We start from the raw sequence: 144,179 nt of genomic DNA, 5'->3' as shown, positions 1-144,179 counted from the left end.
TTTTTCAGCATGCTATTTCATGGTGTTTTTGTCCGTTTTGCAACTTTCTTTGCTATGGCAAGTCTCATGCACGCTTATTTTATGCTGTTTTGGGGTGTTTTAAGCTGTTTTTGGGACGTGCCATATTTTGACATTTTTCCATACTATAGCCTTGCCTTTTCGCTCATTTTTTCAGCATGCTATTTCATGGTGTTTTTGTCCGTTTTGCAACTTTCTTTGCTATGGCAGAGTCTCGCACGCTATTTTATGCTGTTTTGGGGTGTTTTAAGCTGTTTTGGGACGTGCCATATTTTGACATTTTCCATACTATAGCCTTGCCTTTTCGCTCATTTTTCAGCATGCTATTTCATGGTGTTTTTGTCCGTTTTGCAACTTTCTTTGCTATGGCAAGTCTCGCACGCTATTTTATGCTGTTTTGGGGTGTTTTAAGCTGTTTTTGGACGTGCCATATTTTGACATTTTCCATACTATAGCCTTGCCTTTTTCGCTCATTTTTCAGCATGCTATTTCATGGTGTTTTTGTCCGTTTTGCAACTTTCTTTGCTATGGCAAGTCTCTGCACGCTTATTTTATGCTGTTTTGGGGTGTTTTAAGCTGTTTTTGGGACGTGCCATATTTTGACATTTTTCCATACTATAGCCTTGCCTTTTCGCTCATTTTTCAGCATGCTATTTCATGGTGTTTTTGTCCCGTTTTGCAACTTTCTTTGCTATGGCAAGTCTCGCACGCTATTTTATGCTGTTTTGGGGTGTTTTAAGCTGTTTTTGGGACGTGCCATATTTTGACATTTTTCCATACTATAGCCTTGCCTTTTCGCTCATTTTTTCAGCATGCTATTTCATGGTGTTTTTGTCCGTTTTTTCCACTTTCTTTGCTTTGGCAAGTCTCGGCCCGCTATTTTTTGCTGTTTTGGGGTGTTTTAAGCTGTTTTTGGGACGTGCCATATTTTGACATTTTCCATACTATAGCCTTGCCTTTTCGCTCATTTTTTCAGCATGCTATTTCATGGTGTTTTTGTCCGTTTTGCAACTTTCTTTGCTATGGCAAGTCTCGCACGCTATTTTATGCTGTTTTGGGGTGTTTTAAGCTGTTTTTGGGACGTGCCATATTTTGACATTTTTCCATACTATAGCCTTGCCTTTTCGCTCATTTTTCAGCATGCTATTTCATGGTGTTTTTGTCCGTTTTGCAACTTTCTTTGCTATGGCAAGTCTCGCACGCTTATTTTATGCTGTTTTGGGGTGTTTTAAGCTGTTTTTGGGACGTGCCATATTTTGACATTTTTCCATACTATAGCCTTGCCTTTTCGCTCATTTTTTCAGCATGCTATTTCATGGTGTTTTTGTCCGTTTTTGCAACTTTCTTTGCTATGGCAAGTCTCGGCACGCTATTTTATGCTGTTTTGGGGTGTTTTAAGCTGTTTTTGGGACGTGCCATATTTTGACATTTTTCCATACTATAGCCTTGCCTTTTCGCTCATTTTTTCAGCATGCTATTTCATGGTGTTTTGTCCGTTTTGCAACTTTCTTTGCTATGGCAAGTCTCTGCACGCTATTTTATGCTGTTTTGGGGTGTTTTAAGCTGTTTTTGGGACGTGCCATATTTTGACATTTTCCATACTATAGCCTTGCCTTTTCGCTCATTTTTCAGCATGCTATTTCATGGTGTTTTTGTCCGTTTTGCAACTTTCTTTGCTATGGCAAGTCTCGGCACGCTATTTTATGCTGTTTTGGGGTGTTTTAAGCTGTTTTTGGGACGTGCCATATTTTGACATTTTCCATACTATAGCCTTGCCTTTTCGCTCATTTTTTCAGCATGCTATTTCATGGTGTTTTTGTCCGTTTTTGCAACTTTCTTTGCTATGGCAAGTCTCGGCACGCTATTTTATGCTGTTTTGGGGTGTTTTAAGCTGTTTTTGGGACGTGCCATATTTTGACATTTTTCCATACTATAGCCTTGCCTTTTCGCTCATTTTTTCAGCATGCTATTTCATGGTGTTTTTGTCCGTTTTTGCAACTTTCTTTGCTATGGCAAGTCTCGGCACGCTATTTTATGCTGTTTTGGGGTGTTTTAAGCTGTTTTTGGGACGTGCCATATTTTGACATTTTTCCATACTATAGCCTTGCCTTTTCGCTCATTTTTTCAGCATGCTATTTCATGGTGTTTTTGTCCGTTTTTGCAACTTTCTTTGCTATGGCATGTCTCGCACGCTTATTTTATGCTGTTTTGGGGTGTTTTAAGCTGTTTTTGGGACGTGCCATATTTTGACATTTTTCCATACTATAGCCTTGCCTTTTCGCTCATTTTTTCAGCATGCTATTTCATGGTGTTTTGTCCGTTTTGCAACTTTCTTTGCTATGGCAAGTCTCGGCACGCTTATTTTATGCTGTTTTAGGGTGTTTTAAGCTGTTTTTGGGACGTGCCATATTTTGACATTTTTCCATACTATAGCCTTGCCTTTTCGCTCATTTTTCAGCATGCTATTTCTTGTTGTTTTTTTCCTTTTTTCAACTTTCTTTGCTATGGCAAGTCTCGGCACGCTATTTTATGCTGTTTTGGGGTGTTTTAAGCTGTTTTTGGGACGTGCCATATTTTGACATTTTTCCATACTATAGCCTTGCCTTTTCGCTCATTTTTTCAGCATGCTATTTCATGGTGTTTTTGTCCGTTTTTGCAACTTTCTTTGCTATGGCAAGTCTCTGCACGCTATTTTATGCTGTTTTGGGGTGTTTTAAGCTGTTTTTGGGACGTGCCATATTTTGACATTTTTCCATACTATAGCCTTGCCTTTTCGCTCATTTTTTCAGCATGCTATTTCATGGTGTTTTTGTCCGTTTTGCAACTTTCTTTGCTATGGCAAGTCTCGGCACGCTTATTTTATGCTGTTTTGGGGTGTTTTCAGCTGTTTTTTGGGACATGTCATATTTTGACATTTTTCCATACTATAGCCTTGCCTTTTCGCTCATTTTTTGAACATGCTATTTCATGGTGTTTTTGTCTGTTTCTGCAACTTTCTTTGCTATGGCAAGTTTCGGCACGCTATTTTATGCTGTTTTGGGACGTTTTAAGCTGTTTTTGGGACGTGCCATATTTTGACATTTTTCCATACTATAGCCTTGCCTTTTCGCTCATTTTTCAGCATGCTATTTCATGGTGTTTTTGTCCGTTTTGCAACTTTCTTTGCTATGGCAAGTCTCTGCACGCTTATTTTATGCTGTTTTGGGGTGTTTTAAGCTGTTTTGGGACGTGCCATATTTTGACATTTTTCCATACTATAGCCTTGCCTTTTCGCTCATTTTTCAGCATGCTATTTCATGGTGTTTTTGTCCGTTTTGCAACTTTCTTTGCTATGGCAAGTCTCGCACGCTATTTTATGCTGTTTTGGGGTGTTTTAAGCTGTTTTTGGGGCGTGCCATATTTTGACATTTTTCCATACTATAGCCTTGCCTTTTCGCTCATTTTTTCAGCATGCTATTTCATGGTGTTTTGTCCGTTTTGCAACTTTCTTTGCTATGGCAAGTCTCGGCACGCTATTTTATGCTGTTTTGGGGTGTTTTAAGCTGTTTTTGGGGCGTGCCATATTTTGACATTTTCCATACTATAGCCTTGCCTTTTCGCTCATTTTTCAGCATGCTATTTCATGGTGTTTTTGTCCGTTTTGCAACTTTCTTTGCTATGGCAAGTCTCGCACGCTATTTTATGCTGTTTTGGGGTGTTTTAAGCTGTTTTTGGGACGTGCCATATTTTGACATTTTCCATACTATAGCCTTGCCTTTTCGCTCATTTTTTCAGCATGCTATTTCATGGTGTTTTTGTCCGTTTTTGCAACTTTCATTGCTATGGCAAGTCTCGGCACGCTATTTTCTGCTGTTTTGGGGTGTTTAAGCTGTTTTTGGACGTGCCATATTTTGACATTTTTCCATACTATAGCCTTGCCTTTTTCGCTCATTTTTCAGCATGCTATTTCATGGTGTTTTTGTCCGTTTTGCAACTTTCTTTGCTATGGCAAGTCTCGCACGCTATTTTATGCTGTTTTGGGGTGTTTTAAGCTGTTTTTGGGACGTGCCATATTTTGACATTTTTCCATACTATAGCCTTGCCTTTTTCGCTCATTTTTCAGCATGCTATTTCATGGTGTTTTTGTCCGTTTTGCAACTTTCTTTGCTATGGCAAGTCTCGCACGCTATTTTATGCTGTTTTGGGGTGTTTTAAGCTGTTTTGGGACGTGCCATATTTTGACATTTTTCCATACTATAGCCTTGCCTTTTCGCTCATTTTTTCAGCATGCTATTTCATGGTGTTTTTGTCCGTTTTGCAACTTTCTTTGCTATGGCAAGTCTCGCACGCTATTTTATGCTGTTTTGGGGTGTTTTAAGCTGTTTTTGGGCCGTGCCATATTTTGCCATTTTTCCATCCTATAGCCTTGCCTTTTCGCTCATTTTTCAGCATGCTATTTCATGGTGTTTTTGTCCGTTTTGCAACTTTCTTTGCTATGGCAAGTCTCGCACGCTATTTTATGCTGTTTTGGGGTGTTTTAAGCTGTTTTTGGACGTGCCATATTTTGACATTTTTCCATACTATAGCCTTGCCTTTTCGCTCATTTTTTCAGCATGCTATTTCATGGTGTTTTTGTCCGTTTTGCAACTTTCTTTGCTATGGCAAGTCTCGGCACGCTTATTTTATGCTGTTTTGGGGTGTTTTAAGCTGTTTTTGGGACGTGCCATATTTTGACATTTTCCATACTATAGCCTTGCCTTTTCGCTCATTTTTTCAGCATGCTATTTCATGGTGTTTTTGTCCGTTTTTGCAACTTTCTTTGCTATGGCAAGTCTCGGCACGCTATTTTATGCTGTTTTGGGGTGTTTTAAGCTGTTTTTGGGACGTGCCATATTTTGACATTTTTCCATACTATAGCCTTGCCTTTTCGCTCATTTTCTCCGCATGCTATTTCATGGTGTTTTTGTCCGTTTTGCAACTTTCTTTGCTATGGCAAGTCTCGCACGCTATTTTATGCTGTTTTGGGGTGTTTTAAGCTGTTTTTGGGACGTGCCATATTTTGACATTTTTCCATACTATAGCCTTGCCTTTTCGCTCATTTTTTCAGCATGCTATTTCATGGTGTTTTGTCCGTTTTGCAACTTTCTTTGCTATGGCAAGTCTCGCACGCTATTTTATGCTGTTTGGGGGTGTTTTAAGCTGTTTTTGGGACGTGCCATATTTTGACATTTTTCCATACTATAGCCTTGCCTTTTCGCTCATTTTTTCAGCATGCTATTTCATGGTGTTTTTGTCCGTTTTGCAACTTTCTTTGCTATGGCAAGTCTCGCACGCTATTTTATGCTGTTTTTGGGGTGTTTTAAGCTGTTTTTGGGACGTGCCATATTTTGACATTTTTCCATACTATAGCCTTGCCTTTTCGCTCATTTTTTCAGCATGCTATTTCATGGTGTTTTTGTCCGTTTTTGCAACTTTCTTTGCTATGGCAAGTCTCGGCACGCTATTTTATGCTGTTTTGGGGTGTTTTAAGCTGTTTTTGGGACGTGCCATATTTTGACATTTTTCCATACTATAGCCTTGCCTTTTCGCTCATTTTTTCAGCATGCTATTTCATGGTGTTTTTGTCCGTTTTTGCAACTTTCTTTGCTATGGCAAGTCTCGCACGCTTATTTTATGCTGTTTTTGGGTGTTTTAAGCTGTTTTTGGGACGTGCCATATTTTGACATTTTTCCATACTATAGCCTTGCCTTTTCGCTCATTTTTTCAGCATGCTATTTCATGGTGTTTTTGTCCGTTTTGCAACTTTCTTTGCTATAGCAAGTCTCGGCACGCTATTTTATGCTGTTTTGGGGTGTTTTAAGCTGTTTTGGGACGTGCCATATTTTGACATTTTTCCATACTATAGCCTTGCCTTTTCGCTCATTTTTCAGCATGCTATTTCATGGTGTTTTTGTCCGTTTTGCAACTTTCTTTGCTATGGCAAGTCTCGCACGCTATTTTATGCTGTTTTGGGGTGTTTTAAGCTGTTTTTGGGACGTGCCATATTTTGACATTTTTCCATACTATAGCCTTGCCTTTTCGCTCATTTTTTCAGCATGCTATTTCATGGTGTTTTTGTCCGTTTTTGCAACTGTCTTTGCTGTGGCAAGTCTCGGCACGCTATTTTATGCTCTTTTGGGGTGTTTTAAGCTGTTTTTGGGACGTGCCATATTTTGACATTTTTCCATACTATAGCCTTGCCTTTTCGCTCATTTTTTCGCCATGCTATTTCATGGTGTTTTGTCCGTTTTGCAACTTTCTTTGCTATGGCAAGTCTCGGCACGCTTATTTTATGCTGTTTTGGGGTGTTTTAAGCTGTTTTTGGGACGTGCCATATTTTGACATTTTTCCATACTATAGCCTTGCCTTTTCGCTCATTTTTTCAGCATGCTATTTCCTGGTGTTTTTGTCCGTTTTGCAACTTTCTTTGCTATGGCAAGTCTCTGCACGCTTATTTTATGCTGTTTTGGGGTGTTTTAAGCTGTTTTTGGGCGTGCCATATTTTGACATTTTTCCATACTATAGCCTTGCCTTTTCGCTCATTTTTCAGCATGCTATTTCATGGTGTTTTTGTCCGTTTTGCAACTTTCTTTGCTATGGCAAGTCTCGCACGCTTATTTTATGCTGTTTTGGGGTGTTTTAAGCTGTTTTGGGACGTGCCATATTTTGACATTTTTCCATACTATAGCCTTGCCTTTTCGCTCATTTTTCAGCATGCTATTTCATGGTGTTTTTGTCCGTTTTGCAACTTTCTTTGCTATGGCAAGTCTCTGCACGCTATTTTATGCTGTTTTGGGGTGTTTTAAGCTGTTTTTGGGACGTGCCATATTTTGACATTTTTCCATACTATAGCCTTGCCTTTTCGCTCATTTTTTCAGCATGCTATTTCATGGTGTTTTTGTCCGTTTTGCAACTTTCTTTGCTATGGCAAGTCTCGTCTCGCTATTTTATGCTGTTTTGGGGTGTTTTAAGCTGTTTTTGGGACGTGCCATATTTTGACATTTTTCCATACTATAGCCTTGCCTTTTCGCTCATTTTTTCAGCATGCTATTTCATGGTGTTTTTGTCCGTTTTGCAACTTTCTTTGCTATGGCAAGTCTCGGCACGCTATTTTATGCTGTTTTGGGGTGTTTTAAGCTGTTTTTGGGACGTGCCATATTTTGACATTTTTCCATACTATAGCCTTGCCTTTTCGCTCATTTTTCAGCATGCTATTTCATGGTGTTTTTGTCCGTTTTGCAACTTTCTTTGCTATGGCAAGTCTCGCACGCTATTTTATGCTGTTTTGGGGTGTTTTAAGCTGTTTTTGGGACGTGCCATATTTTGACATTTTTCCATACTATAGCCTTGCCTTTTCGCTCATTTTTCAGCATGCTATTTCATGGTGTTTTGTCCGTTTTGCAACTTTCTTTGCTATGGCAAGTCTCTGCACGCTTATTTTATGCTGTTTTGGGGTGTTTTAAGCTGTTTTTGGGACGTGCCATATTTTGACATTTTTCCATACTATAGCCTTGCCTTTTCGCTCATTTTTTCAGCATGCTATTTCATGGTGTTTTGTCCGTTTTGCAACTTTCTTTGCTATGGCAAGTCTCGGCACGCTTATTTTATGCTGTTTTGGGGTGTTTTAAGCTGTTTTGGGACGTGCCATATTTTGACATTTTTCCATACTATAGCCTTGCCTTTTCGCTCATTTTTCAGCATGCTATTTCATGGTGTTTTGTCCGTTTTGCAACTTTCTTTGCTATGGCAAGTCTCGGCACGCTATTTTATGCTGTTTTGGGGTGTTTTAAGCTGTTTTGGGACGTGCCATATTTTGACATTTTTCCATACTATAGCCTTGCCTTTTCGCTCATTTTTTAGACATGCTATTTCATGGTGTTTTTGTCCGTTTTGCAACTTTCTTTGCTATGGCAAGTCTCGCACGCTATTTTATGCTGTTTTAGGGGTGTTTTAAGCTGTTTTTAGGACGTGCCATATTTTGACATTTTTCCATACTATAGCCTTGCCTTTTCGCTCATTTTTCAGCATGCTATTTCATGGTGTTTTTGTCCGTTTTGCAACTTTCTTTGCTATGGCAAGTCTCGGCACGCTATTTTATGCTGTTTTGGGGTGTTTTAAGCTGTTTTTGGGGCGTGCCATATTTTGACATTTTCCATACTATAGCCTTGCCTTTTCGCTCATTTTTTCAGCATGCTATTACATGGTGTTTTTGTCCGTTTTTGCAACTTTCTTTGCTATGGAAAGTCTCTGCACGCTATTTTATGCTGTTTTGGGGTGTTTTAAGCTGTTTTTGGGACGTGCCATATTTTGACATTTTTCCATACTATAGCCTTGCCTTTTCGCTCATTTTTTCAGCATGCTATTTCATGGTGTTTTGTCCGTTTTGCAACTTTCTTTGCTATGGCAAGTCTCGGCACGCTATTTTATGCTGTTTTGGGGTGTTTTAAGCTGTTTTTGGGACGTGCCATATTTTGACATTTTTCCATACTATAGCCTTGCCTTTTCGCTCATTTTTCAGCATGCTATTTCATGGTGTTTTGTCCGTTTTGCAACTTTCTTTGCTATGGCAAGTCTCTGCACGCTATTTTATGCTGTTTTGGGGTGTTTTAAGCTGTTTTTGGGACGTGCCATATTTTGACATTTTTCCATACTATAGCCTTGCCTTTTTCGCTCATTTTTCAGCATGCTATTTCATGGTGTTTTTGTCCGTTTTGCAACTTTCTTTGCTATGGCAAGTCTCGGCACGCTTATTTTATGCTGTTTTGGGGTGTTTTAAGCTGTTTTGGGGCGTGCCATATTTTGACATTTTTCCATACTATAGCCTTGCCTTTTTCGCTCATTTTTTCAGCATGCTATTTCATGGTGTTTTTGTCCGTTTTTGCAACTTTCTTTGCTATGGCAAGTCTCTGCACGCTATTTTATGCTGTTTTGGGGTGTTTTAAGCTGTTTTTGGGACGTGCCATATTTTGACATTTTTCCATACTATAGCCTTGCCTTTTCGCTCATTTTTTCAGCATGCTATTTCATGGTGTTTTTGTCCGCTTTTGCAACTTTCTTTGCTATGGCATGTCTCTGCACGCTTATTTTATGCTGTTTTGGGGTGTTTTAAGCTGTTTTTGGGACGTGCCATATTTTGACATTTTTCCATACTATAGCCTTGCCTTTTCGCTCATTTTTTCAGCATGCTATTTCATGGTGTTTTTGTCCGTTTTTGCAACTTTCTTTGCTATGGAAAGTCTCTGCACGCTATTTTATGCTGTTTTGGGGTGTTTTAAGCTGTTTTTGGGACGTGCCATATTTTGACATTTTTCCATACTATAGCCTTGCCTTTTTCGCTCATTTTTTCAGCATGCTATTTCATGGTGTTTTTGTCCGTTTTGCAACTTTCTTTGCTATGGCAAGTCTCGCACGCTATTTTATGCTGTTTTGGGGTGCTTTAAGCTGTTTTTGGGACGTGCCATATTTTGACATTTTTCCATACTATAGCCTTGCCTTTTTCGCTCATTTTTTCAGCATGCTATTTCATGGTGTTTTGTCCGTTTTGCAACTTTCTTTGCTATGGCAAGTCTCGCACGCTATTTTTTGCTGTTTTGGGGTGTTTTAAGCTGTTTTTGGGACGTGCCATATTTTGACATTTTTCCATACTATAGCCTTGCCTTTTCGCTCATTTTTTCAGCATGCTATTTCATGGTGTTTTTGTCCGTTTTTGCAACTTTCTTTGCTTTGGCAAGTCTCGGCACGCTATTTTCTGGTGTTTTGGGGTGTTTTAAGCTGTTTTGGGACGTGCCATATTTTGACATTTTTCCATACTATAGCCTTGCCTTTTCGCTCATTTTTCAGCATGCTATTTCATGGTGTTTTTGTCCGCTTTTGCAACTTTCTTTGCTATGGCAAGTCTCTGCACGCTTATTTTATGCTGTTTTGGGGTGTTTTAAGCTGTTTTTGGACGTGCCATATTTTGACATTTTTCCATACTATAGCCTTGCCTTTTCGCTCATTTTTCAGCATGCTATTTCATGGTGTTTTTGTCCGTTTTGCAACTTTCTTTGCTATGGCAAGTCTCTGCACGCTATTTTATGCTGTTTTGGGGTGTTTTAAGCTGTTTTTGGGACGTGCCATATTTTGACATTTTTCCATACTATAGCCTTGCCTTTTCGTTCATTTTTCAGCATGCTATTTCATGGTGTTTTTGTCCGTTTTGCAACTTTCTTTGCTATGGCAAGTCTCGCACGCTATTTTATGCTGTTTTGGGGTGTTTTAAGCTGTTTTTGGGACGTGCCATATTTTGACATTTTTCCATACTATAGCCTTGCCTTTTCGCTCATTTTTTCAGCATGCTATTTCATGGTGTTTTTGTCCGTTTTGCAACTTTCTTTGCTATGGCAAGTCTCGCACGCTTATTTTATGCTGTTTTGGGGTGTTTTAAGCTGTTTTGGGACGTGCCATATTTTGACATTTTTCCATACTATAGCCTTGCCTTTTTCGCTCATTTTTCAGCATGCTATTTCATGGTGTTTTTGTCCGTTTTGCAACTTTCTTTGCTATGGCAAGTCTCTGCACGCTATTTTATGCTGTTTTGGGGTGTTTTAAGCTGTTTTTGGGGCGTGCCATATTTTGACATTTTTCCATACTATAGCCTTGCCTTTTTCGCTCATTTTTTCAGCATGCTATTTCATGGTGTTTTTGTCCGTTTTGCAACTTTCTTTGCTATGGCAAGTCTCGCACGCTTATTTTATGCTGTTTTGGGGTGTTTTAAGCTGTTTTTGGGACGTGCCATATTTTGACATTTTTCCATACTATAGCCTTGCCTTTTCGCTCATTTTTCAGCATGCTATTTCATGGTGTTTTTGTCCGTTTTGCAACTTTCTTTGCTATGGCAAGTCTCGCACGCTATTTTATGCTGTTTTGGGGTGTTTTAAGCTGTTTTTGGACGTGCCATATTTTGACATTTTTCCATACTATAGCCTTGCCTTTTCGCTCATTTTTTCAGCATGCTATTTCATGGTGTTTTGTCCGTTTTGCAACTTTCTTTGCTATGGCAAGTCTCGCACGCTATCTTATGCTGTTTTGGGGTGTTTTAAGCTGTTTTTGGGACGTGCCATATTTTGACATTTTTCCATACTATAGCCTTGCCTTTTCGCTCATTTTTTCAGCATGCTATTTCATGGTGTTTTTGTCCGTTTTGCAACTTTCTTTGCTATGGCAAGTCTCGCACGCTATTTTATGCTGTTTTGGGGTGTTTTAAGCTGTTTTTGGGACGTGCCATATTTTGACATTTTTCCATACTATAGCCTTGCCTTTTCGCTCATTTTTTCAGCATGCTATTTCATGGTGTTTTTGTCCGTTTTGCAACTTTCTTTGCTATGGCAAGTCTCGCACGCTATTTTATGCTGTTTGGGGGTGTTTTAAGCTGTTTTTGGGATGTGCCATATTTTGACATTTTTCCATACTATAGCCTTGCCTTTTCGCTCATTTTTTCAGCATGCTATTTCATGGTGTTTTTGTCCGTTTTTGCAACTTTCTTTGCTATGGCAAGTCTCTGCACGCTATTTTATGCTGTTTTGGGGTGTTTTAAGCTGTTTTTGGGACGTGCCATATTTTGACATTTTTCCATACTATAGCCTTGCCTTTTCGCTCATTTTTTCAGCATGCTATTTCATGGTGTTTTTGTCCGTTTTTGCAACTTTCTTTGCTATGGCAAGTCTCGGCACGCTATTTTATGCTGTTTTGGGGTGTTTTAAGCTGTTTTTGGGACGTGCCATATTTTGACATTTTTCCATACTATAGCCTTGCCTTTTCGCTCATTTTTTCAGCATGCTAAATCATGGTGTTTTTGTCCGTTTTGCAACTTTCTTTGCTATGGCAAGTCTCGGCACGCTATTTTATGCTGTTTTGGGGTGTTTTAAGCTGTTTTTGGACGTGCCATATTTTGACATTTTTCCATACTATAGCCTTGCCTTTTTCGCTCATTTTTTCAGCATGCTATTTCATGGTGTTTTTGTCCGTTTTGCAACTTTCTTTGCTATGGCAAGTCTCTGCACGCTTATTTTATGCTCTTTTGGGGTGTTTTAAGCTGTTTTTGGGACGTGCCATATTTTGACATTTTTCCATACTATAGCCTTGCCTTTTCGCTCATTTTTTCAGCATGCTATTTCATGGTGTTTTTGTCCGTTTTTGCAACTTTCTTTGCTATGGCAAGTCTCGGCACGCTATTTTATGCTGTTTTGGGGTGTTTTAAGCTGTTTTTGGGACGTGCCATATTTTGACATTTTTCCATACTATAGCCTTGCCTTTTCGCTCATTTACTCAGCATGCTATTTCATGGTGTTTTTGTCCGTTTTTGCAACTTTCTTTGCTATGGCAAGTCTCGGCACGCTATTTTATGCTGTTTTGGGGTGCTTTAAGCTGTTTTTGGGACGTGCCATATTTTGACATTTTTCCATACTATAGCCTTGCCTTTTCGCTCATTTTTTCAGCATGCTATTTCATGGTGTTTTTGTCCGTTTTGCAACTTTCTTTGCTATGGCAAGTCTCTGCACGCTTATTTTATGCTCTTTTGGGGTGTTTTAAGCTGTTTTTGGGACGTGCCATATTTTGACATTTTTCCATACTATAGCCTTGCCTTTTCGCTCATTTTTTCAGCATGCTATTTCATGGTGTTTTTGTCCGTTTTGCAACTTTCTTTGCTATGGCAAGTCTCGCACGCTATTTTATGCTGTTTTGGGGTGCTTTAAGCTGTTTTTGGGACGTGCCATATTTTGACATTTTTCCATACTATAGCCTTGCCTTTTCGCTCATTTTTTCAGCATGCTATTTCATGGTGTTTTTGTCCGTTTTTCAACTTTCTTTGCTATGGCAAGTCTCGCACGCTATTTTATGCTGTTTTGGGGTGTTTTAAGCTGTTTTTGGGACGTGCCATATTTTGACATTTTTCCATACTATAGCCTTGCCTTTTCGCTCATTTTTCAGCATGCTATTTCATGGTGTTTTTGTCCGTTTTGCAACTTTCTTTGCTATGGCAAGTCTCATGCGCTATTTTATGCTGTTTTGGGGTGTTTTAATCTGTTTTTGGGACGTGCCATATTTTGACATTTTTCCATACTATAGCCTTGCCTTTTTCGCTCATTTTTCAGCATGCTATTTCATGGTGTTTTTGTCCGTTTGTGCAACTTTCTTTGCTATGGCAAGTCTCTGCACGCTATTTTATGCTGTTTTGGGGTGTTTTAAGCTGTTTTTGGGACGTGCCATATTTTGACATTTTTCCATACTATAGCCTTGCCTTTTCGCTCATTTTTTCAGCATGCTATTTCATGGTGTTTTTGTCCGTTTTTGCAACTTTCTTTGCTATGGCAAGTCTCGCACGCTTATTTTATGCTGTTTTGGGGTGTTTTAAGCTGTTTTGGGACGTGCCATATTTTGACATTTTTCCATACTATAGCCTTGCCTTTTCGCTCATTTTTTCAGCATGCTATTTCATGGTGTTTTTGTCCGTTTTTGCAACTTTCTTTGCTATGGCAAGTCTCGGCACGCTATTTTATGCTGTTTTGGGGTGTTTTAAGCTGTTTTTGGGACGTGCCATATTTTGACATTTTTCCATACTATAGCCTTGCCTTTTCGCTCATTTTTTCAGCATGCTATTTCATGGTGTTTTTGTCCGTTTTTGCAACTTTCTTTGCTATGGCAAGTCTCGGCACGCTATTTTATGCTGTTTTGGGGTGTTTTAAGCTGTTTTTGGGACGTGCCATATTTTGACATTTTTCCATACTATAGCCTTGCCTTTTCGCTCATTTTTTCAGCATGCTATTTCATGGTGTTTTTGTCCGTTTTTGCAACTTTCTTTGCTATGGCAAGTCTCGGCACGCTATTTTATGCTGTTTTGGGGTGCTTTAAGCTGTTTTTGGGACGTGCCATATTTTGACATTTTTCCATACTATAGCCTTGCCTTTTCGCTCATTTTTTCAGCATGCTATTTCATGGTGTTTTTGTCCGTTTTTGCAACTTTCTTTGCTATGGCAAGTCTCGGCACGCTATTTTATGCTGTTTTGGGGTGTTTTAAGCTGTTTTTGGACATGCCATATTTTGACATTTTCCATACTATAGCCTTGCCTTTTCGCTCATTTTTTCAGCATGCTATTTCATGGTGTTTTTGTCCGTTTTTGCAACTTTCTTTGCTATGGCAAGTCTCGGCACGCTATTTTATGCTGTTTTGGGGTGTTTTAAGCTGTTTTTGGGACGTGCCATATTTTGACATTTTTCCATACTATAGCCTTGCCTTTTCGCTCATTTTTTCAGCATGCTATTTCATGGTGTTTTTGTCCGTTTTTGCAACTTTCTTTGCTATGGCAAGTCTCGGCACGCTATTTTATGCTGTTTTGGGGTGTTTTAAGCTGTTTTTGGGACGTGCCATATTTTGACATTTTTCCATACTATAGCCTTGCCTTTTCGCTCATTTTTTCAGCATGCTATTTCATGGTGTTTTTGTCCGTTTTTGCAACTTTCTTTGCTATGGCAAGTCTCGGCACGCTATTTTATGCTGTTTTGGGGTGTTTTAAGCTGTTTTTGGGACGTGCCATATTTTGACATTTTTCCATACTATAGCCTTGCCTTTTCGCTCATTTTTCAGCATGCTATTTCATGGTGTTTTTGTCCGTTTTGCAACTTTCTTTGCTATGGCAAGTCTCGCACGCTTATTTTATGCTGTTTTGGGGTGTTTTAAGCTGTTTTTGGGACGTGCCATATTTTGACATTTTTCCATACTATAGCCTTGCCTTTTCGCTCATTTTTCAGCATGCTATTTCATGGTGTTTTTGTCCGTTTTGCAACTTTCTTTGCTATGGCAAGTCTCGCACGCTTATTTTATGCTGTTTTGGGGTGTTTTAAGCTGTTTTGGGACGTGCCATATTTTGACATTTTTCCATACTATAGCCTTGCCTTTTCACTCATTTTTCAGCATGCTATTTCATGGTGTTTTTGTCCGTTTTGCAACTGTCTTTGCTATGGCAAGTCTCTGCACGCTATTTTATGCTGTTTTGGGGTGTTTTAAGCTGTTTTTGGGACGTGCCATATTTTGACATTTTTCCATACTATAGCCTTGCCTTTTCGCTCATTTTTTCAGCATGCTATTTCATGGTGTTTTGTCCGTTTTGCAACTTTCTTTGCTATGGCAAGTCTCTGCACGCTATTTTATGCTGTTTTGGGGTGTTTTAAGCTGTTTTTGGACGTGCCATATTTTGACATTTTTCCATACTATAGCCTTGCCTTTTCGCTCATTTTTCAGCATGCTATTTCATGGTGTTTTTGTCCGTTTTGCAACTTTCTTTGCTATGGCAAGTCTCGGCACGCTTATTTTATGCTCTTTTGGGGTGTTTTAAGCTGTTTTTGGGACGTGCCATATTTTGACATTTTTCCATACTATAGCCTTGCCTTTTCGCTCATTTTTCAGCATGCTATTTCATGGTGTTTTTGTCCGTTTTGCAACTTTCTTTGCTATGGCAAGTCTCGCACGCTATTTTATGCTGTTTTGGGGTGTTTTAAGCTGTTTTTGGGACGTGCCATATTTTGACATTTTTCCATACTATAGCCTTGCCTTTTCGCTCATTTTTCAGCATGCTATTTCATGGTGTTTTTGTCCGCTTTTGCAACTTTCTTTGCTATGGCAAGTCTCGCACGCTATTTTATGCTGTTTTGGGGTGTTTTAAGCTGTTTTTGGGACGTGCCATATTTTGACATTTTTCCATACTATAGCCTTGCCTTTTCGCTCATTTTTTCAGCATGCTATTTCATGGTGTTTTTGTCCGTTTTTGCAACTTTCTTTGCTATGGCAAGTCTCGCACGCTATTTTATGCTGTTTTGGGGTGTTTTAAGCTGTTTTTGGGACGTGCCATATTTTGACATTTTTCCATACTATAGCCTTGCCTTTTCGCTCATTTTTTCAGCATGCTATTTCATGGTGTTTTTGTCCGTTTTTGCAACTTTCTTTGCTATGGCAAGTCTCGGCATGCTATTTTATGCTCTTTTGGGGTGTTTTAAGCTGTTTTTGGGACGTGCCATATTTTGACATTTTTCCATACTATAGCCTTGCCTTTTCGCTCATTTTTTCAGCATGCTATTTCATGGTGTTTTTGTCCGTTTTTGCAACTTTCTTTGCTATGGCAAGTCTCTGCACGCTATTTTATGCTGTTTTGGGGTGTTTTAAGCTGTTTTTGGGACGTGCCATATTTTGACATTTTTCCATACTATAGCCTTGCCTTTTCGCTCATTTTTTCAGCATGCTATTTCATGGTGTTTTTGTCCGTTTTTGCAACTTTCTTTGCTATGGCAAGTCTCGGCACGCTATTTTATGCTGTTTTGGGGTGTTTTAAGCTGTTTTTGGGACGTGCCATATTTTGACATTTTTCCATACTATAGCCTTGCCTTTTCGCTCATTTTCTCAGCATGCTATTTCATGGTGTTTTTGTCCGTTTTTGCAACTTTCTTTGCTATGGCAAGTCTCGGCACGCTATTTTATGCTGTTTTGGGGTGTTTTAAGCTGTTTTTGGGACGTGCCATATTTTGACATTTTTCCATACTATAGCCTTGCCTTTTCGCTCATTTTTTCAGCATGCTATTTCATGGTGTTTTTGTCCGTTTTTGCAACTTTCTTTGCTATGGCAAGTCTCGGCACGCTATTTTATGCTGTTTTGGGGTATTTTAAGCTGTTTTTGGGACATGCCATATTTTGACATTTTTCCATACTATAGCCTTGCCTTTTCGCTCATTTTTTCAGCATGCTATTTCATGGTGTTTTTGTCCGTTTTTGCAACTTTCTTTGCTATGGCAAGTCTCGGCACGCTAATTTATGCTCTTTTGGGGTGTTTTAAGCTGTTTTTGGGACGTGCCATATGTTGACATTTTTCCATACTATAGCCTTGCCTTTTCACTCATTTTCTCAGCATGCTATTTCATGGTGTTTTTGTCCGTTTTTGCAACTTTCTTTGCTATGGCAAGTCTCGGCACACTATTTTATGCTGTTTTGGGGTGTTTTAAGCTGTTTTTGGGACGTGCCATATTTTGACATTTTTCCATACTATAGCCTTGCCTTTTCGCTCATTTTTTCAGCATGCTATTTCATGGTGTTTTTGTCCGTTTTTGCAACTTTCTTTGCTATGGCAAGTCTCGGCATGCTATTTTATGCTCTTTTGGGGTGTTTTAAGCTGTTTTTGGGACATGCCATATTTTGACATTTTTCCATACTATAGCCTTGCCTTTTCGCTCATTTTTTCATCATGCTAAATCATGGTGTTTTTGTCCGTTTTTGCAACTTTCTTTGCTATGGCAAGTCTCGGCACGCTATTTTATGCTGTTTTGGGGTGTTTTAAGCTGTTTTTGGGACATGCCATATTTTGACATTTTTCCATACTATAGCCTTGCCTTTTCGCTCATTTTTTCAGCATGCTATTTCATGGTGTTTTTGTCCGTTTTTGCAACTTTCTTTGCTATGGCAAGTCTCGGCACGCTAATTTATGCTGTTTTGGGGTGTTTTAAGCTGTTTTTGGGACGTGCCATATTTTGACATTTTTCCATACTATAGCCTTGCCTTTTCACTCATTTTCTCAGCATGCTAAATCATGGTGTTTTTGTCCGTTTTTGCAACTTTCTTTGCTATGGCAAGTCTCGGCACGCTATTTTATGCTGTTTTGGGGTGTTTTAAGCTGTTTTTGGGACGTGCCATATTTTGACATTTTTCCATACTATAGCCTTGCCTTTTCGCTCATTTTTCAGCATGCTATTTCATGGTGTTTTGTCCGTTTTGCAACTTTCTTTGCTATGGCAAGTCTCGGCACGCTATTTTATGCTGTTTTGGGGTGTTTTAAGCTGTTTTTGGGACGTGCCATATTTTGACATTTTTCCATACTATAGCCTTGCCTTTTCGCTCATTTTTTCAGCATGCTATTTCATGGTGTTTTTGTCCGTTTTTGCAACTTTCTTTGCTACGGCCAGTCTCGGCACGCTATTTTATGCTGTTTTGGGGTGTTTTAAGCTGTTTTTGGGACGTGCCATATTTTGACATTTTTCCATACTATAGCCTTGCCTTTTCAGTCATTTTTTCATCATGCTAAATTATGGTGTTTTTGGCCATGTCTGCAATATTTTATGCTATGGCGTGTCTTGGCATGCTATTTTATGCTGTTTCAAGCTGTTTTCGGGACATATTTTGACATTTGCTAAAATCGTTGTAAAGTATGTTGTCCAAAATAGCACAAAAAAGTCATTCTAATGTTCGTCATCTAATCTTGTATGGAATACCATAGTATGGCATCCTCAATAAGATTAAAAAAAAATATTGTGTAGTATATTGTCCAAAATGGGACAAAAAAGTCACAGTATAGTAAAAGTATAACGTGATTCACTTTGAATTGATTTATTTAGCACATATTAAAAACAACATCATACATTAACAAGAAAAAGAGGCAAGGAGACAGAAAACCCAGAAATCCCTCTATGGGCTTGAAAAGCAAGTTTCCCCATGAAACTATCAATCTCTGCATACAGTCTTTTCACATTCATCCAAAATAGCACAAACATGTCATTTTATAATATACCATAAAAATGTCAAAGTATGCAAAAAAAATCATTCTAAGTCATAGTGCAGTATACCACAAATAAAGTAAAAAATATTTCAGAAAAAGCCACAGCATAGCATGTCATAAAGATGTCAAAAACAAGCAAAAAAAAACAGTGAATTGTACTGATTCAAAACTAGAAGAAGGTTTAGTATGTCATAAAGAATGTGACAAAAAAATGACTAAAATACATTTTGCTGCTGCCCCCCTATGGCCAGTATATTGCTTAGCCTCAATAGCAGTGCCCTTGCCTGCTCCTTAAAACCGGAGGCTTGCCAACCGCCACTTACTTCATGTTAGACATTGACGATAAGAAACCCCCCTTTCAACCCCTTTCAAAAGATCTTTATTATTCCTTAAAAACTGTAAACCTCTCTTCAGACAGTTAAAATTCCTGTATAGCTATAGTACTTTATTCCTGTTTTTAATCTCTCATTATGTGTATTCATGTATGCCAGAGTGAGTAACCGCAAGAGCTTTAAGTAATTACCAGCAGGAACAGAGAAAATACATTAAAGGGAGATACATAAGATCTACTATCTGTTTCCCTCAAAAACCACATCTGACAGTAATACAAATAAAAAGTGAAAAACCTCAAACAAATTCAAAACATGCACAGTAACAAAGCGTTTTGGTGTTTCCTGTTTCTTTAACTATTGTATATGCACATTTCCATTCTGTTCAATGAAAAGACAGACTCACAAGTCATCATTGAAGATACATTCATCAACACTGCACCCATCACCCAAAATCATTCAGATTTCTTGACCTGTGTAGGTAATACTTTACGCCAACAGGGGGCAGTGCACTTCAATCTACATGCAGATAAAAAAAATTCTATTAATTGAAGGGAAAATTCAACTTAGAGTACAGGTTTCTGTATTCTCATACAACACAATCATAGTTGATTTCAGTCTATCCTGATCATATATGCTGACCATCAAGGAATAACACCATCATGATGTAACTCAGTCAGCATGCTGAAACTGTGATTCACGATATAGCACCATAAAAGCAATTAAGTTTGGATTGCTCAAATAAAGTTCCCAGAACACAGCGTCAGAAACTGTCACATGACCTCACCACATCTCATTATTATCATCATCTCTTCTGTATGAGAAACTGTTTTCCACTAAACGCGACATTTCTACAGAAACTGATAAGCAACTGATAAGCAGATATTTCATAACAGGACAAGGTGAGAAGTTCCTCTTTCAGAGTGACACATGATACATGAACAAAACACCAACAACACAATGATATCCTCCTTCAACATCTAAATATGTGGCTACACAAAGCTTTTACCCAAGTGACTGCCACCAGTCAATAACAAGGGAAAGTATAATTGAGCTATTTTTGCCAAACTATCATGTTTTTTATCGTGCACAAAAAGCCAATTGACAAAAAGCCTCTTTGTTGACAATTTCCATTTCCTCTGGGACCCGGTGCCATGGTAACACTCCACAGCTTGAGGGGCCGTAACCCAAGAAAGGTCAGCATGAGTGAAGAGGTCATATGAATTATGTATTAACCCTAACTGACTTTCTTATTTTGAGTGACCCCCAACTAATTATATTTTGTCATTAACAAGGCTTCCTATTTTTCTTCTATTAAAATATGGAACATGAGCCATTTATTGACAGGCTGGCCTGCGCTGTGACCCCTCTGCTGAAATGCTTTCATGTCTGGCTCAGGGAAACTAATTCCTGACCACACTGTGTGTGAACTGTGACTGAAAGTCTTTTCACTTGTTTTGTTACTTTTTTTACCCAAACATGCTGACATTCCTTTCGCAGTTTCCTGAATGGAAAAAAAGGTTCAAAACCACACATGTAATCAAAACAGCGTGCTGGAGTTTTTACGTTCATTTACATTTGTAAAAGGCAAATCAATCCACATACTTTCTCTATATGAAAACACTAATTCAGTAAGATGTGAGAATAGTGAATAATGACTATATGACTATAATTTTATGCAACCAAGAGTCACTTCAAAAGTGCTCTGCAAGCAGATCTTTGGTGGTTCTTGCTACACAAGATGTAAGAGATTAGAGATACAACAAAACTTTGAGTTTACAACAGCCCCCCAGGAAGTCTGTCAAACAGGTCTGTCACATGATGCCACTGGGACAAAAAAGACTTTTTCACACTGAGAAAGAAGTGTCTCTAAATCAATGGATACATTTTTGGGGCTTCAAAAACACCGTAAAATGACTTGTTTCGGTATCAGGAATGTGATCGGTCCAATCACATCTCGAAAGTCTAGAGATGCACGATAATATCAGCACATCATTGGTATCAGCAGATATTGACTTTAAAATCAAATATCTATATTTGCCAACATGCTGATTTCTGCCAATACTACAAACCATTCTTTTTTTTATGATATGCCAAAGAAAATAATAAAAAATATCATCATTAATAAATTATCATAACCAGTATATGTCACAATAAGTCTATTATATAGTAATAGTATGTCATCAAGTCTGCTGAGGTCACAGCTGTGGTGGGCCTGATCACAGAAAACAAGGAAAAGGCCAAGAAGACCGGATCTGTGGGTGTCTGGACAGTTCCTGAACTTCTGCAAAACAAAGGAGATAATAATAATAATAACTTCATTTATAAAGCACCTTTAAAAACAGATGTTAAAAAAGTGCTTTGACAGACAAAGCAGGGAAGGAGTAATAAAATAAACGTCAACAAACATGCCAAAGAGAGAAAATTCTAGAGAAGTCAAACAAAAGGACAAGAAAAAAGATTATAGTGGACTGGGAGAAGAAGCACCGAAGGAAATATGCTCCCTTTCATATCAGTGGAAAGTTTCATGTTATCGGCATCACAGAAGGCCTGAACCAGGTGCTGCATGCTGACTCAATGGGGAGACAAGCAAAGCAGAGTATGTTTCACCTATGACCAGTGGTGCAATGTAACTAAGTAAAACTGCTTTGTTACTTTGGTACTTTACTTGATTTTTTTGTATTTGTGTCAACTTACTTTTACTCCACCACATTTCCCCTAAGTGTTTTAGTTAGATACTACAAAATAGGGAAGCAAAGGAGGAAGGGAGGGACAGACATATGAAGAACTGGGAAGGAAAAACTGGATTTTGTTCTTAAAATCCTTTAGGTCGTGACAAAGATCCTGTTTTTCTTCAAGTGTGATGTACACTCCGTTTTTAAGGTGCTGAATGTTAGAAAGAAATAAACTTCATAACCCTAACAATTCTGACCACTTTACACGAGTGAGTCATTTTCTGGTAAGATATCTTTTACTCAAGTGTGGCTGTCAAGTACTTTATCCACCACTGCCTGAGACTCTTGAAGAAATTCCTAAAATCCCCTCAAATACTGAGGAGTTTCTACGCTTGCACCAACAAGGAAAATCACTGCCTAGTACGGAAACAGCACCCAACAGAGCTGTAATGTTTTATGGGAATCCATCCAGTGCGTGTTGAGATACAGTCTGGATCAAGGAGACTGATCAACCAGCATCACCATGCAGGTTAAAAACCTAAAGACTCCCTGTATCTGCAAAAAAGTACAGAAAAAAAAGAAGATACAAGTGTCTGAGTTTTTTAAATGTTGCACGCTACTAAGTGTGGTTTCTAAGAGCCTAACCCTGCCTCAGTGTGGTGGTCACAGATGAAATGAGACAGGAACAAGACAGAACATGGAGAGAACCATTAATATCCTAAGAATGAATGAGAGATCCTGCCTGTTAGTCAGTCTGTCTGTCTGTCCGTCTGTTGTCTACTTCATACCCCTGAGTCAATGATAACGCCTTATTGTTGAATGTATTTTCTCATCCTCTCTGTGTCTCTCTTTCACAGTGCAGCCTCCTGTTACACTAAAAACATTCTCAACAGACGCTTTAAGTCTCACCATAATTCGATCAGACAGCTCTTACTGGGATGTTAATGCGACACAATGCCACCAAAAACGCATTACAAGCCTTATCCCATTCCTCCCTTGTTCTATCAGGCTAATACACTTCCCAAGCTTCTTTTTAAGGAAATACAGTGGGAGCTCTGATGACTCAACTGATTGGATTGGACCCAAAATGTACAAAAATATAACAGGGATGGAAAAGCAACAGCTGAAAGTCGATAGTCATGTTATTTTTGGAAAATGTTTTGGGGATGCTCTTTTCTTTTCTTTTCTTTTCTTTTTGTTTTTTGCTGCTCAGAGGATAAGTCCGGTGATATTCTATAGTTTTGTTACAGTGGAAAAAAATACATAAAAAGGCTAAAACCAACAATGTGTTAGTCCATTTAATAATGCCTCTTAACTTTCCTCAAAAGTTTGTCGCACCAAGAAACAAGCCAATTGATTCCCACAGAGGAATTTGATCTCTAAAAGAGGCCTTCAAAATTTGTAATTTTTTAAGTAAAGTAATGCAATTTCCTAAAACAGCAGGGCAATGTTAGTTTATGTTACTGAAACAGAAGTGAATTGTTTCCAGCTGTGGATTGTAAAAATGAGTTTTCACAGCAGCAAACCATATTGTGTAAGAGTGCAACAGTCCACTTTGTAGATGGAAGTAGAAATTTATCTTAAAAGGTCAAAAACTTGGACCTATTAGTAGCCCTAGATGAAAAGTCAGGGAATAACCAAAGTCACTGGGATTGATCCTCTGAGCATCATGAAAATCTGACCAGTTTTAATGAAAATCCATCAAATTGTTTTCAAGATATTTCAGTATAGATCAAAGTGATAGATCAACTATTTAAGGCTAGCCATGTGCTTGATGGCAAATGTCAGAATACATTTTGAGTGTGTGCAATATAATAACACATTTTTGCAATGTGAGGTCACAGTGACCTTGACCCAACACCACCAAAATCCAATCAGTTTATCACTGTATACAAGTGGACGGCTGGGTCAAATTTGAGGAAATTCTCTCAAAGCATTCCTGAAATATCATATAAAAGAGGATGGTACAAACATGAGGTCACAGTGAACTTGACCTTTAACCACCAAAATCAAATCAGTATATCTTGGAGTTCAAGTGAACATTTGTGCAAAATTTAAGGAAATTCCTGCGAGGCATTCTCCTGATAACGCATTCACGAGAATGGGATGAATAGACAGAAAACCGAAAAATGTTTTTGAAAATCTGCTGTTTACCAACTTTGTGTTAGTTGGGCTATGGTCCCTCAAGGGCAATGCAAAAGTACCAGTTGTTTGTACAACTATGGTATTGGATGTTACATACTGTATTACTAAAGTGAGGATTCAGTTAAAATGAAGAGCGCACTAAACCTGACCCCTGTGGGACACCAACAATTTTTCAGATTTACAATTCTACAATTCTACAATTTCATTTAGCAGACGCTTTTATCCAAAGCGACGTACAACACAAGCAAGAATTTAGACTTAAGGAAAAAACCCTTAGTAAGTGCAAAAAGTGCTTCAGGTGTGATTGGTCACAGGTATTGCTGTCTAGAAGAAGTGCCGCACAGCCCCTCCCCCTTTTTCTTTTTTTTTTCTTTTGTTTTTTTTTAAGGAAACCAAAGTAATAACCAGTAGCGATCTCAGCATCTGAGATTCAACAATCTCAGTATCACTACTTACGATGACAATCAACATACAACATCGCACAACTTTGTTAATCATTAAGTGCTGGGTTTTGGACCATCTGACTTACTCTGCCCCAAAGGGCAAAGAGGAGAAGAGTCAGGTTAAGTGAGTTTTCAATTGTCTCTTAAAAGTAGAAATGGACTCAGCAGAACGCACAGAGTTTGGAAGTTTGTTCCACCATTTGGGAACAACAGAAGAGAAGAGTCTGGCTAGAGATTTAGAGCCGTGCTGGGCTGGAAGCACCAGGCGTCTTTCGCATGCAGAGCGTAGTGGGCGAGAAGGAGAGTAGACCTGGATCAGGGATTCCAGGTTTAAATAAATTTAGGGAGATATAAAAGTTTCCATCTTTCAAATTACAGATTACAGACTGTTGGTCACAGTTGAAATACTATCAGATGTGTCACATCAGGTGAACCACAACATACCGGCATTATTGCTGATTCATTAGTTCCTGCCTGGAAAACATCCAAGATCAGTTGCTTGGGGACAAAAGGTTAAGGTTAAAAATTAAGTAGACAGAATCAAAACTCATAAAAAGTAATTAACAACAGAGCACCATATCACAAACAACAATTTCTCCAGTGAGAGACACAGCCGCGTTACATTAGTGTAAATGATTTTTGTCTGGGTAGAACTACGATTCACAGAAGCAGTTGAGATACAAAGAAAGGTGGAACAGTTCTCTTTTTTGATGTTAACTGCACTACCAATCCAGTTTTATTTATTACGAAAACTAAATTTTGATTTATAATTCTGTCTGATTATTTAGGTTGTCCTTGGTCGTTTTAATAATCAAAATGAGCGTGTATTTTTTTAGATTCTGCCATGCCAATTGTTTTTATGTATTGTTCAGGCTGTCTATGTATCAGGAACCACAATGAAAACAGAGCTCTAAACTTTATTGTGCCATCATTAACAAACAAGCCTTTTATTGTGGGAAAAGCTTGACTAAAATGAGCTAAACCAAACTGAGTGAATTTGCCCAAAGGGCAACCTCTAGTGGTAACACATGATGAGATAGTGCTTACTGGCTATCTTAGAGAATGCCTTTTGCATCTGGGTTAAACAGCCGAACAGCATCACGATACAGACTGCAAGGCCGAGGTCTCTGGCCAGAAGGGGGAACATTTAGAAGAACATGTGTCTTTAACGCATTTACCATAAAAGGAAGGAAATTAATGCAGTCGCAGCCAAGATGCTTTGGCAACTTTGTCCGGCCGTCTCTTTGCTGGAACGGTACAACTGTCACGCCTGACTAACTTAAGATGCGGTAAAAGTGAATCAATAGTTACTCAACCACAATGACAATCTTAGAACAATTGCAGGAAATGACCTTGTGCTTTTTAAACAATTTTGGTCAGATTAACCTCCCATTTCAGACTCTGAGAGACTGTCGTGCTAAGTAACCACAACTGCCCTCTAATCAACAGTGAGTATCTATTATCTTTTAGTTTATGAAAATCTACTTCTGATTTGTTGGGGGTTTTTTTTATAATTAAATACAAATTACTTGATGATCACTATTTGACCAAAGCCACTAAAGATGACGATGATGATAGTACAGTGCTGAGGGAAGCATGCATCTACCCTTGAACAAGAGGCTTGTGCTCATGATAGTGCGAGATGTAAACATTAATGTTGTCTTCTCTGGTTGAGCTAAAACTTTATCTACTCTAGTGTAGTTGCAAGAAACCATTTCTGCATGATATTGCTCACAGCAAGGTCTGCAACCAGGTCATGGTTTTTGAACAGATACATCTCTGTTGCATTTTTCAACTGTATTTTCTTTTGCACTTCTAGCAACACAAGCCAAGTGCTGTCTGGTTCCTCAGATATCACATCCAGAGGAATGTGACAGATGTGAAGTCACAGTGACCCTGACCTTAGACCTCTGCCCACCAAAATCCAAGTAGTTAATCCTTGAGTCCAAGTGGATGTTTGTGCCAAACTAAAGCAAATTCCATCAAGGTGTTCTTGAGATATCGCATTCACCAGAAAAGGATGGACACACAAGCCGAAAACATATAGCCTCTCGCTAGAGCTGTTGCCAACACGAAGGCAGGAAATCTCTGCTGTTGACAAACCTCTTGTTAGTAAGACTAAGATCCAAGTGCAATGCAAAGCTGTGAGCTGTCAGTATAACTTTAGTAGTAGAGCTATAGGAAGCATTCATGTCCAATTGTAGAGGGCCCAAAACCTGACCCCTGTGGTACACCACACTTATTTCAGATTTTCAGTTACTGGGGGAGATGAAAAAAATCTTCCAAATTACAGATACATGAAGTTGAAATATAATCAACTTTGTCAAGTCAAGTGAACCACAATACAATTATACTGACTGCATTGCTGTCACACGGATTGTGCTATTATTTGCATGAAAACCTGACATGAAACATTCATGATCAGTTGATTGAGGGCACAAGAAAAGAGAAGTGGATTTTATGCCTGTATTTACTGATCATGTTCCATTATATTTGAGATAAGACAGACACCTCTGTGGCCAATATCTACAAAACTTTGCAAATCAAATTAAACAATCTAGACTGATAAATAGCATTACAGCTGGGGGGGGTTAACATACACACACACACACACACACACACACACCGCATACACTAACATTAAATCAACATCCTTGACCATTGCAAAATTTTTGTTGACCTGACCTGTTTTCTTTTTTCATGATGTTGTTTTCATGTTGGTGTTCATTAGTTTTCTCAGTGTTCTGTTTTTTGTCTTGCAATTTAAAAAAAAAAGGAAAAAAAAACATCATCTGACTGTTGTTGACATTTGTTATTAGATTGACAATATATAAAAGTAAAAAAAGTGCACAGGGGTTCTTTTTAAGAGGTCAGTATTGATGAACAAAAGACAATAAATATGAAATATTGTTGTTATGGTTGCATTTCATTTAAAACTGCTCTCTAGTAAAAGCTCTCTGCACCATTCAGGGAGCGAAGCCATAAAATTAGAACTCAGATTTATTGATTGTCATCTTTTACTGACTGCTGATAGAATATGCGGTTCAATAAACATCAAAAGCCCTGCCTGGTGACCCTCTTAGTTCCTCTGTCCTCTTCTGTCTGTCAGTCAGTTTCCCTTCTTAATGTTCTGAGGAAGTGTTAGATGTTGCGTCAGTAAGCGATTTGTGAAATGAGGAAACGATGAGTTGTGAAAGGCCTCAAAGAATTACATAGACTTCAGACACATTCTGCTCGCAACGGCTTCAGCAAGTTGATGTTATTTCAGATAACGCCCATCTTTTCTGTTCTGTTACTTATCATGGTGTTTATATAGGAATGTCCCATAGACATTGAGATTAGTCATATTATGTCCTCTATTCAAACACAATTTGTCAAAAAAAATGACATGTTTCTACTGTACAGCTTTATTAATTGCTCAGTAAGCCTCTGGTATTTGCATTTGAGGGGAAAAAAAGGGCGAGTCCCATAAAGCTGGTATTCAGTCCCATAAGGTAGGCATTCAGCATAAGCAGGGCTACCAATTTATATATTAGAGGCCTACAAGCACTCATGCCTAATCAAATATTAGTCAGATTATCGTTGTGCTTGTTTAAAGAAGAAAGGGTGTGGTTTTCTGTAAGGAATACGAGGAGACTGTTCCTGAATGTCATTAATAAAAACATCCTGATGAGGTGATCATTTTGCGAGAAGTGTGGAGGCGGTGGTGAATGTCAAATGATTAGAATTAGCCTGATCGATTTTTTTCCATGCATGATGAGATATTTTATCTGTGAGAGTAACATCATAAGTGCAATACAGTGTAATGATTCAAATCAAAGTGGTCAAACCATCGTAGCTGCAGTAGCTTTTACTATGGCCTATCCTGTGGAGTCCTGACAGTATCTTCATATGTGTTCGCTACGACTGAGACATTAGGTTGCCGTTTTCAGTGCCATAGGTAAGACAGGAGGCTGCCAAGGGCACCATCCTAAGGGGGGGCACCAAAACTGTCCCCAGAAAAAAAAGTTGTCATCACAGTTTGAGCATTGCACAAAGTGAATTGAGTGGACATCAGAGGATCTTTTTCTGGCCATTTACACTGTACCCACCTATCAACCTAAAAGAATTTGAAATATATAGAAAAGTATCTAGCTCCTCCCCCATAACCTACCCATCTACCTAGTACACACACCTCATCAACTACCACGACACCACTGAGGGTGGAGTATGTGGAGAGAGTATGTGATCCTAAATCCAATGCAAAAATCGCATATACTTTTTAACAAGGGAACCAGGGCGACGTTGGCTTCTGGGTTTACCCGCAGAAAAACTTCATCCACCCTCCCCCTCTGAAGTAACTTGTGATTGGCCAAAGACTCCTATAATGGGCTAGATCTTCTAAAGGAGGTGCAGAAGTCTAGTTTTCTCTCAGTCCACTTGAATACAATATGCTTAAACTTTATTATGGGATTCTGAATGAAACTACCTACACCAGCTTTAAAGGGATTTTTCACAAAACAGAACCAGAAGGACTCCTTGGCTCTTCAGAGGGGCAGCAGAAGCAACCAGATCAGCACTCAGGAGACAGCTGGACCCACTACAAGGATACACAGGGTACTCAGAGCATGAGCAGCAGAGGCAGGCACCCCCTCTGCCCTCTCACTGTGCACACCACTGGATAGATAGATATTTACCATCACTAATGATGATTTTCATATTTAGTGACAGACTGATGGAGCGTTTACAGATTCAAGCTGAATGATAGGACATTACTGCCATCTTGAAGGAAGGATTCAGCATTTAATTTAGAAAATCATTAAGTGAGGATTATTGTTGTCATAATAATGGTTTTTTTTCTATCACTGCACTAAACACTGTGAGCTCGAGCTAAATAATACCACTCTCTGCAGTCCCAACATTAACTCAAAGCACTCCCTCAATACCACTTGAACTGATTGCACTATATGCATTAGCATGCATACTGATCACACCCATGTATTAACTGTTTTCTGCTTATGGTGGCAGATTTTTTCCTCATACAAGTATCAGTGCCGTAGAGTGGGGGTTTATTGTTGTGGTTTAAGTACAGCCTGGTGTAGGAATCTGAATTAGACTCCTCCTGTGACCATGGCTCAAAAACAGACCGAGCTTTGTTCTTCAGCCTCGGTTTAAGTGTGTGACAAGCACACACAACAAACAGGTAGCAGTGTCAATGCTATGGCCCTGGACACAAGGTTACTTTAGCAACCTGAATTGAAAGCTTTATACTAGTCCTCACGTAGAGATCTTACATAATAGCTCTTAAAGTTTACTTTATAGGCTTTGTATCTGAGGTTAAAGACTTCAGTGGAGTCATTAAGAGACAATTTCGTTCAACAGAGTGAAGATCACATCTATAAAAAGGAGGATATCAAGGATTTAAGCAAGAGGCTGAGTTCATGCGCTGCCTTTACTCTATAATATCCCTCCAGCTTGTGCTCCAGCTCCCATCCAGATCTAACACTGCTTTCATGTTTGACCCACTTTTACAAGACAGAGACAATGACAAGGAGAAAGAGAGGCAGAAGGAAAATGATGAAAAAGACACCAGTGGAAGAGAGCGGGAGAGTTAAGGCAGTGAGGCAGATAAAGAGGGAGATGCAGAAAGTGGGGAGAGGAGAAAACGCTGGAGGACTGAGTGAAAGAGTGATAGCGGCAATGAGAATGACAAAGGTGTAGAGTGAGAGAGAGAGAGAGAGAGAGGAAGAGAAAGGGGTAAACAGAAGGCAAAGGCGCCTGGGAAGGAGGGGAGTGGGCTGAGCAGGAGGGAGGAGGGAAGCTCTGCTTCTCCTAATAAAGCGAGTGTATGTGAAAGGAGGTGGTGAAAAGCGTTAGACTGAGCTGAGAGCTGTGTTACCAGAGAGAGAGAAAGAGTGAGAGAGAGGGGGAGACAGAGAGGAGAGAGAGAGAGAGAGGGGCAAAGAATAGAAAGAGCATTGTGTTGCTGCTGAGAAAGAACCCATGTCTGCACAAAGAGGTAGGTGTACTGCTATGACTGGCACACACATGCATGCACACACAAGAGTAGGAAATCCTTATCCCTCAGCAGGATGTACCACAAGTCGCTACAGTTAATGTTAAGTATCAGGTGAGTGTGTGTTCTCTTTCAACTGCGTGAGTCCCTTTATTGCATGTAGCAGCAGTGTGTGTTCAGTGTGGGGCAGCTGTGTGACTTTTCCATTGCATATGCCTTGTGCTTATACAACTGCAGGTGCCTGTGTGTGTGTGTGTGTGTGTGTGTGTGTGTGTGTGTGTGTGTGTGTGTGTGTGTGTGTTTAGCGTGTGGGATTCAGCTGGAGGTTTAAAGTTGGTGTGATTGTGTTGCTGTGGATAAACAGCGGCACGCTTACGGAGGCACTCTCAACATCATGTGAGGTTTATGGTAGTTTATCAGGCATGTGACTGAGGGTAATTGCGAAACATTATCTGATTAATTGAATGCATTTAACGGTGGCTGGCTAAAGTTTAAATATAAATTAGTTTTATGCATGATACATTACTTGATTTTGAGTTCAATACAAACAGCAAGAGCTGAGTTTTCAACGGTGCCAAAAATTGTTTGCACCTTTATGGTTTATTTGAGGCAGTAAACTCAAGGATGTTACATTCGTTACACAAAAAGATATCTGATTCCTCATGTAGATTCAAGGGCCGGCTCACCCAAAAAAACAGTCATATGCAATGAATGCAGATAGCAGCAGAGTTTTTTTTTTGTTTGGTTTTTTTTTGCATCTGCCTTCCCTCCATTACAATGCAAGTGAACAGAATATCTTTTGTAGTACTTGCTTTAAATTATATTTATTTGTTTAATTTATTTGTGTCAAGCCAAATCATTTGGCCTATCCCACATGTGATTACAACACATTTTTAGCAAACATATTGCAGTCTTGCATTCACAAAGCGTGGGGGAAAAGAAAAGAGAAGTAACAACTAAACTAAAACTAAAACAAGAACAATATCCAAAATTAATTGTTCACATAAAACACTGTAACTGAGTTTGAAAAGAAGTCAGTGATTAAACTTGACTAGTTGTAATTAACTTACAGATATCTACAAAGAATATTTCCACTGGAAAGAAATTCATTGTTTATTTCAAGAATAAACACTTTGACTAGAAGATATATTTATAATCACTACAAGTCAAGTTACACCCTACATCGTGGATATGTTAGTAATGATTGTTGATATCTACATTTGCTGTTACTACTACTGATTAAATATAAAAAAGGGCTAGCCACAAAACTACTGAATATCTACAGATTACCCCCCCATAGCCACCAGATAACTGGCAAATTTATGTTTGAAATGTAAACAGCCATCTCAGTCTTTGTGTATTTTTCCTAATTACAAAATTTATATCTATTTTTATCTAACTAAACAAAGCACTGCACAGTTCAACAGACAATAGAAAATAAAATTGAACTCATTTTTTTTATATTGTTTGGACAGCACATTGGACAGATCTGGTTTCCTTCTAGACTAACATACTGTTCAGTTTCAACAGTCAAAGGTAAAAAACCAGATCTCAGCTGCGCCCATAGAGATATTTGCTTTCTAGACAAATTATTCTCCATAAGATATTCAGTGGTTGGTTTTTTTTACGTAAAAGTAAGAGGTTGTGGTTTAGCCTGTACATTCAACCCACTGTCTTTATTTATTTCTTTTTTTCTTTACGTCAAAAACAATTGTTTTCAGATAGTCCTGATATTTTAAAATCCAGTTCACCTCCATCAGTTTACATGAATATATACATTTCCCTGTAAAAAAAACGTAAAGAACTGGCAGCAGGGTTGATGAAAAAACAGTATGATTTGTTTTTTTCATAGTATTTTACAGTTAACTTGTTCAAAAATACATTATATACCTGTTGTTTCTATTTTTTTAATTTTCAGTATCTTACAGTTGTTTTATTTATTTTTATTTGCTATTTAGTTAGTTTGGGGTTTTTTTACCTACATTAATACTGACTTGACAAGTTTTACACATATGAATATTCACATTACATGGGATTTAAGAGACTTTAGTTAAGGAAAAGGCTGTAATAGACATTACTTGTTCTCAGTCTAACCAAAACCTCTGTCAAAAGCTGGCTCCAAGCACAGAATGCAAACTAAAACAATTTATTCTTTGGGAGTGAAGAACAAGCTATATCACTGATTTTTCAATCAAGTAATTACAATTAGAGAAAAAAAAAATGCTTAGCCTCTTGTTGCACTTAACTTTTTATTTTAATTTAAAGTTGGAAACTGCAGACGCAGACCAGTTGCATGTTAAAGTATAGTTACTGACTGACATATGGCCCACTCGAAGGCACCAGTTCTCTCAGTCCAGCCTGGGTAGCCCCTTTCACTGCAGGAGAGAGAAACAGAGAGATGAGTCCCAAAAACAGCTTTCATTACAACTTCTCACATACAAAATCAGTGTGTGTCCCTTGTTTCCTTTTAAATAACTGCGACCATTAACATGAAAATCCTTAGCCCTGACCTAACCAATCAGCCAGACAAATGTCCCAGCCTTCAACATTCATACAGTTATACGTAGTTTTAGAAACAGAACCCAAATAACAGAGGGAAAGATAGAAAGAAGACAAAGCATGAAAATAAGAGATGTCATGAGTAAAAGAATGACTGAGAAAATAAAAAAAATCAAAATAGAGACTTTCCCTGAAAAAGAGAGTGAGGAAGAGAGAAAGAGGGTGAGATTGAAACGGAGGAAGAATTAGAGGATTGTTTTGTTAAATATATCTGAGTAATGGCATTGAGTAAACTCACCATCTTAAGTTCTACTCAAAGTTCACAAGTCTCCTCAGCACAGATGATGCACGGGGATTGACTGTTGCTGACGGTGACTTGGGCAGTTTTCAAATACAGCGATAAATTTTAAGTCATTTTTTTAAATGAATTGTGTTGAGTGGTGTCTTGCGCAATACTGGTTAAAAAATCGTAATCTTTTTATTCATTGTGAATGTTTTTATAGTACCACACAAAAATTGGTGTGTCATGATCATGTGACCATGAGAAGAGTCTACTTGTAAAAACGGATGTCCCCAATTGTGCTAATTTCTTCAACTCATGTTTTTTAAATAGATCAAACTTTAGGCTGTATCATAAAAGGTTTACATAGTCAAGACTAGTAATGTGCTCCATGAATTCACTGACAAAATACAGGTGTTCACACATTAAATTTGATGTAAATAACAATGAGCTTCATGTGTTAAACAGCCCATCATCTTCAATATTCTAGCTGGCTGCTTCATCGTTCTGTCATGACGTGCACATATTCAGAAATACAAACAAATTGGACACAAAACTGACTTTACACTGATTTGTGAATAAAATAAAATTGCTACTCACCAAATAATTAGTAAGCTGGAGATGGATGAAAGAAAGAACGGATCCAGCTTAACGTGCAGTTTGGGTGAAATGGCTCGGCCCCAAATAAAAAAAAATACCACATGATACTGTTTCTTTAGATAGCTTGGACAATAGCAGTAAAGTGCTCTATTTTAGGAAAACATTGCAGTTCTGTTAAAAAAAGGTCACTGGAGCGTAATTTAACAGATTTTCTTGGATATTAACCATAACCACTGTATTTAAAAATAACATATAAATACTGTTGGAATTCTGCTGTAAATTTACAGCAAAACTTTATGTTTGTAATCTGGGTGACTTCACCCTTTAATATCAACTGAGCCGACTATCCTTGCACCAAAAAGGTTTGTTTGTGTTCAGGCAGTGCACTCAAGAATGTTTAGACAATCCAAAATGTTTACAAAGATCACATCTGCTTATGTTGAAGTGACTTATACCTTAAATAAACAGTTGAGATAAGGCGCATGGCTCTCCGTGAAGAAAAAGGGTCAGTTTACCCAGTTTACGGAGAAAAAAAAGAGCATATTTTGAAAAAAAATACCAAGATCCTTACTAAGAGCACCACTAATGAAATTCCATTTACACCCACTAAAAACTAGAAGAAGCCTCAAAGAAACCGATTTTTTAAAAATATTTTGTTCAGGTTATTTTTTATATCATACACTTTAATATCAAGTGAGCCCGATATCATTTGCACCTATATGGTCTGTTTCAGCTTTTTTAGGTATCAATGAATTAAAGAATGTTTGGACAAAATATATACAAAGGCAACATCTGGTTATGTGTGAAGACAGTACTCCCTTCATGCAGCTGCAGTGGCAGATGCAAAAATAAGGGGCAGAGTGGTAAATGCCAGGGAGGTACTTCCAATAGAAAGAAGCCAGGGAGAAAATGCATCTTTGCATTTTGTCTTGAACATCAAAATGATGAACGCTTAAAAAAAACACATCTGAAAAACTTTGCAAAGGCCTTTAGTGTCAGTTTGTCCAGAGAGAGGTCAGGCTTTACCGGTCACCAGTGAGTAAACACCACTTCCCTGTGGTGGTTCCTCTCATTTCTAATCATATGACGCTGCCAGAGGTTCCCTTTTGACAGGAAGCAGCAGACGATGCTGTTTCACAACATGAGAGTATTAATAGAGCCGAGTATTGTCTTCTCTCTAAACTTAAAGACAAAGAAAACTTTTCCTGATTACTGGTAAAAAGTTGAATCAGTAGCAACTCAAGGACGCTGTGTTCGTGGGAACAATGATGTGTGTTGTGTGGAGCAGAGGTGGATGGGTGCCAGTTGTTTTTTGTGGGTATATATGCATGGTGTTAAGCTCAGGAGGGAAAATAACATGGTCCATTTACTCAGAAGTGCATGATTAAGAACAAGAATTCAATGTATCAAATAGACGCTGGGCTTCCTATCCATCAATGTTAAGTGCTTTCTATTCCAATTATTGTTTTGTCTTCTTCCGTTCAGTGTCAAAAACAGATCTTGTGCATTAGAGCTCGCCTGCAGGTTTGAGCACATAAACCACTCAATAAACATTAAGTACCACATTAAAGTTCTTTACTCAAGTGTTTCTGTTTGAGAGTTTTGACCCTCCTCCACAACTTATCAAAGCAAAATAATGCAGTTTATGCTCTACAAACTGTAATGTTTAATTACTAGGCAGTCTCAAGTATTACATTTGAAGCAGTAGCTAATAAATTACCATTGATATGTCTAATATCCCGTCTACCCTTATCTCTTTCTGTATTTTCTTCCTTTCTTCTGTCCTTTCATCTTTTATTTCATTATTAAACTGTGCTAAAAGCAGGAAAATCCTTTAAGTTCTTAAAGTTAACAGCAGATGCTTGCTTAGATTAATATACTAACAATGTAATATAGGACTTTACCTTGTAATTTAATGTTTTTCCACTTTGGTATTGCTAATTTTACCTAATTAAAGGATTTAAATCACTGGTGTTAAGGGATTTGTGGTGACGACACCTGTGTAACACATGTATTATGTCTACAACGTTCGTGTGCATGTGTCCACGCACAGACTTATGACTTGTTCGAGCCTAACCATCAGAGCAGCACAACAAATTTAAGACCTGCCTCCCAGAGCCGTTGTTGTCTCGTCTTCCCATCATTATGAAACCACAGAGTCTACCCCCGACTGTGTCACCCTTTGACTCATCGCTGAACGTAAAGAAACAACCCTTTCGAAATGTGCTGATTCAAAGCACCGTCTCTCTCAGTCTTCTTCTGTTGCTTTCGTATCTCTTTATCACTAAAGATTTATAAGCCTGTGGTTTCAAATCAACACGGGTGGAGACTGTTACGTCATACATCCTGACCTGACACAAGACAGACTGCCACTATAAACTCCATTTGTGTAAGGATGGCTCATTATGCAAACTAATGAACTGTGTACGTGTGTGTGTGTGTGTGTGTGTGTGTGTGTGTGTGTGTGTGTGTGTGTGTGTGTGTGTGTGCACCTGCATGGCAGACTGTGTTTGTATGTGCTGTACTTTCAAACTTGTAAAAAAAAAGAGTCTGAACTTTAGACTTCCTTTTGCAAAACAAGGGTCATCAGGTGTGGTTTTGTGTTTTCAGTGGCGCTCCAAAGTACAGGACCAAGGGGGGCCATGGCACACCTGTAAGGATAGTTGCTCACCCTTTGACCCCCCCACCCCACAGTATAGCTTTACAGAAGTGTGCTAAATAATGCTCCAAATTTAGGCTTGAATGGACAATGTCAACTGAACCAGAGCCCTACTGGAATTTGGTAATTAGAAATTACTTTAAGCATCTTTTTCTGTATTGTGTTCTGTTAAAAAATACCTTTTCATATTGAGCAATAGTTCATATAAGCCAATATCCATATATCTGTGATGGGCCAATATATCGGCTGACCAATATATTGGTCTGAATCTAAACCTTACAAGTATTAGTTCACGCACATCAGATAATTATAAAATTTTTCTGTAAAATAAAAAACCAAAGTATATTAGTGATTCCTTAACTCAACTGAAATAGCAAGCCTATATCTCAAAAGCATGGTTAAATTCCTAAAATAGAGTTTTGGCTTTCAATTTTGATGTGCCACCCAAAGATTTTCAACTGCCCCAACTGGCCACCCCAATGGAAATTTCTGGGTGTGCCACTGCCTGTTTTACCTAATCAGTGAGGATTCAATTCAAATTAAGGGATTAGGGAGTTAACGTAGTCAACGGTCAACTTGAGGCAAGAAGACAGTGTGTCTAAGACAGTAAAAAAATATATATATATATTTTGTGTATCATGCTTTTTTTATTACTTAATGTAGCTTGTTAAAAACCTCTTAAAGGGGCGCCTGCTGGCTCAGTGGATAGAGTGGCGCCCCATATGCAGAGGTTGTATCCACGCTGCAGTGGCCACTTGTTTGATTCCAGCCTCGGCCCTCTCTTCCTAATCTCTCAAAATCCTGAAATATTAGCATTAAACTCATAAAACAAACAGAGAAAAAGAGGAACTGAGTGATAATAGATGTTATGTTACTGCTCTCCTATTCCCAAACTCCCGTCCCTCCTCGTGTCATAGTCTAAACCACCTTAACAACACTTTCATGTTTACAGAAGGGTCGGAAATGAAAAATCTGTGGTGTAAGACTACAAGTGTGTGTGTGCGGATGTGTCGGCTTATAGTTGTGCAAAGACAGTTTAGGAAAGGGAATTTTTGGTTGGTTCTCACCTGGTCACATGGCTGTTTGAAGGTTAAGATTGGTTTTAGGGTTGAGATTAGACAGGCCTACAGTCAGGATTAGGCATGCAGTTGTGGTCATTGGGAAATGCTTAATGACAATAAAAGTCCCAACAAGTACAAACACAGATATCTGTGTGTTCGAGTGGTGTTCCAGTCTGTGTTGATGTTCTATGATCTCATGCACTTAATTTGCTTCTCAGGTAAGCCCTGTTTTCTGTCTCAACATGTGTTTGTGACGATGTGTCTGTCTCTGTTTGGTTGCCAAGAGCATCATCATTAGTAATGCTTACACATAATGTAACAGTCTTTCTTAACTTTATTCTGGAAGGAAATTAGGTAAGGACTTCGACTGGAAACTAAATGCTTCTTGCATAACACCTCTCAAAACTGACAATAACTGGAAGTGAGGGTTTGTTTCGGATCAGTGCGGGTCACCTTTACAACCCTACTGTAAACCCACTTCCCTCACTGACTTTGATTTGCTCTATAACAAAGCGAAGGGGGGGGGGGTGTAATTGGTGCCAGCTGTCATTAATGGAAGTCGCTCATTAATGCCAAGGCTGGCTGTTTATTTCGCCAGCAGACACATCGCAGCTGTTCTCATACATATTGGATGTGCTAGAAGAACAGCTATATAATGATAGAATAAATCAAGGCATGCAAAGATGCTGTAAAACAAGTAAACATATGTGCCAGTCACATGTGGTTTCATTCTTGTTTCACTGCGGCTGCACGCCTTCGAGGAAGAGTTTGATGAATGAATGCCATAATACCTCAAAGCAACATGCTGGCGCTGTGTAATGCAGCACAGACAGTCAGGCTGTCAGAGTTAGTGGTTGGATCTCTGCTTTGATGGTTGACACGAAGCGGCAGCCTCCAGGGCTGAAAAATAAAGCCAATGCGGGAAAGCCAAAAACTGCATTTCCTCCCTTTGTTACTTGAGGCTACGTGCAGGTCAATACTCATAGACCACCGTGTTGAAATGCCCAACTTTACAGCCAAAATAAACATGGTTACAGCCTGATACACTATCGTTAGTTTTCCTTTTCATGACACCTCATCCGTCTAAATGTTATCAAGGCTAAAAGTTCTGCATAATTAAGGGTGTTGCCACTTTAAGTGACAGCTGGGCACCATTTCAGTGTGTTTTCAGGTTAACTTTTAATCCCTGGATGGACATCAGTTTTCTTATGCTGCCTTTAATTTAACGTTAACCTCATGAAATCATCTTGATTTATTTGAAAACATGGGGGAAAAAAAGAAATGTGGAACTTGGTAAGAAATGTCCCAAAAAATGAAAAAAAAATATATATATATATATATATATATATATATATATATATATATATATATATATATATATATATATATATATATATATATATATACATATATATGAATAAAAATGTCCAGATAACTATAATTCTTTTTAAGATGTTTTTAAAATTATTCTACAGTGTTTTACCCCTTTCTTGTTAAGTTGCTTCCATTGTTTTTAAAGAAATTCAACCAATATGCTCAGGTTTCAAGGTTTCAAAGACATTCTAAGGAGTCTTTTCCAAATAAAGACAATTTGTTTAAATGGTTTTAAGACTGTTTTTTGTTAGGGGAAATTAGTGTTAGTTATCACCCTTAACCATAGCTGTACATGCACCATGCTAAACAAGCTAGCAGCCAGCTTTAGAGTTATTGCCATTCTCGCGTCCAAATATGGTCACTTTTGGCTCCAAAAATCCAAGATTTCCTTGGCCAAAATGCCAAACTCAAGGCTTCAAAACAAAAGTCCACAAACCAACATCCGTTATTTCAAATTTAAAAGCTGTCCCTGTTTTGTGTTTCTATTTTAATACCAATCATCACCTTAGAATTAAAAGGTTCTGACATTTTTGCCAAAATTCAGTTATACACTTATTCTTATTCTGTGAAAACTTAATATGTGAGCTGGTTGTTTTTGTTTTTAAGTTACATGCATTTTTTAAATTTTTATTTAGAAAACAAAAAGGTTCATATCATTGTTGCTATTTTGGAATGCAAAAACTTTAAAGCTCAATATCGCAAAAACGCTCTGAATGCAGTCTTATAATTCTAAGGCGGTACAATTTCTAAATGCTTTCACAACGTACTATAAAAAGACAACTGAAAGCAACTTTCCATTCAGAATTTTAAACAGATTGGATCCAGATCTATCCAGATTTCTTATCTTAGCCCAGCTCCACCCAGACTTTCCCAACTTTGCCAGATTTGGTTTCATCATCTTGCAAAGCTGAAAACAAGCTGTTAACCAAAATCCACAGAGGAAAACTACATTTTATTTGTTTTTCTTGGCCAAGATCAAAGGGGTCCAGAGGTCAGGGGGTCAGTCATGTGGAGGCTCACATCAGTGCTTAAAGCAATCATGATGGTCATATACAACACGATGGCATGGTCATAACTCCACTGAAGCATCATGCTGGCCTTCAGTGATGCAGCACAGACAGTCATGCAGTCAGAGATATTGGTCGGATGTCCATTAAGACTGGCCCTGCATGACCCTTTAATGGTTAACACCAGTGTGCCTGCTTCAAGATAAAAGCTATGAATGACTATTATTATACTGTGAATTATAATTTTCATACCAAAGACTTCAAAGTTTTCTCCACACACTTACAAAGGTTAACTGAAAACAACTTTCATGCCAAATTTTAGAGTCCAGATTGAAGTTTTCTTGTTCTTATCTCCACCCAAATTTCCTCCACTTAGCACAAAATTGCTTCAGTTATCTAAAAACAAGCTGTAAAACTGAGAAAACGCTGTGACTCAAAATCTTTCAAAGAAAGGTGAAAGTTTGGGCATTTTTCTCACTCTGTCAATAAGATGAAAAGGGTCCAAAGGTCAAAGGGTCAGTCATGTGGAGGGTCACATTTGTGGCCAAAGCAATCAGAGACTGTCACATAAATTTGGACATGTCTCACTCTCCCTCTTTCATCCTTGTACTTTAAATTGTTTTCTCTGGCGCTGAATTTATTTTATCTTTTACTGTTGAGATGTTAAATTCTGTTTAATTTATCTGAAATATGTTAAGAAATCAGCATAGAGATCAGTCTAACTGTAATTTTCACCAGCTATTACAAAACAAGGTTTTTGTTTCAACATTAGGAGGGCACATATGAAACTGGAGAAGTTGGGGTACTCCACCAGAAAATTTCGAGCATGAAACACTTTTTTAATGCACAAAATTGTGTCTTTAGTTCACTTGGTTTACATGTCCTTAATTTTGTCAAAATTACTACTTTAATATTTTTATCCGTGAAGACAAATGCACAAGAAAAATTAGTGTTGCTAGAAATAAAGTGATAATAACTTTGCTTTCGTTCTCTCTGTTTATATCCACTTGCAGTTTTTGTTTGTCTGGTTTTGTTTTTTTAATGACTTATTGTCAATATTATCATTATTAGCCTATTATTATTCTTTCCTTTAGTAGGGTATGTAATGCACTGGGATTAGGTAGATGGGGGAATGGGATGGGAATTATTTATTTGTTGTTTGAAAAATCCAAAAACATGTTATTTTCTATTGTCAACTATCAACAAAAAACAAGACTAAAAAAAGGAGAAAATATTGAGACAGCTGAGTATCGCAATACTGTAGTGTATTGATACTGCACTGATTCTGAAAACACTTTCCATTTTTAATTAAAACCTTAGTTTCACCTCTGTATCGTGATGCATGTCTCATACACAAGCCTAGTGAGTTGATAAATAGCCAGACTATCTGGTTTAGACAGCCTCTGGGTAATGTTTTAAAAAAGAAGTAAAATAGCTGTGAACTTTGGTTGTTCTGTGGAACAAAGTGGTCAAACAATTACAGGATTTGAGTCAGTCAGCTCTCTTAAGGGAAGGAAAGTTACGAATGATAAGCGATATAAATCATAACGTCAACAGTAATTCTTGTGTTAGTGTTAACTGCATGTGTGCAGCAAGGGAGAGTAATTACAGACAGATCTGTGAATGGAACAAATTTGCAGGCAAGTCGTGTTGTGGGTCTGCACACACACACACGCGCACCAGCTCAACAGAAACCCCTATTCTTCTGACACACACACACACGGCCTTTGGAGAAAGGCAGGGGATTCCGATCCGTCACAGAGATGACATCACAGCCTGCCAGCAATAAAAACAGCTAAACAAGGGAGTCCCCACTTCCCCTCCCTCCTTACACATCCCACAGAGCAGAGAGAGAGTAGTGCCGGGGCGAGTGACGAGAGCAAGAGCGAGAGCGAGAGAGAGAGTCCCTTTTAAGGGGCTCACATGCACACAAGAGCGCACTGAGACATGCACAAACACACTTTAGCTGTGTCTCCATAGTGACCGGCTTCGCTGCCCCAGCTTGGGGAGGAAATGCCAAACTCAGTGCTTCAGAGTCGCTCCACCAGAAAGACACAAACACACACACACACACACAAACACACACACACACAGACCTCTATTCTAATCCTCTGTCCGGCCAAGGCGGAGAAAACCTCTCCTCATCTTATCACTGTGCTACCTCCCTCTGTCCATTCTCTTCCTGTCCCTCTACCTCCCTCCCCCTCTCGCTCTGCCTCACTATCTCTCTGCCTCTCTCCCCTGCCAGTGGCAAGTTCATTGAAGTAGACAACAGAGGTAAGTGCTCTCTTTCGCTGTCTCTTTTCGGCTTGCTGCTTTTACGCTTTTCAAGTTTTTGCATGTTTTCCCACATCAGACAAAGGTCAGGTTGACTATCACTGCTGATGCAACGGAAAAGAGTGTGTCTGTGTGTGTGTGTGTGTGTGTGTGTGTGTGTGTGTGTGTGTGTGTGGCTTTCTATGTCCTCATGAGGCAGTACTGCGATAACTTTCTACAGTGTGTGTACTTTGCCAGCTGTCATGTGCACCTAGATAGCATCTGCCAGTTTGCTTACCGTAAAAATTATCAAACAACTTTGTGTGTGTGTGCGTGTGTGTGTGTGTGTGTGTGTGCGTGTGTGTGCAAATGTGTGTACTTCACTATTCAGGCTGGTATCATGTTCATCACTCTTTTCCATCACAATAGCCCTGTGAATGCAGACAGCCAGGTATGCCCTTTTTTGTCCCTTTATAAACTGTGAACATTTAAGCCCATATGATCTGCAATGCCGTCTGTGTGTACTTTTGTGTGTTTTAGATCTCATTTGTTAACAGTGGAAACTCAGTGAGCACTTCGGCAGGAATGGGAGCTAAACACAGTGATCAAATATATTTAGGATTACAATAATACCTGTAACAGGATGTGGTAATTATTATTAATCACCGTTGGCTCACTGTGACTTATTGCTGTAGCTTCATCGTTTTTTGATTGTAGCCAATTGTTCTCCTGTTTTGTATACACACTTTCAGCTATTTGCACCATAATGAGCGTGAAACTTCCTTTTCATCATTTTCCAAAGGGTGATCTGTCAGCATTAGCTAAGTACTTTGGTGGAGTGTCCTTTCAAACGTGCTGCAGCTGAAATAACGACGCCCCCCAAGAATCAATGAAACCTGGCAGGAGATCAGAAACCCCAAATCAGAAACCCATCTGTAGTCCTTGGTTACAAAACAACACAATTAAACTCTTTCGTAAGCCCCCGGACAGAGTCTCTCCGTTTTTCCTACATACAAACACACACACACACACACACACACACACACACACACACACACACACAAACACACAAACACACACACACGCTGTGACATCACTCACATCTGGATGCAAGATTGGCTAACACCCCATTCCTCTTTCCAATCTGTCCCCATCTTCCCCTTTCAATCCCCGGCAACCCTCTCGCTTCTCCTTCCTGTCTGTCTGTCTGTCTGACTGGCTGTCTTTCCGCCCCCGCTCTCAGAGATGAAAGAGAAGAACCCCTGGCAAACGCCGGTGACCATCATCATCACTGTGATTGGCGTCATAGCGATTGTTGCCCTGGTGACCGTAGCAGTTTTGCAGAACAGGCCCCTCCCTCAAAAATACAAGGTATGATAGAGGAGAAAAATGTTGCAGCCTGCTCTCTGTTTGGGAGCTTCACAGTGAGATCTCTGTCCAAAGTCCACAAGCCAAATATGGTCTCCTGTCAATATGACCTCAATCTGTACTACTGCTTCTATCCACCACCAAATAAGGCCAGTAGATGTTGATAAGATTATTAAATCTTAGAGTCTCACACATTTTATTGATCACACTGGTGTTGCACTATAAAATATGGCAAGTTGATTTTACTTAAAAATAAGTCTAGGAAACGGATTGCCTTGAAGTAGATACAACTATAGTCTTAATTTATGTTAATGTCAAATTTCTATTTCTCTTAAAATTGAGTTGGTTTTTTTTAATTTCGTGATGTTGTTGCAACTTAAAATGACAAATGAAATTATCTTTTTCTTTCTAAGTTTTAGCAACTTTAGTAGACCAGGTTTTGATGTATACTAGGGTCAACTGATATTGGTTTTTCAGGGCCGATACCAATACCGATTGGTTGCAAATTAGACAAAAACTTGCAGATCACTCAAATTCATTACTGGCAAAATCTTTGTCATGATCAATTTAAGTCAGATTAACTTAAATTGCTAACACTTCAAAAGATCAAGGTTATTTTAATTTTGTAAATACAGCTACATTTTAAGTACACTTAACAATTAGATATAAAGTAAACAGAAATTCAGATCAATATTTATATTTACCTTCTTTTGTCAAGACAAGCTGTTTCCAAGATTTTTTTGAGATCAACTTGTCAGATTTTACAGTGTTTTACTACATAGTTTCAGCTCTCGATAAGCATGTTGCTGATGTAACTCTGGAAAGTTTGGATGTTGGACTATTCAGTCATTATACCGAATGTTTAAACTGTTTGTCTGAACGGAAACCATCCAGAGTTAACTGTCACTGAGCAATGAACTGGGATTCCTCCTCCCGTCTCCACTCCAGTATGGGATTGTTCTGGACGCCGGCTCCTCCCACACAGCTCTGTATATCTATGAGTGGCCAGCTGAGAAGGATAACAACACTGGAAGAGTTGAACAGACGCATTCCTGCAAAGTCAAAGGTATGCGCTGCACAATGCTGCCACATACACACACTTTGCCCACACACACACACTAAATGATTACTCATTTAGTTATAAGCTTAATAAAAACGGGCTTTGGCTTCCTGATATGTTATCAAGTCTGTGGTTGTAAATGTTAATAAATAGATTTCAGTTCAGACGTTTTGTAGCTTTTTACTTTGTAAAAGAGAAGTGGCCAAACGTGGCAACCCAAGAGATTTCCTAAATATAGTGCCAGCTACCGATTAGCTTTTAATAGCTTAGCTTTGGCTGACAATCTCAAAGTGACGACAAGAGTCCAGTAATCTAATTACCTGCTGACTTTAGAGTCATGCTGCCAACTTGAGACTTTCTCACTAGATTCAATGTTTTCCGACCCCCTTGGCAACTTTGCTTCTGAAAAGCCACTAGAGACTGTCTGCCACCACAACAAATTTAGTGATTTATTCAGACCATCAAAGAAAAAGGGAGAAAAATATTAAATTGTAGTTCATTCCAATACATGCTGCTCAAAGCAGCAATTTTTTGAGCATCACAACTCCCAGAAATTATTATTTTTGGGATTTGATCAATTCAGTCCAATACAGTTTGCATCTAGAAAAACTGTACAATTTAATAATTTCATCCTCTTTTAAGTTAGCACACAGCTAAACCAGAAGTTAGTCACTTGGCCAATGTGCATTTGCACTATGGGTCCCACAATGCAAAGATCAGGGTAATTTTATACCAAGGAAATCATATTTTTTAGCAATATGCACCAAAAGCAGCTCTCAAAGAAATGAATATGGCTTTGCCTTCAAATCCGTGCAGACATGAGAGTGGTATCGATCATCTCATCCAACTCTGCAAAAGAGTGAATAAGTGGATGTCTAAGAAAAGCCTAACTATTCTCAGAAGAAATTATGAATCAATAATTAAAGCCAGTAGTCACAAAATAATTCATAGATGGGTATCTGCAGTGTCTGTGATGCATAAAGACATAAAGGCGAGGTATATTTTGTCCTTGAACTACCATGAAAATATGTCCGTCCAAAGTGCCTCAGCTTCAAGGCAACCTTATTACACAACCAAATGCTGCTAAATTATTAAAGCACTTTGGAACAGACATCATATGCTTTCAAAGCACTGTCAGTGAGTGCCGGCCTCCCTCTTCGCGTAATTTACATTGGTTATCAAAGTTTAAAGTCAAATGCCTGCACAGACACCAGACAGCAGATTCCACCTAACAACAGGATCAACAACAGGAACAACACTCTGAATAAGGTTTGCTTAAAACTACAGTGCCCAGCTATTTTACTACATATTTCTGAGCAGTTTGTTAATGTTTGAGTATTTGGTGCCACACACACAGTAAGGATTAAGTCAGAGAGTATTGTGAGATGAACTAAAGCTTTGCTGTTTTTGGTCTTTTCATGGGATTAGTGAACAGTCAGATAAACGCAGAATAACACCAGGAGTATTCTTTAATTCAGCCACGTTCACTTAAAGGTTAACACAAGTAGGGAGGAGGTGCACGTTACCCTGATATCTTGTTAGGGATGCCCTCACTCCATTGGGAAATTCAGACAGAGCAATTGAAGGGTTGAAAACTTGCTTTATAGGTTCAGTGGATAACTTTTAGAGAAAAAAAAAGCTTTGTTTTTGCTGAAACTGACACTAGATAGGTTTCCATTGACCCTCGAGTTGCGTAAAATGACATTGCGAATATAAAACACATCTAATTGAAACACATCCATTTTGAAAAACCTCCCATTTATCGCAAAAAAAAAGTTTTTATGCTCGCATGAGGTGGTATTTCAGGCGATTCAGAGAAGCCATATTTGGCAAAACTGCAATGAAAACACTTTTTTGGCTTTTATAGGTCACATGATGCTATGGTTATGTGCTCGTCGGGAGGAACTGGCTCCCTCAGGCATGATGCAGCAGACGCTACAAGAGGTGTTACTGCATCGCATAACTCTTCAAAAGTTAAGCAGATCATCTATCATAATTAATCCACAATTCCTCTGTGAAATCGTGGACTATTACCTCACAGAAGTCCCTCATATGAGGCTGCTCCAACGTTTAAGGGGCTTGCCTTTCCATTATTGCTCACATAACACGCCTACATCGCCTTCAATTGGAAATAATGACTAGTGCGGTAGTGCAGTGGCTGCAATAGAAATAAACCTGCTAAAGTTATTGCAAGACGAGAAGTCGCCACTGCTCAGGTGTTAACGGATAACATTCCCTTTTTCAAAACACATGCATATCGCAAATATGAAGATAATGAGCTTGACAGAGTAGAAGTTGGGCTGCACAGTGTGTGCACAAGGAGTGATTTAGCTCCTCAGCTCTGATAAGCATGATAAGGAGCCAGAGGAACCTATTTTTTTCACAGATGATCTGTATTATGAACTACAGTCAGGATATAGTTTCAGCAAAAAATGAGTTATTTTTATAGAAGTTATTGCAGCTTTAGAGATAGTGCCCTCTCTTACAGAAAGCCTTGATAATGTCTTAACCAAGCTTTTTTCAAATTTCCTGTCAGTTAATTAATCTACACAGATGACCTTCAGTTCAATTTTACAGTCCCTAATCTTAGGCCTTAAGACTTCACCCTTCTCTTGACATTTGCTCTACCTGCAGGTCCAGGTATCTCCAGCTATGCGTCTGCTCCCTGGAAAGCAGGGGAGTCTCTGCGAGCATGCATGCAGGAGGCCGAGCAGTGGGTGCCCGGAAAAAGACATCACGAGACGCCTCTTTATCTGGGGGCTACTGCTGGAATGAGATTGCTGAAGTATGACACACCTGTACGCACACATCCCAATAATTGCACATAAAAACCACAAAATGTTAGACAACATGCCTGTTCATGGTGACACACTGGCGTATCCCAACCTTCAATCTGCAACTGTGTTTGCAATGGCATTCAAAGTGCTGCTATCTGTAGCTTTTTCCATACGCCTGCTCTGTGATTTATCTCCACATGATCTCTACTGCCAGAGCAGCAATATGTTACTGTCAAATCCATTAAATACGACACAGTGTATTCATCATTTAGGGGCTGCTGTATTGATTTGCGTTATGGATGTGAATCAGTCTAATGAATTCCTGTTGTGTATGTGCAGTATGGAGAACAGCTCGGCTTCAGACAAGGTCTTTCAGGCTGTGGGGGACGCCTTGCAAAAGTCCCCCTTTTCCTATGAGGGAGCAAGAATACTCAGCGGCCAGGAGGAGGGCGCTTTCGGCTGGGTCACCGTCAACTACTTGGATGACCGCCTCAAACAGGTCTGCAACTTTGTCCACTTTTAAGTGCGCCTTGTGTGCGTCAGTTAGTGTGCGCCTGCTGTGCACTGACTTCAATGCCTTTTTGTTCCTCCTGCAGGGCCTGGAAACCACAGGCGCCCTTGACCTTGGTGGGGCCTCCACTCAGATTAGCTTTGTTTCCGATAATTATGACGGTTCAGAGTCGCCAAGAAACTCGGTGACCTTCCGACTCTATGGAAATGACTATAACCTGTACACCCATAGCTTCTTATGTTACGGGAAAGACCAAGCCCTTCGAATGATACTGGCACACCAGACTCAGGTAAATTTCCCCATTCACATTAACAGACTTCACATTAAAGGTAATCTTTTTAGACTTAAATGGACATTTAACTCCAACATCAAAATCCATATTTTCACTCTTATCTGTAGTGCTATTAATTAATCTAGATTGTTTTAGTTTGAGTTGCAGAGTGTTGGAGATATCGGCCTTAGAGATGTCTGCCTGCACCAAAAATCACATTTGAAAATATCGCCAGATATCGCCAGATATCACCAGATATCGCCAACACTTTGCAACTCACACCAAAACAATCTTAACTGATCAATAGCTCTACAAGCAAGAAGAAGAATATGTAATTCTGATTCAGGGTGAACTGTCCCTTTCATAATCTTTAAGAGAGACATGATCTGCTGAAATCTGCAATGATGCCAACTTTAAATCTAATTAGCGTCCTCTCTGTGACTTTTACGCCTCCCCATCGTGCTCTCTCTCCTAGGCAGGTCCAGCAGCAGTACTAGATCCCTGTTTCCACCCTGGTTTCACTGAGACAAGGAACTACTTAGACCTTTATGACAGCCCCTGCGTGTCAGACAGGAAACCCCAAGGAGCTCCTGCTGACTTCAATCACACAGGGAAAGGAAACTTCTCACAATGCCAGGAAGCCGTCAAAAATGTCTTCAACTTTACTGACTGCAAATACAGCCGGTGCTCTTTCAATGGGGTCTTCCAGCCACTTCTGCAGGGACCATATGGGGTAACGCAGTTTATTCATCAGCATATATCAATGGCCCGTGACGCAGCATGTGTTTTTTGGAGGGTTACTCAACAAAAAAAACCTATCAGTTCTAACAGCTACAGTTCACTGAGCAAAGTCTGTTTGGACTTGGAGTTGCAAGGACTACTTACTCAATCAAATGTTCTCAATCTGCATCAGACAATGAATAACTTAAAAATTTACTGGGAAAGTAATTTTCTTACAAAGTTTCAGGTTCTGGACCAAGATATTTTAATGCTTTGATTGGTTCAAAATTAGGTGCAAGACAAGAACAAAACATGTTCCATTTTAAACACCAAAAAAAAACCCTGAAAATTTCCAGAGAATTACCCCTAAGGGGTTGTGTTCCTGGGAAGAAATGTTGCTGTTGAATTTTGCATTTACGGCCATTTAAAGCCATCACAGCTACTTGCATACCAAAAACAAATAATGTCTGAGTCAGCGAGGCCAGAAAAAAACCTGATGAGAATGAAGTATTTATAAACGGATTAGCTCATCTGTTAATGAGACCAAGACAAATTAATTTCCACTTGCCCTCTCCTCTCCTCCTCTCTCGCTCTCTGCAGGCATTCTCTGCTTACTACTTTGTGATGAACTTCCTAAACCTGACCGACACATCCGTCCCTCTGGAATCTGTCAGAGAAAAGCTAACAAGCTACTGCGCTACCCCTTGGAGTCAGGTCGGGTCATATTTATACATCTGTAACACAGAAAACAAATGCTGTGCAGTATTTATCTGCTCTCCTGTCTTATCTGCTGTATGTTCTCCGTCATGCCTTCACTGTACATTGATTTTATGGCTGCATTTGACCTGCTTGAACAGATAACGCAGCAGCATAAGGGCGTTAAAGTGAAGTATCTGGCTGAGTACTGTTTCTCCGGCACGTACATCCTCACCCTGCTGACAGAAGGATACAACTTCACCTCAGAGAGTTATTCCAAAATAAAATTCATCAAAAAGGTCAGTAGATCACAGTCCACTCCTTTCCTATCTCACACACCTCTGAGCGTTAACACCCTCAGTGTGTGTGTGCCCTTGAACTTCTATCTCTGTGGGGACTTATTACATTTGTAGCCTTCCAAGCTGGCAAGTTGTGATATGGTTTTAAAGATATGTTATGTAACTTTTCCACATTAAAAGGTCTAAAATGACAAGACCATTGTTATGCTAATGTTATGTAAAAAAAATCCAAATGCTTAGCTAAATACCACACATAGAGAAATTATGAATGTGACTACATATCCTTTCGCATTTCCATGTAGGGAAGTCATGGAAAAAATAATGTCAGCAAGACAATATTACCCTCCGCTGGATACTTAAATTGCAGTAGGCCAGTAAGAAACCCTCCAAATACAGCAACACCATCAAGGGAAAACATCACCAAAAGCAATTCAGCAACTATAAGACTAGTCACTTTTACAACACGGTCATTAAAACAAGAGGTCACAATGCAAATTAGCTCATCTTCAGGGTAAAATTATGTATCACACAAGCAGATACATGTCATGTAGCAGCATACAGCGGATGAGCATGAAGAAGCCACACATGCAAACTATTCAAGCTAAATTCAAGCTTTCTCAAGCAAAAGTAGCAATAGATGTAGCCTAAAGCCTTAATAAAATTAAAAACACCCAAAACATCACAAACAATGACTGAAAGCACAAGTAGCACAGGAGCGGGTGCTTACCTTGGACCTATAGGCATAATGGCGAGTGGAAACCAGGTGAGCGTCCCTGCATGCAGAGGTCGCAGTCAGACTGCAAACACGTGAAACCAACTGAAGAATCGGCTGAGTCTAAAAAAAAAACAGAAGATGTTAAACAGTAACAAGAAACTTGATAGTTGTTACTGTTTAACAAGAAACTTGATACATATTCTCTCAGTTCAGAGTCACTTATAGTGTGTCAAGGAATTGACCATAACAGTAAATGCACATGGAGCTACATTTGGCAAAAAAAGACTCTGCTGTTTAAGGAAGCTCTTAAAAAAACAAGCAGACATTTACAAATTTATAAGTTATTTCACACGATTTTTTGTGATTAATGGATGACCAGTTCATTCTGCAAGGCCAACCCCTACCAATAGTATCAATGGTTATTGAAATATATGTACACACATATATATATGCTCTAATTACGAGCCAAGCCCTTTCTCTGTCTGCACATTATCCTGAGTAACTGGGTCATAATTTATGAAGACAGACATTGCTGTTGAGTTTTTCAAAAGTATATTTTTGGCACTTTGAGCTTCACAAGCCAAGTGCCATCTAGTTCTATTATACTGGAGAAAAGGCAGACATTTCTACAGCTGATATCTCCAATCACAACAAAACAAAATAGACTGATAAGAAGCACCAAGAGGAAAAAATATGCATTTTGGATTTTGGAGCTAAGTGTTCCTTTAAAGCCACCAATTACAGAGGGAGATATAAAATACTTCCCTATGCACATGAAGGAAAAATATGAATGTGACTATAAATTCTTCAACATGTCCATGAAGCAGTAATGGAAATAATGTGAGCGAGGAAATATTACCGTCTGAACTGAAGGGAGCCAGTATGAAACCCCCAAAATGGCAACAACATCAAGGGAAAAAAACAAAACTAATGCAGCCAATAGTATGGCAATATATTTGTGGCAATATTGCATTGTCACACTGACACCAAGTATCTTTATATATATATATATATATAGGTATAAATTATTAATATTACAAATACAAATTTAGTTTTTTAACTCCACCAGATAGCCTACAATCTGTTGCAATAAAAATGACAGAAATTAGATGAACAGACTAAAAACGTACTCTGATAACATGAAACAGATGTTGACAACCTTTTTCTTTGGGGACATGATTTGCAATTGGGGGAAAAAAGGCAATAAATAAAAATATACAGTATTGTTTTTTATCGCAATAGTCAGCATATTGTAACATAACGCATTAAATATCGTGATAATATTGCATGATGGGGCCTCTGTTGATTCCCACCCCTACAATGTAAGCCAGCGATAGGAAATTAGTTCATATGCACCATTTAAGTTTCACACACACAACGCATGCGTACTAATTCAGCTAAACTCAAGCTATTTTAAACGACAAGCAGCGCAGCCTGAAACACAAAAAAAGGCCAAAACATCGCGTGCAATGCATAAAAAGCACAGGTAGCACAGGAGCAGGTGCTCACCTTAGACCCAGGCATGATGGCGAAGGAAAACATGGAGGGCTTCTGACAGCAAACACGTGAAAACTACTTTAGTTTTGACAGCTACAGCGACTTATGTAAAACCAGCAACCAGAAACGGGATGAGGCGACCCAAAAACAAACGGGACAAACCGTGGCACGTTATCTTTGCACTCGAAATACAGCGTTGACATGAGTTTATGTTATGTATGTTATGACGTGAGTCTTGTTGAAGTGGCCGCGCTGCGCACCTGCGTATTTGTAAATGGACGTAACGATTCAGATGACAGCTACGCAGCTGACGTGGTGACGCAGTGGAGGGTCGCCTGCGTAAATAATAGGAAAGCCTTAAAACAAGCAATAATAATAGTTTTGTTTTGTTTTGTTTTGTTTTTTACAAATTGATTAATTTACCACTAAATAATAGAGTCGATTACTGAGCATTTTAAATCTAAATGGGCAATAAAAATATTAATCCATCAAAGATTAGATTTAAAGAAGGGTTAACAGCCAAATGCATAATATAAAAATACATCTATGAATATTTACATTTACTATTTTTTAACTTTTTTATTTTTATTTCTTTTACCCCATATAGGTATCTGAGCTGTACGCTGTTTTCAGTTCAATTCAATTTTATTTATAATGCCCGTTATCAGAAATCGCAATTTGCCAGAGAGAGCTTTTCAGCATACGACATTCCTCTGTCCTTTGACCCTCACATCAACAAGGAAAAACTCCCTCTCAATGGGAAAATGGGAGAAACCCCAGGAAGAGCAACTGATAAGGGATTTGTTGAGGAAATCAATAAAAGTTCTTTTGTTTTTTGTTGTTTTTTTAAAAAGTAGTAGCCTGATGGGATTTCCAAATCTATCTTAAGAGCAATAAATATCTAAATTCCCCTTTTTATCAGGCAATTAATCAGGCCTTTGGGTTTTTTTATATGTTATTGTGTCATAATGTTAGCCTACTTGTTTTGATGTACTGTTTTTAGGGACTGTTCATTATTTATTAGAGGGTGTGGTGCAAAAAGGGAGCGGCACTTCTCCTCCTCTTTTGGCAATGAGCAACTTGGCAAGAAAAATCTTGCAAGTGCAAGATATTAGTAGATTTACAAAATTATCTTATATATATCTTATATACTGATACAACTTTATTTATAGTTAGCATAATTATATAGATTTTGATTTTTTTTTACAGAATTATTAAGATTTTCATAGCAGTTTTTTCAAGTTTGCATTTGATTTTTTTGCTCTCTTTTTTGTGCAAATTTTTAGGTAATATTCCTTTTTTTTTTTCTTAGTTCTTACTCATTACGGGGATCATTTTTTCTCATAAGCTGCCCATTGCCTTCTTGCCATTTTTGAAGTCAAGCTAATTTGCTTAAGTTTTAAAGGGTTTAAATTCCAAAATATTAATATTTATGTAAGTAGAAGTGTTCACGCCACATTAGATTGAATACCTTTAAGGCGTACTGGTGTGTACTCCAACAGTGATAGTCTTTGTTCTTCCTGTGTTTGTGCACAGATTAAAGGCAGTGATGCCGGCTGGACGCTCGGCTACATGTTGAATCTGACCAATATGATTCCAGCTGAGGCTCCTGACTCTCCCCCTCTGCCCCACGCCGGCTACGTCTCCATAGTCACCGTCATCGCATTACTGCTTTTCATCCTCTCCATCCTCTTCATCCTCAGCCTGCGGTCTCTATGGCCCTGCTGCTCCAAACAGATCGTATAAACACGCACACAGATGTATATATGAGTGACGGCGAAGGAGGAAATGTCTGTGAGGGCTTGAGGGGGTTTGTTGATGCGCTCTTCCACCAGTTTGTGAATCAGATAGTCAACTTTACACTTTCCAGCTTTTGTGTGGAGGTCAAAGGTCGACGTCTGCTGCACATCAACAGTCCTGCAGCTCATGCAGATTCAAGGACATTTCAGAAGGACACAAACCTTCTCCGCTCTTTCTAAAGAGGGAGATTTGCTTCTCTGGTTGAAGGACAGTTTCTGTGTTTGTTTGTCTGTGTGAGTGTGTATGTTTGGATTCAAACGTGTGCGTGAGTGTGCGTACCCACAACAGTCTGCATGTACATGTCTCGAATTATGATGTGAATATCATACTGTATAAATAAAATAACCCAAGTTTATATAAAATGTTGGATTCGCTCATCATTTGTAAACATAAACAAGAGAATGTTTGTTGTTGGATGATTTATTTACACTTTATCCACAGTGCCCATTGGATTTTTTTTAATGATTATTACAGAGTTCAGCTTTTGATTAAAACCCATAAACCAGCAAAATTACAATGAAAGCAGCAGTATGATGATATTTGGATGACAATGTTTGATTCTTGTGATTTGAAAGCACTTTTAAGGGGAGACACAGCAGGTTTAAAGGGTGTAAATATGTCTCCAGTTGATTTTTTGTAAATTTCTGACATTTTATATTTAAATATGCAAATGGTACATTATCTACTTAAATATACACTGATGTGCATACATTACGAGAACAGAAATGTGAAATTTAGATGATGCAAGACTTAAAATTCTTGGAATATTTTGTTGTTTTAGAGGGAATTTTGGATATCTCTTTGTATCGCTTCATAAATTAGAAAAAAGCCATAAAATTAAATCAATTTTTGCCATGTTTTCAGAAAAAAACATAATAATATAATACACTTATATATAACTCATATAAATGAATGATATATAAGCAAAAGCCCATGTAAAATCCTTCATAACATGAAAAAAAAGAAATAAAAATGGAAAGTTTGGTGTAAGTGCTATGGAAGTGGAGTATTTTCACTAAGTGTATGAGAATTTTTTTTTGAGAAACTGGCCTTTAGATACGTAGCCTAATGTAAAATTGCATACATTTTTAGAGCGAAAATAAGACACTTTTTTTCATCTAATAGATATCACCATGAAACTTGCCAAGTTTATTGCTTACATTAAGAAAATTATTTTTTTGTATTACAAGTTTTCTGATATTTTATGTTTAATTATGCAAATGACACATTATCTCATGAAATATCCACTGACCTACATTCACCTCCAAAACAAAAATCTGGAAAAAGTAGTTTTGTTTCATTTTGCCGACACATGATAGTAGAAGTGGCAAAACATTTTTGGCTGAGGACCAGAAAAATAGCAAAAGATAGCAAATGCATAGTTTTCAACCAGTGACACAACATGAAAATCTGGGTTTCTAGGCCAGAATTTTCCATTAAAATGATGACACAACAGTACCAAACAGTTAAATATTTGACATAACAGGTGATCTTCCCTTTGTTCAGGTCCACTGCCATGCGTAATGAAGAAAATAATTTTATGGACTAATAATCAGTCATTGTAGGGACAGTATTGACATCTGTTGTTCAAATTCTGAAGTGCAGCGGCAGGGCTTGATGGTGGTAGTTCATCAAATTGACAGGGAAACTATTTATATATTTATTTTTATTCAATGTGGACCATTTTAAAATGGGAAGTGGGACACAGTGGGCCTGCAGGCCATAGTTTGGCCACCACTGAATTAGAGTCAAAGGTTTTTACAAAGGTTTTTAGTTTTTTTATCACTCCATAAAGCAGCAAATACTGTCAATAGCTGTGAAAAAAACCCAAACATGTTTTCCATAATTTTAGGAATAAAATATTATATAAATCAGGCTATGAATGATATATGAATTTATCCCATAAAATGCTCTAAAATGTGAAACACTCTACCAACCAAAATAAAATTAACAAAAGATAGATTTTTAACAAAAGTGTTCAATGTTGGCTGAAGCAAAATCAGAGATGTGAGCATTTTAAACTATTTTATAATGTCTTTTAGTTGAGTGTTGTAACTGTACGTAACATTGATATTTATGTATTTTTTATCTAGTTATTTTTTATTGCAACTGTATGTTGTTGTTTTGTGTAATCTTGATGTAACTTTTTTGTCTTCTTTTTGCCGTAACGTTATTGTATGCATGCTATTGCATACAATAACACTGATATTTTTTCTTCTTTTTCTTTACTAAAAGCTTAACTAGGGACAAGAGTTGGAAACTAGCAACAGCTATAATCTCTGTATGTGAAACATTAGTTACTACAGCCTGTTTGTAACAAGTGGAAGTTGCACTATGTTAATTTGCATCATCCCTATCAAATAAACTATTTAAATAACATTTGAACAAATAGATATCACCATGAAACTTTCTCAGTTGTTTGGGCTACTTAAAGGCTTTTAAGACAGTTATTTTTTGCATTGTGTTTTCTGAAATGTTACGTTTAAATATGCAAATAACCAAATTTAAATGTGTTATCTAATTAAATATGCAACTTTTGCACACATTTCCACCAAAATCTGAACAGCAATAAACACCTGAATGTTGGGTGCTTTCTTTCCACTAGTCTGAAAAAAAATGTCAGTGCATAAAATGCTTTGCAGCCTTAAGCTGTTTTGTTGGCTAGTGAGTAACATGAACAATAAAAACATGCTCCCTTATATTCGGCTGTAACAATGACATATTCTTACAAGTAATTATATTTTTAAGAAACACTCCCCTGAGCAGCATGACAGTGACAACAAACCTCATTCAAATGAATCTTTCAGATATAAAATGAAAGTGCTCCCCTCTAGTGGTGAGAGATGCGCATTGCAGCATGAATTGGAATACATTTATTTAAATATATCTAGCTTTAGTTTAATGCAGTCGAAATCAACCTTTTATGGGGGTAATAGTGTTAAATTTTTGTTTAAACAGTTTTAGATGAGTGTGTCAACTGTTACAGAGGTTGCAGTTTGTGGTGCTGCTGAACTGTACTGCAATATATCGACAGATTTCTATTATCTTGACCACCCAATTCAAATCTTCTTCTTGGCATTGTTTCACACAGTGTAAAGTAGGTCCTCTGATGGCGCATCAATTTTTCCTGCTGCTATAACACTTCCAGGAAGGCAAATTTCCTATGCAAATACCACCGTAGATTATACCAAGTGCGAAGAGTGGGTGTGAAATCCTCTCAAGCAAACTGTGCCGCTGTGGAATTACGGCATCAAGACTTTGGCAGGAAGCGCAACCTCGTGGGGTTTCCCTGCATTCAGGGGCCCGGCCCTTCCTCTATGTCACAGATCTAGCTCTTATCTGCAGGGAATGGAGCTGCAGGGGAGAACAAGAAAACAATGCCATCCTGATAGTCTGTGGGTGGTTCCTGCTTTTACGCCACCAATGTCTGTTGGTGTTGGCAAAGGCAGAGACCTTTTTAAGCCATTAAGTAACTGTAGATATACACACAAGTGTGCTCAGGCTTTTAGACAGAGGTCAAAGGATGTCCTGAGCAGCCGAGAATGCAAATAAAATGTTTTCAGGACAATCTGTCATCTCAGTTTCTTCACAGCAGATCCTGACGCCGGGGTGTGAGGCGGTGACTTGCTGTCTTGCCGTAGAGACGCTGCTTGCTCTGACACTGACGTGATGACCGGCAGGTGATCCGAGGGGTCGCTCATCTGGTCGCTCAGGTCATCCCGGTCAATTATATTGGAGGTCTCGGAGTCCAGCTCCCGAACTTTATCTCTGTAGAACTTCTTTCTGAAGCGTTTCATCTGGGGAAGCTCGCAGCACGTCTCCAACACCAACAGGACAAACACCAAACCCAGCAGCAGGTAGACTGGGAGAGCAAACACACACACGCCATGATAAAACAAAGACCAGCGAGGTGTGACTAATACGATCAAATCAAGGTTTGGAGAATGAATAATGGGTGTGCTAGCTAACAGTCGCTGCTTTGTTTAATTTCGTCAGAAAAGCTAATGAGGTAAGTGGTGGAAAACATAATGATCCTGATATTAACGTAATGAGAATAGACTTTATTTTTGTGGATTTTTGAGGTTTTTATGTGTTAATATCTATTAATCCTTTACAACTGGAGCAAATTGGCTTGATATCTTTCAAAAACACAGAAGGAAGATATGAACCAAAAATTAAAAAGAAATGAGTAAGAAAATTGGCTGAAAATTAAGTTGAATCTATTTATTTATTTATAATTTTTAAGTGCAAAAAATAATAGCAAGGAAATGCATATACTGCAGTTATGATAATTACAATTATGGCTTTTCCCTGGCTTTTTTTGTCTTTTGTCCCGAGACATTTTTCCTTATCTTTTTTAAAGTCATTTTTTAAATCTAATAATTTCTTGCCATTTGTGGAACATTCCTTGCATTTTGCTCATTACCTTTATTCCCATGTTTTTGAAAGTAACCAAACCAATCGGTTCAGGTTTTAAAGGGTTAAATTCTTGTAAAAGGCATCTAAAGCAGCATAAGAAAAATGATTGATAAAACGCTTGAGGTTTCAGTGGGTTAAAAGATTGACTTATTGCTAACAAGCTGCACATACCAGGACCTTGACCTGGTAATTTTGGTGATCCCCTGACTTTTCTCTTAGCGCCATTGTCCACTGACTCCCATTGTGAATCCTTGAATTTGGTATTTTGGGTGCTGCCTCATTGCATTTTTGGAGTCAGAAGTGACTAAATTTGGAGAAGAGGGTTGAGCTGTGAAGGAGCGAAAGGGTGGATCTGACCTAAAGACCCCATCCACAGACAACACCCTTAATTCTGCATTTTAACTATTATAAGAAAAAAAAAGATTGTAGAAATTAGTTATACAAACCGAATTTATTTTTTGTAACACACCTAAACATGTTTATTTATGCTGCTGTCTAAAGCTGGGAATTTTAACATGTGCATATCTGGGGATTGACTCTGGTATGAAGCCGGCCTCAAGTGACCATTAAAATAACTTTGTATGGCTCTAAATGATGGTAAAGATATCTACTGTGGCAGAGCACAAGTAAAATGAATTGATTAAGGAGACTCCAGATACTTCCTTACTCCAAAATACCATTTAAAAAAATTGGTATGGATCTGAATATTTGAGGGTGATTATTTTTTAATGCCCATGCTTTCAACAATCACTGAATAACTCTTTTTTTCCAAACAGGGTTCTTTCAATTAAAAGGGGGTTTTAAGAAAATCCATAGTGCACTTCCACCAGCAGGTGGGTATGGTTCAGTTCAGTTTGTTTCCATTGTGAAAAGTTGTGGACGGTACCTTTAGTACTTTTTGGACATTTTTGGTCATCCCTCTGTTGGTCAGTAGAGATCAGCACTCTGTGCTCTGTACTGAGCTGTGGCTGTTTCTATCACTGTTCATACGGTGCAAACTTTTCCATACATTAGTAAACTATACCTATAAATGAGAGGATGTTTCGCAGCCTCGAGCAGCAGCTGGAGACTGAGAAAAAATAATTAAAACTCACTGGGCCGACTGCCAGCAATTTTTAAGTTGGAACATTTACTTGTGATGTTAGTCAATGCATGAGTAACATCACCCCCCCTAAAAAACAAGTTATTCAGAAGCAAATGGTTCTGGGTAGAAATTCTCTAAATTGATGAATTAATGGTTTTCTCTTTTTTGGAGATAAAAGTTTTCCACCTCACACTAACGGCAGTATATTCAGCCCCCCACTCACCTGTAATGGCCAGTCTGTAGAGCTGCGGGTGTGGGTTTTCCTCTTTACTGTGGGTCTTTCCGGGGACATAATCCCCGAGGCCGATGGTCGTCAGAGAGATGAAACAAAAATACAGGGACTCCAGAAAGTCCCAGTCCTTCTCAAGGCTGACGAAGATCCACGCAGGGATGATGAGGAAAAGCAGGGCCATGACGATGGTGAGGCAGGTGGCATGTATGGCGGCCAGCTTCGATTTTGACATGGCCCATCGCCGGTGGAAATAGGACACTGGACGTCGAGTCAGCACGACCATAATCCTCTGCACCAGAACAGTGAGGAAGAAGAGGGTGACGGGGATGCCGAAGAGGGAGTAGAAGATACAGAAGGCCTTTCCTTCATCTGAGAGAGGAACTGAGTGTCCGTAACCTGAAAAAACACAACCAAACATGCAGCATCGCCTTAATTACAGGTGTGTGATGATAATTAGAGGTGAGATTCCTCTTCAGGAGCATCTGTGAAGCTCAGTGCACATAAGAATAATTAAAGGGGAAGAAAACAGAAGCTCATTCACAGCAACATATCTTCTTGTGAAAGACGATTTTTATTCAAGATGCAGCAAATCTTAAATCTATAGATAAAGGTCAATGTTCTTTGGGCTTTAATTTGCTCATTTTAGCAGAACTGAAGATTAAACTGGAGCTTCATGGGCGTCGATTCTCATCAAAACGCACAATATATTCCCATCGACATCTCCAAATCTGCTTCTGCTGACTGAATAATAACTGGTGCAGCTAAAACCTGATAAGATGTTAGTCAATATAAACTTTTAATTTCAAAATTCTTGAAATATTACCAGACCATCTACATTTAGTCCTTGATTCTTACCTGCTGTCAAAGACATTTTTCTCGTTGCATGCTTTTTCGTGATGATGCACAATAGTGTTGTCAAAATTATTGAATTAATGACACTTATCAACACACACTGATTCTGAATATTTAACACACTTTTAACACTAATTTTCCACTGTATCAAAACCTGCTGCACTTTCTCATTCTCTTGTATAGTTAACTTTTCCGGCTTTTCTCTGCAACTAACCAAGAAAAAAAAAGATCACTATGATGTTATACACTTGTTATATTTCTATTTTAACCCTTCAAAACCTGGATCGACATCACTTTTCTTGTGCTGCATTCAAACACCTTTCAAAAGTGTTTAAACCTTCAAACCCAAAGCATATGGTTTTAAATACTTCTACGAAAAATATATATCATAATTCAAAGCATTGTATTTTTATACACCATACAGCCTGTCTGGAGGCCATAAAGTCACTGGCTACAACAGAGAAGTCTTTACAAAGCGTGCCTTATCAAAAAAGTGCTCCCAAATGACAGAACTGAACACCTCTTAGTGCTCACGCTCTCCTGTTTAACCCCTTAACACCTGGATCGACATCAGTTTTATTGTGCTGCATTCAGACACCTTTAACAAGCATTTAAAGCTCTGACACCTGAGAAAACTGGTTTGATTTCTTTTTAAAACGTGGAGAAAAAGGCAATGGGCAACTTGGTAAGAAATGCCCTGCAAAATACAAAGTAACTATGAAAAATGTACAGAAAATGATATTTATGAGTTAGGTAATTTTCCTTTAATGTTTTTACTAATTTCTTGCTTTTTTGCCATTTCTTGTTAAGTTGCTCATTTCCTTCTTCCTTTTTTCTGTTGAAATAAATCAAGTGAATTTGGTAAGAAATTACCTGCAAATTGAACAAGAGAATGGCCTCAAAATTGTCTGAAGGAGAGTTTGAGATATTAAAAAATAAAAATAGGAAAAAAATGTACTGAAAGGAATATTTATAATCTTACAATTCTGTAGCTTATATCCTACTAAATACAATTTTCTTGGGTGTTCTTTAGTTTTCTTTTTTGTTGCCATTTGACAGGTAATTTTCATGCAATTTTTATACTAATTTGCTAAGTTTTTGGTTTTTTTAAGAATCAAGTAAATTTGCTCAAGTTTCAAGGACAGGTGTCCCCTCGGGGCCTCACCTGTCGTCGTCAGCACGGTGCTGGTGAAGAACAGGGAAGACACGAAGTCCCAGTTTCGGTCGGTGTCGTTTCCCAGCACCGACACTCCGTAGTTATTGGCCTCCAGCGCGCGGATCAGCAGCTCCTCCAGGCGCGCTTCGGACACGCAGGTGTTGTTGCTCAGGAAGTCCTGCCGAGCCGCTTTCAGCTCCCTGCGGAGCTCCTGCTCGTAGGGCAGCTCGATGGCGGAGAAGATCCCGGCACCGATAATGAGGTAAAAGATGTAACCGACAACCAACAGCGTGAAATTGAGCGCTGACTGGTGTCGCTCCACGAAGCGAGCGCACCAGGCGTTTGTAAAGCTGCGCAACATCACTCTGACGCTCATCTGGTGACACCTGATTTAACAATAAAGTGAGTTAAATAAGTACAGTTCAGGTAATTAGACAGAAAGCCTGTTTCCTTACCCGGTGGATGGACTCTGTCTTCCTCATTCCTCATCTCATTGGAGCGGGTAGTGACGTCGCTCATTCACCGCACCAGGTGTGTGTGCGTGCGTGTGTGTGCGTGAGTGTGTGTCTTGCTGCACTTCCCTGTCGACCGGTTCTACAGGTTTAGTGTTTTGACTCAACACAAAGGATTTATTTTTTTCCTCCAGCCGCAAGGTCAACTTTCTTTGGAGACACAGATTTATTACCGGGTCAGCTTTAGTATTTTCACACAAAACAGACAGTGAAAATGATCTAAGAGGCTGAACAAATACAGCTGACGAGACAAGAACACCTTTTATAAAAAAGCAATAAAATGACTGGATGAATCATTTTAAGGGATTTTAGCTACATATTTACTTGAAATATATAGTTTCTATTTTAGTTTTTTTTTTTACCAGAGGCGGAGCAGGGGGTGGGTTATGGGGGTCAAGTGCAAAATGTTTTGTCAAAAGCCCCCCTCTTTAAAAAAAAAAAAAAAAGAGTTCAACTTTGTGTCATTCAGAGAATGATGCCCATGTTGTTTACAGAGATGTTGCGATAACAGTTTTTCCTTTCAGATACAGATTCTGACATACAAACTTGCATATTGGCAGATACGTTAAAAATTAGATAATTAATAAAATAGAATAACAGCGATATAGGCCTACTACTAACCCTGTATGGATGTAGAAATGATTGCTGTCATTGTGTATGGCAGGTTTAAGTTGCTGGAGCTTATCCCTGCTGACGTTGGTCAACCCTGGACAGGTCGCCAGACTATCACAGGGCTGACGTATAGCGAAAGACAACCATTCATACTCACATTAAAACCTACAGCCAATTTAAAATCACCTATTAACCAGCACTAGTCCACAGGCGTAGCTACCTGGGGATACGTGCACTAAAACTACATAGTTTATAATTTTAATACTTTGAAACCTGAGCAATTTGTCTTGCTTTCTTTTGAAAACATGGAAAGAAGGCAATGAGCAACTTAACAAAAAATGGCCCCAAAATTGGAAAGAAATTAGTAAAAACTTGCAAGAAAATTACCTGAATATAAGCACAAAAAAAGAAAAGAAAAGTAAAAACAAAAGGAGATGAGAAAATGACCTTAAGCGAGTGCAAAAAGTATTTTATTTCTGTAACATAATTTTTAATATATAATAAGAACATTTTTAAGGACATTTTTTCCTTTTTTTTTCTTTACTCACAGATAATTACAAGTCATTTTCTAGTTACCTTTAATTAATTTACTTTGCAATTTTCTGGACATTTCTTGTATAGTTCCTCATCGCCTTTTTCCTATGTTTGCAGAAGAAATCAAACAAATGTACTAAGGTTTGAAAGGTTGCAACAATGCATTCAAACTTAAGAAAAGAAATATTATCAACACATTATATTAAAGTGTGACAGCAAAACTGATGATGATCCAGGGTCTAAAGGGTTATATAAGTTTGACTTTAGAATGACTTTACTGACCTCAGCTAACCTTTGTCTGCCTTTTTCCATCACCATTTGTAGTTTTTATTTTCACCACTAAAGGGCGCTGTAGACCACGCTTCCACGATCTAACATGTAAGAAAAGAAACAAGGAAACATTTGAAAAAAGGGGATTTATTGATAAGTTACCACCAGACATTTGCATAACGCTTCTTTATTTTTCTCAATCATCAATTTATCCTCACATTTCTCCCTTTCATATCTGGCATGTGGCAATAAATAAGTATTTACAACCATGAGCAAAGAGCAAATAAAAAGCAGCAAGAAGTTGCAGTCATTAGAGATGCTGTCTGAGTTTTTTGAACAGTTATATACAGCGCTTGTGACAGCCTGAAATCAATACTGTTTAATAAAAAGCTGATAGATAGATGATGGTCACTAACTGATCTCGCACTCTCTCTTTGCTGTATTGAGATTTTCTGAAATTAATGTGGTTTTTCGGTGGGTTGTTGAAGAGTTTCCTGAATATCCCACCGAAATTATTCAGTTATCTGAAGAAAAAAAGCAAAAAGAAAAGAACAGGTTACATATCAGAGACACATTTAATAAGAGGAACTGATTTGCAAATGCTGGAGGACACAGGCACAGTCATCAGTAGCAACTAAAGCAACTAAACCAGAAGGTCCAACCTTTATTGCCTTTGACCTCTTACAAAAAATGTAGATTTTAGGCCTCTTGTCCTAATTCAGATATAAATTATAAGTGCCATCAATGATTTTTTTTTATTTAAACATTTATTAAATTATTTAATTATTTAAATAACAGTTTGAAGCCCAAAGGAGTGAAATTATTCAATATTTTACAAAAAAAAAAACAACAAAAAATAAAAACACTTAATCTAACCCACTATAGAGGCCAACATTTTAACTAGGTAGGATTTTGAATGCAGGACCTTTACTTAAACAAATTCAGTTTTTCAAGACATTATTATATCATTATTGTATGTATACTTTAACTTATGTGATTCCTCACCCACTGTTTCGTTGAATTCCTGAAGAAAACTTTTTTTTCTCGCACGCCTCAACAGTAAATGAAAAATCCCAAAGCAGAAAATTCTTGAAGAATTGCAGTCATAGTGGTCCATGTTTAACAACAGCAAAACTATATCAAAATATCTGTTATCTGCAGTATAATCCAAGTCTCATTGATCCAGTCGTATGATCAGAAAAAAAACAGTAATTTTACCTCACTGCACATGGGAGTTGCTGGTCTACTGCTGCCTCCATCAGTTAGTCTGTGTTATTGTGTGACTTTGTCTGACCCGAACTAACCATTTAAACAACAAATTCACACAATAACACAAACTATCTGATCAAGGCAGCAGTAGACCAGCAACTCCCATGTGCAGCGAGGTAAAATTACTGTTTTTGTCAATGGAGTTTGGCTTTGAAGAGAGAATAGATAAGTTTCACTTTTAGTAAGGTTGTCGTTTTGGGAAGTACTTAGCGTACAACTGAATAAATGGGACGTGGATTATGCTGCACATACACTTTGTAAACAGATGTTTAGTTTTGCTGTTGTTAAACATCTGACTTCAGTTCATCAAGAACGTTCACTATTTTGGGATTCTTCGTTAATCGTGGATGCATTCAGGAAAAACGTTTTCTTCACAAATTCTACACAGCATGTGGTGAGTTATGATCATTTGAGGAGTGAAGTATTCCTTTAACTACGGGTACTTTTTCTGCAGCTGAACAGTAGTCCGCACAGATATTTTGACATAATTTCTTACCTCTGCACTCGTATCTGAGGTCTGAGAAGAGGACATGCTCCTGAGAGAAGACAAACAGTCCCAGTCTGCCTCCAGCCAGGGTGTGGTCGTACACCGCCCCCGAGTCAGATAAAATCTCCCTGCCCTCGTACACCACCACCCTGCAACACAACAAAGCTAACAGAATCATACACTGCCTTTATCACGTGTTTTACCACACATGCAGACCACCTATAACTGTGGACACCAGATCCTAACATTGTTTTTTTTTTATCTGTTCTAATTTTACATTCATGTTAAAATCAACAGTGTAAAGCACATTTTTTAATTTCGTTATGTTTCTTTTCGCCCTGTTCCATATTTTACTGTTTATCCCTGAACAGAAAGGAGGACGTGACGTCAAATGCAGCTATATTTAAAGCAGTTACAACAGCACTTCGTAGCAAATATCCAAAATATCAATGCATGTCTGTCCTTCACAATCAAAGAGCAGGAGCCTCTTTTCAATCTCACATTCAACGAGCACTCGGTCCTACCATCGTCATTCAGTACCCAGAATGCACCACAGCCGTTGCTTGCATCTTCTAAGATAGCCTTCTTTGGGAGTATTTTTATCATTCAAAAACTGGGCTGGCACATCTTTTTCCCTTCAGCTTAAAAACCTCACAATTGCACTGATGTTGTTCTCTCTATCTGCACATTAACACCACAAAGCTCAGAGAACTCGTTGGATTGTATTTCTTTTTTTTTTTTTTTTTTAAGTCCATTAGTGTGACGTACAACTAAGGAGAAATAGATGTGGCAGGCTGAGGGGAACCGGGTACAACAAAGAAAGTGAATTACGCTGTTATCATAAAGTAACTCTTGGAGATTGATGATATCCTCGAGTGTAAGCACATCTGTGGGTGATATTTTCTTCAAAAAAGGTGACACTGAATGTGATTCTCACAAATTTGGGAAGTTATTCAGCAGATTGCTGCTCCATGAAAACCTGCATGAATTGATCTGGTGCTGACTGAGCCCCAAATGTTTTATTTGAAGAAGCAAACCAAAGTTCTGGCGTGTTTTATCCCATTTTTATAAAAATCACATTTAGTTTACAGAGTTTCTAGGTAAGTGTTTTAAACTTTAGACACTGAATATCCCTTGTGGGCCAAAGTTGTGCATCTTGGGTATATATCAAGGTGATTTAACAGATAAGAAGAGTGACCGTGCACTAATAGACTAGCAAAATATTAAGGTTTTATCAACATGTGTTGCTTTGAAAAAACAGGCATATTTTACAAAAGGAAAGGTGGCAGTTATAAAAATATCCGGGAGAGCTTCATGGACTTCTTGAAACAAAACAAAAAATCAATAAAAGTAAAGACGGGACTGGGGTCAGGGCACTCGGCAATAAGAATATAGTATATAGTATATAAATAGTGTTTTAGTCACTGTAATCCTCAAGATTTCTGTACATTGTGACTGCTGTACCATCATCTGTTTTTCACCTCTGCTTAAATTTATTTTTTTTTATCACTGTTGTTGTTTTTCTTTGTTTTGGTTTCCTTTTAATTTAATGGTATACCATATTTTCTGCCCAGATTATTTTATTTATATATAATATCCATTATAATTGAAAAAAACTGAATTTGGTGATCACCAGTTAGAATCATATATCTGTTTTTTCGGTTGTTGAGGAACTACGGTCCGCTATTGAATTCGGCTTTCACCATCCACCATTTCATCTTTGACCACTTGATTTACAACAAACTGAGAGGTTATTATGGTATTTTTTTGTCCAATGATGTCAAAATAAAACTACCTATCCCAACTTATCATGAATTAAAAGGTAGGGGTCCGCTGATATTGGTTTTTTAGGGCAGATACCGATTTTTAGTAGTTTATTGAGACCGATAACCGATATTTGGAACCGATGTGCATTTACAATCAAAAATAAAAATCTGTCTGTCAATATGTAGAATTTGGAATATAACAAACTCCAACACAAAACTTTGTTTAAATGCCTTTAGCAAATATTTAATCAAAACAGCAACTATTTTTTTTAATAAAGTCAAGTGAAAATTTAAATGATAAATTAATAACTTAAAATACCCCTTTTAAGTTCCTCTCATGCTGACACTTTTTTTGCCCTTTTTAATGAAACAATTTTAGCGGCGATCATTTAAATAAAATGCATACAGATAATCGGCAAAATGACCAGGCCGATAATCTTTCAACCCCTATTAAAAGGCAAAGGCTAATTTAGAGCCTTTTCACTTGTCCACACATCTTTTAGAGTTAGGTTATTTCCACGATCATACTCCAGCTGTGGTCTGACAGCTCAAAATGAAAATATAAATTCAGGCAAGATGCTGGATACTACGAGGTCATAAATAAATCTAACCACTGTTGGATCGTCCATTGATAAAAAATGACATTTTATACGATGTGAGTCTTTGTACCTGATGAACCCTGTCTTGGGTCTGTGGATAAGGTGCATCCGGTAGGCTGTGTAGTCCTTCCAGCCAATGTTATTGGGGTCGTGCCATAATGTTCTGACCTGAAAATACACACACATACACACACACTCAAGTCGAGGCGGAAAAAGAAAATTGTGCTTGGATGTCTGATCTTTACCATATCAGTGTTCAAGGTTATTCTAGTAAAGGCTTATCTCTTCAAATAAGACATTCAGTGTGATCTATGACAAACAGAATACAAAGAGACAAAGACAAATAAAGTCACTGATTTGTACCTGATGTCTGGTGTTGCCGGTGTGCCACAGGGCATTGCGTAGATATTCCCCCGGTCCTGTGTTGGAGTTGACCAGTTTGATCGAGACTCCCGCTGTGCCAAAAGCTTTGGACGGCTTTTTCTCCCAGTACGCCTGAGACACCTGCACTTACAAAAAATAAGAATGTGGAGGATTAAAGAGAGTGACGGTTTCATTTGGAAAAATATGCCAGAACCGTAACCTCACCACACACAAATAGATGAGTTTGAAAAGTCAGGTATTTCTATTGTGCGCACATTTTTTTTTTGCTCTGAGAACTGTTAGATAAATTTTGTTTGGACACAGCAGAGAAATGTAAAGTTGGTTATGGTCAAGGAGACATCTGAAGATGTATGAAGACGGATACAACTTTTGATTCAAACCCCACATTAAACATTTTTAAGGGACGGTTAAATTCCTATTCCTACCTGTGAAGCCATTTCCACCAGTGTGATGAAAAAAAAGGTCCTGTAAGTCTCTATAATGAGAAACTTTCTTGAAATACTGATACTAATACTATTTCAAAATAATGACTTAGTAAGTAAAAAATAACGACTTCTCAAAATGACTCAGTATCTCAAAATGATGACTTTGTATCTCAAAAATGTTGACTTAATATTTTAAAATAATAAAATAAAAAATTTCTCCTTATTTTGTATACTATTATTTTTGAGAGTTTCTCATCAATTTCAGATACTTACTCATTTTATTTGTCTGAAATATCTGAAATAACCCTTTAATTTTATATACAAAGTAATTTTTAAAGATACAAAACATTGTTTGGAGACAGTTTCTCATTACTTTGACATATTTTTTGATACTAAGTTTTTATTTCAATTAAGTTTCTCATTATTTTGACTTACAGGAATTTTCTTCTTTATCACACTGGCAGAAATGGGAGTTATCATCGATGTTAAAGTCGACATTCAGACCGCACCTGTTTCCACATGACAACATAGAAGCGTCGACTGGACTGGTAGGCGAACACAATTCCTGCGTAGTCGTCGTCTCGGTTGGTATTTACATAAAATGTTACACTGAAGTCCACGGCGCTGAATTTGTCATACCCTGTTAAATATATTTAGACATAAATATGTAAACATATTATACTTTTATGGGTTAAAAGTTCCTTTTTTAGAGTTAATCTCACCTAAAGCGATGCCAGGGTCAGAGTTGGCTGTCTGCAGCAGCTCGGTGCCTTGGCTGCGGATCACCCAAAGAGGGTCAGACTGTGTTGTGCCTTTAGGGTCCAGCAAAACAACCTGAAACTTCCTGAAGTCTGTAGACCCGATATCCTGGTTCAGCGGGCATGGATCCAGCGCATCTGGAATACTGTCATTGTCAAAGTCATCAAAGCATGCATCCCCGCTACCATCACCTGCAAGAGGGAGGAATAAGGAGAAAAAATGCAACAGTGCTATTTCCCCGAGTCATTTTTGCCAAAAAGGGAAAAAAGAACTGTAACAGATAATGTGTAGATGTAGTGAGAGAGACCTGTGTGATGGTGAACAGATTTAAGAATCTTTTATTTATGCTCAATTACACGACGGAGAGCTGTAAACTGTTTATGTTGATGTCCAACATTAACATGACCTGGATCACTGGAAATATACTCGACCAATTTTACTGCCTGGCTGCAAAATCCATTTATCATAAATCATACAAAATATCTTCCCCATGTGACAATCAGAATCTGTTCACATCTGTATCATGATATTAGAGTGTATCTGTTCTATTGAATCATTTTCGGTCGTTGTTATAGGTGCTTTTTTTTGTTTGAAGAATTACCTCCCACCTGAAATTTAGAAAAAAGTGTGGCAACACTGACCATCAGAGTCCAGCTGGTCTCTGTTGGGCACTAGTCTGCAGTTGTCCCGATCATCGGGGATACCGTCGTTGTCGTCGTCATGGTCACAGGCGTCTCCCTTCCCATCGTTGTCATGGTCAGCCTGGTTGCTATTTGCAATGTAGGGACAGTTGTCCAGTGAGTTTTGGTGGCCGTCCTCATCGATGTCCTGGTTGTTGTCGCACATGTCCCCCACCAGGTCACTGTCAGAGTCAAGCTGCAAACACACACACACACACACACACACAGTATTTTTAACCCCTTGAAGCCTGAGTAAATGAAAAAATAACACTTGATTTCTATTGAAAACATGGTAAGAAGGCAATAATGAGCTTGAGAAAAAATGAACCATAATGAATAATAATTCTGTAACATAATTTAAAATATATAATTTAAAATATAGTTTTATAGATATTTTTACCCCGCCCGTTTTAATTTCTTTGCCAGAAATTTCTTGCCAAGTTGCCATTTTTTAAAGATTGTTGTTTAAAAAAGCCACTGCGGCAAGGACATAGCCTTTGTACAAGACGTCCCAAATCAAAGCAATTTTCTCAGAAGTTAAAGGTTTAAGCGTTTGTGAAAGGTGTAAAAAAGTTCAATCCAGGTTTCAAAGGGTTAAACAGTCTTAAATCAGAAGACTCTATGCTTAGTTTTACCTCCACCAGCACTCCCACGTCCTGCATATGCTTCCAAATATTTCTTTTCATGTATTGAAAAAAATCATCCAACCACCTGATTGATTGCCACAAATAAATTGCTAGAACGGCTTTGTTGGATCCATTTTTAAAAATGTGCACCCCCATACCAGATGTTCTGTGAGGAAACGCAGCCAGACACGTGTGCTTTTAAGCTTTTGTGTTTTTCAAGAACCTGCATTGGGTTGTGTAGAAGGGGACAGTTGTCACACTGGTCTCCAACACCATCCAGGTCCGTGTCTCTCTGGTCCGTGTTGTAGACAGAGGGACAGTTGTCATGGTCATTCAGAATCTCTAAGAGAAAGAGACACACACACAACAGATGCATTGCATGTCTAGTGGCTTTTTCTTTTTTATTACACATCAAAACAACACAACCAATATAAATCATATTTGGGTAAATGTAATTCGATCCATATTTAACACTAAATTCAGTTTGAATTGATCCTGGTCCCAGGCTGTAGTGCTCATTACACCAGACTTTTTTAAATTTTTCAGCCTGTGAGAAATATTTTGCGTGAGTGAAACATTGAAGTTTGTTCCCCTACAAACAGATATCTGCATAGGTATACAGCATCTGCAGACAGCGGTACAAGATTGTATCACAAGTGTTCTGGTTTCAGTTTGTAGCCTGAATAGTGTTGACCAATCACGTTTGAGCAAGCTTTGGTTGCCTGCACATGAACAGTCCCTGTTGAGAGCAAAAGAGGCGGAACGCACTGGCAAAAATACAATTTTCAGCTTTTCTCTTTTACTCAGTTATCTGAGTTCATATGCAGATACGTATCTGTTTATTAAGATTAGATCAGTCTCAAGTTGCTAAGCAAACTGCAAACTATGAGCAGTACACGAAGAGGAAGTCTTGGTCCAAATATCTGCTGGCTTCACCTGAACCGCTGAATTATTGGCTGTGGACGATGGGTTCCAGATTGCACCTTGAATCCCCTCAGTGGTTGGGTTTAGGGCATAGGTTAGGTTGCAGTTAGGCATAGTGTAATTTTATTTTTTTAAGTAATTCTTTATTTTCACATGTACATTGTGCAACAAACTTTTGTCCTTTGCATTTAACCCATTTAACCCTTCCTCTAAGAAAAAGCTGCTCTGGGACCGACTCCCGAACTTCTGCCAGCACCTTGGTCAGGAGCACTGACAGAAGTATTTAACCTAACATACACTGGGACCTTCTTGCTGTGAGGCAACAGTACTAACCACTGATCCACTGTGCCACCAAGGTTGGGTTCAGATTAACATGCCTGCTCCCAATACATTTTATCAATTTTTTTAAACTTAGCTAAGGCTGTAGTGACCGAAACTATGAGATCGCGGATACAAGCGGCCGAAATGTGGCTGGGCTCAGCCTTAGAGATAGAGTGAGGAGCACGGACATCCCGGAGGAGCTCGGAGTAGAGCCGCTGCTCCTTCGCGTCGAAAGGGGTCAGTTGAGGTGGTACGGATATATGATTAGGATATATCCTGGGAGCCTCCCGTTGGAGGTGTTCCGGGCACGTCCTACTGGTAGGAGGCCCTGTGGCAGACCCAAAACACGCTGGAGGGATTACATATCTCGTCTGGCCTGGGAACGCCTGGGTCCACCAGGACGAGCTGGAAAGCATTGCTGGGGAGAGGGACGTCTGAAATGTTCTACTCCGCCTGTTGCCCCCGTGACTGGCCCCGGATAAATGGAAAAAAATTGATAATGCGATGGTGTTGCTCTTTAATTTTCTCTGTTTTATCTGTTTTATCTCTATGACAGATATATACATGAAGCAAATTTTTGCTCATGGGACCCCATGTAAACTAAAAGTGAAAATAATAGCTGAGCTAGTTTTGCATAATTATGGAGTTCTCTAATGACTGCAATAATTTGATGAGTAACTGCATGTTTCTAGGCCTGCTTTAGTGCTCCTACCGTCTCCATCAATGTCAATGCTGCAGGCGTCCCCCTCTCCGTTGTCGTCAGTGTCTGTCTGCAGCGGGTTGCTATCAAACGGACAGTTGTCACAGTGGTCCCCGACTCCATCTCTGTCAGAGTCAAACTGCCGAGGGTTGTACACCAGCGGGCAGTTGTCCTATACCAAACACACACTTCAGTCCACACATACACACACAAGTGATTGTGAATATTCAGTTTTCAGTAACGGCATCCTCCATGTCTCACCCTCTCATCTATAATGTCATCATTGTCGTCATCAGGATCACAGGCGTCTCCCCGTCCGTCTCTGTCAAAGTCCTCTTGTCCGGAATTTGGGAGCATGGGGCAATTATCCTGCCACCAACCACAGCTCAGTTTAGCAAAATCAGATCCAATCACACTGCCAGCCAATCACATTACATATTTTTTAAATGATTTTACCCGTTGACAGTGATAGGTTGCATTCTGCTTGCAGGGTAATCTGTTGTTGGGCCATCCATCCAGATCAGAGTCTTCACCGCACAGGAAGCCGTCGCCCGCAAAGCCGACAGCGCACACACACTTGAACAACACCTCAGACGCCAGGCCCAGGTAGATACACTCAGCATACTTGTGGCAGGTGTGTGTGTTGTCTTTGCAAGGGTTGTATGGCTCACACACCTGCAACCAAATTACATTTCAGCTGACTCACTGTTCACACTTCACACTTAAATCGCGTTTGAAAATTTACTTTTAGAGTAAAGCTTTTCACTTACATTATTTTAGTGTTCTATTTCACTTTTGGAAAATTAACAGCGAAGTGCTGCAAAGTTTTCAATTTACAGTAATATTTTGTAAAACACTAAACTAAATACAACTGTTAATAGTAAGAAAGTAACTGTTTAAAGTAAGAATATGAAATTTCTTTGTAGAATTTACAGATTACTGTACGTTTTGGGGTTTTTTTTACAGAAAGAAAGCATATTAAATTTCACAAATTCATATTTTATGCTTTACAGATAAATATGTAGTTGACAAATAGATTTTACAAGAAATTAGAAAAAATTTGAGACTGATCTAAGTAATTTTATTTTTACACACAGTGTGACTGGGGATGGAATTGCATTGATTTTATTTTTGTCTTCCAAATAGACAGTGTAAATTTTACAGTTTAAAAATATTTTAATTACAATAGCTTTAAATTCTTAAAATTATGGGTTGTTCTGTAAAAGTGTTTACCTCTTCACTGTATTTTTTACAAAATTATTCTGGCAACCATAGCTGCCAGTTTTTTCCTGTTTTTTTACAGTGTACTTATTTATTATCAAAAAATTAAATATTATTATTTATTATTTCTTCTAATTGAGTTATTTTGTACATGTGTATGCATCGGCAAATATATGTATATGTTAGTATGCATACATATATGTATGTCTTTATGTTGTATATTATATTATTATTATTAGAATTAGAGAATACAAAAAGTGATTCATACAAAAGAAATGGTTTATTGAAAGATGAAAATACTTGCCTGCCTGGTTTCCTGAGCTTCCTGCAGTCCGAGGCCAAACGGCTGGTTGCCTTTATAGCGAGGAGGACAGGGCAGACAGTAGAATCCAGGGTCTGTGTTTACACACTCTGTGACACAAACACTCTCCACTTCACACTGCAGAGACAGAGGGATTAACCATGTCCGGCATATCAAACACAAACGGTAAATACAAAGGTTTGACAGGTCATGTGTACAGGGTCAGGCTACTTGTTTCTTTTGACGCTGTCACTGTCCGAGTAGGTGGAACTAGATGATTCTCGGCTTGTGGCGCTCAAAAGCGCCAAAAAAATACACTTGATAAACTCAATAGCGATGTCCCTTTCCAGAAATCATGACCTGGTTACTCAAGATTATCCAAAGACCTTGTAGTGAGCAGTTTCATGGAAGAACTATTTTCTTTTCACTGAACTACATCTACCAACTGCAGCGCTGCGCAGAATAAAGCGTGCATCTACTCATGGATGAGAGGCTTGTGATAACGTGAGATGTAAACATTAATGCCGTCCTCTTGGGCTGAGCTGTAACATTAACTAGCTCTGCGGTGTTCGGTGAGCTAGCAGTGGATGCACGTTTCCTTCTGCATGGTGGCACAGTTGGCGGAAGTAGTTTGGTAGAAAAAAAAAATTCCTACGTGAAACTGCTCACGACAAAGTATGTGGATTATCTTGAGTAACTGGGCCATTCTTTTTGGAAATAGACATTTTTTGAGTTTTTTAAAGGTATTATTTTGGCAATTTGAGCACCACAAGCTGAGTGCCATCTAGTTCGATTATATTGGAGAGAAGTAAAATATCTCTACGGCCGAAATCTCAAACACTCTCACGAAAACAATCTAGATTGATGAATTTTTACTTACTTTTACAGGTAAGAGGAGAATATGTATTGATGATATGGGGTGAACTGTCCCTTAAAGTGTCATTGTACATGTTGTAGATGTTGTCAAGCCAGGTCAGTGTTAAAAGTATAATGACCAAGAGCACTGATGTGTGGTTATTACCTCATTCTCATCTTCACAGTGGGAGCCATTGCCTTTTAATCCCAACGGGCAAAGTCCACACTCCCATGATCCATCACGATGTGATGTGCACTTCACTCCAGGAAAACATGGATTTGAAAGCAAACATATATCTGCAAACACACACAAATGTGCACATAAAGGCAATGAGTATTTTTTTTCAAAGTCACAAAGCAAATAGTCCAAGATCAAATCAAAAGTTAAGGACGACTAAATTATTCTTAAAGGGTTACTTAGTCCGAAATGATCATTTTATTTCAATTGTTCACCGCCTGTTAAATTTAGTTTGTGAAGATGATGGAGTTTATAATAATCCATAATAATATAATAATAATTATACTAAATAATCCAAAAATAGTTAAAAAAAAAATCTTTATAAGTTGGAGTCAAATGGTTTAACAACAGCAAAAACATCAGTTTACAAACTCTCACAAATGCCATTTCTCTAGACGTATACTCAGCCCTCCCAGCCCCCCCAAAAAAAGAAGTTTCACTAAAATATCATGATTAATACACTTCTGCGTAAACAGTCTCACACAACCTGGGAAAGTGTGTGCATTTCATTGAAATCTCATCTCTCAGTTTTTTCATTGACCATTTCAAGTCAAGACTTTTTCATTATTTTTGAAAACTTTGTTCATCGTTCATCATTCAGGCGTGCGGAAAATGTGCCTTCTTCACAAATTCAAGGTAAAACAGGGTGAGTAACTGATAGACGAATGATCACTTTGGGGTAAAGTATTCCTTTCAGGATATTTATATATGCATTTTTGTTAATTCCATCTTAAGCCTCAATAATTAAATAAATGCAGCATAAACGCTGAAGGGTATCATTTTTTAATCCTCTATTGTTTGAAAATATGTTGCACCCAATAAAAAAAGAAAAAAGGCTTGGCTACTTATGAGATAATATCTGTTTCCACAGTTAGGATGCACTGATAGCCTGAGGTTTGTGGACAGGTTTACCTATAGGACACGGCTGTTTATTACATGCTTCATAGTCCACAGCGTCTCCAGCACAAGGCTTCCCACCGTGCTGAGGGGCCGGGCTCAAACACTCCCGCTGACGACTTATAAGACCTCCACCGCAGGACTCCGAGCACAGAGACCATTCACTCCAGCTCGTCCAGCCTCCAGCAACTACACACATACACATTATTTACCTGTAAGCCAGTTTAAATACCACAGCGCAGTCTGTTTTGTGCATTCATGTACTCACTGGGGCAGAGTGTATTGTTGCAAGACTGTGTCTCCCTGGCGCTGCCTGCGCACCCTCTGCCCCCCTTCTGTGCCGGAGGGTTGTTGCACAGACGCACCCGTGTGATGTTGCCATCTCCACATGTGGTTGTGCATGCAGACCAAGGAGACCAGAGTCCCCAGTTCCCGTCAACACGCCCTAGAAACAAGCATGAAACAAGCACATCAAGATTGTAAACGTACAAGTTTGGGGTTTTTTTGTACAGTAGCCTGGAAAAGTCTTCAGCATGGACCACCACCAACGCTCCACGCTGTGTATACATTCACAGAACTACAAAAACATGTTTCCAATTATGATTACAATCTCTAAAATCCATTCATCTGGAGTTCCATGCTTTTTGCTCTTTGGGGAAATATTCAATTTGTTCCCTTGGACCGAGCGATCAATCACAAAAAATAGATTAAATGAGGAGATGTAACAGATCAGATGTGCAGAGTGATGTCCTACCCTTGCGGTCACACTTCATCAGCATGCAGCTGCGGGTTTGAACTGACGGACCGGCACAGGACGGCATGATGCCATTGCAGGATCGTCCCCTCTGCTGCCCTCCACGTCCACAGGTGACCGAGCAGTGGGTCCACTCAGACCACGGAGACCAGCCGTTTTCATCATCTTTATATACAAACTCACACACTATTAGTGATCTTAACACACTTTTAAAATCCTAAATCATAGATGCAGACAAACCAAACTCACTGAGACAGACAGGACAGCACTTCTCATCGATAAAGGTCGGATAGAGGCATGATACAGGAGGACAAGACTCCTGGTGACACACCACTTTTCCATCCTACACAAAGTAAGAAAGACACACACACAGATTCAGCATTTAAAAATAATATTAATAGTCAAAGCATGTTAGTTTAAGCCAGATGTTTAGATAAATATGAGTTCTTGCTGAGGAATGGTATGCTGTCATGACTCATAATAAGTTTGGCTACTCCCTCAATCCATCCTTGACAAAACTAATAATGTCTTATAAAGAGAAACAGACTCAGAGAGGAGGAAGAAGCAAGCATGAAATATAGGAGACTAACAAAGGCAGCACTGGAAATAAATAAAACCAGATTGAATACAAGTAAAATTTGCAGTAAGTGGTTAGTAAATTTTAAAAGAATTTTGGAAAATGTGCTTATTCCCTTTCTTGCCAAGAGTTAAGAGAAGATTGATAGCACTCTCAGATCTGTCTTTCAAAGGTACAGTTCACTCCAACATAAAAAACACATATTTTTACTCTAACCTGTGGTGCCATTTATGAATCCAGATTTGTTTGAAGATTTGAATCCAGTTCGGTGTGAGCTATCAGTAAATGCACACTTCTTTTATACATGGTAATGTGGTTGGCTGGTGTAGTTCATTAGAAAGAAAATAGCTCCTACATGAAGCTGCTCACAACAAGGTCTGTAGATTATCCTGAGTCATAATTTCTGGAAAGAAACACTGCTGTTGATTTTTTTGTATTGTATTTGTATAATACAAATACAATACATCTCAAAGAGATGTTATATGAATAAATAAAACAGAATAAAAAAGAGACTTAGACTTGTCTCAATGAGGACTTGGGACCGCTCTGGGCTACACATAAAACAGAATTACCGAAGTGAATTACCATCCAAACTACAATGATGCAGGTGATGATCGTTTATCGATGCAGAAGCCAGACTTGCACAGCACTCTTCCAGGAAACACCTCACTGCCAATATTTTAGATTATAGTTGCATAACACTTGTTTAACACTCACCTGGCAAACACAGGCGGTACAGCTGTCAACATCCCAGTCTTCCCCCTGCTCGTACACTCGTCCATCTTGCATACACCACGCCTTCCCATCTCTGTCTCTGTCTCTGTGTCTGTCAAGATCATTGACATCACCACCGCCGTCAGGGCTGCTGCCGCCGCCGCTGCCGCCGCCACCACCGCCGCCACCACCGCCACCACTGCTGCTGCTCCAGTTGCCTCTCCAGTTGCTGCTGTGCCAGTTGATGCTGTGCCAGTTGCTGCTGTGCCAGTTGCTGCTGTGCCAGTTGCTGCTGCTGTTGCTGCTCCAGTTGCTGCTCCAGTTGCTGCTGCTGTTGCTGTTGCCATTGTTGCTGTCGTTGCTGCTCCAGTTGCTTCTCCAGTCGCTGCTGCCATTGTTGCTGTCGTTGCTGCTCCAGTTGCTTCTCCAGTTGCTGCTGCCATTGTTGCTGTCGTTGCTGCTCCAGTTGCTTCTCCAGTCGCTGCTGCCATTGTTGCTGTCGTTGCTTCTCCAGTTGCTTCTCCAGTTGCTTCTCCAGTCGCTGCTGCCATTGTTGCTGTCGTTGCTGCTCCAGTTGCTTCTCCAGTTGCTGCTGCCATTGTTGCTGTCGTTGCTGCTCCAGTTGCTTCTCCAGTTGCTACTGCTCCAGCTGATGCTACTCCAGCTGATGCTGCTGTTGCTCAGCTCAGCCAAAGATATCCGCATCTCTTCATTTTCTTTTGACTAAGAATACAAAAACATGCATTAAGCACTTTCAAAATATTAAAAACCATTATTGAAAAATTATATTTTTCTTTTTCCTTTTAGGTTTGCCCCGTATTGGTACGCAGAGACCTGTTAAAGTAGGCTGCAGTGGTGGCTGCAATGATTACTTGCCAAAACTTAAACACTGATGGTATTCTTTTGCATGATTTTTTTCCCCCCAAAATTACCAAGACATTTACCACAAACCACAGTGTTTCCTGCCAGAAAAAGGGATGTTGCTGCTTGTTCCATTTGCACTGGAAGAAGAGCTAATCCCCGTTGGTTTTGTCACAGATTCCCCAAAATCTCAGCCCTGTCAAGTACAATGTAAAGTGCATTGCAGAGCCTTGTAGATCTAGATGGAGTTTTCCATTAATTCCTCCATTTGTTTATTCAAATTAGTAAAAATGTTGTACAGATGTTACATTTAAAGGAGACTTATGATGCTTTTCCCTTCTTGACTGACACATTTCAGACATATTCCTGCTGGAACCATGTCTTGTTGTAAAGATTTTGGTTTAGAAACTGTTATTGGTAAATTTTCATGCTAGTAAGACCCCCTATTCTCTGTTACAGACATTCTCCGGATGCAAATACAAAGCTACATGTAGCTATATGCTTACATCTGGGAAACATGTAAATTTGATTGCCGATCATGTTGTAAATTTCCCCCTTATTTTGGATTAGATTCCTGCTGCATCATGTCTGGTTGTGTTTAGAAGCTATTATTGGCGATTCTTTCCAGTGGCAACACTATTCTCTGTTACAGTCATTCCCAGGCTGCAAGTACACTGCTACATGTAGCTACATGCTAATGTCAGGGAAACAAGAGACAAAACTCAGTTGCAGATGTTGAAAATTTCTCCCAGATTTGGATCATGTCCCTGTTGGAACATGTATGACTGTGAAAATTTTGATTTAGAAGCTTGTATTGGTAATTTTTGATGGTAGTAAGTTAGCATGCAAGTACATGCTAATGTCACAGTAACAATTCACTGTTCACTGTCATTCCCACAGCTGCAATGATGGGGCAAAAACACTAAGATACGCCAGACCTGGGTATGCTGACCAATCAGAGCAGCACAAAGGGGGGCTTAAAGAGACAGGTGCTCCAACAGCGCATCTCAGACAGAGCACTGGTGTCCCAGCACAGACAGAATGAGTAAAATAGAGTGATATTTACTATTATGGCATGTAAACATGTTCTCGTAGAAGCCCACAATACAAGTATTAACTTGAAAATGAGCATAATTGGTCCCCTTTAAATATCTTTTACTATGCATTTTTATGTGTTTAAAAATCTAAAAAGGAGAAAAGACAATACTTATACAATTTAATGTTTTCGTCTATATAGTTTTATCTAAAATTCTTTTTTTCCCTTTTGCCATATCACATTAAACAAAGAATTGGGGGTCAATCCATATTGGTTTTTCAGGGCCGTTACCGCTACCAAAAGTTTAGTAGTTAATAATACTGATAATCAATATTTGGAATCAACATGCATTTACAATATAAAATAAAAATCTTTCTGTCAAAACTTAGAATTTGGACTATAACAAACTCCAACACAAACTTTATTTAAATGTCTTTGGCATTGAAAAAAAAACTGTAAACATGAAACATTCAACATCATATTCAGCAAGTTACCTGCAACTTTTTTTTTTTTTTACAAAGTCAACAGAAAATTTAAATTAAAAAAATAAATAAATAAATATAGCTCTCTGAGGCTTCACAAAGTAAGTTCCTTCCAAGCTGACACTTTCTTCGCACTTTTAAATGATTTAATTTTATCAGCAATCATTAAACAAAATGCCAATACAGATAATCGGCAAACTGCCAAACACCAGTCCCAGGCCAGGCCGATAATCTGCCGACCCCTATATAGAATCAGTGAGTTAGACATAACAACTAAATGCCAACATGCAGGTGATACATGTGCATGCATGTATTTATCTGTCGTACCACTTTGTCCAGGTCTTCGAGCAGATTGCTGGTCACAATACGCAGGCCTTCGATCTCAGTTAGCAAGCCCACCAGCTCCTCACACGGATGACGACAGACCTCTGACGAAACATTGTCGACCTTTGCACCACCCACACCTGCACAGGAGTCACAAGTGACCAGTCTGTGCTACATGTTATACTTGTGAATTAAAAAAGTGGCAAAGAAACTAAATTTGTGCATACATTTGAATATTTGTGTTTTTGAGCAGATGCACGTGTGTGGTACCTGCACACACGGCTGATGCACAGAGGAATATCAAAAGCCAGGGGAAATCTCTCGGCGGACTCATTCCTGTTCACACATAAATCACATATGCAAGCACCATGAAATAAAGCACCTATACTGCTACATTGCTGCACCATACAAGCAGGACTGCTGCTGAGGAGATAGAAGAAGATAAAGAGGGAATTAACCTTACATACCTGCAAACTCGTTGCTGTTCAGCCTTTATCCACGATTAGAAATCACGGCTGGTAGGCTCGTCCCTGCTGCAGCTCCACAGGGGCTGCAATGGAATGTGTGTCTCCTCGTCTTCTTCCTTACTCCCTTGTCTCCTTGTTTCCTTCACACCAGACCGATGATTATCAGTGCAGTTTACTTAGTAAATTGTTGTCCAAAAGAAACAGGGAGGAGGTCAGAGGGAGTGAAATCTAAGTGGAGAACATGAAGACAGCTCTGTTACTTCTGTAGAAATTTCTAATGTGGTTTTGTATTTGTTTGAGTTTGTGTGTGTGTGCATGTGTGTGTGTGTGTGTGTGTGTGTGGGTGTGTGTGTGAGGCAGAAGCGGGAGCCATATATTACCCTTCTGTCTGGCAATGAACTGGGCTGCATATCTCCCAGTGAGAAACCCAGCTGGATGGAAGGAACTTGTGTGTGTGCGTGTGTGTTGACATCTCGATGCAGGTTTCCCAGACACATCATTTACACTCCTCACTCTCCAAACTGAGACACACACAAAAACATGCACTCACACTTTGATACTCACACATACACACACAAATATTGGCTACCCGAGTTTTTCCAATATTTTAGGAGCGAGAAAACTGGCATCACCATTAATCCCTAGTAAAAATGAGAACTGATGTGGGTATGTGTGTTTGTGCGTGTGTGTGTGTGTGTGTGTGTGTGTGTGTGTGTGTGTGTGTGTGTGTGTGTGTTCTGAAGACTGAATTTTCTTGATGTCTGCAGAGAATCGTGAGGTAAAGATGAGCAAGCTGATGGAATACAAAAACATCTTCTCCCGTTGGGACCATCTTCTCTCTTTTCTTTCTCTCTCTCTTTTTCCTCCATCACTTTCCTCTCTCTCTCTGTTTGGTCTTCTCCCTGCTGTGTCAAAGAGGCATCATCATCATCCTGAATCATATTTTCCATCTGTAGACTCCTCTTGTGGAATAATGAATCCTGCAGATGTGTGCACACACGCACGTGCGCACACGCAAATGCCTGTGCCCATACAAACACACAACTTCTCTATATTCAGATACCTAGAAACATCAAGAACAAATAGGGACAGGCACCATGTTTCCATGCTGGACGTGGTTCAGCGGTGGAGACAGAGAAAGCAGGTGCTGTCAGTGCTCGTAGGAGCAGAAAAAGCCCCAAAGTCATATGATCTGAGGGATATAAAAGGTAAAAGACTTGGGCGAGATTGCTTGGCAAAGGCCAGAGTGACATTCTTGGACTGATATGCCCTCTGGAGGGGACATTTTGTTCTGGGATCTTTCTCAAAGACTGTGACTCTGTCAGTCTTTTCTGTGTTTATAGAGAAAATAGTTTGAGAGAGGGCACCTTACTCGCTGTCTCCTGAAACTGAGATTCATTTTCCACCAAATCTGCACCCTGGTTGTTGAACCGGTGCCGTTCAGGATTCTTTAAATTTTGCTATCTAGCAAACCAGTCCGCGTTTCCACCAGTTTTGGGTGGAATCATTCTAATCAAGGATGTGCTGTCAACGAAGGGCGTTGCACAATGCACAATGGGAATAAACAGTAGTAGTAACACAGCAGATCACACTAAATCCCTTTGTGCTTTTGTTTCAGTAACAATATTGTTTTTATTTAAAAAAAAAAAAAAAAAAAGCAGGCATTATCCAACTATTAATGAAATGCTCTAAAGGTTCAAATTTTGGCTTGGTAACCAGAACAGAACTGGTTGCATGTTGGTGGAAAAAGGGTATGATAGAAGTAGTGGTGAGCGACAATAAACAAAGTAATCTTTTTGAACAACTCTAGTTGTCCTGGTGCTCATAAATCCCAGACTTTTCACAATCTCTTATCACAGGGTACTACTTATGCTGCCTGCTGGTGAGTAAACAAGAAGAGATTAAACTGGACTCCACTGTAGACCATCAAGGCCAATGGTGCATTCACATGCTCCTGGGAAGGTTGTTATTCCAACTTCTATGTTTATGAGCTTTAAGTGATAATGTGGAAACATGAATGCTACAAAGACAGTATTTTGTGTCTTACTTCTCAGAGCATTTGACCAAACATTGCTAATGAAGAGCAAAGAAAAAAGATCAGGGGAGCCATGAAATATGATAAGGAATTCATTTTTCAGATTATTTGGACACCACATGAATGCAGCACAGGAATTAGGAGGTAACTGGCCCCTCAAAGAACAACAGATTATTGCAGTGACATTTATGTAACATCATATTGAGGTTGCACAGCCTACCTGCATACAAGTGGGATGCTGAATCAATGCATTAAAATGAACATTTCAAATGTATTAATGCAAATTTATACATGGTGACTGGATATGCATTGAGTGTCAAGCATGTTTGATACATTTACATGTATCCACTTGAAGGAACCGATACTGTGAAAAGAATCAGTCCACCCATCACCAGATAGAAAGTTGCAGGGCCATTATGAGCTGTATGACCTCCAGAAGTTCAGAGAAGACCGCCAGGCTAGGAACACTTTATGCAATCAGGAAGCTTAACAAAGGCCGAGGTGGAGTTGCAGCAATAGACCCTTTTCTCTGAAAGTAACCAGACCAGACATCTCAAGGGGCTTTGGCATTATGCTCTCTAAGCCCTCTGCTGTGAGCAGCAACCTTACTTGCTAGGCAGGCCAGACAATATCCTACAATTGCTGCACCACTCTTAAGCATGCGGTGGTCAGAGAATTACATGGGCTTTAAGTAAAAGGATTTACATGGAAGGGTGCACAGTAACGCAAGAATGGAGAAGGTCAGGGACAAAAGGTGTCAAAAGACAGCAAGGTAGGATATCATGGGCAGGACCTGTTGTTAGGGATTTATTTACTGGCACATTTCAGTTTACAAATAAATAAATAAATGCTTCTCTGGCATGCAGCCAAATCATACAGATATGAATTTGTTTGCTTAGCTACATAATGAAGATCAATAGACAGATAAATAGATGTTGATTCACTTAAGCTCCTTATTTGTCCCAATAACAGCCACAGTGGGTCAGTAGAACAGGAGAGGGGCATTAATCCAGTTATCAGGTCATCCTATTCTGCAGATTAGCTTGCAGCACACACATAGCATTTCTGGGATTTGTAGTCCAGAATTATGTCTTCCATGTTGCCTACTGCCCACACATGAAAGCCTTCATAAATCAAAGACTTCTCTCTGATTTGTGCTAAAATCAAAGCCTGACCACAGAGTAATGCATCCTATCAGATCTTTTTTTTTTTTTTTTACCTCCTATCGTGCACCACGGTGTGTGCACGAGCCACCTGCCGCCCCCCCCCTCCTCTTGTACCTGTGAGGTGTGAAGTGAGAGGTGACGCAGCTCCTGACACTGCAGCTCAGAGCTGCACCGGCCCCGCGCGCTGGCTCGGGGCTTTGCGCAGCTCAATTAGCGTGACACACTTTCCCCCGTGATCGCCCGCCTTCCGCCCGGTCACTAAACACTGTGGATTAAACTCTTTAGACGGCACAGCATTCATCACATACGGAGGAACAGGTGCTTCTTTACTTTTTTTTACGCACACAGCAGAAAAGTGGAATATGACTGTGGATGGGGATGTGGCGGGGTTTACCCCCCAGAAGGAGATCGTGTATAACGGCCTGTTGCCTTACTCTGACCGGTTGGACCGGGAGGCCACGGAGCTGCTGGCGGAGATAAAAGCGAACCTGTCCAGAGCTGTCCTCCTCAGAGAGCTGTGGCCCGGGGTTGCCTTCTGGTCCAGGAAACTGTTCTCGTAAGTTTTGAAGCCCTGGATGTGCTCTAGATGCAAGCAAACCCATAATTCCTTATTTAGTGGGCTATTCATACCTGGGGTCTATAGCAGGGGCCAACCGATATTGTTTTCTTTTAGGGCCGATACCGATTATTCGTCGAAACTGAGACCATAACAAATATATGAAACCCATAAGCATTTACAATAAAAATTGAAATCTTTTTGTCAACTTGTAGAATTTGGAAAATAAAAAACTCCAATACAAAACTTTGTTTGGATGCTTTTAGCTAATGTTTAATCAAAACCTTAAACATATGCAGCAAGTTCCCAGCAACCTTTTGTTCACAGAGTTAAGTGAAAATTTAAATAAAAATTAATAAATAAAAATAGCTCCCTAAGGTTTTACTTATTATAATTATTTACGCATCAGTATGCTCATAATTTTAATGTTGCAGTAGATTAAGGTGCAGCTAATTGTATTTATTTTATATAGGATACTGCTGAGTACCTTAACATATGATAATAATATATTGGTATATTTTGCAATAAAAACATAAATCTGCAAAGTAACTTGCGAATAAAAGCTATCAGATATTTCTAGTGGGGTAAGAAGTACAATTTTGGCCCCAAAATGTAGTGGAGTAGAAGAATAAAGTTGCATAAAATGGAAATGCTAAAGTAAAGTACAAGTACTTCAAAATTGTACTTATGTACAGTACTTAAGTAAATGTACTTAGCTCCTTTCCACCACTGAAAATGTCAAAAATATAATATTATTCAGTTTGCTCCTTTTATCCAAGGAACAGTCATAAACCCCAAACACTCTACATTTATGATCAATAACAAAGAAGCAAATTCTCACTTTCAAGAGAAAGGTTTGACATCTTTGCTTGAAAAATAACTGAAACAATAAACTGAATACCAATATGGTTGGCGATTTTTTTTTTACTCCACTGATCAATTAATTGTCATTCATAATTAGTAATTAATCATTCATCAGTCTGAAAGGCCACAAACATTTCATCTAATTTAAATTAATTTATCCATCTTGTAATTTCTTTTTTCTTAAAATGAGTCAAGCTCTCCTGCATAAAAGTCCACATTTCTGATGTTACAAATCTTAAAACCTAACACTGAACCGAAGACTTTTATTTCCCTGTTAGCAAAATGTAGTTCACCCAACTCAATCAAATAACTACATATTTCGACATAAAACCCACCTCTGCATGAAACCACATACATATACACCACTAACCTTTACTTAACTCCAGTGCTCATAAGACAAAGATTATTTGTCTGAATTAGTCTTGCATTAGTGTTAAATTAATACTTCTCTGGCACAGTAACAACAAAGCCAAAATTAATAAGCTTCATAAATGTGTAATAATATTTGTTAGATGTCAACTATCTGATATACATTGCACAGTGAGTCAGTATTTCTTTATATGTGGCCCAAGGTATTATAAATGTTAACCCAAATATTGATTATAAGGTCTTTAGAGCTATTACACTTTAAGAAACGGGAAATGCCAAAGAAAAATCTGAGAATATTATCAGCTTAATATGAGAATTTAAAGAGGTGACTTAGAGGAACACTTCACCTAAACAAAACGACCATTTCCATATCAACTATGCAATTAATTCATGAAGAAAACATTCAACAAAAAAAACACAAATTGAGAAAATTCTTGATGATTGGAGTAATCAAAGTCTGGGCTTAATATTAGCAAAACTATATCTAAACATCAGTTAACAAACTCTCACACAATTTGTGCAGTGTAAGCCAAGTCTCATTTATCTAGCCGTATGCTCAGTACTTCCCAAACACATTTTTGCTAAAACTTCACCATTTAAAACAAGTCATTAACAGTCTTACACATGGACAAGTGGCGTGCTTGGCCATGTGCGTGTGTTAATATTTTATCAGATTTTCATTTCTTCGTTTGCCCTGGTGGCAGGCAAGGAAAAGAAAAAGTAAAAAAAAAAAAACACTTGGTGAGTAATTAATATATATATGGTAATTTTTTTGGGTGAAGTGTTCCTTTAAGACAGCATCAGGCCATCATGTGACGTTAAGTAATAACTGAAATGTGTCTACTTTGGCTTCAACTTCATTTATTCTTTATTTAACCATAAAGGTCCCCTTGAGATACAACATCTATTCTGATAGGTAGTATGGTCAAGATAGGCAGCAAAACAAAAAAATTCATATACAAGTACTATGATAGTATCACTAAAAACATACCAAAACACAACAGATACAAAATAAACAGGATTCAGGGGCTAAAAAGAACCATGACAAATTATGGCACTTGTCAAAAAAAATCACATTGTTTTTAGATTCAATTAGGTTAAGATTTCACTGGGCCGCCGAGGCTGTGTACTTACCATGTATTGAGGATATGGGTCAGCTGCAGGAAGCACCAAGTGATCATCTGTTAAGTGATGGCCATTTGTCCTTACCTCTTCCCTCAGGTTTCTGAAGCTGTACGGCCGCAGGTTCAGCAAAGAGGACCACATTCTCTTCATCAAGCTGCTCTACGAGTTGGTCACACTGCCGAATCTGGAGCCTTACATGATGCAGAGCTACGCCAGGCTGCTCATCCAGCTCCTCAAGTGGGTCTGACACAAACACACAAACATAATTACAACTAAAGTCCAGAGGACATCATATTGAAACAAACTTGTTATATTTAGTTAAATTATTCTTTATCCATTGAGCTCTTTAAAAGAAATAGTTTGTACTTTATAATGATGAATACAGACTACCACTGCCTGCTGACATTGGTGAGTAATTTCCTGCCATGCAGGCGCAGAACACACATGCTAGTTGGCCAATTGCTGTAGTCTTTGCAGTGTGTTCAAGTGCAACTTCTTGGCAGAGACACAAGCAGGCAATGCAACAGTCAGCCTTAGTTGACGGTATTTCTTTGATGTCGGTTTGATGTGTCAGAGCTTTAAAATTTGATCAGCAGCATCCTGCACTAGTTGAAGCTGAGCCATTGAGGATTTACAGCATGTAAGGCATGTAAACAATGCAGTGTAACAGTTCAGGTGTAAAAAGTGGAAAGTCCATTAAGTCAGGAAAATAGAAAGCTGAATTGCTTTTGTTAGTTATGTTTTAGGTGTTAGTCGCAAGATTTAATTAGACTTTTGACATTTAGTTTAAAATTTAGCTGAAAAATCAAATGTGATACTTAGATTTCTGGCTGTATTTTATTTTAGATGCAATTGGACCAACAAATGCCAGATGATCACTGAGATTATTACTTCTGTCATGTCTGAGTTTAGCTGCAAAAAATTACAAGTCATCCATTTCTCAAAAACTGTTGTTGTTGTTGTATCATCAGCATATCAGGGATAGGACACTAATTAAAATGACTTGTTTCTATTCTTTCTTGCTTTCTATGGAAGCATAAAAAGGGAAAACAAAATGGGACCAGGAATAGATCCCTGTGGCACCCCACATATCAGTGAAGATGAAGATGAAACTAACAGAGGGAATCAGAAAATTATCTTTTTGAGAGAAATGACCCATTTAAAGGTCCAGTGTGTAGGATTTTGGTGCATTTATTGGAAAGAATGGCATATAGTATTCGTAGCAATGTTTTCATCAGTTTATAATGTCCTGAAAATAAGAGCTGTCATGTTTTTGTAACTTAGAATGAGCCGTTTATATCTACATAAATATGGAGCGGGTTTTCTGCTAAGTCGTGATCTTCTTCACTTGCTGAAAACAGACAAACCTAACACTGGCTCCAGAGAGGGCATTTCATATTTTGCATCAGCCACCGTAGTTGTCCTACACACCTTGAACATGAGGAGAAGTTTCAGTTCTGCAGCCTCACAATTAGATGCCACTGAATCCTTCACACTGGACCTTTTAGACTACTGATGAAAATGTTTTGATCAGCAGTCTTAACAGCAGCACTGAGGTTGAAAAGAAGTAATATCAAACATTCCCCCAGCATCAGCACCCAAATGCAGTCACAAATGTATGAAATGTCTGAGCTCCTCGCCCTCAGGGACAGGGTGAGGTGCTCAGACATCTGGATGGAGCTTGGAGAACGACAGCTTCTTCATTTTAATATAAAAAAAAAAAAAAAGGTGGTTCAAGCATCTGATCTGGACGCCTCCCTGTGGATCTCAGGGCAGACCCTGATCATGAGGGACTGCAAATCCCATCTGGTCTGGGAATGCCTCAGGATCTCCCAGGAGGAGCCGGAGGATGTAACTGGGGAGAAGCACGTTTGGGTAATCTGGATTATAGTACGCAGCACAGCAGAGTAAAATAACTATATGACTAATATAAAATGACATGAACTAAAAGTTAGTTTAACAAGAAATGACAGTCAGATTTTTTTATATATTTTTTAAAGCAATAAGAGCTTTTGACCACAGAAGGCTGCAGCCTCTCTTGCCCTTTAGTATCCTTTAACATAATGAGATCAGCTTGGCAGGTACACATCACTGTGCTACAAGTGGTAGGCTGTACTAATGTCAAGTCCCATGACGTGTTAAAGTGGATTTTTCACTTACCTCTCTGCTGTTTGGATTGCTGCCATTTGGAGCTTAAGACAACCTGCAGATTTGAGAAACAAAAGCAAAAGTAACTCAGAAAGCATTCAGAGAGCAGATACCTCAGTAAAGGCTGCATAGTCTCCTGAATGTGTTATTTTAATTACAGAGAGGCATCTGCTGCATCAAAATAAACCGTAATGGATATTCATTCAAGGAAGTGCATGAGGGGAATTCATACTAAAAATAGCAACATTTTAAAAAGAGCTCAATCTTAAAATCTGAGTACAAAATGCATCTGGCAATACTGAAATTTCAATAGATCTTTAGTTTGAAATGGACAACAATCTTAGCCTGAACCACTGCCCAATATTGAGATGCTGTCTGTGTTGATGGAGTGAATATTAAATGGCAGTTTAGTTGGATTTTTAGGCTATAACCATATGACTCACATGTGTGATTTAGTAGTGGTTACAAAAACACATGACGTACATATGAAACACTCTACAAAGTCATAGTTTGTGAGGACACAAACCAGTGGCACTAGAAGTATTTTCACACAACAGCATTGAACAGCATTTTAATGTGGTATTTGATATATGTGATGATAATTTTAACTTTTTTTGTAGTTCAGTAGTTTATTCCTAACCAAGGGTTCATGCTCCCTCAAAGGGTCATAGAATACATTTGGGTGGTGATTAGATGATTGATGTGGTAAAGGAAAGAAGAATAAAGACAGTGTGTCTCTATTTGTTCTGTTTCCTTTTCTCAAATCTTAGGTTGTTGTTTTTTTGAGAATAATTGAATAAATTTGACTTCTTAAAGGGCTAGTGTTAAGGATTATATTGCATATAGTGGTGAGGTTGCAGAATTGACATTCAGAACTGCAAGCATGTACTGTGCCAAGCATGTAGGAGAACAACGCTGGCTGATGTGAAATGGCCCTAACTAGAGCCAGTATTTGGTTTATCTGTCACATATCCCAAAAGAAGAACATGAGACAGATAACCGGAAAAAAAGTAATGTCCCACCACCCCTTCTTGCTGCTTTTAATGGCATTAGTATAGGACAATGGCATGGCAAAAAAAACAGCCAATAAGAGTCTCTAAAACAGCTGTCAATCATGTCAAACACTACGTGAACTGAGATCAAACTGTCAATCAAATATACTGAACAAATATAAATCAAGATTCTGTCACTGTTTTGCCTATTTCTAACCCCAGATGTGTCCAGAAACATATTTTAGTGTCCTGTAAAAGAAAGTTTATGACCTGCCCACCATGTTGGATACAGTGGACTAATGTACCAAGACGCCGCTCATGAGCTGGAGAAAACTCTCATTTTACAGCTAAACAGCACTCTAAAATATGTGTCTGAAAACATTTTAGGTGATAAATAAGCAATGCACTAATAGAATCTTGATTCATATTTGATCATCATCTAGTATGACAGCTCTTTGGAGACTCCTCAGCTCTGAGGCAGAGAACTATGACTAACAGATTATCTGTCTCATGTATTTATTTGTCTGTGTGAATACAGTGAAAGTCAAATGTGACAAAAGTTAATTTTATAAACGACTACATGGGGCACCCAGTAGCTAATCTGGCCCACTAGCGAGCCCCCTGCAGCTCTTTACTGCATGTCGTCCCCTCTCTCTTCTCCCTTTTACACTTAAACTGTCCTGTCAATTGAAGGCAAAAAGCACAAAAAATAACCTTTTAAAAAAGTTACCAACTGCAGCTTAAAGGCCTCAAAATAAATGAATCTATCTAAGACGTTTAGAAGGGGAATCGCTCTTTTTGATGGAACTGTTAACAACTCATGGACATCTGAAATGTGACATTGGGCACCAACTAAACGTCTTGTTTAGGAGCAACAAGCCAGAGATATAGGGGTTTTATGACCTTAATGTATTTTTTTATGTTTTGAAATTAAACTAGTCAACATAACTGTCAGATAAATGTCTTTCAGTAAAAAGTCAATTTTTTCCCTCTGAAATGTAGTGCAGTAAAACTATAAAGTGGCAGGAGATGTAAATACCCAAGTAAAATGCAAGTTCCTCTAAATAATACAGTATGGTAAGTAGAGTTTTTGGGTAAATGTATTTACTTACACACCATGACATAGTAAGTAAAAAGGACAGTGAAGTATGTTCGTCCCAATAGTACATTTATCACTCTTTCAGCCCTGACCTACATCGTAACTGCTGCTTTTGTCCCTCAGATCGGATCAGTTACCATAACAGCGACTGCAGGATATTCTCCAGGATGGTCACATTCATCACGTCCCATTTATCTCCACTTGATTTTCACATTCATCACAAAACAACATCTTAATGTAGATGTCATTTTTCGGAGTGTTTTCCATTAGAGGCACAGAGAAAGATCTGGGCTAACCGTATATGAAGTACCAGGTCTCAAAGCTGAGAGATGAATTTGATACTTAACATCACGCATCAGGTCTCAATTGGCCTTTTTTTTTTCCATCCCACGCACTTCACCGCCATTTCCCCGATTGTCTCCTTTTTCCTTCATTTTTCAAGTCTCCCCAATGAGAGTCTTTTAGATGAATGAGAGAGGAGACGACAAGAGGAATGTGAGGCTGTGGAAATTGTGCATATTCTTCAGTGCGGGGACTCTCAACCTTTCTACGGGGTTTTATTCCTATAGAAAGAAGGAGAGTACAAAGAAAGCAATGTGAAAATTTCTCAGGAGGATTAAAGAACCTGCTCTGCTTTAAAGCTTATGAAGTGCTCATCAGTTAGTGTGCAATTTAAAAGCTTAACGGGGTGTTTGAAAAATCAAGAATCACTGTAAAAACTTCATGGCGTGCTCTTCATTTTTCTCCACGGACTCCCTTATAGGAGGGTGTGCATTATTTCCAACCAGCCGCGTCTACACCTGCAAATTACTAATGTCTGCAGCTGTCAGTCCAGTTATGTTTTACTGAATACAAAGACTCACAGCGCCGTGTTTGCAGACATGTCTGGAAGTTGGCAGTCATCATGTTGAGCGCAGCCCGCGAGGTAGTGACTCATTTTCCCACGATTACAGACTCCTTTCAGACACCCTGTAGTTTCTCACTTCAATAGAACATTATTACCATCATTTCATCTTGACTGGGGTTTAAATATCAAAGAATCTGACTGAAGTCCTGAAAAATACTTATAAACTGTCAGTAATTGGCTTTTTTTTTTTTTTTTCTTTTTTAAATACAGGAAGAAGGAACTGCTGTCAAGGGATGACCTGCAGTTGCCATGGCGACCACTTTATGATCTGTACGAGAGGGTCGTGTACTCCAAAACTGAGCACCTTGGACTCATCTGGTTCCCCAAGTATGAAGTTTTACCTTTACACTGACCTGTTATAAAATGTTTAAACACTGTACTTTTACTGTTTATGTACCTCCTATCCAGTAATTTACCTTTTTTACACATTTTTTTTTTAATTCTAAGAGTTACTGACTTCCTAAACCTTATCCTAAGTGTCTATCTGCATTTAAGGAAAAGTTTGATTTTTGGGTTAAACATGCTTTTTACCTCTTGCAGAGAGTTAAAGGTATATATTGATACGATTGTTATGTATGTGCACTAAATATGAAGCTACCACCAGCAGCCAGCTAACTTAGCTTAACATAAAGACTGACAGCAAGAGGCAACAGTTAGCCTGGCTCTGTCAAAAGGCAAAACAACCCACTTAAAGAGACAGTTCACCCTAAAATTAAACATTTATATTTTTCCTCTACATTATGTTGCCTTACCTTAGAACAAATGTAGACATCCTTGTTTGTTTATGCACCCCACAGCTTAATCCAAGAGAGACACTTAGCTCTGTTTATGCAAGGTTTAGGAAACGGGATAAAACACACTCCGTTCTTAAGCCTCTCAGGATACCTCGTATCAGTGTTGCATTTAGCCCGTACGCATGGTTTGACCATTTTTTAAGTTTTATTGCATAAATTTAAATAAAACCGCAAGAAAATAAAAAATTCTGATGCTTTTCTATGGAGGTCTATGAGCAGGATGTGCAAGTGCACTGTGTAGCTGCACGATTTGATATTGGCTTGTGGCATTTGAGGGCGAGGCTTATTGACAGGTCAATTGTAGATGTGGGGTGTAGAGTACATGGCCTATGGGTAGGGAACATGTGCTGGATAGGGGCTGTGGTTACGTAGTCCAAAAAATTAGGTGTCATGTCTTTTCTTAAACACTTTTTCATGACCTTGATCAAAAACCTCAAAAACCTTGGTTCTAAAAGAATCAGACTGTACTTACACTAGGTTCCATAATTACATAACACAGGATGTTTTTGGCATGGGTCTACTGCGGTGAAAGTACAATATTACGAATATGGACGACCAAAAGTGCATCTAAGATATTTTGCCTGACGTGCCCATCATGTTGTTTATGTAGACATGGACAACCCAGTGAAAAAAACTGCTTGATTACCAAAGTTTAAATTGAAATAAAATAAGGAATATAGCTTACCCGTCACAAAGTCGAGTCAAAACGGTTGTGACATTGAGAATGGTCGCTCACCCTCCGCTGTCTCCTTTCCTTTCGTGAAGGATGGTCCAGTGTATCCTATGCTAAAGGAGATAAGAAAGGAGGCAGTGAAATACCTTTTCTTAGCATTTAGAGAATTCGATTAGCTCTTATCACGGCTGCCATTTAGATTCTTCCAGGTCATTTCACTCATTCAGGAACCATCTCATGCAAAAAAGACTATTGGACTGCAGCCAGAGACACAGTGCCAGGCCTGACAAAACAAAGAAACAATGAGACAGTCCGACTCACACTTTCCTAAAGAATTTAGAGAGTGATTATGTCAGATAGCACTGAAACGATAAGTCAATTGTTTCAGGCTTTCAACCAGAAGGGAGCAAGAGTCTTACCCCCTGACTGTTCAGTGGAGCTGCTCTGTGGCCAGATCCTTTCAATAAATAATGGTTAAGAATAATGAATTATCAAGCAAAGATAAAAAATATATTCTGCTTTATGAAATATAAGGGTTTCCATCTTTCTCTCTTTTGTATCGCTCTAAATTTATGACATCATGGACTATTGGGATCCAACAAAATATGTCATTTTTAGATGCTACTCTGGCCTTTTTTTAAATATTATTTTCTAACATTTTTTAACTTTAAAATATTAAATGGATAAATAACCAACAGTTTAATTAATGGTGAAAATAACTTCAGCCTGAACTTTAAAGGGTTTTATTAAGGGTGGGCGATACATCAAACATACTCAGTGTATCGCAGCTTGTTGCGTGTCAGTGTTCTTTGGTTTTGGTTTTTTTTTTTCCTCTTATTTTCAGGTAATTTTCTTGTACTATTCCCAAATTTCTGGGTCATTTATTCGTAAGTTGCACATTGCCTTCTTCCCATGTTTTTAAGAGAAATCAAGCCCATTTGCGGAGGTTTCAAAGGGTTAAAGGTGCTGCGGTAACAGTTTAACTCGCTGCTAACTCTAACATCAAACTGTTGACCAGAAGCTTCAAGTCCACAGCAAAAACATCAGCACTTCTAGATGAGCTGGATCCTTCAAAATAAAAGCACCATGGGTTCTGCTTTGATTTATTTAATTGTAACAGTACTTTATTTAACTTTACTATAACAATACTTCATTTAAAGTTGTTGTAACAGTACTTTATTCAACTTCATAGCAACAGTATTTTATTAAACTTTATTATAAGAGTTTGTTTTTTTTACTTTATTATATGGTAACTGTAGTTCATTTAACAATTTTAAATTTTTAGTAGTTTATATTAGTTTAGACGGGATTTCAAAATCTCAAGATATATATCACATATTGTAATATAGCCTAAAAATAATGTGAGATTTTTCTAAAGTCATATTGCCCAACCATAGTTTTTATCCTTGATGATGCCGTGTGGATCTCACAAGACAGTAAAAGCAAAATTCCTTTACAAACACACCCTGACTCACACCTCCTCTCTCTGCTTGTTTGCAGCTCAGTGGACCACATTTTGAAGGCTTTGATCAAAAGCTGCAGACTGTAAGTCTCATCCTCTGTGATCATGTAATTTGTGCACTGGATAATGCGTTGCTTTGATCTCCAGTTGAGCTGTGTGCTGTAGATCAATGTGTGTATTTGTATCTCCAGTCTGTCTTTACTTGTCTGCATCTATTTGCACTCATGTCTGTCCTCGCTCTGAGTGTGTGTGTGTGTGTTTGTGAATTTCACAGGTATTTCCCCGCATCATCCACAAAGGAGATGCTGGATGAGTGGCGCCCCCTGCTGTGTGTGTTCGACATGGTCATGCAGAAGGCGGTCAGCAACATGGAGCTGTTCCTGCCCACCATCATGCCCCCGGAGGAGCACAGCCAGGGCTTCCTGTAAGTGGGCCAACTTGAATGACTCTGTTTAGGAACAGGATCATATGCCAAGTGCAGCTTGTCTCAGCCAGAGCTGACACAAAGGGTTTATAAAGTTTTCACAAGCATCCTTTGTTTATTTATAGAATAATATCTGCCAGCAATAAAAAGGAGAATACGTTGCATTAATTGCCATTTTTGGTCCAGAGATGGAAACTCTAATTTGGTTGGCTCTTATGACCGTGCATTGCCTTAAGCATGTCATGAATAATCCCCTTTTTTCAGGCTCTGCAAGCATTTACACCTCTGCACCTGGGAGTTTCAATAAATAATGTTCTTTTTACATTTGCAGTGCTTCCCCTCTCTTTTGTTTTGCTAATATTTTGCTGCCTTGGAAAACCCTTGCCCCCCTCACTCTCTGCACCCTTCATGGTGTTGTTCCAGCTACCAAGCCTCTTCACAGCGTTCACCGCATTCTTCAGTGTGTTAGCCCTTTCACAAGCTATTTGTCTGGATTAACTCTTGGATTCATCAGCAGTTTCCGCACAGTTTCCACAATACATCATCTTTAATACTCTACTTTTCCGCTTCAGTTTTTCTCTCACTATCCTCCAGAATCAACGAGGGAGGGAGTGAGTTCATATTTTGGGGGAACTGGAGATGGATGGGGGGAATTCAGCTTCAGGTGTGTGTGTGAATGTAATGTTTTGTTTGTGTGTGCGTTTTCAGATTGTGGTTTGATGAATTGATGAGTCTTTGGACATCAGTGCAAAATCAGCCGAGCTGGGAAGGGGTAAGATACACACACACACGCAAGCATGGACGGATTACTGAACGATAACAGAGAAACGACACAAAATGACCTCAAAGGGGCAAAAAAATGACCACAAAGAGACAAAAAAAACAATCAAAAATGGCACAAAATGACACACAAATGGCTCGAAAAAGGGGCAAAAGAACCACAGAAAGACACAGAACAACAAAAAACAACCACGGAAAGACACAAAACAACAAAAAAAAAACAACCACAGAAACACAAAACAACAAAAAACAACCACAGAAACACAAAACAACAAAAAACAACCACAGAGAGACACAAAACAACAAAAAAAAAACAACCACAGAAACACAAAACAACAAAAAAAAACAACCACAGAGAGACACAAAATGACTAGATAAGAAACAATAAAAAATACACAAAGGATACTTCAAAGGGACACAAAAGAACAAAGAGACACAAAGCAACAAAATTACCTCAAAGAGGCTCAAATAGCTAATAAAGAAATGCAAAACAGCAAAAAAACAAACCTTTAAAATAAATCGACAAATCCATCAGAAATGTCTGTGTGTCTTGCTTGCACGTGAGGTGGTGGGGTCTCTTACATATTTGTGCTCAGGGGCCCGTCATCTCATAATCTAATCATGCATACAAACACAACATAACTGGTGTTTTCTTTATTATTTGACACCTAGTTCACTTTTGGAAGTTAGAGTCTTTGTGCAAAGTTAAATGAAGTTGAAATGAATGAGAAATCCACCTCTCAAATTTCTGTGTAAATCTGCAACAGCAAGTGGTGGATTTTTAAAAACATTTTTGAGCGATTGAGCAATGACTCACTTAGCTCTCCAGTTTCCTAAATATGGACGGAGTAATTTGGAATGACACACATTGCCTGACGACGATGATTGAAATGTTGAAATGTTGTTGGAGTATTGGTCGGTTTCCACTCAGCATGCATACAAGATTTTCCATTTGTGCCTCCGCTCTGCGCTCATGCAGCCTCCTGGCCTGAAGCAACCTGGCTGTGCACACTTCCTCCTACCCTCATGTCTTTTTTTCCTTTTTTTTTTAAAGTAGCTATATTTAATTCTTGGAATGACGGCCTTCACTTCTGGGAATGTTCTTTGTACTCGCAGTGATTGTTTGTCTGATGTTGTTTTCCAGCACCTAGTGAACCTGTTTGCTCGCCTCGCCAACGATAACATCGGATATGTGGACTGGACCCCGTATATTCCCACAGTGAGTCATTAGGAGGATTATCAGGGTTCCCACAGTCATGGAAAAACTGGAAAAGTTATTGAATTTCACAATGACATTTTCCAGGCCTGAGAAAGTAATGGAACTAGTAAAAATCATTGAAGGGTTTGAAAAAATAATGGGAATGTGTTGTGTGTAATAAATTAAATCACACTGATGTAATATAACTGTGAATTTATTTTCTGTAGTTGATGACATAATGTAGCTTTCATTAACGTCGACATGTTACAATGTTTTGCTGATGTTTTGCTTTTGTCTATGTGGTCATCACATACGTTTCTTTATTTTCTCCCCACGTTCCATCTCTCCCTTCATTTGTGCCCACTCCGCATGTCAAATCACTTCTTAAGCACTTTTGGCTCAGGGGATGGGCATAAACTTTAAATGGCTTTATTTTGTTTATATTTTACACACCTTCCAAACCTGCGGTATGTTTTCTTACATCTTACATTTACATTTTCATTTTTGGCAATTTGTATAAAAATTGATTTTTTTAACACTTTTTTTTCTCCTTTTTTCTTTTTTTTTTGGGCAATTTTTATAGAAAACCTAAGACTTAAGTGTCTTATAACTTAAAAGGCATTTTTTTCTTTAATTTTCAAAAGGCATGTTTTTTTTGTTTTTGTTTTTTTAAAAAGACAACATTTATCACAGCCAGAAACTGTAAAAACAGAAATTATTGTTGGATTTTTACATTTCTGACAGTTCTTCACCATATCATGTAGGATGCTGAAATTCTATTTAAAATTAATTTTACAGGTTTGAAAAATGCCAGCCCAGTGGGGCAGGGGGAAAAATATATTTTGTGTTCTTGAAAAGTTATGGAAAACTTTTGAAATTTTGTCCATGACATTGTGTGGGAACCCTGTATTATGTGAATGTAAAGTACGTCTGTTTGTATATTTTACCGGGGACCTCTCAGTCTTGTATGTGACACTACACTGTATGTGTGCATGTAGATATTCACCAGGATCCTGCGGAGTCTGAACCTTCCAGTTGGTGTCAGTCAGATGGTGGCACCTCGGTATCTCACCAACTCCTATGACATCGGACACTTGGTGTTGTGGATCACAGCCCTTCTGGTACACACTCTGCAGACTTTTTCCACCTAAAAACACATAACAAATATATACTTTAATTGCTGTTTAATTATGGTTATTAATTCATTTGAATGGCTGCAGGGAGGACCAGGCAACCCTGCACAGAAGAAGCTGACCTGCCTCTTCAGCAGCATTGCCTCCTTCTACCATCCCTCCAATCATGGTCGCTGGCAGGTGAGCCTCTCTCTCTTTCACACACACACACACACACACACACACACACACACTGAGTGAGTCGTGAGCACATTTTCAGCTGCTCACTGTCACACTCCTTTGATTTATAACCTGTCATTCAGGACTTGGCTGGCTCTCTCCGCTCTAACAACACAATAATGAAATGCACAACTGCCGGCAGAAAAAGAGCGATATCACAGATCTGTTGACGGCAGACTGTGTGAATGTGTCTGAGGATGATAACGCAAATGTTGAATGTGTCTGTGTGTGTGTCTGTGTGTGTGTGTGTGTGTGTGTGTGTGTTTATGTGTGTGCGCCTGCAGTCTCGACTGATGCGGCTGCTTCAGCGTCTCCCGGCGAGTGTTGTCCGCCGTGTGCACCGGGAACGTCACGCAGCTCCCAGCTGGATCACGCTGGTTCCTGAGTGTCAGAGGCTGACTGATGAAGACTTGCAGGAGTTTACCCGCAGCCTCAGTGGAGCCGCACTGCTGGCCATGTTCAGGTACTACACTTTGGTAGATGTTAGCCAGAAAAATAACCTTTCTGTATGCAATCTTGCATGATTACACCTGGTTTTGGAGAAATTTTAACACCTTGGATATCTATTACCGTAAGCATCATGACACACGTACATGCATGGATACATAATCCTACATGTACACACAGGCATGTGCATACATATATGAAACAAAAATGTGCATAAACACCCATGCATAAGATCACTATTGAAGTGAACTTGACATGACATGATGAGCTTGTCTTTGCTTTAACCTCAAGACAACGCAGTAACTCAGCATTATTCAGCGAGTGATTTATTTATAGAGCATCTTCAAAGCAAGATGTACAAAGTGGTAAGAAGATAAAACGCAGTAAGCGGACATAAGAGGCTTTCAAAAGCAACAGCATAGCAGAAATTTAGCAACACATATTAATACAACATAGCAGAAAATTATTAGTGAAAAGTAATCACAATAATAGAATCAAACAAAAAGAGAGAGATTAAGAGAAACCCAAAATAAACAGAAGCCAGTCTGTAAAAATAGGTTGCAAGTTGACATTTAAGAACAAAGACAGTGCAAGGCCACCTTGTGCGAAGTGGGAAGGCCGACAGAAACTATTTCTACTCAGGCAGGAATAGACACCATAGGTGTGATTTTGGAGGTAGGCGTGAGCTTTCTGTTGCACAGTCACAGCGGGTGGTCTTGTTAATCCATGTTTAATGATCAAAGTTTCCTCAGACTTCTGTCTTTTGAGCCAGAACTTTGGTTCTCAACTTTGGTCAGCTCTTTGTTTTTTATACCTCCAACTAATTGGTTGCATCTCAGCCATGTTTTTGGGTTTTTTTTGTGCTTTTTTACAGCCAATATCACAGATAGCAAAAGTATCCTTCTAATGTGGTGATCTGCAGGGCTAAATTTGTCTGAACTACTTGAGATATTATATATATATATATATATATATATATATATATATATATATATATATATACATATAAAACATATTTTTTTGTTATTTACTTTTTATTAAGTTTTCCTAAAAAAAACACAGAAACCAAAGTGAAACTTACACTACTTACAGTAGTATCTCAAACAGTATAAAATACTGCTATTTTTATGTTTACTAAGTATTGCTTTAAAGTTGGAAATTCCAGTATTGTGAGGTACTTCACATTAAAATACAGACTTTGAAATGGAGTTAAAAAAAAGGCTTAAATCCTAAGATATATAAAAATCCTTCCCCTATTAACCCACTTTTTGGCAGTTTGACCTACAAATCACTATATCAGTGTTAACTGGGTTAATGTTGCCATGTAGACATGCCATTTGAGTCAGTGCCAGTCAGTTATCTAACCAGTCCCTCAGTGTCTCATCAGCGAATACCGCCACAAAGCCTCAGCAGCAACACGTCTAATCTGGTCAAAGACAGGTCATCTGTGATTATCTACATGTGCATGTGCATGTTGTTGTTGTTGACGCTGTACTGTGTGTTGTTCATCTGCCCTCTTGTGGTGATGTGCAGTAAATCCGGCAGTACGGACGCAGCCTATACTCTTCAGAACCTGGCCCTCCTTACGCCAGAACTTGCCATACCACCTGTACTGGAGAAGTAAGTGTTTGTGTGAGATATCTGTCATGAACCATGTCGATGGACAGTCAATTAATATATAGTGCAACATGAAAAAAGAGTTTAAGACCACTGTTATTATTCTTGGTCTTATTTTGAGTCAGTGGATATTCATGCTCTGGGATTACGTTTCCCAAAATATTTTTTGGCAATATTAACAGGAAGTATAATGTCACCATAGAGTCAGCTGGTTATGGGATATAACCGAGCCTGTATTTGTATACAGTGTATGCACTGATATACAGACAGCTACTGCTACGTTACTTTGATACTGAGGAAAACTTAAAACCGTGATTTTCAAGGAAGTTCTGGAGTTCTGATTTTGATTTAAACAAAATGTAATGTTTTTCTGACGTAAGAGTCTAACACCTTTCTAATGTCATACTGATGTCTGGTTCCAGCTGGGGTCCCTCTGTGGCCCCTACATTTTGTTATTTACATTCTCGCATCTTGTGTATAACAGGACTTATGCAGCAATGGAGACCCTAACGGAGCCGCACACCCTCACCGCCACTCTCAGCTGCATGATCGGCATGGCACGCAGCCTGGTGTCCCCAAACAACCATTACCCAGAGGGCCGTGCGCACGTGATTCCACTGCTCATGGGCTCTCTGCCGGGGGTGGACCCCAACGACTTTAGCAAGTGCATGGTGCGTAATGGATGTGTTGATCAGTAATGAAGAAGGATTATAAGACAAGAAGACAATAGAGCTCTTGCTGATTAAATTCCCTTCTCGTGTACTCTGGTCTATCCTATTAATAATTCCTGAAAGTGGAATGAATATCTCAGTTTGAAGAACTCGCAATTACTGAGGCTCAGTCTTCAGTTTCTGCTTGGATTGTGAAATGGATTGGTTTTCTTTTTCTTGGTGTGCTCATTGTCTCCAGACTACATTAATCCATCACCACACCAGAATGAATTGATACATTTGAAAAAAGTTGTTCCACCGACATCTGGTGGGTTATTTAACTTGGGCCTTGATGGTGTCATATGATGTAAATGTAATGATCTGTTTCCCACTGTGCTGCTCTGTCCAGATAACGTTCCAGTTCATTGCTACCTTCACCACTCTGGTGCCTTTAGTGGATTGTTCATCTGCTCCTTCTCAACACAGCGAACTCACAGAGGTACACACACAACACACAATAACTGTATAGTAACGACAGACGTTAAATAAACACAATTTTAGTTTGACATTTTGAGTGAGTTTACTCATAAGATTGGTACCACTTTCATATTAACTCTAAAATATGCACCAATGGTAGAGGAAGTACTTTGCTCCTTTACTTAAGTAAAGCACTATTGCCACCATTTAAATTTAAGTATGACAAGTATAATAATATCTCCTGTGACTGTTACACTATTTATATTTGTTGTATTTGTTGGTTGAGATGGAGCTAATTTTTAACTCTGGGGCTGCAACTGATGTTTATTTTCATTAAAAATTAATTTGCTGAATTGTTTCTCCATTAATCGATTTATTGTTTGGTTTGTAAAAATTGTGAAAATAGCATACATTGTAAAAAATAACGGACATAACTACTGTAACGTCACCCATTGCTTTGTGGACTCACACACTGTTGTAATGCCTCAGAGACAGCCTGATTCATATTTTTCATAAAAACTTAAAGAGTGGTATCAGTCTAATTAAACTGTCAGAAAGAGTACAAACGAGTATATTTTCGAAATTGTTGAACTAACTTTTTTTTTTAATTATCGGAACTACAAACAGCTCTTATACAAAGTCATATTAAACAAATCCACTAACAAGCCATTTCCATTTCTCCCTCTCAGATTGAAAAGGATGTGTGTTTTGCTACAGCTGAGTTTGAAGACTTCGTTCTCCAGTTTCTGGACAGGTAAGACACAAATTAACAAGTCAAACTGTCACCAAGCAAAGCCTCCTTTTCGACATTTTGAGTAAGAGCATATCTCTTTCTGTTTGAAATGCAGTCTGCATCGCAGGCTCGGTTGGCCACGTTTAACAGCTTTTTTGTTTTTTGTTTTTTTTTCACCATAACGCTGTTGACATTTTGTAGCTGACAAATGTATAAATGTGTGCTTCTGTATGTGTGTGTATCTGCAGGTGTTTTGCTCTGATAGACAGCAGCACCCTGGAACAGACTAGAGACGAGATGGAGACGGATACCCAGACTCAGCTGGAGAGCCTGGTGGAACTGGGCCTGTCCTCCACTGTTAGCACCATCCTAACACAATGCTCCATAGAAATATACAAGGTAGTACACACACAAACACACACACACACACACTCTCTTCTCTCTTTTAAATTCATTAATTCACTTATCACAAACTCTGTACTTTGACGTAATGAAAAACTTCTAATACAGATCGCTAAACTTTAAAGGCCCTGGAAACTAATTTTCTCATTCAGCATATTATTAACTATATTAATATTAAAATTTCTGCCACAGTTAGAACAGTTTTGGTTATTTTATTTATTTAAGGGAATTAGCGAGGCTCAGTTGGAAGAGGAGGATGTCACTGACACTGTGCACCAATAAGGATTCAGCAACATTTAAATTAAAATGTGATGACAGTTGTGAGATTATTTGCTTATGTTGCCAACCAAATCTGGTCAAACTGCACAACACAGTCCTGATAAAGTAGTGTAGCTGAGTTTTAAAGTGTTAAAGTCCCAGTAAAATGGAAATTAAAGCGTCTTTAGCTTCTGTACTGTAACATAGCCCAGTGAAATTTTTGAACTTGCACATTTACAAGAGGGTTTGAATCAAATACTCTGCATTGGATGGGACTGATCAAAGGTGGCTGGGTTTAGAGTTTAGCACAATTCGAATGGCTCCACAAACACAGAGCTCTTCCTATTGCTCTCTGTATTGCTCTTTTAGCTACTTTAGTTTTCAAAAGTGGTGTAGAGTGACTTTTATGACCTGTGTGACTAGCTAGTTTCGTTTAATTGAATGAACTTTTGTAAATATCCCTGAGTGCAGGATGAGTCATCATACATTTGAAACCTTTTCACAGAGACAGAAAAGATGGGGATTATGATGTAAAAATACTTTGATACAGATTTTTTTGGTTTGTTTTTTTTTTTTTTTACATATTTGGCATACTACAATTTAATTTAAACTAGGAAAATGTATTTTTCATTTCACAGGGTTTTTAAAATTCAGAATAAATAATACCTTGAGTCGTTTTTCAAACCATAATTTTGACATTAATATTTTAATACTATAGAGAAGTGTTCAGGGGCTTTAGAAGTACCAATCTATTAATAATACAAATTTAAGCAAAAGGATAACCATTACATTATACTAAATTCATTTAGCTGCATGGCGCATTTGTCCAACACAGTTCACATTAAGTCCATCCAGTTTCAATAAAAAACCCACAACCAAGAATCAAACACAAGATGGAAACCTGGTATCACTCTTAACTTGAGCGCCAAATACTTTTACACACTCATTAAAACCAGAAAACAAATAAATCTAAACTATCACTGTTAAAGTGATAAGTTAAACTCTTGTGTTATGTACTCATGTGAATGATTCAAATTCAAACATATTAATTAGTGCACATGCATCATATGATCTTGCCAAATTTTGCCTCTGTGTTAGGTGGCGCTGCAGAAGGTGTATAACTTTGCCACCTCCAACATCTTTGAGACGTGTGTGTCAGGCAGGATGGTGGCTGACATGTGCAGAGCTGCAGCAAAGGTGTGTGTTCATCAGATTTGTATCTTTATCTCTGTATCTCTCCCCCATTTACATGTCTTACTGTCACTGCATCCTCATTTCCTGTGTGTTATTTTCTTAATTTTCTGTGTTTATTGTTTCATCGTGGAGAAAATTTAGAAGATTTATTTTTAGCATGCTTGTGGTTCTGCTCAGGCATCTAAATGCGTGTGTGCATGCATGTGTCTGTTTGCAGTGTCATCCTGCTGAGTCTCTCCGTCTGTTCGTCCCTCACTGCTGCAGCGTCATTTTCCACATTACTGACAGTCAGTACCACACTCTGTGTGTGTGTGTGTGTGTGTGTGTGTGTGTGTGTGTGTGTGTGTGTGTGTGTGTAGAGTAGATTCAATTGTGGTGTATAGCAGGAAGATTGTACAAAGCCTTTTTAATCTAATGAGTTCATTCACACATTCATTAACTGCTAAACAAAACCTGCAGTTTGCAATTTTGCCTTTGTCAGGTTTTTAACACTTTGTCAAATCTCAGAACAATTAACAGATCTTTTTAGACACAGTGTGAATTCATTAGAATACTCGAGATCTGATAAAAAGGGAAATTGTTTGTTAATAAATGATAATCATTTTTAAACTCATTATACAATTCTCCACCTGGATAATGAAGTCTTTGGCAGTTGGTTGATAAAGTGATGGATAAATGGAACAAATGTTACATTTTAAGAGCATTTACATGTGAGTTAACAATACAGTGCTGCAGGGATTAAGATTTTCTGTAGGTCGACATGGAAGTTAGTGTCATCCTGGTATCTTGGTCATAAAGTCAATCTGATATTTCCATTGAATTACTGCAGAAAAAAAGTTCTGTGGCAAACAAACGTATATGACTTTTTACTCTGAAAGATCATTTTCACAAATGAACACCAATTTCATGATTTTTAAAGCCTAAATGAAATTTCCAGAACTGATAGCTAATATTATGCTATAAAACATGCTGCACTGCGGTTGCATGTCTTAACATCACCTCCACAACAAGGCTTTAAAGCTGTTTTTGGCAAAATGTCATTCTGTAGTCTTATTTAGCCTCCTGTTAGCAAAACACCTGGTTTAGGACACATAAAGACTTCATATTTCCAGGTGGAGGATTTACTGACGCATTTTATTTCCTAGCGCAAAAAAAGTATCTTCGGCTTGTGTTAACCACAGACATTATTTGAGGCTACCAACCAAAAACCCATTCAAAAAACCAGTTGACCTTGAGACAAGGAAACTGGGAGTGCTGAATTGCTAACTCATTTCTGGGTTTTTGGCACTTTTTCCATTACAAGGTGACTCAGCCAGCACAAAATTTAATTTATGTAGCTTTATATTGTATTTCTCAAGAGTCATTTATTTTATTTTAAAAATAAATTATAAAAAAAATATTTTAATTAAAACAGCCAAACTGGTGGAATTATCCATGATTGATCACAACACTATAAGAGCAATCATGCCAGAGTTTTTTTTATATTGTGCTGACTCATGCTATCAACTCAATATCAATGACGTTACCTCGGATCAGCTGTGTTTGGAGCTGAATGCTGATTTCTGAAAGCTCATATGCTCACAGTAAGGATGCTAACATGGTGATGTTGAAGTTAGCATGCTAACATTGGCTAGTAAGTGCTAAAGACAAGTACAACTGGGGCTGACGGGAATGTTATTTCGCAGGTTTTGATCATGAATTGGTGGCTCTATATGAAAAGTCAAGAAATCACCAAAGTTATTACAATTCATTCTGAGGGGAACATGAATGTCTGTGACAAATTTCACTGAAATCCATCCAGTAGTTGTTGAGATATTTCAGTCTGGACCAAAGTGGTCACTGAACGAAAGCCGCCCACAGAGCCAAATAGCAAGCGTGACTAAAACCTGAAATGATCCCGAAATTCAGCAAAAGGAGCTCAGTCTGTCAGGGGAGCAATACAGTACATTATTCATCTTATTTATGTGTGTGTGTGTGTGTGTGTGTGTGTGTGTAGACGAGGAGCTGCAGAGTGAAGACGAGCTGGATAAGGAGCTGTTGTGGAATCTCCAGCTGCTCTCTGAGGTGAGACGAGGATCTATCACCTCCCAAGGGCTTCAGCACTCAAAAAAATATGTATCCTGATCATTTATTTTATCCAGTGTGCATCTAAAAATGTTATTTAATGTAAAAATGATTGAAAAGCCTTTCAGTGGGATCGACACATCTACTTGATGCCATTACAGATCAATTTGTTTTAAGAATATTTTGGAGTCAGGTGTCATTACTTCACTAGTGCTGAAGTGATTTGTCTATTCTCCTTTGATTCAAGTGTTTCTAAAGAACTTCAGTGAAATGAAACACTTAAAATGAGTGGAGCAAAGAGACGTTTTCACTTCTTTTGAAAAATAAGAATATGATTGTAACATTGCATGAGAAAAAAATGATGAATAATGACATTTCTTGCAGTGTGCGCCCTGCTCGGCCATAAATATCAAAGAGCTTTGTCGTTAACCAGAACATATTGATACCCTTTCTGTTTTGTTTTATTACCCCTGGGAGCTTAATGCGAGTGGGAGCAAGCCAGATGCTGTGATTTACAGGGGAACCTCAATATTTAAGACACAACTCCCAACTGAAATGCCTGTGTTTGTGTGTGTGTGTGCTCCTGTGTGTGTTGTTTTTAGGTAACCCGTGTGGATGGTGCACAGCTGTTAAAATACCAGGGGGACCTGGAGCGGATCCTGTGCGTGTGTGTGCGTCTGCGCTGTAAACGTGCGTACACACTCGCCTGCAGCCTCCTGGAGCACACACTCCGGTCAATGTCCCTCATCTATCCCACCGAGTACCGCAGCACCTCTGGAGGCTTCGATACTGACCTCCCTATCCGGGTAAACACACACACGTAAACGCCTGCCACATTTTACGGCACACAGGAAGATTACTTTAAGAGGCACAACAATGACCACCATTATTTAATCTTACTAAATTTTAATGTAGTCCCTCGACTGTAACCGCAGAGATTCAACTGTGGCTCATTTGCTTACATCCTCCAGTGCAAATTGGCTCTTATCGCAGCTATTACAGTATCAAGTCCAGGACAGGAAACAATGAGTTTTTTTGGAAACACAAAATGCCACAAATAGCCTGTAACCTTTAAAACTGCTCTTCTCGCGGTTTAATTAAATGGGACGTTACAGGTTCGGTAATTGCAAGGCAATTTCTATTTCCAGGATGAGAATCGGAGAGCATTTATTAAATTGAAATTAAATGGCTGCACCGCTGCAGAGTTATAATAGTTTTGTTGTTTTCATTCGTTTTTCTATTTTTGTTTAGTCTGTAATTTTCGGGTAAGTTTTGCTTGTTTCAGGTTACCTTTTATCTTTTAAAAATGTTTATTTATAGTGTAGGTTTTATTAGTTTTAGTATTTTTTAAATTTTTGTTAAATTATAATATGCTTTTTGTCAGGGGCAAGATTTAAAAAGTTCAGAATAGGTATTACAGCACAAACACAGTGTAAAGTTTTGCAGCTACTGGAAACGCACATGCTCAACCTAGAATATATTAACAACTTCAAAGCTTCTCTGACTCTATGATTCAAAAGTAAAAAAAGAACGCATATTATCAAAAAATGGATATCTTACAGATTACAACAATTTTCTAATGTACAGAAATACACTGAAATATAATAAACGCAAAATAAGATTATTCTAGTCTGTGCTTTCAGATGCTTTCAAAGGCATAAACAAAGGAAGAACTGCAGCAAATGGTTATAGAGACCATTCAGCAGAAATGTGGCTGCATACTGAAACTAAAAATATCTGACTTCCTGTGCTGGGTCAAAGTGCATGTCAAAGCAAAGGAAAAATAAAAGGCCCATCAGGGGGCAGCCAGGAAAATGACACCCCCCATTCTTTATCCAGCCTGCTAAACTCAGTGGAAAGGATCATGATGAATGCTAAAACATCGAGTAAAAATTGTAGAAAAAAGTCACTGCAAAGTCAGTCTGTAATGTCAGTTATACTGTTTGCTAACATTAGCTAACTCTAGCCACTGTTAGCTACTGGTCACACAGTACCAGATGAGGCCGTAGCAGCAAAACCCCAGAGTTTAATTAATGGTGACAAGGTGCATTTTTCTATTCATGAGTTGAACGTTTTATTTTTTTATGGAACATAGTGCTAAATTCATCTTTTTGAAACGTGCATGATCTCGCTTTAGGGCTGCTAAATGCGAGTTCAAAGATGATTCCTCTCATGTCTGTTTTTGCTGTTTTTTGGCAGCAGGAGACAAAAACGAGCCACTTGCCCTGCAGTATTTCCGAGAAGAGCTTTTTCAATGATATTTTGTCATGTTTTTGTACATGAGTGCAGGGGAAGTGGGTTTCTGTTTTGATGCCAAGGTGGTGGTAATTACAGCTACGTTTTTCTGCTGCTTTCAAACACTGACCTCTTTTCATCTGCAGGTCACGGTCACTGATGCTGGTTTGTTTTGTTGTTGATTTTTCATTTTGGGGTATGAGTTGGGTTCATCTGCTCACATGTCATCTGATAGTAGATCACTTTGATGCAGAATTTGTTTTCTTTTGCCCATTGCTTAGTTTCCTTTACATGTGTTTCAAATACCGGTAGATGACACAAATATGTGGTTTTGAGGCGGACTGGTTGTGCTGGTTTGCTTGCCAGCTGTTTCAGTGGAAACTCTCTTTTTCTTTACAACTTTCTGAGGAAACCTTTTTCTCTCTGCATCTCCAGGACTGGGGCAGAGCTGGAGATGTGGCAGATTTGGGTGTGTGTTGGCACGTGCCTGATCAGGAGGAGGGGAACTTTGTTTTCCAGCTGTTGTCCCGCCTCCTGAGTCCCGAGCTGCAGCGAATCAAGGGCCACGTCTCTGGAGATCAGCCAATGAGCAGGTGTGCTGTCGTTCTTCCTCGGTTTTCCATTTTTAGACGTAATCAGACACAAACAAAACAAAGAAATCTTTCATCGCTGATAATTGAGATTCGTCTGTGTCCAAGAACTGAAACCTGAAGAACATCTGTTTTTGATATCTGTCTTCACGCTCTTGATGAAGCCTAATCAAAAGCACAGAGTGATGAAAAGTTGAATTTAGCTGCTGTGTTGACATGCCAAATAAAACCACAGCTAATACACTGCTGTGAAAGCACTGTAACGTGTGGTGTGATTCACAGGGAGGAGCTGTTGCAGAGTCTTGCTATTGTGCAGCACTGCCTGCTTGGAGCTGGAAGCATGCTGCCCCCTCTGAATGGACCACACGTATCTGACCTGTGAGTCCTGCAACTAACACACAAATACAAAAACACACGATTTCCTGCAGGCTCGTCACGTTTCCCCCTTTACATTTTGTTTCTCCTCAGTGTGCCCTCTATGGTAAATCTTGGGGAGATGGAGCTGCACATCGGTGTCGACTATGGTAAGGAAACACAAGCAGCACAACACACATGCACAAGCAGTCGCTCTCTGAACAGTTTCAGCGGGTGATAAGGCTGCTCATCCTGCATTCTGTGCCCATACGGGACGCCTGTGTGTCTCCTCCCCTCCAGATGATTCACGGGAGAACTACAGAGAGTCCATCTGCCAAACCATGAGACTTCTTCTACGTGAGTGAAGACTCTAACGCCTACACTCCAGCTCTAAACTCCTCACTTTGTTCAGAGTGATGCACAATTAATCTATATCTAATCTACATCCACTTTTATCCAGATCACATCTTGGAGCACTCGGAGGATGACACAAAGTCACTCTTCGTCATCATTAAGGTGATTTTTCTGTTATTCGAGTGTGAAATGTTATTGTTCAGTCCTGCGGTGGGCCCGTAAAGGTCTCACGGCGCCCTTCTTCTGTCTGTCTGCCCACAGATCATCAGTGACCTCATGTTTTTCCGAGGCACTCACAAAAAGGAGTTTGACTCACGTTGGAAAAGCTTCACTCTCGTCAAGAAGTCCATGGAAAACAGGGTGAGTCGGAAAAGGGCAACAAGGCCGCTGATTGTTGTCAGTTTCAATGAGTAAGGGTGATTTAAGTGTGTCGCCTCGCCCTCTTTGCAGCTTCACGGGAAAAAACAGCACATTAGGGCACTGCTCATCGACCGGGTTCTGCTCCAGCATGAGGTTAGTTTAACAACACGCACACTTCATGTAGAGTCAAAGATGTCACCACATCCATGTGGAATAAAATATCTTTTTCAGTCAGTTTTTTGTATGCATTAGCGCAACCGACAGCCATGGTCACAGGCATTATATTTTTTAGTTGTCCATCCCATTGTTGTGAGCACGATTTCTCAAGCATGCCATGAGAAAATGCTTTAACATTTTGGCACAAATGTCTACTTGATCTCAGAAATAAACTAATTCAATTTTTGTTGTCATAAGGCAAATTTCAAGGTCAAGTTCATTCTCGTTAATGCGATTTCTCAAGAACACCTTGAGGTTTTGGTTGGTTTTTTTTTAAATTTTTTTTTATTTGGCACAAATGTCCACCTGGATTCAGAGTAAACTTATTGGGATTTCCCTCAATTTCGTCACAAACGTCCACTTGGACTCTTGGAAGAATGAACTGATTAGAATTTTGTAATTTACACTGTGCACTCACAAAAACACGATTTTGGCCATAACTCAAGAGTTAATACGCTAATTATGACCAAATATTTTTAAAAATTTCTAATTGAATAAAATGATGTAAGGTGATGACATTTTGTATGCAAAAGGTCAAAGGTCAATTTCATTGGGACATCATAATGTTCTGCAAAAAGACTTTTTCTGGCCATTAATCAACATCACAACTCAGGAAAGGAAAACATTTTATCAGATAATGACACTCTGACCTGATGATGTGTCAATCACATTTTCTCAGACATCAATTGAAACAAAGTGCAACTTGACTGGTGCAAACATGCAACAGCAAGGCAGTACTTCTAGTTAAATAATATTTGATGTATTTCTGTGTGAGTAGATGAGGAAGCTGGTGGTGGAGGGCAGTGAATATAAAGTTGTTCACCAGGAGCTGCTATGTGATCTGCTGCTGCTGTCTACCAGCACTTACAGCCAGGTAAAATTAACAAGAAAAATTCAATTTGCTCATGATATTTACATAAATATCTCTGGTGAAATAGTAATTAATTCAGGATGTATGCATGTACATCGGTGTGTTTGTTTGTGGCTTTGCAGGTACGTAGCCGGGCCCAGCATGTGCTGACAACCGCACTGGGAACCTTCAGCTTCTCCTACAGAGATTTGATTCCCCGAATCACACAACTGCTGTCACCACAACACACCACTGGCACACAACAGCAGTTTAAGGTAACACACACACACACACACACACACACACACACACACACACACACACACACACACACACACACGATGACAAACTCATCATCTCTCTGAAATTACTCACAGTGGTCACTGTCCATGGTGCTGAAACTGTCTGATACCTGTGTATCAACATTGATTTTGAAGTTTTACTGCTTGTTTTTAAGGCAGGTAGGCCTTGCCCCACCCTGCACTGTTGCCTTTTTTCTCCTTGCACTCCTGATCTTAGCCTGAAATCTGCTGACTAGTTTTTGTTGACTATCCCAGGAGCTAAACTGGAGATAGAGGGTGATAGCACAGGGCAGCGGTTCTCAAACTTTCTTCAATAATGTACCCCAAGTACCCCATCAGTGTCTGATTTATCAAACAATAACCTTGTAACGTCCTGAAAAATTTGGACATTACATGCAGTTGTCCCAAATCCTACCCTGTTTGTCCCAATGATTTACTGTTATAGCAACAGATGATGTAAACAAGCTAAAACGAGAGCAGTCTGTATGCTATGAGACTCAATTTGATTCAAGATTTATAGGCAGAATGCTGAGGAGAACTGACTTGGTGACACCATATTATTGAAAAATGCTGCACTGAGTGCAATCAGTATTTTGGACCACTACCAAAATGACATGATTAATTAATAAAATAACAGAGGTATGCTGCTGTCACCTGAATATAGAAGACTCTAAATTCAAATGAAAGGGACTCTTTCATTAAATTATCAATTTGTCTGCATTAATTAGTAGATCAATCTTTTTTCTCACCCTCTGAATCCGTGAAAATATTCTGATCAAATCAGTTATGTAGGCTGTAATTACTATTAATAACAATTTACACACTGTTACAAAGTCATGTTTCTTTTTCCTATGACAGACTGCTGACTTAGTGAACAAAAATAATACATTTTCTAGCTACTAAGCTACTAAAATGCTACATTTCAAAAGCTTAAGAATCTTTCATTAAAGTAATGACAAAACAATTATTTGTACAACAACAGAACATAAGTGTCCTCTATTAATACTTTACTAATGACTTATTTCCACAAATTTGCTTTAAATTAATTTAATTATTAATTTCCATCCATTTAATTTTGCCTTTCCAAAGAATATATCTGTGCTTGTAAAATTCATATTTATCATGTGTATTTTATATGATTTTGCAAGTAAGTTCTTGTTTTATCTGTGAAGGACTTAATGAACTAATATTTTTGAAATGGGCAATATAAATGGAAGTTCTTATCAGGGCAATAGACGATGCAAAACATGAGGCACAAGGCAAAAAGTCAGCATAGGAGCATAGAGCAGCATTGTTCCTGTATTTCAGGAAGAATGAAGTTTAAGTCTGGTTTCTAAATGCCTCAATGAAAATCTGACGTGCATATTATTGGAGCTTCAGAGATACTCAAGATGTGTCCTTGAAATTCAGACAAAAGGCCATATTTCTCTGACGCAGACTGATAATTTGTGATGAAGATGTTTAAAAAGCCATACACGATATAATCTGTTGTGTGTCTTTACTTTGTGTGTGTTTCAGGGCGCTCTGTACTGTCTGCTGTCTCTGCACAGCGGTCTTTGTCAGGCCAGTGCGAGGGACTGGGACTGTGTTGGGGATGTGTGGCCCGCTCTGGTTCGCTGTGGCCTGTCGCCCTCCATGACCCTGGAGAAACCGTCTATCGGTGGACTGCTCGACGACGTCTCTGACCGGATCCTTCGCCAGCACGACACCATAGGGATCTATTTTACTGTGAGCAACACTACCATTAAAAGCCAATACAACACTATCCTCATCTGATTTCTTTAAAAATCGCTCCCTTTTGTTCACTTCCAATTCTAGGTGTCTGAATCTTGTGCAGAGATAGCCAATAATATCGCACAGTCTAAAAATCCTGCGCCATGTTTCGAGGCACCGTCAGTAGAGGAGCTGAAAGAGGGGCTTCAACGTCAGCGAATCAGAAACGTGGTTGCTGCAAGGTAGCAATATAATCAATTTTAAAAATGAAAAGTGTTAAAGCACCATTTTATCATGTATTATATTATTCTTACTATCATTGTCATTCGTACTGTCGTAGTCAAAGGAGAAATATTACTGCCCAACACTTTTTTTTTTCTTTTGCACAGGAAATATGAGAAGCTCGTCAATGATCTCTTGGATTGCCTTGAAGACAGTAACCTGTAGGTTTTCTCTCCACCTATATGGTAGATGTATATGCACTTGCTGTGTAAATGTCTATATTTTAAAGACAGTATCAGCATTATGTAACACAGACTCGTTTTGTGAAAAGATAACACATTACAATAAAGAATTACTTGTTTTTTTGTAATTACCAACAGGACTTGTTTGCATATGTGTCTGCTTTTGTTTCAGGCCCTGGAAGTTTGAGCACATGGCCACAGACTTGTTGTGTCTCCTGCTGAGAGATGATCACCCACTGCCCCCCGACGCCGTCCTCTTCTTCACACAGAGCCTCATACATGACTCCATCAGCATACGCAAGGTGTGTGTGTACTGTATAACTGTCTGAGTTTGAGTTGATAAAAGATGAACAGCTTATGGTCATGTATGGTTATAACGATTAAGATGTGGTGACTAAAAAGGCTGTTTGGGGAGGATTAACTACATGTGATATGCCAATCATCAATGCAGAAATATTTAAATTCTGTCCAGACATTAAGATTATGCAGTTATTTAGATATGAAGTTAAATGCCTTAAACACAGATGTACTGTCACAATTTCTTACTGCATACTAACTGTATATATTATCATACTGAATAAGTTATTATAAGAGTTATCATAAGAGTATGTTAGAGATACTCAGTTTACTGCCATGTTAGTTTATTCACACTGGAGAGTTTATTTGTAGTTTAATGTATAAAAAATGTGCCAGATAGCATCAGTTAAAAAAATCAAAACAAGAGCATCACATTAGAGCTAGTTTAAAAATAAAAATAAAAATTTAAAAAAGTACCAAGACAAAGATCCCTCAGACCCATCAACAGAGGTCTAGGCTAAGTCCTGAATATCCTCAATTTCTAGAAACTGGCTTCTGGACTCCTGTTAGTTTGCAAAAGTGGCCCTCAGGCAACAAAAGTTGACTATTCCTGCATAAGTACTATGTTCTTATGTTTATAATGGTCTTTTGGGGCAGACTGCACACAAGAAGTCATCATACTTTGCCATTTTCAACAACAGGAAATGACTATTGGGAGTCCAAAAACAGTGACTTTAGATTGTCATTTCCAATTAAAGTTCAAAAAAGAGAGGACAATGTCTTTCTAAAGGTTTAAGACCTATTTTTCATTTTCCAAGATCTTTCTTGAGGTGTCATCACCACCTGGATTTTATTTTTAAAAAAATTCCATCTGTGCACAGAGCCTCCATTTCCTTTGTGCACTGCATTGTGGGACAATTGTGTGTTGACAGCACACTCACTAAACAAGTGATTTTAGTATGCATTCTGGCTTTCTGAGTAACTACATTCTCAAAATCTGCTTTTAATAAGTGGATCATTATGTTTTGGGACACAGAGTTTTAGGTTGAAGTTTTATTTGTTTCGTATACAGTAATAAATAGCCCCAAAGAGGCCTGTGTAAAGAGTGTGAGTAAAAAATGTAAGTAGATAAAAAAAATAGCACAGTACAATTAAAAGTAGCTGCAATATGTTAAAAAAGCAGCAGTGCCATAGTATAACTGATACTAACCATTGCATATTCTTTCCCACTATTGTTAGTCGGACAAATGCCAGTACAGACAGCACGTTTAGTACCATCTGGTTTTGAGTGGCTCGTATCTTATTATATCCAATCGAATTGTATCGTATTGTATCGTAAATGTTTATTGCATAAACTGTCTCTCTCTCTCTCAGGTGGCAATCTCAGCAATGGCCGGCATCCTGAAACAGCTAAAACGGCCGAGAAAGAAAGTGGCTGTGAAGCCATCAGATATCAGTGAGTATAAGCACACATACACATATCAATCATATACAGTATACAACTATTACAATCAGTAAATGTGTTTGCCAGGTCATGTCTCAATCCTGTCACTGATGCAGTATCACTTGTAAACCAAAACCATGTCTTGACCAACACCAGAGTGTATCTAGAGAAGGCGGGAAGACAAAGTAAAGACCAAGACCACACCAATCTACGGTGCATGACTCGCAATAAAATCTGGAACATGCAAACCATAGACATTCCCCAAATTTATCTGAGAGATCCACATTCTCATAAAACATCCTCAGAAAACAAAACAAGATTTCTTGTAATTTATTTCTTTTGTTCAAGTGTACAATGAGAAATATCTTTAGAAAATAATCAAAAGACAAAGGGTGGTGCAGGAATGAGTCCTATGACCCTGAAATGAGTTTGCACACACGCACTCCCAGTTCCCTTGTTTTGCAGTTAATAGTTGTTTTGAATGTGTTTTGGTTAGATGCTGGAAATAAGTTCAGTAAGAGATTTGCACGTTTTGTTCTATGACATACAATATGTCACCAAATACTCCACTTGTGAATTTTCAATCTTCTAGGTGCCTTAAAAAAGGTGGTTTGCTAAAAAGTGGCTGAATGAGACTACAGAACATCATCACACAGCACATGGTTTTACAGCCTTGCTATTGTGGCGAAGTTAAATTGTGCCATTGTTATTAATTCTGTCAATTTAATTTATGTGCAAAGAATCACAAAAGTTGCGTTCATTTGTGAAGATTATCTTGCTTCAACAACACATGTAAGTAACATGAACTATTGTTCGCCACAGAACTTATTTTCTGCAGTAATGCAATATTAAATGGGAATTTTCCATTAGCTTTTTGACAACGTAACAAGGGTGATGCTAACTAACTAAAAGCAATGCCTGCAGCACTCTATTGCAGATGTGAATTTTGTGCAGAAATTTTCCTTTGTTTTCCATAAGTAAACAAATAGAAACAAACAATAAGTCGCTAATTTAGGCAATCTAGTGTTCTTGCAGTTGTGATCTTGACCAGTCTTGAAAATATCCCTGGAGCCCGCTTTGTCTGAGGCTGTGAAAAAAAACAAGCTAAAATTGGGTTGAGTCCAAAATGAGACCAAGACCTTCAAAAAATGATCCTAAGACGAAGACCAGTTTCTCTAAAACTGCAGTATCAGTTGCAATTTGTAGCTACTGATTTAAATAAATATTACATAATGATGTTCACATTAATTGTGTTGTCATTTCCCACTGAGCAAGAAATATAACCAGAATATAAATCTACATTTGCTTTCTATTAAAGGATAAATTGCTAGAAATTATAAAAAAAAAAAAAAATTCCTACTGATTGTCATCTCATCTAGAAAATGCTTATTTGTGTGTTTTATGACTTTTCGTGTGTTTGCATGTGTGTTCAGGTGGTATAGAGGATCCAGAAGGTGTGTGTGTGGGGGATCGCGAGGGGAATCGCTGGCTGCAGTATGACAGCAACAACCTGCCTCTGAGTGAGGAACAGTGGGATTCTCAGACGTTTGTGGAGAAAACACACTGGGGTTACTACTCCTGGCCGAGGTAAAGACAGAGACTGTTCAGGTGGTGGTTTTAGAAACAGGAATTAACTGCTTTGTTGGATGGAGCTAAATGGCTGATTGACTTAACTGTCTGGTTGATTTGATGCTTAGCTTTGCAGCTAACTGTATGTCTGACTAACTAGCTGCTGGATGACTGATCTGGATGGCTGGATGACTAGTAGGGTGTCGAACTGACTTCCTGTCACAGCCTGGCCTAGATAAGGCTCACTGAACGACTTACTGCCTGCCCTAGATAGAAGAATTGATATATAGGTGGAGCGCCGGCTGGCTTGCTGACTAACTGACTTTTTAATCATTCATTTATCCTCGCTGCTCATTTGAAGACAGTATGTGTCTATCCATATTCTGTTTGTTGTTATCTATAAATCACGGCGGCGTCTCTTTGTCTCCCGCTCCTTTCAGAGAAATGATGATCCACGCAGCTTCTGAAAAGCCAAAAGATGACCTGCCGTATGAGGAGATGAGTGAGGTGCTGCTCACACTGTGCTGCACACAAAATCTCCCTTTGACGCCTCAATATCGCTGTTATTACATTTGGTGTTTGTCTCTGTGTCACTCAGGGTGAGAAGATCATCTTTGAATATTTCTCAGACCCTGAGTTTATTGACCAGCTTATAGAGTTTCTCTCACTGGAGGATCGGAAAGGAAAAGACAACTTCAATCCGCGGCGCTTCTGTCTCTTCAAGGTGCAATTTAAACTATCAGCCTCAATCGATCGAGCACACCTTTTACAAAGAAGTGACACAGCATACCGCCACTAGCCAAGGCTGAATTGAACTGGAATTTGTGTCATCAACTGCTGTGATCCATTGTTCTCCGAAAGACAGCTGACAGTTTACTTGCGTCAAACGAATGACTGTAATCTGTCTTTCTTTGGTTAGAAAAAAAAATGGCTTGGTTCCTCCACACTGAGCAAACCTTCATGCTCACGTTTGATTGACAGGGGCTGTTTAGTAACTATGGAGACGTGTTCCTGCCGTTACTATGGCCTCACCTGGAGCAGCTTGCCAGCGACCCCCATGAGAGCTCCCAGCGCTGTGTGTGTGAGATTACTGCAGGACTAATCAGAGGCAGCAAACTCTGGAGTTTCAGCAAGGTGCTGAAGACACACACACACACACACACACACACACACACACACACACACACACACACACTTACACACACACAGAGCAACAAATACACACACTGCATTACTTTTTGATAAGAAAAGTCAATATTAATAAAAACTTTCATTATTGTGTGTGTGTGTGTGTGTGTGTGTGTGTGTGTGTTCAGGTGGACAGGTTATGGCAGCTTTTGTGCCCTTTGATCAGGACGGCGTTGACCAACATCACAGTGGAAACCTACACAGACTGGGGCACCTGCATCGCTACTGCCTGTGTGAGTCGCTCACTTGCATACAAATACACCACACACAACACAGCTTTGTGCTTGGTAAAGAAAATTGGGAGTTTCTCTTGTTTTTCAAATAAAAAATGTGGGAATAAAACATCGGATTTTAAAAAATCAATAGAACAAACATTCGGCTGGAAATTGGATTTTGAAAACACAGTGTGGAAGAGTTTACATTACGATTTTTTTTTTGTTCTTGTCACTAACATGTCTCCGTGTCGGCCTGGCTATCACTTTGCTCCAGACTGAAATATCTCAAAAGCTACTGCACTGATACAAATAAATGTGGTACAGATATTCAAAGTTCCCAGATGATTAATCCTAAAGATTTTGATGATCCCAGACTTTTCGTCGTGCCATGAGGCTGAGATTTCTAGTTTTGAGCAAAAATTAAAAAGTGAAATTTGATTCTCACATAGATTCTGAATTTGTGAGAAACTGGATGGTGCTGTTTTTGTGCCGCAATGGGTGTCTTTTCCGAACATTTTATGGTTGTTTCAAGTTAGCTAGCTTGGTAGGTATACCTCTAGTTTCAGTAAGTGGTAGTTACCATGGTTACAATATAAACTTTGAAAGCACATGCATACTGATGAGGTGTTGAAGAAGTCGTGTGACATGCAAAACCAGAGGGGCACTCCGAGAGCGCAAACCACCACAAAGACCAAATGTCCTTTCATACAATGGTAACGAAAGTGAAAAATATGTGTATTCGCCCCACTTGGATCCACTTCAAAATTTGATTGTTTTTTTGCTGTGCCCATGCCAAATCCTTCCACTGAATTTCATGATAATCATGCCAGTTGCTTGTCCATAATCCTGCAGACAAAACAAAAAACCTAACCGAAAAACATTACCTTGGTAGCGAAATAAACCAATGACATTTAATTCAGAAATATTAGCATGCTATCATGCTAAATAAGATGGTAACAGCTCTCATCCTTGATACAAAAAACACCTACAGATTTTAACCATTTTCTCTGTTTGCATTGCAGGTAAAAATGTAGAAATGTGCATGCAGTAGCTCAGTGGGTGTATACACGTTGCCAACTTGAAACAGCACTTCCAAAAATAATCCCTTTTTTTTTGGCTGCTGTCCAACAGGAGGGTCGAGACCCCAGGAAACTCCACTGGCTGTTTGAGCTGCTGATGGAGAGCCCGCTGAGCGGAGAGGGCAGCTCATTCAGGGACGCCAGGTATGTGTGTGTGCGTACATGAATAACTATATGCACGGAGTATGTGTGTATGTCATCTACAGTATTGTATATAGGCTTCTTATTTCAGGCCGCAGTAGTAACCTGAGCTGACGTATTCTGGGCTGACGTGCCGCAATAACACGACGACCCTCCTGTCCCTCCATCCCCCTCTCTGTTTATCTCTGTCAGTTTGCTGTATGTGCTTCAGGGAGGTCTGGCCCAGCAGCAGTGGAGAGTTTCTGAACTGCTGCACAGGCTGCTGGCTTACTTGGAGCCCAAACTCACCCAGGTGTATAAGAATGTCAGAGAGCGCATTGGAAGGTACCAAATTACTGATGTTATCTCTTCTGGGTTACATAATCGCGGTTAAATAGGTTAATCTAATTAGTTTGTGCGCACTGTTTGGCCTATTCAATCCTAAGCCTCTTTATTTATCTCCATGTCCGTCTCAACTGCTGCCATCATGTGACTCTTTCCTTGTCTTCCCTCTCTCCTCCCTCTCTCCCCCGCCTCTCTCTCCAGTGTCCTGACCTATATCTTCATGATCGACGTGGCCCTGCCCCACACTCGGCCCACCTCCTCCCCCCACGTGGCAGAGTTCGTCGCTCGGGTCCTGGAGCGGCTCAAGCCCCTCACGTCGGAGCTGGAGATCCACAACCACGTCCACGAGGAGAACACCCAGGAGACGGACAAGCGCACCCAGGCTGTCAAACTTCTCAAGACGGGTCAGAATGTGACTGCAAGCATGTAAACTGAGTCGTGGATGTACAGGGTGTAGACAGTGACTGTGGGAAAAATATCTATATCTGCATCTACATCTTTCTATCTATCTGCTAACTGGCGCCAAATATTAACTGGAGTTTACCATCTTGTTGGCGCTCTGATTTCACACCACTTATACGGCATTAGAAAGTCACTGCAAGCGCAGCGTTCTTGTCTCCCTACTTTAAAACATGTGTCAAGACTTCTCCCAATAATATTGAGGTGGACTTTAATTGTTGGTGCTTACAGCTTTAAAGTATTACATTTAAAAAATTAAATAGCAACATCTCCATAAGACATGGCATCAGAAATCCCTGTTATTCTAAAAACGGCAGCAGAACTGTAAAATCAAAACTGTTTGCTACGATTGAGGAAACAATTTGCTGGAAATAAAAAAGTACCAAAATACATTTAAATGTAACCATTTTCATAAAAAAATAAAGTATTAAATATTTCCCACTATATATTTATTCTTATCAGTGTTTAGACTAGAATTTTCAAAAAAATAAGTTAGTGGAAAAAATAAAATATAAAAAGGGTGTCATAATTATAGCATCTTACTAGATTTGATTGAGTTTGGGGATATTTAAAGTAGTTTTCTACTTGAGGTTGAGGAGTCAGTGTATTTCTTAAGGACAGAAAATAATAAATTTGAGTTTTTTGGGGGTTTTTTTTCAGTAGATATTTTATTTTACATTGAGATTTCCTATTTTATGTTTATGAGCACCTGCTCCAGTTTTTCTTAGTAACCAAAGACTAAATTTAGATCTTATTACTTGCCCTAAAATTTGTGCATTGCTGCTCTCTCAGTTTCTGTTTTTACTCTATTCTCCATTATCCAGATAAATATCTGGTTATGAAATTATCCAAATCATTAGACACTAAATCATGATAGATTGTGTTTTACTACCACAGCAATGCAGTAAGGTCACAGCTCCAAGTCTGTTGTTTTTATGATTTGGCAGCAACCCAAAATCTCCTCTGTGTGTGTGTTTGTGTGTGTTCTGTTTGCAGTGTTGAAATGGTTGATGGCGAGCGCAGGGCGCACTTTCACCACTCCTGTTCAGCAGCAACTGCAGCTCCTGCCTCTACTCTTCAAGGTAAGAACATGCACACATACACACACAGGTCCCAGCGCAGCATTATTACCCACTCAATCTTACTTGCCCATTAAACTCAATTTCTCTCTTCATTTACTCAAAATGGTGCGTAGCTCTGTGTCTTCCTACCTCTCTCCATCTCTCTCTCCCTGTTTCTCTCTCCCTGCAGATTGCCCCGGTGGAGATTGATGAGAGCTATGATGAGATGAAGCAGGATGCTCGCACGTGTCTCTCTCTCATGTCCCAGGGCCTGCTGTATCCTGAGCACATCCCTCTGGTTCTGGCAGCGCTGGAAGAGGTAATATGCACACACAGTCAAACGCACACACTGTCCCACCTGCCTGCTGCCAGTGTTCAGAGCCTAATGCTGCCCAAGGTGTTGTTAGACTAAAAACAACCTGTGCTATTTTAATTTGCTTACTTTGTGAAACAGTTACAGTATTTCTGCTGTGATTTGTTTGGTGTGTGAGTGGCACCCCTGTTAAGAAATCCTAAAATGCTCTCAATAACCGTTGTGTCTGCAGTTTCATTTTTAGATGGTAGACAGGAAAGCATTGCAACATTTTTTGGTTTCACCTTGACACCCAAACCTAAATTTTTTATCTTGTGGGAATACAATCTCATGTTTGCTCACAAATTATTTAAAGGGATATTTTGGGAAATACTTGCTTTCTTGCAGAAAGTAAGATGAGACAATAAATACCACTCTCATATCTGTGTGCTAAATATAGAGCTAGTGCCAGCGGATGGTTTGCTTAGCTTTGCATATAAACAGAAGCAAAGGCAAACAGCTAACCTGGTTTTGACGGTAAAATAAGCTTTTTTTTGCTTTTTTACCTAAAAGTCATGGAAATCTGTTTCACTAATCTGTGTGATGTGTTCAAGGAAGCTTGTAAATTTGAAAATCCAGCAACCATTTCTGTTTTTAGTTTCTGACTATGATAAATGGTGTGATTTTGAGTGGTTTTGGTCTTCCAAACCAGCGGGCATGTTTTCTTCAACAATTTAAAATCAATCAAATGACACCATTTATCCAAACAAAGCAGAAAAGATGTCAAAATGTTTTCTTTAACGATCACCTTTTTATTCTAAAACAAAAACAGGACACCGAAATATGTTAAATAAATGAGGAAAAAGTAATTGCCAAAATGTTTTATGTAAAAGTCACTTAGAAAAAAATTAAAGAAAACAAGAAAACAAATGCATTCTACAAACATCACAAAAAAATCACTAAAATGTCTTCTTAAAAACCCACAAAAAAGGCCAAAGTCTTTAAAGAGCAGTACCTTAGTATATTTAAATATTCAGATCTAATCCTCTTCTGAATTCATTTTTTAAAATAATCTATATTTAATTTCTTAAAAAAGGTATATAGTAATGAAAAAGAAACGATACGCAGTATCAATGGTCATTTCTGAGAATGTATGTTCTTGAAAATTTGCCTTTAAGTCATGGAAAAGCGATTGCAATTTATTGGTAAAAACTTGGGTTGACAATATTAGTATATTAGTTTTCTGATGCAATTAGCTCAAAGTACAACCTTACAGACCTGCTAGCCTTACTGGAGACACTTAACTCATTTTTACCACTGTTTCCAGTCTGTATGCCAGCATTTTAACACCATCATTGTTATTATGTTAGCTTTTTGACATGAGCATGACCGTTACTATGGGCTCTTAACTGGCTGTTTCCCCCTTTTTCCATCTTTATATCAGCACGTTTGTATCTTCTTTGATGGCATGTTAGCTTATTAACATTTAGCTTAAGATACAACCTCACAGAGCTGCTAGTGTGACTGTAAACTCTTGGCTAGCTGTTAGCCCCTGTTTCCAATCTTTTGCTAGCATGCTTACATTGTTATTGTTAGCATATTAGCATTCGGACAGTAGCATTTACCTCAAAGTAAAACTTCGCTACCATAACTGTAGCCGCTTGGCTAGCAGTTTCCCTTTGTTTACAGTCTCTGTGCAGCATTTTCGTGTGTTCATTGCTAGCATTTAGCCCAAAGCAGCACTAAGCACAACCTCACAGACCCGCTAGCACAGGTAGCATAGACTCTCGGCTAGCTATTAGCCCCCCTTGTTTCCAATGTTTTTGCTAGTATGTTAGCATCGTTATTATGAGCATGTTAGCATTCGGACATTAGCATTTACCTCAAAATACAATCTCACAGACGCTGGGCTGTAGCTGTAGATTCTCGACAAGCCGTTTCCCCCGTTTCCAGTCTTTATGCCAGACTTTTGATTGTCATTGTAAGTATGTTAGCATTATGACATTAGCATTAACATTTAGCACAACGTACTGCCGAATTTTAATGTGACAGTGTTTACCTTGTCTGTATGAATGCCCCTCCTGTAACCTGGTAAATGGTGATTTTGTGAGAGCTCATGTCCACGACTTCCCATGTTGTAAAGAGTAGCTCTCCAGCTCAAGTTGAATGCAGCATAAAACCTCACAGAGCTGCTCGCATGTCTATCGACTTTTATGTGTTGTTTTGCTAGCTAGGGGTGTCTTTATATACCAGCAGGTCTATTTATCATAATCTCCATATTCAAAAATGTAATATTGATGTTATGTTAAAAATACAAATATGATAATGTTGTCTAAATAATCTAGCATCTCATAAATGATTACAGTTTTTTTTGTTTGTTTGTTTGTTTTATGGATTTCAGTTTTCATTGGTTTATATGAGCACACAAAAACAAAACCCACAACCAAATGAACATGAAAACCTTTTAGGCTAGAAAAAATAAAAATAGACATGGAATAATTAGGTGAATTAAAGAACGTATTTTTTTATATAACGTATATATAAAAAATACGTTGACAGGCAGACAAAAAAGGTCAAGAAAACGTTCTGTAAACATGAATATTTGATCAATATTACCACTTTTAAAATTTAAAATCTATTTATTGTCTTCCTCCCGCAATGCCATTTGGTTGTCTCCTATCCATAAAGTGTAATTAATCTTTTTGTACGCTTTTGTACATTTATTGTTACAGACTTTGTCCAAAAGAAGAGACAAAATACACAAAATTAAATATGAATTTATCTGTTGGCATTATTTTTATTTCTTTCTTTATTTATTTATTTATTTATTTATTTATTTATTTATTTTATTTATTTCACCGTTTGTTGGTTTTCTATCCGTTCATCTGTATATTTCTGTTGAATGAATGCAAACTGTTAGTGCAACTTCAGTGGTGCACAGATGCATACAGCTGTATGGTAATAATTCGAGTTTTTTAAATTTTACAGATATTACAATAATATGGTGAACTCTTTCAGCAATGATAATCAGTATTGAAAACCTGATAGTGAATGGTAATAACAGAACTTTATAAACTGGTACAGAAGTGATTTAACTGATACAAAATGATTATCTTGTTCTCTTAAGATAATAAGTTGTGCACACAATGTGTGTCCACAACATAATATTTTGTTTGCACAAGATAGATATCTAAAAGGAGTTAAGGTGCTCTGTGCAAACCCAAACCATCTCTGTCTCTCCCCCTCTAGATGGCGGGCAGCAGATCGTGGCATGCACGCTTCTCAGTACTGACCTACCTCCAAATCATGGTTTTCTACAACTTGTTTACCCTGCTCAGTGTGCCTGCAGAGGTGCTCCGCATCCGAAAGCTGTTGATGCAGCTGCTGCTTGATGAACAGCTTGAGGTAACGTGCACACACAAAGGCAGCAAACACTGCTTTAACACAGCCATCGCCCCTGTGTACGCTATAATTGTCACAGGATTATAAATGGCCACTTATTGTCCCCTAGTCTCCCCTCACTAAATCTTAATCCCTCTTTTCTATTCACGGTTATTGCTTAAAAATAACCCTCTACCTCTCTGCTCGGCTCTTAATTTATTTTCCCATGTTGGTGCCTTTCTCTTCTTCTGTGGTTACAGGGATGTTGATGGAGCACTAAGGGCGTATTGCGGTCCTTTGTTGGTAGCAGCACTGTAAAATCTGACAAGTTGATTTTACTTATTAATTAAGATTATTAGTTATATTTACTTACAGTTTCAAGGTAATTCATATCCTAATTTGTTTTCTTAACTGTATACATAATTAAGTTTACTTAAAATTTAGTTATATTTACATAATTCTGTGAAGTTTTGGCATTGTGAAAATGTATATTCTTAAACTTTCTTAAATGTCAACTTAACACTTGATATAAAGTAAACATAAATCAAGATTTATTATCATATTTAATTTCCTTTTTCAAAGCAATCGGTTGCCAAGATCATTTTAAGTAAGATCAACTTGTCAGATTTTACAGTGTGGTTGTAATTAAAATGATCTAAAAATAACATCCTAAATCAATTTAATGCTCAAAATATGACTTGGCAAAACGTATTTGTTTTGACTGTTAATCTTGACCAACTGTTGTCTATTTATTGAGTCTCCTCTGATTCTGAGTTACGTCATCTTTTGTGCGTCCCCTGTCTCGCTTGTGCTTTTTAAAGCCTGTTTTAACCTGTCTCTTTCCATTGATCTGGATGTACTGGTAAAAAAAAAATCAATAATCTCCTCTTGGGGTTGTCTAACTTACAAAATCAAGTTGCCGTTCTCAATATTTTGTAAACAGTGTAAAGTGTACAGTTGGTGTCCTTGTATCATTGTCTATTTCAATGCATCAGCCGTCACTCAGTGCTTATTCATAATTTATGCAAAGTAATGCAGGAAGGCAGCGATGTTCTGCGAGTGGATTTTACCTCAGTTCAACTCAGCATCCACCCCTCCTCCTCCTCCTCTTTCTCCTCCTCCCTCCTCCTCCTCCTCCTCCTCCTCCTCTTCTGCTCATCTCTGTCCCGTGTACCTCGCTTTCCCCCAATCTCTTTGCACTCGCCTCTTTTAATAAATTGTGCATGCATTTCTCGCCCTAAAACTGCCTTGCACTTTCCTCCACATCCTTTATTTGTCGGTTCTGATCTTCACAGGTCTCTTTTCTCTTCTTCTCTTCTTGCCACTCCCCATCCTAAAATCCTTCTCCCTGTAGGTGAGGGACATGGCAGGCACCACCCTCAGTGGTTTACTGCAGTGCCAGTTCTTCCCTCTGGACTCCAGTCTGCAGACACAGCTCCAGACGCTGAGTCAGACTCTGCTCCCCAAGGCCAGAGGAGAGCTGGCCTCCACAGGTACACACACACACACACACACACACACACACACACACACACACACACACATTTACGTGCACAATCACGCAGCGAGGCAATCACAGTAATACTTGCCCTATTACCCTCTCTTATCCCAGGGGAATTGTGAACCTTGAAATTCGAAGGCTCATTTTAACTCCTTTTTTGTGTGTGCGCAGACTTGGTGCGGCGCCATGCTGGAGTGCTCGGCCTCAGCGCGTGCATCCTGTCGAGCCCCTACGACGTTCCCAACTGGATGCCTCAGATACTGATGGACCTGAGCGACCATCTCAACGACCCGCAGCCTATAGAGGTACACACACACATGCACACACTCACATACAAACATCTCGCTCGACACAGTGTGAGCTGAAAGAATACAATTTCATTGTCCAATTGAGGAGAAAATTGTGTCTTTGGCCTTATTTCAGGCATGAAGAAGACATACAATGTAATCCGTAGTGCAGAGTTTGAATAATACATTACAGCAGTGGGAAGCCAATGATGACGATAATTTACTGCTTCTTCCGTTGCAAAGTGAAAGAGATGAGAAAGAAAATACAATGGAATACAGTTAAAGAATATATTTGCGAGTAGATGAATTACCCAGGCTGTTACAAAAGCTCCTGAAAAGAATAGCTGTACAAATTCTACATAAAATTTTTGGGAGTTGCAGACTAAGGTTCTGAATTGCATAACAACTCTTTTTACTATTAGAATGGCTGCCCTTACATAGTATGTACTGCTGCATGCAGTATGCACACAATAGGGATATACTACCCCTTCACACTTCACCATGAACTTTGACTTGTGTTCATATATCTGTTACCATGGAAATCAAAGAAAACGGATGGAAAAAGAAACTGAGCTCTGAGATCGGAGAGCTCTGCTGTTGTTACTTTGCAATATACTGTATGTAGTTTAACCCTTAAGTTACAACTGCAAATGTTATGGATTCAAACAATTAATCTAACTCTAAAAATTAGCCTTACATTTCTCTGTCATTGTTTTGTTATTCTTTTATTTGTTGGTTGTCTTTATAATTATTTCGCTCACTTAAACAATTAATATATAATACCGTTAAGTTACTATTCGTCATCTGTCGCTTTAATGTGCTGTCATCTGTCACTGCGGCCTCTGTCAGCTGTCAGTCATCTGCTTGCAGCTCAGTCACTGTGACCTATGATAGTAAAAATAAAAAAAACATGTAATAATAATAACAACTATAATGTATTCTATATATCATATTAGATATTCTATATAAATTACTTTATTAATATAGCACCTTTCAACCCCCTTCAAAAAAAAAAAAAAAAAACCACACACAGACACAAAATAAGAACGACAACATAGAAATTAGTTTTTAGGAGTGATTTATAGATGTTAGGGAGGTTGCAAGACAGATTTTAGAAGGGAAAGTACCAAAGTTTTAAGGACCTGACAGCAGAAGCACATTCTCCTTCAGTTGTAAATTTGTAAGACTGTAGGCTTTTTGTTGAATGATCTGAGGTTGCATGAACATGCAAAGGGACATAAAAGTTCATAGATCTATGCAGGTGGTAGACTATGTAGTGCTTTAAAAGTAACAAGTTAAACCTTGAAACCATTCCTGAAGTTAACAAGAAGGCAAAGCAGAGCCGCTAAAATGGGAGTTATCTGACGGTGACGGTGCTTTACTGTTTCGGCAGGTAAACAGTGAATCACAGTTGTCAAATCTTGAGAAAATAAAAGCTTCAATAACTCTCTCCAAGTCAACAAATTATTCAAATGATCTGATTCGTGATGCTGTTCGAAGTTGTATCTGCTGCTGTGCAAAGGATTGTGGGTCAGAATAGCCAGAAAAGCATGCTGGCTTTCATACTGCAAAATCTGACCAGATGAACATCCTGGTATTTTTGGTATACTGCATCTGACTCTCTACGTATTGGGACACACTAAATCTCACTGAAATGCACACTTTGTAGCAGAATATACTCACTTATCTGTAGTCAGAATCAGTTTTTGGTTGTCAGCCCAAAGGCACCTCCTTCCTTCCCTCCCTCAAATCTGATCTAATCATTTTGTTTGAAGGCCATAATTTAAAATGAATGCACTCTATCTTTAAGTCATGAATACATCCTTGGTTATAGTGATCAACGCTTTAAATCCTTTTTATTGTGTCCTTGTTGAACCAACTTTCAGCTCCGAACTCGCTTCACAATAAATAATTTCTGATGTTGCTTATTGAAAATGGTTATATGTGGCATTTTAACATCAATAAATTATCACCACCTCATTAGTTTTTAATTAATGTAAACAAATGCTGACAGTATTGTCAGCTGTTGTTGGGTTCTACACTAGATTTTGCATTATGTGTCGCCAGATCAGCGTGTGGCTCCAAACAGGAGCTATTTACTTTGCAAGTCAGCCTCGTTCTAGTTTCGCCATTAAACGTGAGGGGAGCTCTCGTTGTGAGAACTGATAGCGGCTGTTATCAAAGGCTGTTATCAGCTCTTAACTTCTTTTGCCCCACAAAACAAATGAAGCGACAGAAAGAACTATCAACAGCCTCCTTATTGTAGGAGTTTACTGCAGTGTTTCATGAAATTGTCCTCATTTGGAGAAACAAACACACCACTTTAAAATGTACATTTTTATTCCAGTGATGGAATATTATAGTTCTCCAATGGCAAAAGAGCCATACTCGATCTCCGAGGAGCCTGGTGTGTTGTGTGTGTGTATACATATATATATATATATATATATATATATATATATATATATATATATATATATATATATATATATATATATATATATATATATATATATATATATATATATATATGTTTACACACACACACACACACACACATATGAATAAATACATTGTGTTGTAATGTTAACCACTTCAAAGTAAGTTTTAAATAAATCTAAATCTAAAATCTAAAAGTTTAAGTACATACATATTTTCTATAAGTCAGTAAAATATCTTGCTTAAAAGTAAAAGTAGCCATTATACAAAAAAGCTCCCCTGTGAGTTTTGATTATCATAAAATATGTTATTGTATGATGTTTAAACGTGTAAATGGCATTGTTATTCTTCTTAGCTGACTGATGTGGAACGTCTTTAAAAGTACATTTTGTAATTTACAGTCACCCAGTCCAACCGAATGGGGGGAAGTATTTCACCCATTTTCAATGTCACAAATGAGATTCCTAAAGACTGAGGTGTCGCCAACTTCTCTGCATCGTTCCACTATATCATTTATTAGGATGTATAATCACAGAAGGGACAGCCGTCCCTGGCTGCCTAGCAGTAGATATCTCTGCAAAACAATACATAGGCGTCTTGGCAAAAGTGTCAAAGGTGTTACTTCTTCACCGTCAGTTTAAATGTCTTAAACTAAAATTGTGTCCAGATCTTACAAAATGCACCTTTAATTCTTGAATCATAACAAAGTGACACATTTTAATTAAATTGATATTATTTTCATCTTAAGTAAATAAATCTGTGGAGCAAAAATCTGAAATCTAGCAAAGTGTATCAGCAGTGTCTCGAGTGTGAGTTCTGCACAGATGTACATGTGTCATGATTCATTCACAGCACTTTCTGTTTTCCCACGGTGTTAGTAACGTTGATCATGTTTGTTGTCCCAAGATGACGGTGAAGAAGACCCTGTCGGAGTTCAGGCGTACTCACCACGATAACTGGCAGGAGCACCGGCAGAGCTTCACTGACGACCAGCTGCTCGTGCTCACAGACCTGCTGGTGTCGCCCTGTTACTACGCCTAGACAGCCTGCTGCTTTTGCCAGGTCCTCAACAGACTCACTGACCAGTTCAGTACCACAGAAGAAGAATAACTGCACCTTTTGAACAGCGCTGGGATCCTCTGTGCAGCCTGTTAAAATAAAATCTGATGTTGATGCAGTGGCTGAAAGCCTCTGGAAGCTCATGTGCCAATGTTGGCCTTCAGTAAACCCGACAGAGAGGCAGACTGGGCGAAGTGGTTTCAAATATTTAACTTACTTGGTGTTTGTTTTGTCTCACCAAGCAGCTCAACAGCCCCAAAGGTGGCCACTTTACTTTAGAGATAATCAGTATTCATTTCCACATCTACCAGAAACTCTGGTCACTCTCTCATTGCTATATTTCACTCTTTCTACTTTCGAATTATTTTTTAAATAATAAGTAAAAAGTTGGTACTGTTCATTAATTTACTAAATACAAGAAAATCTTTATATAAATATGTTGAATTAACACAAAAAAATAACATTAATAGCGCCAAATATGTCAACCTCTTCCTGTATTTCTGCAGCTATGATGTAATCCAATGCTTAATGCATGCATAATGTTTGTCAGAGGTGTAGATTTTGGGGGGGGGGTACAGGGGCCTCGTCCCTCTAAATATTTAGAACATGTAAATATTGTGCCGATATTATCATGTATCTCTAAAACAGACTAAAAACTTTATCTTATTAGATATTACAGATGTGGACCAAGTTTTCATTTAGGGACATAATTTGCAGTTGAAAAAAGATAATAAATCCCAGTTTATTTTATCGCAGTGCACAGCATATCGCAACACATTTAAAATCGCAATAATATTGCATCACGACTGCAGAATCGTGATAATATCCTATTGTGGGACCTGTGGTGATTCCCACCCCTAATACATTAATGCACACAATGCACAAAACGGTGCATAAAAGTTCTAATTTTAATTTTTATGTGTCCTTCCCGATTAAGAAACGAAACCTACGCCTTTGACATTACTAATACTTTATAATGTATAATACTTAATATTAATATAATTAATATTAATGTGAATACACTTAAGTATTACTGCATATACACCGATAAGTAATAAAATGTATAACATGCTGTAATCATACAAGCCGCTGTGTATTATTATACAATAGTTCAACACTGAGTTTTCCTTGTTGAATAAATTCACTACATCATTTGTAAAGAGAGATGGATTTCATTTCAGAGACGAAGAACGACTGTGGCATGCTATATGTCTGCCAGGGTTGACTGATCATGTAAAATACCTGCAGTTTATCTGCGTACGTCCGCATCACAGAGATGCCCACGGCAGATTATGCTCAGCATAGAGGCAGAGATCAAACATAGATGAGATGATTCTTTCTGCACGGATGGTTTTTAGTTATGTTGTGTCGTGCAGATGCTGCTACAAACCACAGCCATTAAACACTGGTAAGTGTGAGCGTGTGTGTGTGTTTAAAGAAGACAGGATCACAGATAGAGCTGTCACCATTTTTATTCTGCATGCTGATTTTTTTCTGATGCAGTGCTGTTGACTTTGATGTGTTCACTGTGCTGAGACGAATGCTGGCAGAATGAGAAGAAGCAGAGCTGTTAAATACAATCTGGAAAAAAAAGAAAAGGAAAAACAGGGTGCGCTTGTGTGGCTGTACACTGTGTGATGGTGTGATTACAGAAGTATGATTATGATGATACCCCGTCCTGAAACTTGGTTATCATGTCACAGAGAGTAATCAAGGAATTTGGCTAAAGCAGGGTTATTTGGTTGGACAGCTAATTTGGGACAGAGTTTTGATAATGCAGGGCTCAACATTAAGGACTGCCCGATCACACACTGCACCTGGCCGATCGCGCAAGTGGTAAGAAAAATAAACATATTGTTTTTTTGTGGAGTTGATGATGGAAGTAGCTAAGGTGTTTTCTTGATTCCTTCTCATCTCTGTTGAGTTGCACATGCGTACAGCTAAACAGGCACTTGAGGGGAAATGGTGGAAGATAAAAACAAGCTCATGCACAAGTGAGCATTTCAATTATCCTGGCCACCAAAACAAAAAACAGAGAAGCTCATATTACAACAAGCAGACAGGCGGCTTGACTTCATTTTGTGGACAAAAAAGGACACCATTATTCATTATTCTACTTTATCTTTTCATAGCAAATAGTTGTTTACTGCTATGTTGATGTTCTGAGCGTCACATACAGAACCTTTGCTATCATCTGCATCAGTGGTTCTCAACTGCTGGGTCGTGGTCCAAACTGGCTAACACTTCCACTTTGGATTGTGAGTAACTCTTCAACATGTCAAGTTTGTGAAGAACACACTTTATTCTGAAGTACTGTGAATATTCGGCACAGAGCTTTTATGTTGAAGTGCAATTTATGTTTATTTTTGCAATATGTTTAATTGCTTTCTGCTCTAAGCCATTTACTTGTGTTTACATTTTGAAAAATACTATTGAATATGCGGCAATTCATACTGCATGGATCTTGAACTAATGACTAAAGAGAAATCTGAACCCCGTGACAGGACCAGTTGGGAAGCACTGATCTAAAAAATCTAAATTAGCCTATAAAATCAGGAAGGTGGGGTAATAATGTGGTAGTTCCATCAGTTCTGGTTACATCTCTTGAGAGATTTTAGGGGCTTGTTTTTAGGGGCTTTAAGTATAAAAAGAAAAAAAATGAAAAACTTAAATAATAATGACTACTTTTTTAAGAGAATAAACATACTGAAAATGTTATAGTGCCCTATATTTCACCCAGCTGTAAACAGAACCAGCACAAGATGCTATGTTTAAAAATGTTAAAAAACAGAACCAAATGTGAATGTTGATGTATTCAGTCTGACAATATTAATTAATAATAACTTTCGTTTGTACTGTTGTATATTGTACAAGGAGTAAATTGACAAGTTCATCCAAGGTATGTTTCAAGATTATTTAAAATGTTTTATTTTGAAGCAGTTTTCAATATTAGTACATCCTTTATTATTTGCATTTCAATGCTTTTTTCTGCCTGAGACAAAGTGGTGACATTTATTCTTAGTTTTTGACACTAAAAACAGACTTTGTCAACATATCTTCTGTACCTGACAAATATCCTTATTGGCTCCAAGTATATCTTACACCAGGCATGTCAAACTGGTCCACAGGGGGGCCGGTGTGGCTGCAGGTTTTTGTGCCAACCAACCAAGAGCACACAGTTTGACCAATCAACTGTCTGAAGACGGAGATCAGTTGATTAAATGAGTCAAGTCTGGTGTGCTGCTACTTGGTTGGAAACAAAACCTGCAGCCACACCGGCCCCCCTGTGGACCGGTTTGACATGCCTGTCTTACACCCTGAGATTATTTGACTAATCCAGCTTGGTATTTTACTATTGATCAAGTTGTTGTTTTTTATTGTTGTTATTTACTCGCTATCAACCTGTTTGGGTGTGTGAGTGTTTCTGCCTATTGTGCATTCTTTCTCTCACTAAAGTTTCCAGAGAAAACAGGTGTGTGTCTGAGTCCTCTGGCAGAATTGTCCTCACAGCATCTGCCAGCTCAAACAGGTACTCTGTGTTTTTGCCGCTCGGGCCGGTAGAGTTGACGATCTGGTTGGCTATCTCCTCCAGAGGGGCAGGGCCGAGGTAGTCTGGATTGTCCTGAGAACCGATGTAGAGCAGCGTCTGGCTGGGCGAGGGAGAGAGTGGTGGACGGGGGTGAAAGGTTACCGTGATGACCTGGTAACCACCTTTTTCTCTGTAGTCGAGGTAGCTCTTCACTTCCTGCTCTCTGCCTGTCGGCAGCTTGTAGGCAACACCCCAGACACACCCCTGAAGATGAGCGAAAGAAGAAAAAACGGTAGTTTGACATCGGTGGGAAACAATGCAGTGCAAGGTGTGGAATAGTGGTTGACATTTCATTGGCCTGGCTGATTATCTGAGCTAATATCTGGCATTTTGCCAATTATCTGTATCAGCATTTTATTTTAATGACTGTCGATAAAATTTATTGATGAGAAAGTGTGCGAATTACACTCAATCAGGGAAGACAGTCTGCAATACATGCACAGAAAGTGTCAGCATTGGAGGAACTTTTAATTTGTAAAACCTTAGTGAGCTGTTTTTATTTATTTATTTTTATTTGAATTTTCACTGAACTTTATTTAAAAAGTTGCAGGGAACTTGCTGGACTGAAAAGCTTTAGTTTTGATTAAACATTTGCTTAAGACATTTATACAAAGTTTTGTGTTGGAGTTTGTTATATTCCAAATTCTAAATACTGACAGAATGATTTTAATTTTTAATGTAAATACATATTGCTTCCAAATATCATTTATTGGTCTAATTAACAATAGATAATTGATATCGGCACTGAAAAAACAATATCAGTTGACCCCTATATCAAATCAAACACGGCTGCTGAGCACTTACCAGAAATAACTATCACAAGTTTTGACAACTTTTTTTGAATATGAATATGTAGGAAACAAGCAACAACAGTATAGTTAGAGTGAAAATACACATTTAAATTCGTATAGTGCTTCAGCGCTTACCACAGTAGTTGTCCAACATTTAAAAAATTTGAAGTGTGTTTGTGGTCCAACGCTGTGAGCTACGTAGGCACCATGGCAACCATTTAGGTTAAATTAGTGTCAAACGCTCTACATCAAACTATTATACTGTTATACTTCTCAGTTCGAACACACATATGCACTCAAAATAGCACATGTAAGTACAGATGTATCCAATTTGACACACAGCACTGGTCTTTTATGATCGAAAGGTGAATATGTTTGGATATTGGACTGTTGGTTGGAAAAAACAAGCAATCTGAAGACGTTGACTTGAACTTTAGGAATTATGATAAGATTTTGATACTAATTTTCGGACAAATGTATAGACAAGTAATTGACTAATCTATAAAAGAATGTGCAGAATAATCATGACTAATCTTTAGTTACAGCCCTACGACTAATTTATTGACATACAGTTTATGATCTCTGCCTGCTGTGACTGCTGTAGATTTTGACTTTACCAGTAACATTTTTAAGATACTCATCAGTCACCTCTAAATACATGTTTTCTAGATGCTTACCATGTTCTCGCTACATCACCCACTCTGTATCTCTCTATCTCTTTTCCATCAACTGCGACAAATTATCTGTCATCCAAGGTCAGAATACAATATGCTGTCCTTTCCTTTGTTTGTACTGTTCAAGATGCCATCTCCTCCTCCGCACTCTCGTTCACCCTGTTCAGCATGTGTCTTTGTCTCACGTCATGCATATAGGCTGATTAGTAAAACATCCATAACTAGTACAGCTTCAATAAAGCTGTATATTTTGCATACAGTTTGGAAAACAAATATCTAAGTGCAACTCGAAAACTGTGTATTATTAAATGGAATCTTATTTTCAAAATCTTACTGTTCACGTACTTGCATTGCTAATGTGTTGGCCTCCGTACTGCAAATTTTTTCCTTATTATACCCAATAATCCAGTAATAAATAACAAGGTGGCTGAATTATGACCCTCATGTAGTGATAAGCTGTTATTATTGTATGATTAACATTAAATCTTTTTTGCTTTTCCTCCTCAACATGATTTGTCTTCTAATAAAAACATAATATTCATATTAACAAAGTCAAATGTAATTAAAGAATTGTATAACTTTTAATGGGATGCCCAACCATTAAAATGGTTCACATATACACCTTCTTCCTTCAAGCACTTCTGTAGAAATTATTATGACAACAGCAGCGCATGTACATGTAGCAGCCTGTAGCTCCTCAAATCCTTGCTGCTTTTCTACATTGTATTTTTCTATTTTCTTCGACGGCATGGCCCCCTCTACTGAAGCATGGCTTTTCTATGATAGAGAAGCACTTATCAACATCGGGAAAAGTTGTATCAGGTTTGGACTAAATACAGCAGACCATGAGAGAATCCCCACCAATGGCATATGCTGAGCGGCCAGACCAGAGGGGAGGAACGAAATCGAAAGCACCAAACAAGGAGAGGGAGGAGAGCTGGCATCAGGGCAAGACTGACCCGACTTGGATCTGTCACTCTGTCACTCAATATCAGTACATGATATTCCTGTCGTTCCCTGTCTAACTGTATTCTCAGCCTACATTACAAAAATTGCCTGTTATAAAATAAACTTAGCAGCACACCTAAAAAAAACACCCTTCAACAATTCAGCTGAATTAATAAGGTTATTTATCAAAAATTAATCAATAACAATTTTTAAAATCCATTAATCTTTTGGGCCATTTATTAAGCAGAAATGCTAAACATTTGCTGGCCTCAGCTTCTCCAATGTGAGTGTTTTCTGCTCTCTCTGCTTCATATTGCAAACTGAGGAAACTGAGTTTTGTTGTGTTGGTTGGACAAAACTAGACAACTGAAGACACCACCATAGGCTCTCGGAAAGTAGTGTGGGCATTTTATTTACTGCTTGAAACAATTAATGAGGAAAGCAGCTGACAAAGTAACAGAAGGAGAAACGAATCACTCATTGCACCTCTATTACAGAGTGGTGTGTGGTACCATTTAGTTTAGGAAAGGTCTGTCTTACCTCAGGATCCTCCACCAGTGTCACCACCCGGCCAGGCTGTAAATAACACAGACAGAGGAACAAGCACTTTGAATCAGCAGCAAAACAAAAACAGCACAACAACTAAGTAAGATTATGTAGAAGCGCTATTATTAAAAAAAATGCATCCTGCAAATGTCAACAAAACGGATTATGAGGATGTTACGGGAATAATGAAAGCAAATGTAGCATACAGTGTAATGAACAACCAGTAATCATTGTTGGGTAGTAACTAGTTACAGTAATTAAATTACAAAATAAATGCAATTGTAGTTCCAGTTAATGAGAAGAAAAAAAGTGACTTAATCACAGTTACTAATCAAAAGGGTTACATGTGGAAACAAAACACTTAACAGTGAAAAGTTTATATGCTGAATAGACTTCATTCTGTTGCTTTACATATTATTGCTGAGCAGGAATGCCTTCTTTTAGCATATTTTTGGACAATGCAGGTCAGCAAAGCCAATGAGACAAATTTGAGCAGAACACTTACTTTTAAGTAGTTTAGTGGTTTAATAGTTTTTAGGTCTTTTCAGCATTATGGTACTGTTTAAGACATTTGTTAGAGAATCAAAAATGGGTCAAATGTAATAAGTTACATTACTTAATGAAGTAATTCAAATAGTTACATAGTTCATCAGATTTTTAACAGGGTAACTAGTAATCTCGTATAACATTTAAAAAAGTAACCTTCCTAACACTGCCAGTAAAGTTAAGTATAAATCCCCATAATAAGAGTCTAAAGTATTCAGATGGATAGTTGAGAAATGACAACACCATGATTTATTATGTGAGGTCTAACTCTATTAAAAAATGAACAATAACTTCTGGATCGAACCTACAAGTAACATCTTAATACTTGTATTTCCTACATTAAAACCCTTTAGAGCCTTGTTCAACATCTGTTTTCTTGAGCTGCGTTCAGTCACCTCTCACAAGCTATTTAACCCTTGGAAATATGAGCAAATTGATTTGATTTCTTTCAAAAACATAGGGGAAAAAAACTTAGCAGGAAATGTCCCACAAATTGCAAGAAATTAGTAAAAGGGACAAATAAAATGATGGTAAAACATAATAAAAATTTTAAAAAATAAAAGAAATTATTCAAAAACAAGGGGAAATTTTCAGAAAACTATATCTATAATGATGATATTTATATATTCATAATCATGTTACAGAAAAAAATATACTATTTATATTTGTTGGGCCAATCAAACCAATTTGCTCAGATTACAAAAGGTTAACTTTTTAGTTAAGGGAATGTTAGTTGCAGTGTTTAAGTGCCTTTTTGGTTGCTTATTACAGGACATGTCTGAACGTATCTCCCTCTATTTACACAATTAGCTAATAGTTAACTTGTATATTAAAAATTCAAGAATTTACCAGTAAGTTTTCAGTGACTTTCAGTGAAGTTTTCATGTTCTGCTTGTCTGTTTTTGCCCCAACGCTACTTGACAAGTCAGCCTTGAGCCCACAGACAACCGTGAATCAAGAACTAGCTAAAATATATTAACAGCCCAGAAGACGAAAACGTACACTCACCTTGCCGGGTACTCCTCGGTGGTCGGTACTGCCCTGCCAAAACCGACGGCTGAAGCCTTTTATGTAACCAATTCTCTTTTCTTCAAATGGAAAATCCACTTTCCATATTAGAGACCCGTAACCGAAAACCCACATGTTAAGCTAACCGTGACCGCGACGACAACAAGGACGGTAAAAGCTGAACTGACGTTAAATGACAACGTTTTAGTCTGACAGCTCTCTCACAATGTTAGTCACAACATTTTGACGATTTAACGACACACCTGCTGCACGGTAGGTGGCTCCTAACTGGAGTAGCTGGATCTCATGTCAGCTTTGCCCCAGGGCTAGATTTTCAAGTCATCGTGACTAGGGAAGCATGCGTACTTCCGCTCAACACATTTCAGTTTAAAGCGCATTTTCCGATTATGTTGCACAAATATTGATATATTTAAGTATATAAAGAGGCAATCGGAAGATACTTAAAATATCGTGTTGCTTTTTTGTATCATTTTGTTTTTTCACCCTATATCGTATCACTAGGCATGCCTGTAAGATCTTTCCGCTTTTATTTTGAAAGAAAGTCATCATTCCGGATGTTTTCAGCTATTTAGTCTGAAGTCTGATTTGATGCAAAAGACAGCAGAAGCTATCAAGCAAACACCTCTTAATTCACAACTGATACACTTTTGTTTCCCCAGCCACTCCGGAAAATATTTTAAAATATCTTTTTTAAATCAACAAAATTCAATGAACACCCAGATTGACATTATTTTACTTGTGCCGACATCTCATTTAAAAATGAAAAAAAACAGAGATTTTCCACTTAAACAGAGAAATCCACTTAAAAAACACTCAGGTAATTCAGGTTTCTCCAAAAAAGTAGTTTGTATGATATCTATGTTTTATTCAACGTTTATGTCATTAAACATGAAAAATGTGACAGTAAATTAACAATATAATAGCGTGTGTGTGTGTGTGTGTGTGTGTGCGTGCGTGCGTGTGTGTGGTTAAAAACAGACAGCGGCCAGCCACTTTAAGTTGTTTTCTACCCAGTACTTCCTGTATTTCTGAAATGAATAGATATATATAAACAACACATTAATTTAAACAATGACAATGGCATTAATAAATAATCAATGTGTTTATGTGACCTTGTCCTTTAATGGGGAAAAAGGTTCATTAAAGACAAAGAAACTATTTTAGAGCTTTTTTTTATTATCCTAATGACCGTTTGATTTATGTGTCCTAAGCTCCTTGAAATGTACTCATTAATTTATTCTTAATGAATGCATACTTGTGCCTTTATATTCATCTGAACATGAAGTGGGACAAATAACACAGGAAACATGGGCTTCAGTCCTGACACCAGGGGGTGCTGAGTTTCTATTTCCCTCACTGTTTTATTGTGTGTTCTCCCACAAATAACATGCTCCTCATGTATGCCGTGTGAGCACTGATTCAGAACCAAACAAAGTGGACAGCCACAGTCTGGCCTGTAATGTCAGCTCCATGAACAGCAGCCGTGCTCATTCTTCTGCCTCTGAGAGAGGCTAGTCAGCAAACCTTTTATGTAACTTACCAGCCTCGAATGTAGAGAGGCACATCTGCGGTTGAAATCCACAGCTCGCCTGGAAAATGCTGCTGAGGAAACATCTGCCTTAAAGACACTCTTTGTTCAACACATCAAAACCAAACCTGGTGCAGTGAAGCTGGTCACTAAAGGTCAGCTGTCAGGTGGGAGTGTGTGTAAATGTGTGCGTGATGTGCAGAAAATAACATCACAGCACCTAAAGCAAGTAAATGCCAGCAATTTCAAATGTTCATGTTGCCTGCTGTGAAATGATGAGTTATGTATATTAACTATAAACCTCTACAGAACTGAACAGAAGAGTGCTCACAGGCTAAATCCCACTCCAAATATCTTAAACCCCATGTACACATAATTGTTATCTCATTCATTTGTGGATCATGAGGTGGCCCTGAGCGCTCAATGCACTGCAAATTAAGAAAACACTTGCAGCACACACAACAATCAAGAAGCATCCTCAGCAATTTGACAACACGTGCACGGCAAAAAGGCTGCAAATAGAGAAACACACTCAAGAAGCTCATTACACAACAGAAACGGTTTCCTGGTGACACTAAAAAGCAGTACAGACGGCTGGTTTGTGACCATAAATGATTTATAAAAAACCCCAACTGGACCCTAGTATTCAGAGTGGTGTTTCTCCCACTAGCCCCACCCATGAGTTCCCACTTGGGCTTACATTATATGTTATGAGATCACAGATGTTTTTAAATTGATTTTCTCAGCTTAAGAAACGTTTTTTAAATGTAAAATCTCCATGGGTGAAAAAATAATTTCTTAAAAAACATGGAAAGGGCAACTAGCAACTTGATAAGACATGGTCCAAAAATAGTAAGACATTAAAAAAAAAAAGTTGCAAAAAATTACCTGAAAATAAGCAAAAAAAAAAACAAAAAAAAAACCATGCAACAAAATTACCAGAAAAAAGTAGAAAATTATATATATATATATATATATATATATATATATATATATATATATATATATATATATAAGCCTTTTGCTTATTACCATACATCACTTTGTAGAAATGTGAAATGAGCTTCTCACAACATATTTTTCTATTTGCACCTTTCTCTAAATTCTGCACACGTCTTGTCAAATTGGTGAAGGTGTTCCTTTAATTTGCTTGTGTTGTAACTTTTTGTTTCTTTCATTTGCAGTGCCTTGAGCTCTCAGGGCCACCGTAGGGATCAACACCACAAAAAGCTTACAGACTGTCCCGCGGGCTCACCTTTTGTACAGTATTTGGAATGACAGAGACACATTTGTAGAGGAAAATACTTTATTTAGTCTTTCTCTGGCATATTTCTTTATTATGATGACAAACAACACCAACATTTAGAGAAATATAAAGAGTCGCCTTTACAGCCTGTTTATTCTGTAAGAAAAGAGGCAGTTTTCATGATGAGGAATTTGTTTTATTTGCTCTGCTGGAGAAACAGCCAGTATGGGCCTTCACTAGGCGAATTTGGCAAATTTGTTATCTCTTGTCTGGAAGATGGAAAACAAAGATGTTGCAGTAAACATAAAGATGACTCAAGAGGAATGGATGTGTATACTATAATTGAAAACGTTGGGAGTAAGAAACACATTTTCTTTTTAACACTAGACTGAAGCTATAAACAATTTAAAAAAGAAAAATCTACCGTTATCCACTCTGTATTCCTGTGATCAAACGAGTCAATAAATCAACACAACAGTCAAACTAAATAAAAAACAATTGATCAGCGCTGGTATGAAGGTGTTTTTGCCTTTGTGTCTCCCTCCATCTGTGTTTTTCTCTCACTCTCTATTAACTTCATTTAATTCTCAAAGGCCGTCTTCCTTCTAACAAGCGCAGCCTCTCAGCCTCTTTCCCTTGTGCTCCACCTCTCTTTGTGTTCCTTCTCCATCTCCAGAGCTGCTGCCAAACCTTCTTGTTCTCCCCCTTTAGAGTCTTATGTTTATCCTTCAGTCTTCTGTTTATTCAGTGGGGAGCTGACCAAGAGAGAGATTCACTCCGCCATTTCCTCTATGTTATACTTTCATTTCATGTCATGTAAGAAAGTCTGCATTCTACTACATAAACATCTAATTTGATATATTTATTGGCCTTTAACGCTTTGTTCCCCAATTTTCCACATAAAAGTCAGTTTATTCAACATGATAAGCACTACACATCCTTTGACAACAGCTGTTATGTATAATGTTTCTGATGGCTAGACTCAGTAACAGGAGACGCTGTTAATTTCCAATGACAGGCACCAGCTTGTTGGTTTCTTTTTACTGGACAAAGCATCTCCACTTCCTCCCACTTCACAAAAATGAAGAAAAAATATGCTCAATGCCATTTTGCGTTGGTGACGCCATTTCAACCAGTCTGAGCAGTAGTAAAGTAGAGCAGTGATATCAAGTTTCCACTCATATATCTGTTCGACACAGTCCTGAGCAATGCCATTTTGACCCAGATGACACAATTTGACCCACACTAGCGACTAAAAAATTTGTTGTGTGTTAGTGGGAAATTAGTCTGCTCCTATCTCATTGTTCATCCAACTGGCTGTGTGTTATTCTTTTGTAAATGAGTACAAAACAGAATAATTAAATGATCCTAAACTGTATATGTAAAATTTGTACATTTAGATTTTTTTTAGATAGCTGGAAAACTGTTTAGGTGAAAAAAAGGAAAAAAACTATTTATAATAATCCTAATTGTATATTTTAAATTCTGTTACATAAATGTTATAGTTCTTAACCCATTTTTCAAGGTCATTTACTTTTTTTTAAAATTATTGTTTTAAAAGTAATTTTCAGGTAATTCTGCCCCCCACACACACTTTATTTCAGGCCATTTTCTTTTTATTTATTTATTTATTCATTTGTTTGTTTGTTTGTTGAAGTTTTCTTTTTCTTTTTTTAAGTTGCTCATTGGCTTTGTCCCATGTTTTTAAGCCAATTTGCTCGGGTTAAATACATAATGCAGGAAAATATGTGTTTTATGCCCAAAATGCTGACACAGATCCTGCACCCTTGAGATCTAACTCTTCAATGAGTATTCAAATCAGCCTCTGCTTTCAAAATCTTGACCACTTTTTTGGTTTTTGCAAGCCCCAGGAAGCCACCAACAACGTGGGGGGAAAAATGTAGGGAGAAACCCCCCCGGAAAGATCTAGCTAATGCTGCGAAAGCCCATCTGATTAATGGTTACATCACCATGGATGTATTATACTGATGTCGCTACACCGCCCCAAAAATGTAAGTAGTCTACCTGTGTAAGGTGCAGTGGTACAGGCTATTGTCACCTCCCCCCACAGCTTCAAGTGGATCGGTCCATCATGTCATGTCAAAGGGCAACCAAGAAGTAAATAAAACCTTGGCAGCTAGAGCGGGAATAAGATCACAAATGAAATGGAAAAAGGAGCCCAAAAAACGAAAAGGAAGAGCAGGGAAGGTTCGAGAAAAAAGTGGAATTACTCGAGGCTGATGTTACTGACTTATTTAAATATAAAGTTTGTATCGAAAATTTGTGTTAGCAGCGCTAATGACAACAATATGCCGGCGGAACCAGAGGAGGACTCCAGCCGC

At 38.5% G+C, this 144,179-nt stretch overlaps 5 protein-coding genes and 1 long non-coding RNA gene across 9 annotated transcripts; 2 read left to right on the top strand and 4 right to left on the bottom strand.

Moving 5' to 3' along the window:
• Positions 1 to 18,455: 18,455 nt before the first annotated feature.
• LOC148186311 (uncharacterized) lies at positions 18,456 to 52,088 on the bottom strand. 2 transcript variants are annotated; one of them, XR_015774967.1, is made up of 3 exons: positions 51,855 to 52,088; positions 50,358 to 50,465; positions 18,456 to 21,218 (listed from the first exon to the last, which is right to left on the bottom strand). It is a non-coding gene; the product is annotated as an uncharacterized LOC148186311 (long non-coding RNA). The 2 variants fall into 2 exon arrangements; XR_015774968.1 differs by lacking the exon at positions 18,456 to 21,218 and adding an exon at positions 31,849 to 32,567.
• Positions 30,033 to 54,004, top strand: entpd1 (ectonucleoside triphosphate diphosphohydrolase 1). Of its 2 annotated transcripts, none has more exons than XM_042507686.2 (10): positions 30,033 to 30,195; positions 43,172 to 43,299; positions 44,245 to 44,362; positions 46,991 to 47,141; positions 47,473 to 47,632; positions 47,730 to 47,933; positions 48,391 to 48,648; positions 49,236 to 49,349; positions 49,493 to 49,630; positions 53,379 to 54,004. In XM_042507686.2, the coding sequence occupies exons 1-10, from the start codon at positions 30,180 to 30,182 to the stop codon at positions 53,586 to 53,588; spliced, it is 1,497 nt and encodes a 498-aa protein (XP_042363620.2). In that variant the 5' UTR covers positions 30,033 to 30,179; the 3' UTR covers positions 53,589 to 54,004. The 2 variants fall into 2 exon arrangements, with proteins under 2 accessions (XP_042363620.2, XP_042363619.2); XM_042507685.2 differs by lacking the exon at positions 30,033 to 30,195 and adding an exon at positions 41,095 to 41,949.
• A 42-nt stretch (positions 54,005 to 54,046) lies between these two features.
• On the bottom strand, positions 54,047 to 61,972 carry LOC121959333 (potassium channel subfamily K member 1-like). Of its 2 annotated transcripts, XM_042508597.2 has the most exons (4): positions 61,841 to 61,972; positions 61,395 to 61,771; positions 59,369 to 59,773; positions 54,047 to 57,504 (listed from the first exon to the last, which is right to left on the bottom strand). In XM_042508597.2, the coding sequence occupies exons 2-4, from the start codon at positions 61,759 to 61,761 to the stop codon at positions 57,215 to 57,217; spliced, it is 1,062 nt and encodes a 353-aa protein (XP_042364531.2). In that variant the 5' UTR covers positions 61,762 to 61,771; positions 61,841 to 61,972; the 3' UTR covers positions 54,047 to 57,214. The 2 variants fall into 2 exon arrangements, with proteins under 2 accessions (XP_042364531.2, XP_042364530.2); XM_042508596.2 differs by having other exon boundaries at positions 61,395 to 61,899.
• Positions 61,973 to 63,444: 1,472 nt separating this feature from the next.
• Positions 63,445 to 82,520, bottom strand: LOC121959041 (thrombospondin-2-like). The gene is made up of 22 exons (XM_088070510.1): positions 81,361 to 82,520; positions 80,981 to 81,208; positions 80,784 to 80,849; positions 80,517 to 80,653; positions 77,814 to 78,533; positions 76,769 to 76,862; positions 76,520 to 76,684; positions 76,034 to 76,210; positions 75,781 to 75,954; positions 74,797 to 74,927; positions 73,779 to 73,913; positions 72,710 to 72,928; positions 72,515 to 72,622; positions 72,266 to 72,425; positions 70,532 to 70,650; positions 69,644 to 69,878; positions 68,966 to 69,193; positions 68,753 to 68,883; positions 67,798 to 67,938; positions 67,505 to 67,602; positions 65,079 to 65,218; positions 63,445 to 63,837 (listed from the first exon to the last, which is right to left on the bottom strand). The coding sequence occupies exons 3-22, from the start codon at positions 80,845 to 80,847 to the stop codon at positions 63,830 to 63,832; spliced, it is 3,384 nt and encodes a 1,127-aa protein (XP_087926636.1). The 5' UTR covers positions 80,848 to 80,849; positions 80,981 to 81,208; positions 81,361 to 82,520; the 3' UTR covers positions 63,445 to 63,829.
• Positions 82,521 to 84,453: 1,933 nt separating this feature from the next.
• psme4b (proteasome activator subunit 4b) lies at positions 84,454 to 132,094 on the top strand. The gene is made up of 47 exons (XM_042508344.2): positions 84,454 to 84,737; positions 87,192 to 87,332; positions 92,452 to 92,568; positions 95,209 to 95,253; positions 95,445 to 95,594; positions 96,303 to 96,366; positions 97,519 to 97,593; positions 98,571 to 98,693; positions 98,793 to 98,885; positions 99,209 to 99,387; positions 100,905 to 100,991; positions 101,473 to 101,659; positions 102,048 to 102,137; positions 102,805 to 102,869; positions 103,097 to 103,247; positions 104,607 to 104,705; positions 104,920 to 104,989; positions 106,699 to 106,766; positions 107,369 to 107,572; positions 109,437 to 109,594; positions 109,874 to 109,969; positions 110,060 to 110,115; positions 110,246 to 110,302; positions 110,406 to 110,461; positions 110,561 to 110,659; positions 110,750 to 110,812; positions 111,654 to 111,749; positions 111,869 to 112,000; positions 113,546 to 113,755; positions 113,846 to 113,982; positions 114,130 to 114,183; positions 114,377 to 114,506; positions 115,876 to 115,957; positions 117,379 to 117,532; positions 117,955 to 118,021; positions 118,113 to 118,238; positions 118,496 to 118,648; positions 118,831 to 118,935; positions 120,049 to 120,140; positions 120,330 to 120,461; positions 120,663 to 120,865; positions 121,917 to 122,002; positions 122,172 to 122,300; positions 125,523 to 125,678; positions 127,009 to 127,147; positions 127,327 to 127,460; positions 130,788 to 132,094. The coding sequence occupies exons 1-47, from the start codon at positions 84,544 to 84,546 to the stop codon at positions 130,920 to 130,922; spliced, it is 5,439 nt and encodes a 1,812-aa protein (XP_042364278.1). The 5' UTR covers positions 84,454 to 84,543; the 3' UTR covers positions 130,923 to 132,094.
• A 300-nt stretch (positions 132,095 to 132,394) lies between these two features.
• chac2 (ChaC, cation transport regulator homolog 2 (E. coli)) lies at positions 132,395 to 139,385 on the bottom strand. Its single transcript, XM_042507864.2, has 3 exons — positions 139,043 to 139,385; positions 137,483 to 137,518; positions 132,395 to 134,733 (listed from the first exon to the last, which is right to left on the bottom strand). The coding sequence occupies exons 1-3, from the start codon at positions 139,175 to 139,177 to the stop codon at positions 134,338 to 134,340; spliced, it is 567 nt and encodes a 188-aa protein (XP_042363798.2). The 5' UTR covers positions 139,178 to 139,385; the 3' UTR covers positions 132,395 to 134,337.
• Between the last annotated feature and the right edge of the window lie 4,794 nt (positions 139,386 to 144,179).

This window comes from Plectropomus leopardus, chromosome 19 (genome assembly GCF_026936395.1).
Source record: "Plectropomus leopardus strain MGB_pleo_1.0 chromosome 19, ASM2693639v1, whole genome shotgun sequence".
NCBI classification, from domain to species: Eukaryota; Metazoa; Chordata; class Actinopteri; order Perciformes; family Serranidae; genus Plectropomus; species Plectropomus leopardus.
This window is presented reverse-complemented; position numbering and strand designations above follow the sequence as displayed.

Bases quoted from the DNA above. Each gene is read 5' to 3' on its own strand.
- entpd1 (XM_042507686.2), top strand. The intron at 44,363-46,990 runs GTATGCGCTGCA...CTCTACCTGCAG, and splicing joins GCATTCCTGCAAAGTCAAAG to GTCCAGGTATCTCCAGCTAT. The intron at 47,934-48,390 runs GTAAATTTCCCC...TCTCTCTCCTAG, and splicing joins TACTGGCACACCAGACTCAG to GCAGGTCCAGCAGCAGTACT.
- LOC121959041 (XM_088070510.1), bottom strand. From the start codon at position 80,847: ATGAGTCCGCCGAGAGATTTCCCCTGGCTTTTGATATTCCTCTGTGCA. The intron at 76,211-76,519 runs GTAGGACATCAC...GCTTGTTTCTAG, and splicing joins GATGAAGTGTGACCGCAAGG to GGCGTGTTGACGGGAACTGG. The intron at 72,426-72,514 runs GTGAGACATGGA...TGTTTGGTATAG, and splicing joins ATGACATTATAGATGAGAGG to GACAACTGCCCGCTGGTGTA.
- psme4b (XM_042508344.2), top strand. From the start codon at position 84,544: ATGACTGTGGATGGGGATGTGGCGGGGTTTACCCCCCAGAAGGAGATC. The intron at 99,388-100,904 runs GTACTACACTTT...GGTGATGTGCAG, and splicing joins GCACTGCTGGCCATGTTCAG to TAAATCCGGCAGTACGGACG. The intron at 115,958-117,378 runs GTGAGTATAAGC...ATGTGTGTTCAG, and splicing joins TGTGAAGCCATCAGATATCA to GTGGTATAGAGGATCCAGAA.
- LOC121959333 (XM_042508597.2), bottom strand. From the start codon at position 61,761: ATGAGCGTCAGAGTGATGTTGCGCAGCTTTACAAACGCCTGGTGCGCT. The intron at 59,774-61,394 runs GTGAGGCCCCGA...GTGTTTTTTCAG, and splicing joins CACCGTGCTGACGACGACAG to GTTACGGACACTCAGTTCCT. The intron at 57,505-59,368 runs GTGAGTGGGGGG...TTGCTCTCCCAG, and splicing joins CTACAGACTGGCCATTACAG to TCTACCTGCTGCTGGGTTTG.
- chac2 (XM_042507864.2), bottom strand. From the start codon at position 139,177: ATGTGGGTTTTCGGTTACGGGTCTCTAATATGGAAAGTGGATTTTCCA. The intron at 137,519-139,042 runs GTGAGTGTACGT...TGTTATTTACAG, and splicing joins ACCGAGGAGTACCCGGCAAG to CCTGGCCGGGTGGTGACACT. The intron at 134,734-137,482 runs GTAAGACAGACC...GCTCATCTTCAG, and splicing joins CACTGGTGGAGGATCCTGAG to GGGTGTGTCTGGGGTGTTGC.